Source organism: Nicotiana tomentosiformis, chromosome 12 (assembly GCF_000390325.3).
Source record: "Nicotiana tomentosiformis chromosome 12, ASM39032v3, whole genome shotgun sequence".
NCBI lineage: Eukaryota > Viridiplantae > Streptophyta > Magnoliopsida > Solanales > Solanaceae > Nicotiana > Nicotiana tomentosiformis.
In genome coordinates, this window is record NC_090823.1 from 64,032,936 (window position 1) to 64,151,703 (window position 118,768).

At 39.9% G+C, this 118,768-nt stretch overlaps 2 protein-coding genes across 2 annotated transcripts; one reads left to right on the forward strand and one right to left on the reverse strand.

Annotated features, from left to right (window-relative positions):
* Window positions 1-36,556: 36,556 nt before the first annotated feature.
* Window positions 36,557-37,063, forward strand: LOC138902763 (uncharacterized). The gene has a single exon (XM_070190660.1). It carries the CDS (start codon window positions 36,557-36,559, stop codon window positions 37,061-37,063), a length of 507 nt encoding a protein of 168 aa, XP_070046761.1.
* Window positions 37,064-55,358: 18,295 nt separating this feature from the next.
* On the reverse strand, window positions 55,359-87,090 carry LOC138902764 (uncharacterized). Its single transcript, XM_070190662.1, has 6 exons — window positions 86,889-87,090; window positions 86,189-86,586; window positions 85,009-85,464; window positions 84,844-84,958; window positions 56,395-56,526; window positions 55,359-55,825 (listed from the first exon to the last, which is right to left on the reverse strand). The coding sequence occupies exons 1-6, from the start codon at window positions 87,088-87,090 to the stop codon at window positions 55,359-55,361; spliced, it is 1,770 nt and encodes a 589-aa protein (XP_070046763.1).
* Window positions 87,091-118,768: the final 31,678 nt, after the last annotated feature.

Below are 118,768 nucleotides of genomic sequence, written 5' to 3' on the forward strand. Positions count from 1 at the left end.
TGAAATGAAAAAAATACTTTTTTATATCATGAAAATAAAATACTCATTTGTTGAAATGAAAAAAAAATCTATCTATAACATGAAAAGAAAGTACTATTATAACATTTTTATTTAGGGTAGGGTGGGGAGCGAAGGTGGGGGTAGGGTGGGGTAGGGGTGGGGTGAGTTAGGTTGGGTGTGGGGTGCGTTGGTGGGATGAGGAATAGAGTGGGGAAGGTTGAAAAAGAGTTTTGGAAAATGTTTTCCCTTCTCTTGGTAGGGAAAATATTTTCCTCCAATTAGAGAAAAATGAGTTCATGAGTAAAATATTTTTCAAAATATTTAAGCCAATCAAACATGAAAAAATTAAAAAATATTTTCCTTCATATCAAACATGTCGATCAATTATAGGAAAGGCCCTAATGAAACAAGAGGCCCAGGTTTTGCAACACATAAAATAATGGATCTTCCATGGATGAAGAAATCTCTATACATACACCTAATACATTAATTTGTCAAATTCCTATCATTAGACGTTCTCTACTATATATCATCCCTTCGGCTAAACAATGATTTTTGTAGAACACCTTAACAACCAGATTAAATTGCCTAGTTTCCTACTTGCATGTTCATAATTTCTAGTAAACATTTAACTTCGTCGGTGGTTAATGGGATCTCAGTTTATGTTACTCGCAAAAACTACAATTGACAGCAGCATATCACATGCTTAAAACTCTCGGTCTATATTAATTTTTAATGGAAAAAAGCCAAAGAAGTCACGAAAGAAGAAGACTCAGATCCTGAGTTCTGAGCCATGAAGTAAGAGTCTTCCACACACACAGACACACATCAATTAAAATACAATTTTTAGAGCCTATTGCATGACATAAGCACCGGTCGCATCAACGCGGTAGCTTTTCTATTAACAACAAAAAATCATCAAGGAAGCGTAAAAGAATCAATTTAAAACATGTTTGTGTCAGCTTAGATAGCTAGTTATCGTGCTTACAGTCAGGCGATAAATATTCTAAACAAAAGAAATCCGCTTTTGTAAAATATCTAGGGCTCAAAGTAATAATATTATAATAAAAATCTACCAGAGATAATCATCTCATTCAGATAAATACAACACAAAATAGAGTAATTTCTTTGTTTGAAAAAAGGAAAAGAAGAAGAAGGAACCTGTTAGTACTGGAGAATTCAAAGAGGCATTCACGCTAGAGAAGACGATGACGATGACATCAACGTCACAGAGAATAGAGAGTTGTTTGGCTTTCTTCATCAGTTCGTTTCTCCGTTTTGAGAAAGTCGCTTGCCTACTACTCCTGTCTTCGATTCGCTTTATTTCCACTTTCTTCCTCCCCATAGTTAATTTCTTCAATCTCCCCAACCCTAATTTTCTCAACAGACTGAAAATTACCGATCGGTGTCTAAATATACAAGATTTATACCTCCATCTCCATCACTTTCACGAATTTCATAAAGTAACTCTGAGTGTTTGGACTTGTCACGACCCAAAATCCGACTAGTCGTGATGGCACCTAACCCAATCCGCTAGGTAAGCCAATTAACCACTAACCAATTCCAATAACAATTAATAAAGTAATTAAGTACAGAAATATATGAATCTAATACATTCCCCAAGAACTGGTAGTACAAATCATGGGCTTCTAAGAATAGAGTTTACAAAGCTGAAATGAAATAAATACATCTTCTGTTTGGAAAGTACATAAATAGAGTTTTACAATCTAAAGCTACCACGAACAAGAGGCAGCTACAACCGGGACGTAGGTACATCTTCAATCCAACTCCCATCGAACACATCAACATCAACAACCAACATCTGCATGGAAGGTGCACAAGTGTAGTATGAGTACAACTGACCCCATGTACTCAATAAGTAACAAACCTAACCTTAGGTTGAAAGTAGTGACGAGCTAATACCCAGTGTCAGGGTCCAACTTGCATAACCAACAATAGTTTATAACAATATAAAATAAGTAATACCCGAAATATCTCAGAGATAAAATGCTCAATAAAATTATGATTTCTGAAAATAGTTTTGCCTTTCAAGTACATAAGTGAAAACCGAAATCTTTTACCGAAGTTGCCAAAAATATGAGTAAGTTTGAAACCAGTAATTTTCCCAAAAATCCCTTCAATAATAATAAAGATGTTTCATTTTCTTTCTAGATAACTAGTGTAAAACCAACGCATCACCATGCCCATATGTCAACATGTGTGAGAAGTCATAAATGATGTGATACAGTACAACATGAGAAAAAATATATCTCTACACTTGTATGTCATGTGTGCATGTCAATGTAATGTATCTCGGAGATGAACTCATGTACTCACACTCTTAGAGTACTCAATCTTACTTTCTCATACGTTCCGCTCATCATGCTCAATCACTCGGTACTGTATATGGCCAATCCGGCCCAGGGAAGATAAATCCTGAAATATACACATCAACTGAGCATCAGCCACTCACTACCGAGTAGGGCCAATTCAGCCCATGAAGAACATCCATCTCTAGGTATATAATGCTTCGGACAAGATCCATGTCCAGGGAAGATCCATCCCTCAATAATATCAACCGCGCTCACTGGGGGTGTGTACAGACTTCGTAGGGGCTCCTACAGCCCAAGCGCTATCATAAGCCAGATCTAGGCATAAATCAATATAGCATGCTGCGCCGTGCAGCCCGATCCCATAACTGTCACTCATAATGAGGCTTTCGGCCTCACTCAGTCAACAATCTCTCCAGTCTCCCTCATGAGCTCACAATGTCATGAAACTAGCCCGGCAATAATGATATGATGTATTAATAAATAACAACTGAATCTGAGATATGATATGAATGCATGAATATGACTGAGTACAAAATATCAATAAAATCAGTGAGATGAAAGCAAGAAACGACCACTATGAGTCCCAACAGTATCGGCATAAAGCCTAACCATGATATCTAGCATGATTGACAGCTCAATTATAATATCACTTTGTGAAAACACGGATATCAACAAAATAGGGCTACTATTCAGTGATACGGAAATAACAGAGTCCCAATTCATATGGTGCACGCCCACACGCCCGTCACCTCGAACAAGCCAATACCAATGCCGAGCAAGCCAAGCGGTGCTCGAAAGATGCCATCCTATGCGTTCCGACCTCTGAACGGCTCGAAACTAACCAAAACAACTCAAATACATCAAACAATGCTAAATGAACCAATCCCAATCGAAAAAGGTCAAATCTTGAATTAAAAGCCCATAATCGGCCAAAAACCTAAATCGGGCCCGCACCTCGGAACCCGACAAAATTTATAAAATCCGACAACCCATTCAATTACGAGTCCAACCATAAATGTTTCACTCAATTCCGACTCCAAATCGATGTTCAAAACTCAAATTTTCATATTATGAAAATTTAGGCCAAAACTCTCAATTTCCTCTTTAGAATTCATCAACCAAAAGCTAAAATCGAAGATATATTCATGGAATATAACCAAAACCGAGTAGAGAACACTTACCCCAATTCATATGGTGAAAATTGCTCCAAAATTCGCCTCAATCCGAGCTTGAAAATGTAAAAATGAAGCCAAAATCGCGAACCCTTGTATATAACATTCTGCCCAGCACATCTGCATTTGCGGAAAATTCGTCGCACCTGCAACCACCGCTTTTCCGGAAACACTTCGCACCCGTGCTGCCCGGCTTCCTCACCATTTCTGCTTCTGCGACTCCCTGCCCGCATCTGCGCTATCGCAGGTGAGAAATCCCATCTCACCTGCGACCTCTCCTGACACCCTCCAACTCCGTACCTGCGCTTGAGCTGCTGCACCTGCGTCATCGCATATGCGCCCAAATCTCCGCTTTTGCGGTCTTCCTCACCCAGCACTATTCTCGCCTCTACGACGCCTTTGTCACTACTTCGTCCATCGCACCTACGTAAACCAACCGTAAGTGTGATCATACCAAAACAAGCAGCCTTCAGCTTTGCACATGAAGTGAAAATAAACGAACCTCGTCCAAAACTCATTCGGGCCACTCGGGACCTCGTCCGAATATACCAACAAGTCCAATAACATAACACAGACTACTCGAGGCCTCGAATCATGCATAACAACATCGAAACAAAGAATCACACCTCAAATCGAACTCTATGAACTTTGAACTTTCAAATTCAATAACTCATGCCAAAACATAGAAAATCAATCCGGAATGACTTCAAATACAAGTCCCGAATAACATAACGAAGCTATTCCAATTCTCAGAATCACAATTCGAATCCGATATCAAAAAGTCCACTCCCAGCCAAACTTACCAAAATTTCAACTTTTGCCATTTCAAGCCAATTTCCACTACGGACCTCCTAATCACAATCCGGACGCGCTCCTAAGTCCAAAATCACCCAACGGACCTACCAGAACCATCAAAATTTCAATCCGAGGTCAAATGCTAAAAAGTCAAACTTGGTCAATTCTTTCAAATTTAAAGCACACTAGTTAAGAATCATTCTTCCAAAATAGTCCCGAATAACCTAAAAACCAAATCCGATGATTCACATAAGTCATAATACTTCATACGGAGCTACTAACGCCAGCAAACTACCGAGCGAAGTGCAAATGCTCAAAAAAACCGATCGGGTCATTACATCCTCCCCCACTTAAACATACGTTTATCCTCGAACGTGTCCAGAGTTGTTCTCAAAGCCATCAAACCACCGTATAACCTTACCATGCACATACCCGAGGGTAATCCCACGTCACCCTATCCCATACAGGTCCGATAACACAACATAACCGCAATTTCTCAATTCAACCTAGCCCATAAGCCTTCGAATCCAATTTCCAACATGCACAATTTCTATAAGATCAGAATCTCGCATCTACACACTGTATAAGTCTGAACAAGCTGTATCAAGTTATATCTATAACCCAAGATGTAATCACATGATGTACCATATAACTCAAATACTCATAGTGAAAATTTCAAATCACAGTAGCTGCTCAAAACAACCCAATACCGGTAATAGACCTCATATCAAATAAAGCCCCGCTCTAAAACCTTTGTGCACTGCCGATGATGAAAGAAACATGCAGAATTCATAACCATCCATCAGATCAATAGGTCATGGAGCTCCCTCTCCTTCTACAAGAACTATAGCCAAGTTCTAAGCCGACTTCCGATATTATCCTTCCAAACATGTTGTAATCAATTCTGATAGTATCTATTCTAGGTTCAATGATCTCATCTCATCCAACACGACCACTCTAGTGACATGCCACATCAATACAATTTGACGCCATAACCCGTGTAATCCATGCACCAATAAACAACCTTCCTAATATACTCAAATCATGGAAAACTGATTCAAACGGGAAACCTGTCCCACAAGCTCCACAAGTACCACCACAATGCAATGCTAAGAACCTATCACATACTGTAGAACCAAAACACACGAATCTAACATGAGGAATCATATCTCAATAAAACTTTGCTATAATGTGTGACCCTATCCAAATACTGGTCCATATGAAACACTCAAGCCACCCTACTAAAAATCAATAACCATGCGCAATTCGACATCAAGTACTCAAAGTGCATTACCATAACCACGAAGAAGCAAATGACACAATGTCACACAAAACCTGAAAGAACATAACCAATACTCCATCAACCAAGCAATACCCAATACTCTTCTCGCTCAAATTCTGCAATAAGGCCACAATAGAACCGCACCATATGTGCATATAACCAATGAATCACAACTTCTTGTAGCATAGAAGAGTAACCCACAGATCATCTCAAAACACGAATAAGCTCAACAGCAAACGAATGACACATCCCTCAACAATATCCGTATGGAGCCAACCAATCTGGCTCGGTGTAGAATACACATCCTAATTAGGCCTACCAATGAACACCAATCCAACTCTGCTCACCCCCCAATAGATAAATAACCCTCCGAAAGCCTACAATGACTGAATCATAACCCATACTATCATCTGGCTAGCTTCAGCCATGACTTCACAGTCCATAACCATGAAACAATCCGCTATTGAGAACTCCCAATTTCCAAATCCATAGAACACACGAATCACCATATTTGATCCTAACTCTACCGCTAGAATGTCTAACACATCTCTCATACACGATCATCCCACGAGAAATACATCTAAAATTCTTCCGTTCCACAAAGCAAAATTTGAATATCAGTAGTCGATCAAGTAGGAGAGTGTCGCAATACCAATGAAGTATCCATAAATAAAAACACATTGCCCCTTCTAAAATGTATGCTCTCATCAAGCCACACCAAATAGTAATATCAATTACCTAGTCATCTGAAACCGTCCATGTTGCCTATGAATTTTATGACCTTCCATTCAAAACTAACACGTGACCTCGCTCATGCAAATCTCTATCCCACATAACACACTGCATATATCATGCCATCATATGAAAAAATACGAGAACTTCACAATCCACTTTGAGTCACAAGCAACTACATACACAATTAGCCAAGGACCTTCCATTTTATTCCATCCAGGAGAAAATCACTATGCACCACATGCTCCACACGCCAGTAGGAAATATACTACTCGAACCGTGGTAGAAACAATTGAGAACTCTTCGAAACCCATTTGTACATAACCAAGCTATGTGAACTGAATCTCTCTAACTCAACCCAGCCACACAGGTTGCCAAGACCTAAGAGCATTGTGACGAAACACATGTAGAGACTAGCCACGTCATAAGTACCCAAAGAACTGATCATACCTATTATTGTGCTAACCCAACCTACGACAACGATGTCCTATTTCTCCAAGTCCCTTCCAAATTTCCTTCAAATTGATACTTCTCCTTACTGGAGCACCACGATCCTTAACCAAAATTCACCACACAAGAGGCCCTAGTATAAAACCACCACGCCCTAAGGCCTATAAGCCGCTGACTTCCCTCTTAAGCAACCTAATGCACCGCAACCGAGATACCCACTCTAAAGAGACCTTATATGAACCTAAAAATATTTCTTTCACCTTCTTGATGCTGAAATCTATAATCCACAATGATATAAAAATACCACAAGTCTCGACACCATCCCAAGAAAATATCAAATCCTAGCAATATACCAATCCAAAATACTCAATTTGTACATATAATTCTTGAATCCATTAGAACCATTCTCGAGAGTCATCCACTCTACTCAAATCTCAATTGAACCGACCAAACGGACCGAACGACCTGTGCCCCATTAGTACACCAACACCTAATGGAGTAATCCACACTCCTAAGCAATTGAGCAAATTCTTACTCCATGTACCCTACATCCTTCGCGATTAACCACTCAATTATTTTATGATTCCCATATACCTATAGAGAGTAATACAATCTATATCTAGAAATTCCTTTACCCGAGTCATCCTCGATCTCTACTAGGCATAATTGATTCACCAGTATACCCCAAATCGAAACCAATACGACACATAATCGTGCAAATAACTTGTCGATAGCAGACTTCCCCCACTTGGCTCCAAGCCATAAAATGAAATAGTCGATAACATCACGATACCCATACTATATTACTGCCAGAATCCCGCACAGAAATTCAACTAAATCCTTCGCAAGCCCATGTAACACAAACCATATAATACCTCAAATCGTCTGCAAATCTCGCACTCACTCTTGTAATAGTCAAGCCAACTCCCACAAGCGATCCAAACTCAAATTGTAACATATATCATTCACTGGTAAAAGAGAAGTCTCTACAAAACATCATAAGGACCACACAACCTCAGGATACCTCGCAGGAGATAACCCGCCAACTCTGCCTCAAACTGACATCTCTCTATACCCTTCCACAGTCACGACTACTACGCAATCACATAATCTTCTTGATTCTGAACTCATCGACAACATATGAGAATCTACTTCACTCCACAACTCAACAACACGAGAGATCCATACACCCATAACTCGAGACCATACGCCAAATCAAGACAGAAATAAGATACCCTATAGTCCTTGTTACATCTCAGGTTAACTCTTCTCGTCACATTCGAATAATCTGAACACATCTCGCAGTCACATCATACTCACCACATAGTCATTCTACTACTCATCGAACCACAAAAGCACGTGCTCACATAATCAAAATCTCCGTGCTCAAGCTACAGGGCAAAACCTGGCCCCCAATCCTCCAGACTGGGCCATCATCAGCACACAGAAATCACACCTCACACCATGTTCATAGAATCACAAGACGGTGATACCCGAAGTACCTCAAAGAGTACAACCAACCCCATGTACTCAATAAGTAACAAACCTAACCTTAAGTTGAAAGTAGTGATGAGCTCATACCCAGGGTCAGAGTCCAACTTCCATAACCAACAATAGTTCATAACAATATAAAAAAAGTAATACCCGAAGTACCTCAGAGATAAAATGCTCAATAAAATCATGATTTCTGAAAATAGTTCTGCCTTTCAAGTACATCAGTGTAAACCCAAATCTTTTACCGAAGTTGCCAAAAATATGAGTAAGTTTGAAAATAGTAATTTTTCCAAAAATCCCTTCAATAATAATAAAGATGTTTCGTTTTCTTTATAGATAACTAGTGTAAAACTAACGCATCACTATGCCCATATGTCAACATGTGCGAGATGTCATAAATGACGTGATACCGTACATCATGAGGAAAAATACATCTCTATGCTTGTATGTCATGTGTACATGTCAATGCAATGTATCTCAAAGATGAACTCATGTACTCACACTCTCAGTGTACTCAATCTTACTTTCTCACACGTTCCACTCATCATGCTCAATCACTCGGTTCTGTATATGGCCAATCCGACCCAGAGAAGATCTATCTCGGAATATACACATCAACTGAGCATCAATCACTCAGTACCGAGTAGGAATAATCTCCAGGTATATAATGCTTCGGACAAGATCCATCCCTCAATAATATCAACCGCGCTCACTGGGTATGGACAGACTCCGAAAGGACTCCTACAGCCCAAGCGCTATCATAAGCCAGATCCAGGCATAAATCAATATAGCATGCTGTAGCGTGCAGCCCGATCCCATAACCGTCACTCATAATCAGGCTCACAGTCTCACTCAATCATCAATTTGTCCAGTCTCCCTCACGGGCTCACAATGTCATAAAACTAGCCCGACAACAATGATATAATGTATCAATAAATAACAACTGAGACTGAGATATGATATGAATGCATAAATATGACTGAGTACAAAATATCAATGAAATCAGTGAGATGCAGCAAGAAATGACCATTATGGGTCCCAACAGTATCGCATAAAGCCTAAACATGATATCTATCATGCTTGACAGCTCAATTATTTTATCACATTGTGAAAACACGGATATCAACAAAACAGGGCTACTATTCAATGCCATGGAAACAATAGAGTCCCAATTCACATGGTGAACGTCCACACGCCCGTCACCTAGTATGAGCATCACCTCAACACAAATCACATAACACGTATTTCGGGGTTTCATACCTTCAACTCCAAGATTAGAAGAATTACTTACCTTGAACAAGCCAATACCAATCCTGAGCAAGCCAAGCGGTGCTCCAAAGATGCCATCCCGCGTGTTCCGACCTCCGAACGGCTCGAAACTAACCAAAGACAACTCAAGTACATCAATCAATGTTAAAGGAACCAATCCCGATTGAAAAAGATCAAATCTTTAATCAAAAGCCCAAAATTGGCCAAAAGCCCAATCCGGGCCCGCACCTCAAAATCCAATAAAATTTACAAAATCCGACAACCTATTAAATTACGAGGCCAACTATACTAGTTTCACTCAATTTCGACTCGAAATCGATGTTCAAAACTCACAAATTCATACTATGAAACTTTAGGCCAAAATCCCCAATTTCCTCTTCAAAATTCATTAACCAAAAGCTAAAATCGAAGATAGATTCATGGAATATAACCAAAATCGAGTAGAGAACACTTACCCCAATTCATATGGTGAAAATTACTTCGAAATTCAACTCAATCCGAGTTTGAAAATGTAAAAATTAAGCCAAAAATCGTGAATCCTTGTATATAACATTCTGCCCAGCACATCCGCATTTGCGGAAAATTCATCGCACCTGCGACTACCGCTTTTGCGGAAACAGTTCACACCTGCGCTGCCCGGCTTTCTCACCATTTCCTTTACTGCAACTCCCTGCCCGCATCTGCGCCATCGTAGGTGCGGAAATCCCATCGCACCTGCGACCTTTACTGACACCCTCCAACTTCGCACCTGCGCTCGAGCTGCCGCACCTTCAGCATCGCATAAGTGCCCAAATCTCTGCTTCTGCGGTCTTCCTCACCCAGCACTATTCTCGCATATGTGACACCTTTGTTGCTTTTGCGGCCATCGCACTTACGCAAACCAACCGCAGGAGCGATCATACCTGAAACCAGTAGCCTTTAGCTTTGCACATGAAGTGAATATGATCTGAACCTTGTCCAAAACTCATCCGGGCCACTCGGGGCCCCGTCCGAATATACCAAAAATTCCAATAACATAACACGGACCTACTCGAGGCAACAAATCATACACAACAACATCAAAACGACGAATCACACCTCAAATTGAAATCTATGAACTTTGAACTTTCAAATTCAATAACTCTTGCTGAAACATAGCAAATCAATTCGGAATAACTTCAAATTTTGCGCACAAGTCCCGAATAACATAACGAAGCTATTCCAATTTCCGGAATCACAATCCATATCCGATATCAAAAAGTCTACTCCCGGTCAAACTTTCCAAAATTTTAACTTTCGCCATTTCAAGCCAAATTCCACTACGAACCTCCAAATCACAATCCGAACACGCTCCTAAGTCCAAAATCACCCTACGGACGTGGGTTGTTAACATTTAAATAAGGAATTAAGTGTATAAATTTGGATAAGACTAACCCCCTCCCCAACGTGGCAGCAAACCCACCATTAATAAATGACCCATAATGTCATTTGGTAATGTGGCAAAGTTTGTGAACTCTTTGGTTAAAGTATTAGAAATAATCTATATAATATTCTATAACTTATAACATATGTTTGATCTTAAGAAATGGATAACTATTTTACCAATTATAATCTTGATTCATAGACTTGCTTAAGCTCACGGGTAAAGCTCAAGAATTTCAAGAATCACCTTATTCACTACAAGACTTCTAATTCACAAAAGAACATGAATTAGCAGTTAGAAAAGTAGCAGATTTTGAGCAAAGAATTTCATACAAAGTTACACTGCATAATAGCAACGGGATTTGCAATTCTAAGAGAGAACGGTAGAATCTTTCTCACGAACATCATACGGATTTTTACCTACTTCGCTTCGCCGTTACGTGTTGTCGCAATCAATGGGTGTTAAAGGGATTGTCAAGAGAATCGGTTCAGGTATGTTAAGGTTATTCCTTCTTTCTTTTGGCATGGTCCAAATAATACAAATAAAACGAGCAAAATGCACAACTTTCATAAATGACTCTATTCATAGAAGTACTAGAGATGTCTATATTCTTGATTCCCCATGTGAATTATTATTATATCTTCTGTTCATGGGTATCAGAAAAATATGCATTGGATAAAGTTTATCCGAAAGGCATACTGATTTTTATGGTGTTCCGAGAAAATCTTATTAACGTATTTCTTATGCATTTATACGCGTATATATATATATTTAACGCTTATGCCTAATAGGCCAACATGACTAGATGGCGTTATATACGCGTATATATGTATATTATATTTAAATGGGATATGGGAAATAGGTTACGGCGTTATATATGCACCACCACCTGATCAGCTGGTATACGCTGATGATTTTCCCACAGTGACCGAAATGATATGATGGGATGTCCTCAGAGGCTTGATGATGTTATGAACGCATATACTTATGCATGGTATGGCATTTATACGCATATGCATGACATTATAAAAATGAAATGATTCACAGAGCTATGCAGACATACATGTCGAGTCCTTTACTTCACGTTTCTCTCATGTCTATTATTTACTGATTTTCATTCCTTACATACTCAGTACATTATTTGTACTGACGTCCCTTTTGCATGGGGGCGCTGCGTTTCATGCCCGCATGTCCCGATAGACAGGTCGAGAGTCCCCCAAGTAGGTGATCAGCTGAGCGAAAGATGTTGGTGCACTCCATTTATTCCGGAGTTGCTTGTTTGGTTAGTATGATTTAGATGTGTATTGTTTGGTTTGGCGGGGCTCTGTCCCGACCTTTATGAAATTTCTATACCCTTAGAGGCTTGTAGACATATGTCGTGTACGTGAATGATTTTACGGCCTTGTCGGCCTATGTTTTGAGTTTATAAATAATCATGTTGGCCTATTAGGCCCGTATGTCACGTGTATATGATGATGTAATAAGAAAGATACGTTACGTTGATACTCGGTTGAGTAAGGTACCGGGTGCCCATCGCGGCCCATTGGTTTGGGTCATGAAAAAGAAAATGCCTACTTTCTATATTTAACCTTTTAAATATCAATGATGGTTGATACATTCATTTCCTAATAGTTAGAACTCACAGGATGGTGATCTGAAGACGTTAGTTCGATTTATTCCATATTTAGCGGACTGTTTTGTAGTCCACTTGTGTTGGCCTCTTGTGTTGCTTATTTATGGAGCTTGGAAGGATAAAGGGCATGGAGAAATGCCACATGTGGTAGGGTAGTGGTCTGGTCACTCGTCGTTGCATCTTCAGGCTACTTGATGACTTATTGATTGGGTGTGTTATGGTATATTTGGGGTTTTTGTTGTATTAAAGGTCCCGAATTGTAGTTAGGTTGTCTTTGAGTGGCTGATTGTATTGTGTTGTTGTCTCGCCTATAGTAGGCTTCAGGGAGCAGTAAAATCAGGGGAAATTCTGCCCGTTTTGTTGTTACAGATTAAGTTACTTTCGTTATATAAATGAGAGAGTCATTCGTAACTTAACAATAGCTTCACTGTTGTTATTGTAGATTAAGGTACAGTGAGCTGAGTTTAGCATTGTTATTGGACATATTTTATAAGGTATGTTAAGGCTGCCCTTTCTTTCCTTTTAGCATAATCCATTTGATAAAAATAAAATGAGCAAACACAGAACTTTCACAAATGACTCTATTCTTAGAAGTAGTAGTGGTACCTATGTTCTTGATTCCCCATGTGTGCTATTATTATATCGTTTGTTCATGGGTCTAAGAAAATACGTAAGTTGATAAAGTTTATTTCATGATATTAACCGAAGACATATTGATCTTATGACATTCCGAGAGATCTTATTGACTTACTTCATTATGCACTGCATTCATTTATACATGCACATTGACCTATGACCAGATGACGTTATATACGCATATATTATATATACATGGGGTGTGGGGAAAGGTTACGATATTATATACGTACCACCACCTGATCAGCTGGTATACGTTGATGATTTTAACCACAGAGGTCGAGATGATATGATGGGATGCCCTCAAAGGCTTGATGACGTTATGTATGCATATATCTATGCATGATATGACATTTATACGTATATGCATGACATTATAAATGTTTCATGATTCACAGAGCTATTCAAACTTACAGGTTGAGTTCTTTACTACATGTTTCTTTCACGTCTTTTATATATTGCTTTCATGCCTTATATACTCGGTACTTTATTTGTACTGATGTCCCCTTTTCCCGGAGACGCTGCATTTCATGCTCGCAAGTCCCGATAGATAGGTTGACAATCCTACTACTAGGCTATCAGCTCAGCGAAAGGTGTTGGTGTACTTCACTTGGTCCAGAGCTGCCTATTTGGTCAGTATGATTTGGATATGTATTGGTTGGTATGGCGGGGCCCTGTCCCAACCTTTATGACGTTTATGTACTCTTAGAGGCTTGTAGATAGATGTCATGTATATGGATACTTGTATGGCCTTGTCGGCCTATGTTTGAGTGTACAAATGATTCTATCAGCCTTATAGGCCCGTATGTCACTTGTATAAGTTTCTATATTATGTTGGCTCGTCCTATGTCTAGTATTCCCTTATATTTTATTTTGGTTATCTCATGATGGCCCTTCTGACCTACTTACCCAAGATGGTATGATAAGAAGGATATGTTACGTTGGTACTCGGTTGAGTAAGGCACCGGGCGTCCGTCGCGGCCCTGCGGTTTGGGTTGTGACACAAGAGTAGGAGATTTTGAAGAGGGATTTCAATCCAACTCTAGAGTAAGTAATTTCTAATTGTTTTGATCATATACCTTGATTTACCATGGATTTCTACACATAAAACGTTAAATTTTAATGTGAAATTAGAGTCTTTTGTCTACAATTTAAGATAGTTTATTTTGAGATTTTGAACACCAATTTGGACTCAGATTTGAAAACTAATCACATATATGGACTCATAGGGTTGTGGTTCAAAGGGATCTACCCCTAGATTTGAGTTTTGACCATGTGGGCCTGGGTCAACTTTTACTAACTTTTTGTAAAATTCATTAAATATTGAAGATTTATGATTTGAGATTGCTTCCTAAATTATTATTTGACCTTATTTATTATTATTTGGCTAGATTTGGAGCATTTGAATTCAAATAGAGGAAAAGCGGTTGTGGAAGGTTGAAGCGGTCCCGGGAAGAGGTGAGTCTCTTGTACCATTTTAAAGAGGGAATTCATCTAATATGGACTTTATTGCTATGTGTTTCTTGAGTTGGGGGTTGTGTATATGCAAGGTGATGAGCGCATATACACGGGCAATTATACCATATTCAGGGTAGTATTAGGCTTCTTTATGTCTTGTTTGATTATGTACTCTTCTCGATACATATTGTTTTTATGACTATGTGGGCTTTCTTATTCATTCTAGAGATTATGTCTAGGCTTATGATTTATTATTAGTTCATAATGACTTGCTATTTGATTTTTCCGTAGTCATATATTACTCTCACGAGCACATACACCCGTATATTTATTTCTTATGTCCTTGTGCATCATACATATATTATCTCACATGCATATGCATATATCTTTGCATATGGATATAGTTCTAAAATGAGTATGGCACAATGCTACATTCCATGCTGGTTGATGTGATTATTGTACTATGAGAAACTTTTTCACATTAAGACATATGAGCAGATTGATGATACTGATTTGTTCCTCTGGAATCAGACGATCACTCATGCTACTTTGGGCCCTGAGAGTGTCAAGCACACGAATTATGATCGTGAGAGGCATTTATACTATTCACTCGTAGAGTGTATAGTGTGTGTTATTGTGAGGGACACTCATGCCAGGCATACGAGGTGTGCTGAGTGATAGTGGATTGATACTAACACTAAGGAAATGTTGAGTTTTAATCATGCTATTTCATGCATATCATTTATCTTATGTAGATTCCGTGTAAGAATTATGCATGATCATTATCTATGAGAAGCATGTTTATGATCTTCCTTGGATATGATTCATATTACTGATATTCACTGTTTAAGAGTTGTTCCTTCTCTTTATATTCATTCATTGATTATCTGATTATGGAAGTAAGTTTCTCATTGGTCAGATCCTCTCCACTACTTCTTTGAGGTTAGACTTGATACTTACTTAGTACATTGTATCGGTTGTACTTATCGTACGATTCTACACTTCTTGTGCAGATTCAGGTATTAGCCTTATTGGAGTTGAACGAGGTTTTATCTGTTGATTTTGGAGACTCGAAGTAGTGCTGCATATCTATTCATAGGCTGGTCAAGTTTCCTTTATTGTTGTTCTATCTATTCAGGCAATATTATAAATTTACTCTAAAACTTTGTATTTTGCTACTCTTAGAAACTCATGTACTTAGTGGCACCATATCCGAGGATGTTGTGTTGTTTTGTAGTTGGCTATCTAACTTAGCCTTATCTATGATATTATTGAACCTGTTTAGACTTATTATATCTATGCTAGTGGTTTTATTTAATGTTTGAGATTGTTGGTTCTCCAAGTCGGCATGTTAAGTGCCATCACGAACATTGGTCTATTTTGAGCCGTGACAACTTGGTATCAAAGCCTTGGTTGCATAGGTCTCACAAGTCATGAACGTGTCAAATAAAGTCTTGCGGTTCGATATAGAGACTTCTATACTTATCTCCTAAAGTTTTAATCTTTACATTTCTATTCTCTCACAGATAGTGAGGACACATGCATTAGCTGTAGCTGATTAGGAGCCAGGGCCCCAGGTTGTAGCGGCTACTAGAAGTAGAGGCCAGGGTAGAGGCAAGGCTTGAGCCCAGACCAGGTCATGTGTAGTAGCACCTACAACCACTCATGCTCGTGCTAAAGTAGTCTTTGAGGAGCCGATTGTAGCTCCAGAGGTGGACCAGGTTCCAGATTACGTTGTTCCAATGTGACCAGCTTAGGTTCCCGAGGGTTTCACTGCTACCCCACCACTTCAGGATGCTTTGGTTCATATAATTTGATTCTTTGAGAGTATGTCTCAGGGTCGATGTACTTCCCATGGTATCAACTACTTCTCCGGACGGGGGGGGGGGGAGCTTAGACACCAGCCACACATACTCTAGAGCGGATGGTTCATGGATTTCAATTCCAAGAGTTCTATCACCTAGTGTAGCTCAGTCTATCTCTGTGGCATGACTCGAGGTCAGACCTACTATGTCTGTTCACAAGCATAAGAGGATGGATAGATTCCAAAAGTTGTATCCCCCACACTATAAGGGTGGTTCTTCATTGAATGCCCAGGATTTCTTAGATAAATGTCATAGGATATTGCACAACTTGGGCTTGGTAGAGTCCAACTTCCAAGCCAATAAAGTTGACTTCACTATCTTCTAGTTAAGAGGGCCAACCAAGAGGTGGTGGCTGACTTATGAGTAGGGTGGACTAGTAGGACCACTTGTTCTCCCATAAACTCGATTCTCCCATCTTTTCTTAGAGAAGTATGTTCCACTCACCATGAGCGATAAGTTGCGTGGCCATTTTGAGCACCTACAACAGGATCGCATTTCAGTTACAATGAATTAGTCAAGATTTGCTGAACTATTATGTCACGCAAAGAGTTACCTCAAAATCCACCATGTCGGGTATACCACCTGATAGAGATGTTGATTTTGATATTGACTTGGTGCTGGGTACTCAAGCCATATCTATTCCACCATATCACATGGCTCTAACTCAGTTAAAAGAGTTGGAGTTGTCAAGATTTTCTTGATAAGGGATTCATTGGATCGAGTGTTTCTCCTTGCCATGCATCAATATTATTTTGTGAAGAAGAAAGATGTTACTATGAGGATGTGCATTGATTATAGGCAGTTCAAAAGGGTTACTATCAAGAACAAGTATCCATTGCCTCATATTAATTATTTATTTGATCAACTTCAAGGTGATATGGTGTTATCTAAGATTGATTTGAGATCGGGTTATCATTAGTTGAAGTCTAGGGCTTCGTATATCCCTAAGAAGGCATTTGAGACTCGATATAGTCATTATGAATTCTTGGTGACGTCATTTGCTTTGACTAATGCTCCATCACCATTCATGAATTTGATGAACAAGGTGTTCAAGCTTTATTTGGACTCTTTTGTGATTGTATTCATTAATGACATCTTGGTTCACTCTCGTAGTAGAGAGGACAATTAGCAAAATTTGAGGATTGTGCTTCAGACTTTGAAGGAGACGAAGTTGTATACTAAGTTTTCTAAGTGTGAGTTTTGGTTTCAATTGCATTCTTGGGTCACGTAGTGTTTGGTGATGGTATTAAAGTTGATCCAAAAAGATTGAGGCGGTTCTTAATTTTCCTAGAATTACTAAAACTTCAGAGATCAGGAGTTTCTTTGGTTTGGTAGGCTACTATCATCATTTTTAGAGGGGTTATCATCATTGTAGCTCTTTTGACCATGTTGGCTCAGAAGGGTTTTCCTTTTAGATGGTCTGATGAGTGTAAGAAGAGCTATCAAAAGCTCAAGACTACTTTGAATATAGCCCTAGTATTTGAATCGCCCGCAGGTTTAGGGCAGTACACATCTCACTTTTGGAGAGGTGTTCAACATGAGTTGGGTACACATGTGAAGCTTAGCATATATTTTCACCCATGACCAGATGGTTTGTTCAAGCGGACTATTTAAATTATTGAGGAAATGATGCAAGCTTGTGTAATTGATTTTGGAGGTCGTTGGGATCAGTTCTTTCCTTTGGCATAGTTTGCTTACGAAAGCAGTTATCATTCCTATATTCAGATGGCTCCATATGAGGCTTTGTATGGTAAGCGATGTCGTTCTCCTGTTGGTTTGTTTGAACCTAGTGAGACTAGATTGTTGGGTACAAACTTGGTATGTGATGCCTTGGAGAAGTTGAAGTTGCTCCAAGAATGGCTTTTGACAACTTAGACCAGGCAGTAGAGTTAATGCAAACATGAAGGTTTGTGATGTGGCACTTATGGAGGATGAGAAGGTATATTTTAAGGTTTCATTCAAGAAATGTATAATGAGGTTTGGGAAGAAGGAAAAGTTGTGTCTGAGCATTATTGGCCCATTTGAGGTATTTGAGAGAGTTGGTGAGGTTTCTTACATGCTTCCGTTGTCTCCTAGCCCATCGAAAGTTCATCCTATAGTTCATGTTTCTATGCTCTAGAGGTATAAGAAAGATAAGTCACATGTTTTGAACTTCAACACAATTCATTCTATGCTCTATAGGTTTGTTTATAGACCGCTTCGGCAAAGGTGATTTTGAAAGGATAACCGAGCAAGGAGGTGACTTGGGAGAATGAGTAAAATATGTGAATTGGATATCCACATCTTTTCAACAATTCAGGTACATTTTTAAACCCATTCGAGGACGAACATTTGTTTAAGAGATGGAGAATGTAATCACCCGGTCGGTCGTTTTGAGTTCTATAACCCTATTCCTGTCTTTCTTTCTTATCGTGCAACATTAATTCAGCTCGAAGCATATATCTTTGATTTCCTTCCATCCACTCATACTTTATGTTGAGCACTCGGTATCAGCTGTGCATCAACGACTTGTAATGTCATGGATGCCGTGCGGGATGTGTTCTCTGTGGTCTGGAGAAAAGCTATACTGGAGGACATGAGGCGAGGTTTCAGACTACAGCTTGGGCTTAGTAGTTTCAGTTGTGTGAGTATTTGTATTTGGACTTATATATCTAGTAGTGTCCCTAGGAGTGGGATTGATGGCTCAGTGAGTGGTTGGATAGCTATATGATAAGTAATATGTAATTGAGGACTATGCTTTGATGCTTTGGATGTGACGAGAAGAATTTGCTTGGGGTGCAAAAGGACTATGGATGCTTGATTTCTGTCTTAATGTGTTGTACAGTCTTGAGTTATAAGTGTGTTAGGGATCTTTCAGTTGCTCATTTGTGGAATAAAGTAGATTCGTATGTCTTGTTGATAAGTTCTGACTGGGGAAGATTAAGTGATTGCATTGTGGTTATGACCATGATAGGGTGGTATAGAAATCCTAGTTTGAGGCTAAGTAGGTGGATTATCTCCTGCGTGGTGGTCTACGGTTGTGTGATCCCTCTGATGTTTCTGTGAAGAGTTTCCTTTTTTTTTTCCAGCGGGATGTGTATATGCTGCAATTTGAGTTTGGGTCGCTTGAACGATTTTGCACGATTGTCATGAGGATGGATATGCTCTTAGCAGAAGTTTTGTGGTATTCTATGTCTGGTACTACATGAGCGTATGAAAGATTTATTTAATTACAGTGTGGGATTATGGTAGTTGTGGAGTGAGGGTACTGTCGGACATCAAATAATATGTTCTGTCGCTTTGAGCCAAGTGGGGGAGTCTCCTATCGCCGATCAGATTACATCGTCATGTGTTATATTAGTTTTGGACTGAGGAATACTTGTGGATCAGTTATGACTTGGAGAGGTTTATTTCGATGATGACTTGAGCAAGGGAATAACTTGATGCGTGATGTGTTATATTTTATGGGCATATAGAAATCTTGGACTTATTTGGGTTTATTATTCATGGTGGATGTAGTGTGCATGGAGTAAGGATTCACTCGGGTTCTTAGAGATGGGGGTTACTTCTTGAGGTGTTTATGTGCTAGTGGAGTACAAGTCGTTCGGCTCGTAATGGCAGTGCATTGTGGATTTGAGCAGAGTAGACGACTCTCGAGAAAGTTCTTATTAGTTCAAGATTCGTATGTTGTATTTGAGGATTAGCCGAATTTGTATATGGCTATGATGTGATAAGTGCATTGGATGGTGTCAAAACTTGCGGTATTTCTGTATCCTTATTGATTCTACATTTCAGCATTTGAGAGGATAAAGAAACAGCTTCATATTCACAGAAGGTCTCTTCAGAGTTGGTATTTCGGTTGGGATATTATTGGGTGCTTAAGAGGAAATGCAGTGACTTATGGGCTTTAAGATGACGTGGTTTCATGCTAGGATCTCTTGTGATGAGCTTTGGATAAGGATTGTAGTGTACTCACAAGGAGAAGTGTTAACTTGAAGGCAAGTCAAGAGGAACTCGAAGAAATAGGTTAACTTGGTAGTGGTTCGGGTCAGCATGGTAATAAAGGTGATTGATTCTTTTGGTGTGGTGAGGCTTTACCGGTGTTTTATGGCGATACTCATGGGATTGGCGATCTGCATGGCTTGGTTGTATTAGAGGGATTCAGTTCTGATGGCTTGGTTATATTCAAATGGGTTTTGAATAGTTCTCAATGATTTCGACCACGACTTGAGACGGATTATCTCTACAGGCACGGGGAGTTTGTTGAGTGTTGTGATTTTCTCCTAGATGGGATCAAGTGGAAGGTTCCTGGTTGATGCGATGTCTATCCCACTTGTAATTCAGAGTTGATAATGGGATTCTCGTGTTTTTATATGATGTCTTAATTGATACGATGCATCGTATGGGATTGAGGTTTGCACGTACAAGGTTGAGGTTTCGTTCGAAGGGAAGGTCTTGAGTTCGAGACAACATGGATGATTTTAGACGTTTAGAAGAATGCTGGAACTATCTAGTATCACCTAAGAGGGGTGCACATTTCAGAAGATACATTTTGTTTTGACTTACGAATGCTTGACTAGTATTACAGTAATCACCTAGTTATTGGCTACTGAAGTTAAGATTTTCGCTATATGGAGTGGAGGACTCATGGGAGTGTTTTTTGTAAGGTGATTGGAAAAGAGAGATGTTTTAGTTATTTGAGTGGTAGAGTTGGGATTAGATGTGGAGATTCTTGTGTTCTTGGGATTTGAAGACTAGGAGGGTTTTCAGAGGATTGTTCCTTTGTTGCGGACGGTGGAATATATTAAGAGGTTGAAAGCTGATTGTTGTGTAATGGATAAGTTATTGTGGACTTTTCGGAGGTTATCTACCTATTTCTAGAGGATCGAAATTGATTTGGAGGCCACTGGTAAGCCTAATGAGAATGTGTATTCTACATCGAGACAGATTTATTTACTCAGCACAATTATTGTAGAGGGGTGTGTCATTGGTTAGAGTTGATCTTATTCGTGTTATGATATGTTCCATGCCTTATTCTCCTATGCTATGATGGGTTGTGAGACTATTGACTATTTATACACATGATGCAGGTCTGTTTGGGCCTTGTGGCATAATTCGAGCGAGATAGCTCTTGGGGAGTTGAATGGTTGACTACGCCTTGGTTATGGTCTTCCTATTTGGGGTATATTGTGCTATTTGTTTCTCCATGTTTATGGTCATGCACTTCACATGTTTGAGTTGATATGCATATGGTTGTTGATTGTGAGCATCATGGTCGAGGTATTCCATGTGGACCGGTGTATGGATTGGGTCACGCAACGCAACAGAGTTATGTTGGGATATGATCCTTTTTGTTTATTTCATGTGTTTTGTTTCTCATTTGTGTGATGGTTTCATAGTGTTGCGCATTGTGGTGGTATCTGTTGAGCTTGCGAGACGGCTCTCTCATTTGATTCTCTTTCCATCATTGGGTACATTCGAGTTGTTGCTTGTTTGGTGCACGAGTTGCACGAAATATGGCTCGAGGTAGTGCTGGTGTGGCATGTTGGTCGAGCAACTTGTACTGGATGAGATAAGGTTATTGTACCTGGAATGAGTTCTATTGGGTTTGATTATGGTATGTTTAGAGGAGTAAAGCTATTAGTCAGCTTAGAAGTTGGCTATGATTCTTGGCAGGCGGGAGAGCTCCATTACTTATTGATATGATGAGGGGTAATGAGTTTCCACGTGCTTCTTTCATCCTTGGTAGTGTATAAAGGTTTAGGACAAGGCTTTTATTTGATATGAGGTATGTTGTCAGTACCGGGTTTGTTAATGGGCAACTATTGTGGTATTGCTATGAGTATCTGAGTTATGTGGTATATCATGTAATTATGTCTTGAGTTATGGTTATGGCGTGATATAAATTGTTTAGACTTATACAGTGTATTAATGCGAGAATCAGGTCTCATGATGAATTTGAGGGGTAAGAGATTGAGTTCCAATGTTTATACACTAAGGTTGGAGGGGTAATCTTCAGTTAGGCTATGTTGTCGGGCTTATATGGATTGGTGTGACATGGAATAACCCATGGGTATGTGTATGCTGAGTTGATTCAGTGATTTGATAGATTTGACTCTTGGTAGATTCGAGGACGAACATATGTTTAAGTGGGGGAGAATGTCACGGCCCAACCGACCGTTTTGAGCATTTATATTCCGTTCAGTGGTTTGAAGTCTTAAGTAGCTTCAAATAAGGTATTACAACTTGTGTGTATTGTTGGTTTTGGTTTTCGAGTGGCTTGGGATTCATTTGGAAGAATAACTCTCAATTTGGAAGCTTTAAGTTGAAAGAGTTGACTAAGTTTGATGGCTCCGCTAGGTCCGGATGGTGATTTTAATCTTAGGCATTTGCCTTGATTTGTATTTGGTTGTTTCTAGAAGGTTTTGGCTCTAATTGGCAAAAGTTGACAATTTGAAAGTTTGGAAGGTTCATAAGTTTGATGGGGAGTGACTTTGATAATATCGGTTCCGGTTTATTGTTTCAGAAGTTAGAATATGTTCGTTTAGTCATCTATGACTTGCATGCGAATTGGTTGGTTTCTGGATTGGTAGGCTTGAATAGGATGCTTGGTGCAAAGTTTGAAGTTTATGAGCATAAGAGATTAATCTTGATCGACGATTCGTTGTTTTGATATTGTTTTTCATGATTTGAGGCCTCAAGTAGGTCCGTGTTATGCTTTGGGAGTTGTTGGACTGATCTGTTGGGGTCCTGAGAGGCTGGGGTATGTTTCAAACCACCCGGAAGGTGGTTGAGTTTGGTTAAAGGTTGGCAGGCCTGGTGCAATCTCACCTATGAAGGAAGGTGCGGCGATATGACAGCGCATCTACAGTAATTGGTGCATAGAAGTGAAAGAGGTGGCCTGGGAGTAGAGTCCGCAAATTCAGAGATTAACCGCAGAAGCAGAAGAGCAGATGCGCTTGGGGTCTGCATATGCGATGCTAGCGGAGGCTGGGTGTGTGCACAGATGAGAATGTATTTTTGCATCTGTGAGTCTGCAGATGCGAGGGCGTGTCCGCAGATTCTATTTATCGGGGCTTAAGTGATTCCAGCATCTACGATGGTTATTCCACAGATGTGGTACCGCATAAACGACATTGGGTTCGCATATGCGAAAGTGCTGGGAAGAACATATTATATTCAAGGGTTGAGTTATTTTATCAAATTTGATTTTGGGAGCTCGGATTTGAGCGATTATGGAGGGTATATTCACCACTTGGACTGTGGTAAGTATTCTTGAATCGGTATTGATTATTATTCTTGATTCTATCTTTGATTTTGGCATTTGATTGATGAATCTAAAAGAGAAATTTTATCAAAACTTTTCTAAATTAAATATTTGAGATTTAAACATCGAGTTGGAGTCGGTTTTGGATGAAACTAGTATGGTTGGACTAGTATTGGAATGTGTTGCATGAATTTTTATGTTTTCTCGGGTTTTAGGGTGGGGGCTCGAGTTGACCCTTTTGGTTGACTCGACTATCTGATTAAGTATTCGACCTTTATCGTTTAGGTTTGATTCCTATAGCATTATTTGATGTTTTGAGTTGGTTTTTGCTAGTTTCGAGCCGTTCGGAAGTTGATTCGCATGGGAAGGCATCTTCGGAGTATGTTTTGGCTTGTTTGAGGTAAGTTTCTTGCCTAAACTTGGTTGAGACACTAGTTTTCTAAGTTATTTGTGATAGCTATATGCTATGGGTGGCGCACATGTGTGGGTTGAGCTCATGTGCATGCACCGGGGTATTTTTCTTGCTCGGGGTAATGTTTCGGATATGATATGCCTTGGATTGATTGTTAAGCTTCGAGATGTGATTGTTATTATATCTGTACTCCTATTTAAGGTTACATAGAAATATATCTCCTAATTGAACCTGACAATTTCTACTTTCGTGATGTATTTGCCTGATTGGAGCTATGATTACCACACCAGTCCAGGAGTGTGAAAATTGATGATTACTAATCATGTACATGCATTCATGTATATCTGTTTTCTGTGTCAAATGGATTTGACTGGTAGCACGTAACCACGTCGTGCAAGTTGTTCTTATTAGGATATAAGTTGTCCGTGCTGTATGAAAGTTATCCGTGCAGCGTGTGGATATAAATCCATCCCCCTAGGGTCACCCTCTCATGTTCCTTTTTGATGGTGTACACGCGGTATGAGGAAAGTTGATCAGTTGTTTGGTTCAGTTATGGTATCTCTGAGGAAAGGCTGGCTTGTTTGATTTGGTTATTGTATTTCATCTTTACTTGCGATTTTCTTAGTGGTTTACCTGATTTATTTTCATATCTTCCTTATATGATGGGTTGTTGACTAGGCAAAATACGTTTAGTTATGGTGTGCACAAAGTGGTTTTATCTGAGATTCAAGACTTGATCATATTATTGTTCTATACTTGTTGGAACTATGAACTGTACAGGTGATTAACGAGTATCATTTATAAATTATTGCTTCTATTACCTCGCCGAGGTTAGTTATGATACTAGCTGAGTGTATGGGTTTGGTTGTACTCATACTACACTTCTGCACCTGGCGTGCAGATCTTGGAGTTGAGTTGATCTGGATGGAGGAAACTGACATTGAAGATGTACCTGCCTTCTGGATATAGCTACCACTTGTTCTTTATAGATTTAGATTAGGAATTTGTTTATGTATATTCCAAATAGACGTTGTATTATTTTCATACCCGCTTGTAAATCTAAGTCTTTGTGGTTCATTACTTGTACTACTAATCCTTAGGTTATTTCACTTATTGATTTCATAATATTTTCATTAGAGTTGTGTTGAAAGTTGTTTGGCTTACCTAGCGAGTTGGGTTAGGTGCCATCACGACGAGGAGGATTTTGGGTCATGACACCTTCGGCCCTGAGAGTGTTAGACACACGAATTGTGATTGTCAGGGGAATTTATTCCAGGCATCCTTACAATGCTGAGTGTGTGTTTTTGTGAGGAGCACTTGTTCCAGGCACACGGGGTGTGCTGAGTGATTGTGAATTGATACTAACACTGAGTAAACGTTGTGCTTTGAGCATGCATATACATCACGCCCTCATGTAGAAACATTCCTTTAAATGCTAATTGATGTATATCATCTATACATACTTATTTAGGGGCTCATATCATGCTATTTCAGGCAACTCAATGTAAGAATTATGCTTGATCATTATCTTTGAGAAGCATGTTTATTATCTTCCTTTATTGTGATTCATGTTATTGATATTCTCTATTCTAGAGTTGTTACTTCTCTTTATTTTCTCTTGTTGATTGTCTGATTATGGAAGTAAGTATCATGTTGGTCAGAGTGTCGCAATTACTTCTTCAAGGTTAGACTTAATACTTACTATGTACATTGGATGGATTCTACTCATACTACAATTCTGCATTCGTTGTGCAAATTCAGGTATTGGCCCAGTGGAGTTCAGGGAGGTGTTTAGCTATTGACTTTGGAGATTTGAGGTAGTGTTGCATATACATTCGCATGCCCTGGAGTTGCATTCCCCTCTTTGTTATTACTGTTCGGTCCATTCAGACAGTATAGTAAATTTATTCTAGAACTTTTGTATTTCGTTACTCTTAGAAGCTCATGTTCTCAATGATCCCAGATCCAGGGATGTTCTGTTGTTTTGTATTTGGTTAACATGCTTAGACTTATGTATGCTATTACTCATCATGTTTAGACTTATTATATCTATGCTAGTGGTTTTATTTAATGTTTGAGATTATTGGTTCACCTAGCCGGCATGTTAGGTGACATCACAACCATTGGTGGATTTTGGATCGTGACAGCTTGGTATCAGAGCCTAGGTTGCATAGGTCTCATGAGTCACGAGCATATCTAGTAGAGTCTTTCGGATTGGTATGGGAACGTCTATACTTATCTTCGAGAGGCTATGTGATAATTTTAAAACTTTACTTTCGTTATTTTTCTATCATGCAACTTTAATTCATCCTAAAGTTTGGATATTTGCTCTTATATTCTCTCGCACATCGTAACGACACGTGCGTTAGCTGCAGCTGAGTAGGAGCCAGCGCCCCAGGTTGTAGCCACTACTAGAGGTAGAGATTGGGGTAGAGGCAGGGCTAGATCCTAGACTAGGGCACGTGCAACAACACCTAAAACCACTCATGCTCGTGCTAGAGCAGTATCTGAGGAGCCATGTGCAGCTCCAAAGGTGGATTAGGTTCCAGATTATGTTGTTACATCAAGACGAGCTCAAGTTCCCGAGGTATTTATTGCTACCTAGTGCTTTAGGACACTTTAGTTTGTATAATTGGTTTCTTTCAAAGCATGGCTTGGGCGGGAGTACTTCCCATGGCACCAGCTACTTGTCAGGCTGGGGGAGCAACTCAAACACCATCTAAACCCATTATAGAGCGAATGATTCATGGATTTTAGACTCTAAGTGTTCTACCGAGTGGTGTAGCTCAGCCTATCATTGTGACACAGCTCGAGGTCAGGCCTGCTATGTCCGCTGAGGAGTAGAAGAGGATGGATAGATTTCAGAAGTTGCATCCCCCCCACTTTGAAGGTGGTTCTTCAGAGAATTCCCGGGATTTCTGGGATATATGTCATGAGATATTGCACGAGTTGGGTTTAGTGGAGTCCAATGGAGTTGAATTCACTATCTTCTTGTTGAGAGGGCCAGCCAAGAGGTGGTGGCTGACTTATGAGCAGGGTAGACTATCATGATTACTTGGAGAAGTACATTCCACTCACCATGAGTGATGAGTTGTGATGCCAGTTTGAGAACCTACAGTGGGATCACATATCAGTCGCAAAGTATAAGTTAAGGTTAATTGAGCTATCACATCATGTACCAATTTTGGTTCATATTGAGGTTGAGAATGGGAGGAGGTTCATTGAGGGGCTTAACTATGGTATTAAAATTTCTATTGACAGAGACGCAAAGATAGAGCCCATATTCTATCATGCCTTTGAGATAACACATGGGACTGAATGCATCTGAGGTCAGGGTAGAAAGGAGCGTGAGGACAAGAGACCTCATAGTGTTGGTAGATTCAGTAATACCTCGTCTCGGTAAAAGGTCTATTGTGGTAGAAGCCCTCCCAGCGGGCTAGCTTATTCAGCACCTCAACCCATTCATGGCATTCTAGTTCAGTTATTATTCGGTGCACTTCCAGCACAAAGTGCATCCCGCACTCCTTCTATTCAGGGTTCTTTCGGTAATTATTCAGGATTTTAGAGGCATACTTAGGACCAACAGTCTATTCCAACTAGAGGTTGTTTTGGGAGTGGAGCTTTGGGGCACATCAAGATGTTTTTCCCAAATTTCCATAGAGGTGTAGTGCAATGGGGCACTCAGGCTATGATTTCTTCACTAGCTGATACACCACCTTTCCAGCTAGCTAGAGGGGAAGGTCATGTAGGTAAAGGTCGTTTCATAGGCCTAGTCCAGGCAGGTGGTGATACGAATCGTTTCTATGATTCTCCTAGTACACTTGAGGAGGTTGCCTCCGATGTAGTCATCACAGGTATTGTTTATGTATGTCATGAAGATGCTTCAGTATTGTTTGATCTGGGCTCTACTTATTCGTATATGTCATCTTACTTTGCATCATATTTGCGTAAGACTTGTGATTCTTTGGATAATCCTATTTATATGTGTATACCTATTTGAGATGCTATTATGGTAGATCATGTTTATCAGTCGTGTGTGGTTACTATCAACAGGTTCGATACTATTATTGATCTCTTATTGATGGACATGGTGGATTTTGAGGTAATTCTTGGCATGAATTCCTTGTCCACGTATTATGCTATCTTGGATTTTCACTCCAAGTTTTTGGCTTTAGCTATGCTAGGGTTACCTAGATTAGAATGGAGAGGGTCACTTGGTCATGCTATAGGTAGAGTGATTTCATTTTTGAAGGCCCAAACTATGGTTGCGAAGGGATGTTTAGCATATTTGGCATTTATTTTGTATGTAATTGTAGAGGTTCCTTTCATTGATTCTGTATGATTATGAGAGAGTTCACGAGCTATTTCCTACGCATTTGCCAGGTATGCCACAAGATAGGGATATCAATTTTGGTATTGACTTAGTGCCGAGTATTCAACCCATATCTATCCAACCATATCGCATGGCTCTAACTTAGTTGAAAGAATTGAAGAAGCAGTTGCAAGATTTTCTTGATAAGGGATTCATTTGATCGAGTGTTTCTCCTTGGTGTGTGCCGGTATTGTTTGTGAAGAATAAAGATGGTGCTATAAGGATGTGGATTGATTATAGGTAGTTGAACAGTGTTACTATCAAGATCAAGTATCTATTGCCTCATATTGATGATTTGTTTAATCAGCTTCAAGGTGCTAGGGTGTTCTCTAAGATTGATTGGAGATCGAGTTATCTTTAGTTGAAGATTAGGGCTTCACATATCTATAAGGAGGCTTTTGGGACTCAATATGGTCATTATGTGTTCTTGGTGTTGTCATTTTGTTTGACTAATGATCCATCAGCATTCGTGGATCTGTTGAACATGGTGTTTAAGCTTTATTTGGACTTTTGTTATTATATTAGTTAAAGACATATTGGTTTACTCTCGTAGTAGAATGGAGCATGAGCAGCATTTGAGGATCGTGCTTTGAACTTCAAAGAAGAAGAATTTGTACGTTAAGTTTTCTAAGTGTGAATTTTGGTTGTACTTAGTTGCATTCTTAGGTCACGTAGTGTCTCGTGATGGTATTATGGTTGATCCCAAGAAGATTTAGGCAGTTTATAGTTGGCTTGACCTACTACAACTATCTAGATTAGGAGTTTTTGGGGTTTGGCAGGCTACTATCATTGGTTTTTAGAAGGGTTTTCATAATTGTAGCTCAATTGACCAATTTGAATCAAAAGGGTTTTCCATTTAGATGGTCTGATGAGTGTAAGGAGAGCTATCAAAAGCTGAAGACCGCTTTGACTATATCCCCAGTATTGTATTTCCCACAGGTTTAGGGCAGTATAGGGTATTTTGTGATTCATCGCATGTTGGTCCTGGTCCGGTATTAGTACAGGAGGGTAGAGTGATTGCTTATGCATCACGACAAGAGTCTTTAGCACTTGTTCAAGCAAAATGATCTGAATTTGATGCAACAAATGTGGATTCAGTTGCTTAAAGATTATTATATCACTATCTTATATAATCTAGATAAGGAAAATGTGATAGCAGATGCTTTGAGTAGGAATGCAAAAAGTATGAGTAGTTTGGCATTTATCGTAGTTGGGGAGAGGCTTAGTCGATGGATTTTCACGCTTTGGGCAATAGGTTTGTGAAACTGGATATTCTTTAGCTTAGTAGGGTTCCTGCTTGTGTTTTCGCATATTCGTCCTTGATTGAGATGCCCGTCAGTATTGTCACACCCCAACCTTGGGAGGGGCGACCTGTTACACCCTATATTTTCGTATGTAAAAGTGCGTCATAAGCAAACTAATGTAGGACCAAAAATGAGATCATCTTTGAAAGTATATAAAGTAAGTTAATCATGTTACCTCGGAGGTTACAAATATGAATATCATGAACAACAAGTACAAAGAGGGTTGGAAGGTTCAGAAGCTAAAGGAATTGAAGAAAATAATATTTCGTCGAAAGTCGACAAGTTGGGAATGTTATAATATGTAGTTTTGGGGTGAGACTAGGGTGCTTAACATGATAAGGAGGTTATCTTATGAGTTGTGTTAGTCGTATTTTAGTCGTGTGTTATGTTTTGAAGTCAAGCTAGTTGTGAAACAAATGTTGATGAAAGTCATCACAAGTTACGTTCATAAATTTTACTGAAATTTGGGTCAAATGTAACTGCGATTTTCTCCCAATATACTTAGAGTTACGGGGTGTTCCACCCATCAATTTGAAGATTTATGTGCATTTTTGCGAGACAGCGCAAGCTTCTAGGTGACAAGTAGGTGTGTCACCTACTTGCTTAAATGAGAGTCCGAAAATGGGCCAGTTCGGGTCGTCCAAAGAGACATTTTAAAGGCCTATTTCGTTCATATAATACACTGATAAGAGAGCACAATAACCAGACTTAAATCCCTGCAAACATCCTCCCAAAAATTACACACAAACCCTAATTGAATTTCTCTCCTTTTCAAGTTCTAGTTGGAGGTAAAACCTAGAGTTTGAAGAACCAAGATAGGAGCTGAGTTATTCAAGAAATAAGGTAAATTTACTGCTCTATCTTTATCCATTTTATCTGCTGGAGATGTATGGAAAGTCGTTCTATAAGTGTAAGAACTCACGAGACGGTGATAGTAAGCCGTGAGTTCGAGTTATTCACCTGTAGCGGACTATTTTGTGTTGCTGTTGGATTGCGTGTTTTACTACTGTTTTATGGAGTTTTGGAGGAGGAAGGGTGTGGAGTAACACCACATAAATGCAGGGTGGTGGTCTAGTCGTTCGTCGTACCATTTTTGGGCTGCTTGACACTACTACGATGGTCGTTTTGTGTATGAAGAGATTGGGATGTGTTGGGCTGTTTTGTAGTATTTTGTGGTGTATATAAGGTTGGAAAATAATGTATATATGTTGATATTGTTATGTTCTTGTGTTTTTGGTTTTATCTTGAATTTGGCGAAAGTAAGGATTACAGGGGAACTTGTTGTTCGTTGTGCGATAGTTGTACCTTTTGTAACTTAATGATAGTATTATTATCGTTGTTGTAGATTAAGGTGCGAAGAGGCGAGTTCAACTTGGTGATTGGAAAGATTGTGATACGGTATGTTAAGGCTAAACCTTTCTTCATTTTGGCATGATCCCGTAACTACATGAGTTTGATAACGAGGCATAAAGAGAAGTTCGTATTCCTGAACTTATGTACATTATCACAGTCTCATAAGTTACAGTATTCTCCCTTATCAGTACTTTATATTCGGTTAAGTATTGTCTTCTTCCAGTCAAGAGAGCAGAGGGTCTCTATCTATATATACAGTATTACAGTATTTTTACCACCATCGAGCTATAATCGATGGGCAGGACCCTATTAGGCAACCTCTGATCAGATGGTAATTTATTTACCGAGCCTAGTGTGGCCAAGTGCCTATGAGCGAGTCCAGAATGGCCGAGATACCTAGCCTAGTATGGCCGAGCGCCTATGAGCGAGCCTACTATGGCCGAACAGTTACACGTACTGAGCCTTATAGGGCCGAAAATTTATTTTACTTACTATATTGAGAGAGTTGAGTCAGTATCAGTAGGTAAGTATATCTCCAGATCATCTTTGACTCCCAGTTACTTTCAATTATTATAATATCAGTTCAGTTTCAGCTTTAAGTTATTTTATTATCTTACATACTCGGTACATTATTTGGTATTGACGTCCCTTTTCTGGGGACGCTGCATTTCATGCGTGCAGGTTCAGATAAACAGACGGGTAGACCTCCTCAGTAGGTGTTTCGTGGGTTCAGCTTGATAGGTAAGCTCCACGCCGTGGGTTCAGCTTGATAGGTAAGCTCCATGCCCTTCGGAGTTGCAGGATCTAGGGTTTTGTGTACATATTCTGTATATATATGTATATATGTTATGGGTAGGTCGGGGCCCTGTTCCGATCACAGTACATCCATCAGTAGAGGCTTGTAGACACATCCTGTCAGTTAGTGTAGCATGTTGGGCTTGTAGGCGTTGTATGTATATTTTGTTGGTTTGGTAGCTGTAGTAGTTATGACGGCCTTGTCGGCCCAGCTTTATATTTATGTTTAGTCAAAGCTAGTTTCCATTCAGTTTTATAATTTCCTTCACAAATTGTCTTGCAATGTGGCCCCATGGCCAAAGTATGGCATTATATGTTCAGAGTACCTCAGTCGCAAGTTGGTACGCTAGGTTAAGTGAGGCACCGGGTGCCAGTCTAGTAGCGTCTTGTTTATAGATGTGTTGTGCACCACATTTATAAGCAGGGAACTACATGGCATTTAGGAGTTGGTTACCCTTCTTTCAAATCTAAATCGGGTTGTAGAACTGAGTTATAGGAAATTTGATGTAAACTTACGTGTTGGTGTTTGCATACACAGATGACGATGACTAAGAAGACTACGGCTAGTCAGAGGAGAGACACAGCAGTGGGTGAGGGGACCAGTAGGGTACCACCAGTAGATGGGGCCTAGTCTGAGGCCTAGGGCGAGACCCCTACTCATCCATTACCAAATCCTCCACAACGTGAGGAGAATTCTAGGGATACCACACATCCAGTTCCCCCTCCACTTCCATAAGATCAAGACTTGAGGAGTGCAGTGCATTTGTTGACACAGTTGGTAGCTACCCAGCAACAGGCTAGGGCATCAGCTAGTGCAGGATCTTCTAAGGGGTTTGGGAGTTCAAGGGTCCGAGAGTTTATTGCTTTGAGTCCCCCAGAGTTCACGGGACAGATCAGAGGGAGGACCCGCAGTATTTCATAGATTAGCTTCACAGGATCTTTCGAGTTATGCATGACACAGGGAAAGAGGCAGTTGAGCTAGCAGCTTTTTGACTCCGAGATATAGCCATCCTTTGGTACGAGGGACGGGAGAGGTCCAAGGGGCATGATGCACCTCCAGCTATTTGGGAGAATTTTCCGGATGCCTTCCTTGACCAGTACTTACCGCGGCAGATCCGATAGGCTCGAGTCGATCAGTTTCTAGCCCTCAAGCTGGCCATTATGAGTGTCCGAGAGTATAGTCTCCATTTTGACTCATTGGTGAGATATGCACCATCCATAGTTGCTACTATGCGGGACATGATCCACAGGTTTATAGCAGGGTTGGCCGCAGAGTTTACCGAGGCATGTGCCACCGCTGTATTGCAGGATAGTATGGATATCTCTCGGATTCATGCATTCATCCATAATATAAAAAGGTGTAGGCATTGGCAGAAGGGTACCGAGAGGACTGAGCAAGGGCAGCGTAAGAGGATGAGATTTTCCACGTCTCAAGAGAAGTCTCAGGGTAGTTATATGCAAGGCCCCGTAAAAGTTTTCCTAAAACCCCGGATTTCGTGATGCCAAAGTAGGCGTAGAGATTAATAATAGTAGAAATACTTTGCGGCAAGTTGCGAGCCACGTTTCAGACTTTTTGGATTGAACAGTGAGCTGGGGAGTTGAAGGGAAATGTTCGGTAGAAGTAGGCATTTCTGCGGCCCGTGTTGCCACTGCAGAACCACTCTCTGGACCTCAGAATGGCCGCAGAGTGGAGCAGTCTTTGGGCCATTTTTAATGTCATGTTTGTGGCCCATTATGTGACCTCATAACCATTTCGTGGGACGCACTATTGTCACATATCCCGCTTTGGGATTTTTAGGAGGGAGGTTCTGCGGTGCACTATGCGATCGCAGAACCATTCTACGGTGCATTATGCGACCACAGAACAGGTCTGTGGGCCGCATAGTGATCGCAGACCTAGTCAGTTCCTTTTTAGTTTTGGCACCCAAATTTCGTGGTCATTTTGCGGACCACATAATCATTATGCGGTCGCATATGCGATCGCAGAACCTGTTCCGGAGCTTCTTTTTTGGGGTTTTTAAACCTGACCCTACTCCGTTAAAACTCATCACATAGACCATTTTGAGCTTATTTTTGATATCTTTAGAGTGAGAGAGAGTCCTAGAGGGAGAAAGTGATCTTCATCAAAATATTCTCTTCAATTCTTTCCTAAACCTTTGAAGATTAGCAAGAGAAGCACCCTAGGTATTCATCCCAAGAGGTAAGATTCTTTCATCAAGCTCGTAAATTCGAAATAAAACTAGATTGGCAATTACTAAGGTAATTCATGGGGATGGGAGTGCTCACCTTGCATGCATGTGTTCTTAGGGTACGTGGGGAGGTTGTGAGTTAATGATAGAAAAGAATGGGGTGTGGGATGGTGAAGTCTCTCATAAAAGGGCCATATAACATTAATATACACATGGTGTTTGATAAAATGCTCAAGTGAGCTAGAATCATGATCATTTTTCTAGTTTTTGGTTCAATTTTTGCTATATTGCTAAAATAGATTGAAGTTGCTAATATTCCGAAACATCTTAGAGTTTTAAGAAGCTCAATTGAGGTATGTTGGCTAAACACCATCTTCTTAGAATTGAACCCCATGGTATTCACGAAATCGATGCAAGTCCCAAATTGAACATCCTAGAAATTGCTATCCCGAATGTGCTTGTATTGGAAATATACGTGTAATATGTATTCCCATGATTTCATCATGTTATCTCATCAATCTGAGGAAGTGTTCAAAACTTAGAATATATGCAAAATATACCTAGACTTCAAGTCAAATTCGATTAAAGTCTGCTATGCCAAATTGTGTGAAAAGCCTGTATGTACCTTAGATTCTAAATTGCTCACATGTGAAATCAAAAGTCTTGAATGAAAAACTGTGATGTTGTTGATGATAATAATAATGTTGGAATGTGGAAAAGAGCCTGAATCATGAAATACGGCCAAGTGCCAAGAATAATTTTATAATTGGGGCCACTCGTGCCATTGTATTGGAAAGATGGAAAAGAAATATGAAGTGAGATGACTGATTGAAAAGGGGTGATGTCTCAAATGAGATAGCTTAGCCGATCGGGACGAGATCGGACTTCGTGTAAGAACATGGTGGTATTATGGATGAAATTGTGAATATGGTTGATGTCTCAAATGGGATAGCCTAGCCGATCGGTTCGAGATCGGACTCCGTGTAAGAACACGGTGGTATTGTGGATTGTGGCATATTGGCACTAAAAACCATCCAACCTAAAAATGTGGGAATTGACTTAAAAAGCTATGTGATCCTTAACTTGATGTTTTAATATTATTTGAAGCTCTTATTGAATTCTTGATTGTTCCTCTTGTATTATTATTCATTCTATTGAGATGGTATTTAGCTATACATACTAGTGCTATTCGACGGTACTAACGTCCCTTTTTCCGGGGGCGCTGCATCTTTAAATGATGTAGGTGGTTACATAGTAGACAGTGTTGATCACAGATAGTGCTGCATCCTCTTCTCAGCGGACTCGGTGAGCCCCATTTCATTCCGAGGTTATATGTTGTACCTTTTGTTTATATTATGGTCATTATTTGATGTATAACCGAGGCCTTGTTGTAGGCACCATCTTTATTCTCTTTTGTATCCGTAGAGGCTTCGTATATACTATCTGGGTTGTATATGGGTGTTAGAAAGGTCAAGATATCATGTTGTGTTCTGGGCTCTTGTTCCACTCAGTCACAAGGAAGTAAGTATTTCGAAACTTAACAATGATGTAACAAAATGAAACGACTTAGTAATGTATATATGTATGAACTTTCTACTCCATAAGTAATGAGAGCATGCTTTCTCTGGATCACAGGTGAGTTGGGTAGATAGTGTCTAACAGGCTTGCTCGACCGGGTCCTCTCGGTTGAGCGCCGGTCAAGCTTCCCGAGACAAACTTGGTATCAGAGCCTAAGGTTTTAAAGTGTCCTAGGATGTCTCAGAGCCGTGTCTGGTAGAGTCCTTCTTAACGGTGTGTTGTCAACCACATCTATAAGTTGGAGGCTACTTGGACATTTAGGAACAATACCCTTCTTTGATATTCTGGATTGTGCAACTGTTCCTCCTCTAACTCGTGCATCCCTTTAACTTTTAGTATATGGCACCTAAGAAGAGAGCAAGAACTGGCCAAGGGGCCAATGCTACTTCAGGAGTGGCAGTTGACCCTCTATTTGATGATGCGGGTAAATACCAGAGGGGTGAGTTTAATCCACCGACTGCTTCACTACCTGATTCCACTACACCTGGCCCGGCCACATCAGTCCCTACACCTACTGAGGGTGCGACGATTCCTCTACCTGATATTCTTGTTCCACCTCCAACCCTAGCTTTCGGTTCTAGTATTTTTGATGGGGATCTTAGGGTAGCTATTCAGATGCTGACTCAGATAGCGGCTTCTCAGGCCCAAAGGTCGAATGTTACACCCATACCTTCTAGCCCACAATGGGATTCTACTAGTTATAGGGTGAATAGGTTTATGCAGTTGGATTCTCCGGTGTTCACGGGTTATAATCCCAAGGAGGACCCATAAGACTTCATTGATTAGATGCATAAGACTCTCCGAGTTATGCGCGCTACTGAGACAGAGGGAGTGGAGTTGGCCGGCTACCGCCTGAAAGGGGTGGCCTATTCTTGGTTCGAGATGTGGCAGGACTCTCGGGAGAAGGGGAGCCCTCCAGCGAGTTGGAGTGAGTTTGCTGACGCTTTCAAGGACCATTTCTTGCCGGTCGAGACTAGGGAAGCTCGTGCCGTAGAGTTTGAAAACCTTAATCAAGGAAGTAGGAGTGTGTGGGAGTATCACATGGAGTTTGCACATCTGTCAAAATATGCTATTCACATGATAGAAGCCAGAGTGCGTCGATTTGTGGAGGGCGTTAGCCCTTTGTTTATTAATGAGGCTGCTACAACTGCCTTGAATTTAGATATGAACTATGGGAAAATGATAGCATGTGCTCAAGCTACAAAGGACCGTAAGTTGAAGAATAGAAGGGAGCGAGAGGGTACCAGCAAGGCCCGGTCCACGGGCAACCCTGGAGATTCATTTGGTGGTTGAAGATCAATTTTTACGGGAGGGTCATCAGGGCCATCCTAGTTTTGTGCTCAGTCTTCAGCCATTGCACCGCCAGCGGGGCACAGTCAGCAGCAGGGGATTCGCTTCAGGACCAATCAGGGCAGCAGGGGGCCCCACCATCAGGGCTGATCAGGAGGGAGATTCCAGCAGCAGCGGAGGCCCCCATGCCCCTACCAGGACCTGCCGGTATGTTACGGGTGCGGATTAAGGGGTCATATTCTGAGAGAGTGCCGTTCATCCCACTAGGGTGCGGGCAGGGGCACAACACATCCATCCAGTTCTGCAGCTGCTACATCTTCAGCACCTCCTACAGATCGAGGCACTCAAGCACCAGCAGGGCGTGGTGCAACAAGGGGTGGAGCGCAGAGTTGAGGAGGACCCAGCCGTTTCTATGCTATGAGTGGTCGCTAGATTGTAGAGGCTTCTCCAGATGTTGTCATAGGTATATTGACTTGTTACACCCCATATTTTCGTACGTGAAAGTACGCCATAAGTAAATTGATAGAAGCTCGTAAATGAGATGTTACATCCCGCATTTTCGTATGTTAAAGTTTCGTCTTAAATCAATGTAAGTTCGGGAATGGTATTATTGTAAGATTATAAGCATTATGCAATTTCAAACAAGTGATGAGTAAGCGGCTCAAAAAAATTGAGTTTCGTCGAAGTTTGTCATTTTGAGATAAAATACGGTCCAAGCTATAATATCCGGTATTTATGGACTAGTGCGATACAAGGTACCACATGACCATAATAGTAAGGTGTACAAATTGTATTAAAAGTGAGTAGTATTTTAAGTAATTTGAGATATTTCTTAATTGTGTGGATTATTGGTTAATGGGAGAATTAACAAGTTAATTAAAATTAGTGGGTAATTAATTAATAGCCTTGGGATAAGACCTAACCCCTCCCCAACGTGGCAGCACCCCCCCTCTCCCATGTTATGACTCTTGAAAGAGAATTAAAGGTGGCACACTTGAAAAGGGTAGGTGACACCAAGATTGAAAAGTGGGGCCCACTCTCTTTAATAAAGAAAATACCTCCCCTAATTCATTAAGAGGAAATACATAACGGATGGAATTCTCTTTCTTAAGATTACATAACATAACATCAAGATTACATAACGGATGCAATTCTCTTTCTCAAGATTACATAACATAATAGCAACATGATTTGCAATTCTAAGGGAGCCCGGTATAATCTTTCTCAAGAATATCATACGGATTTTTTCCCTTCTTCGATCCGCCGTTATATGTTGTCGCAATCAACGTGTGTTAGAGGGATTGCCAAGAGAATCGACTCAGGTATGTTAAGGCTAAACTTTCCTTCATTTTGGCATGATCTCGTAATTACATGTGTTTGATAATGAGGCATAAAGAGAAGTTCATACTCCCAAATTTATATACATTATCCTAGTCTCATAAATTACAGCATTCTCCTTATCGGAACTTCATATTTAATTGAGTATTGTCTTCTTCCAGTCAAGAGAGCAGAGAGCCTATATTTACAGTATTACAGTATTTTCATTACCATCGAGCTATAATCCATGGGCAGAGTGGGCAACCTCTAATCAGATGGTAAGTTATATACCGAGCCTACTCTGGCCGAGCGCAAATGAGTAAGCCCAGTTGGCCGAGATACAGAGCCTAGTATGGCCGAGCGCCTATGAGCGAGCCTACTGCGGTAGAGCAGTTGTATATATGCCGAGCCTTATAGGGCCGGACAACTATTTTACTCACTATATTGAGAGAGTTGAGTCAGTATCAGCAGATAAGCATATCTTCAGATTATCTTTGACTCCCAGTTACTTTCAGTTATTATATTATCAGTTCAGTTTCAGCTTTCAGTATATTGTCTTACATACTCGGTGCATTATTTTGTACTGACATCCCTTTTCCTGGGGACACTGCGTTTCATGCTCGCAGGTCCCGATAGACAGGTTAAGAGTCCTCCAAGTAGCTTATCAGCTCAGCGAAAGATGTTGGTGCGCTCCATTTGCTCCGGATTTTCTTATTTGGTCATTATGACTAGGACGTGTGTTGATTAGTATGGCAGGTCCTGTCCCGAAACTTATGGTACTTATGTACTCTTAGAGGCTTGTAGACATATGTCATTTACGTAAAAGATTGTATGGCCTTGTCAGCCTTTATTCAGTGTACGAGTTATCATTTTGGTCTTATAGGCCCGTATGTCTTATGTATAAGTTGGTACTACATGTTTTATTCTAGTTATCCTACGACAGCCTTTCTGTCTCATTTACCTATGTTAGAATGATATGAGAAGATACGATATATTGGTACTCGGTTGAGTAAGGTACCGGGTGTCCATCACGGCCCGTCGGTTTGGGTCATTACAAAAGTAGTATCTGAGCCGTTTTGTCCTAGGGAGTTTACAAGCCGTGTCTAGTAGAATCTTGTTTATGGGTGTGTCGTGCACCACACTTATATGGAGGAGGCTACAGGGAATTTAGGACTATCACTCTTTCTTCTTACTCTAGATCGTGTGGTAGAGCTCAGTTGTAAGAACTCAATTTCCTAAACTTTAACTTATTCATAATACGACGATGCTCACATACAGAAAGACGGTTGGTAAAAGATATAATTGTGGAAGAGTTGAGTCAGAGGAACTCGATTTTTCATGATGCTTATGATGAGTAAATGTAAGGTCTTCAGTAGATCATGTGTATACTAAGACGTGTAAACCTCTTGATAAGAAACCTAAAGGCAAGAATATCTATCCACCTTTATGGTGAAAGACAATGAGAAATTCAGAAGATAAATACAAGTTTCAACAAGCAAAAGAAGCAAGATGAAGAAGGGTACGAGACACCCAGTTAATGAAGGTTAATAGTATTTACAATTTAGGGAGAGGAATAAAATCCTTTTAAGTTACCTTCAACCGTAACAGAGGTATGTACAATTAGCCACACCAATCTCAAGTTATGCCCTATGGGAGCTAATATATATGGTTTAAGAGAAGGATGGGATATCAGGATCTGGCTAGGGTTAGAGTGACCCAAAATAATGGGTGGATTGTTTGCGTTAGTTGACATTTCCGAAGGATATTGCAAATGTGCTAATAAATCTCCTTGTGAGACACCCAGATGGTGCACTCTAAAATAGTACAGCTAGATATGAGTACTATAAAGATAGGCACTAGAAGCCTTGAAGGGATAAATATTACTTTAGTGTGGCTCCCGTCCCTAGTAGAACGGGAATGTTAGTCAACCCGAAGAGACAGGGGATGGAGCAAGGGGAGATAAAAGCAAAAGGATGTCTTGTTGGAATTTTTAGAATAAAGTGATAGACATAGATGTTAACGGGAAATAAGAAGAGAGTTAATGAAGCATTATGAGTAAGATATGACAGTATTAAAGAGTCTATAGTTAAGTGAAGGAAAAGACGAGAGGTGACAGGCATTGAGACAATAAAAGAATATAGGCCATAAAGTCATATCCTTATTTCGAGAAATAAGCTCGTGACTCCAACGCGACTACCAGACGGAAAAGTTAGACCCCACAGTAATAGAAATAAGTATGGACTAAACATTAATTAAGGACTGAGTGATTTGATAATGGTCGGCATCATGAGAATTTCAGATTGCGTTCCAGTGATAATAGAATGGACAACAGAAGAAGATTCATAGGAAACCCAGAGAAAGGTCATTCAAGAAGACGCTTCCCTAAAACAAGCAATGTGAGCAAAGTTAAGCTTAAGGGACTGTAAGGAATATTTTTATTCTTGGTACATAAGGATTACCGCAAGGCGAGTAAGGGTCATTGATGATGTGAAAGGACGCCAAAGATGAAGAGGTAAAACATCTATAGGTAGGTCATACCTCCAACTCTTAGTACTCCCCAAAAGGGGGGAATATGGAGTGGTGTGGCATTAAGTCTGAATTAAGTGATTATGAAATGGTAAAGAAAGAATGCGATAAAAAATTAACAAGGGATGAGATTGCACTTATTCAAAGCCCACAGAGATGCTACGATTCAAGAACCTTATGCAAATACGATGTCAAGGAAAGGAAGTAAGGGTCCCTACCCGAGATGTTATTGATAGATAAGGAGCCAGTGCGAGACGTAAGTTAAGACAAAGGAAATAACCCAAGAAAGATTACGTGGATTATTGATATGAGAAAAGAGAGTGCCACTGGAAAGACAATCGTGCAAGATAAACATAGTAAAACCCAATATAGTGAATTCAACTCCGCAGTTATGACATTGTAATATTTGAGAGAGATTAAAATAGGAGTTGGGGTAGTTAAAGGTACCATATGTGTGTTACAGAGATAAAAGAGAGTGCCACTGGAAAGACAATCAAAATATCAACTTAGAAGCAACCCTACAAGTACAAGGGCGTGGAGGTAAGTAACTATGGATAATTATAGGCGAGGAAGGACATCAAAAATTCCGTCGAATATACTATGTAATAAGCTCGCAGCTTTAAAAGAGTCAAAGGGTCCTCCCTAAGTACTGCAATGAAAGACTAGCTGAGAAAATAAGGAAGAAGGCTTCAACCTAAACATAGTAACTTCAAGAAGAAATGGTCTTGTAATAGCAGTCTCACTACATCATTGTATGCACTCCATAATAAAGTGGCACCTACCATGGTTAATGAACGGGGAGTAAACAAAAAAGGTGGGGCAGAGCTAGGGACTAAGACAAGATAAGTATGCATGCAACAAGGGGGCAGAAAGACCACGAAAAGTAATTGCTTACGTTTGAAGAAAGCTGAGAAGGAGCGAAAGGAATTATTCGACCAATGAACCAGAGTTAGTTATGTTATGAACGCACTTAAGATTTCTAAGTATTATCCATGCAGTATATATGTTGACAATCATACAGTCGTATAAGGCTCTGGTATAAGTTAAAATAAATAATTGAGCCCAGGTCATAGACAAAAGATTAAATTGTTAGAAGATTGTATCATGGATATTCCATAGCGCCCATGAAAGGCTAAAGTAATAACTAATACCAGGAGCCACAGATCGGAAGGCAGCTTAAGCCTATATAAAGGTTGATCAGAAGGAAGAGGAAACTAAACAGTTACCTCAATGAAGTAAATCAGAAGTCTGATTATTGGACCCAAAAAATTATAGAAATCGTGTTTGAGAACATTGCAGAATCAATCTTAATATCAAAGGTACAAGAGATATAGTGCAACAACAATATTATATAACGGCTCTACGAGAAAGCCAGTTAGAAGAGTACCATCCTCATAAGAAGTCAGTATGAAGCTCCCATCGGATTGTGTATACACCAGAGGTGCAAGTATTATAAGAGAGCTTCAAGTTGTGCATGTGAATTATACCTACGTGGAAGGGAGGTCATGAAAGAGATAGAAGATGTGATGCAAGATTTTAAGGTAAGTAAGGTAAAGGTGAACAACGTACGAGATACTCAAAATGCAGAAGGTTGTGAATAGTCCATACTTCATATAGGAGGCTAGAAGCACTGGGATTCAGTATCCACGAACGATAACGGTGTCTCAGTGGCATATCTTCCAGCCTATGGTTTCTAGGTATTGAGAGGTCTAGTTAAGAGAGAAAGAAGAGTTAGAGACTATATGATGTCTCGCTTGATGTTCCAGAATAACATAAGGAAATCTATGGTGCAAGCAAGCTGAAGGAAGGTTGCAAGTAGTATAAAAGGATATGTGTAGGTTGCAAGCTAAAGTGTGGTAGAGCGAAAAGGTTTTAGGAAGACAAGAGTAAAGATAAGAAAAGGAAAGTGAGAAGGTAACGAAAGTGGATAAGTCCACAGGATTAATCCCATGAAAACAAGAGAGCTAATGGTTTCTCTAAGTTATAGAAAGTTAGTATAGCCTGAATGAACTCAAAGGAGTCTAAGACTAATAACATTTAGAAGAGATGGAATGATGCCTTGATAGTAGAATAAGGGTGTATTAGTGATAGATAAAGGATGACATTTAGACCTTCAATTGAGTAATGATTTTAAGAAAAAAAAGGGATTTCATGGACGGCACGGGATTAGAATACCCTCACCCATAAGATGAATTGCGTAAGGATGCCATGAAATATGGTTATTGAAGTATAGTATTTTCCCTAAGTGGGTCAGGAAAATCACTTCAAATGTTCCACGATGCAACGTGAGCCCTAGCGGCAGTGTTACATAAGAGATCAAGTTAGCAATGGTAGATGGTAGATCAACATTAAGGTGAATCAACAATGGATGGACAAAAGTCACAAAGTATGAGGTGAGATTAGGATGTCATTCTTAATATGAACAGTCATGAGGAAGCATTAAAGGACATAGATTTATACATATGGGACGAACAACAAACGTAGGCTGGAGTTTGGTAGCAGACCTCGGTAACGATAAATCGAGGTAAGAGTTATGGTATATTATGACCTACATAGATGCAGTAAAGTCATGCGGATAGATAACCGGGCCTATGAAATAAGATATAGCAATATTCGGAAGTTCGACAAAGTACTGAGCGAAGAACTTCAGTATACCTATAGATGCTCAGAGGGACATCTTGTCAAACTCTGTATATGTTTACAAAATGAGGCCTAGAGATTGGCTAAAAGCTGGAGGGGAGAGACACATAAGTGCACACATAAGGAAAATGTCGTATAGGCTGCATGACCAAAGTAGCAAAAGGTACGAAATTGGAAGAATTCCGACCACAGGCCGTGGTGTGAATAAGAGGCCTACAAATGTGAATTCCCTAGACTTTGGAATTATTCACATAACAATTGCCTAGATGGCAAGGAGAGTATTAAAATATTCATAAGAGCTATAGGTTATGATAATGATAAGTGCATTAGTCAACATTCGAGACGAATGTTCCAAAGGGGGGAATGATGTTACACCCCATATTTTTGTAAGTGAAAGTACGCCATAAGTAAATTGATGGAAGCTCGGAAATGAGATATTACATCCCGCATTTTCGTATGTTAAAGTTTCATCTTATATCAACGTAAGGTCGGGAATGGGATTACTGTGAGATTATAAGCATTATACTATTTCAAACAAGTGATGAGTAAATTCGTGAAGGTGATAGGGTAAGCGGATCGAAGAAAATGAGTTTCGTCGAAGTTTGTCATTTTGAGATCAAATACGGTCCAAGCTATAATACTCGGTATTTATGGACTAGTGCGATAGAAGGTACCACATGATCATAATAGTAAGGTATACAAAGTGTATTAAAAGTGAGTAGTATTTTAAGTAATTTGAGATAATTTTTAATTATGTGGATTATTAGTTAATGGTGGAATTAACAAGTTAATTAAAATAAGTGGGTAATTAATTAATAACCTTGGTATAAGACCTAACCCCTCCCCAACGTGCCAACCCCCCCCCCCCCCATGTTATGACTCTTGAAAGAGAATTAAAGGTGGCACATTTGAAAAGGTTAGGTGACACCAAGCTTGAAACGTGGGGCCCACTCTCTTCAATAAAAGAAAACACCTCCCCTAATACATTAAGAGGAAATACATAACGGATGGAATTCTCTTTCTTAAGATTATATAACATAACATCAAGATTACATAACGGATGGAATTCTCTTTCTCAAGATTACATAACGTAATAGCAACGGGATTTGCAATTCTAAGGGAGCTTGGTATAATCTTTCTCAAGAATATCATACGGATTTTTACCCTACTTTGATCTGCAATTATGTGTTGTCACAATCAACGTGCGCTAGAGGGGTTGTCAAGAGAATCGACTCAGGTATTTGAAGGCTAAACTTTCCTTCATTTTGGCATGATCTCGTAATTACATGTGTTTGATAACGAGGCATAAAGAGAGGTTCATAGTCCCGAATTTATATACATTATCCTAGTCTCATAAATTACAGTATTTTCCTTATCGGGACTTCATATTTAATTGAGTATTGTCTTCTTCCAGTCAAGAGAGTAGAGAGCCTATATTTACAGTATTACAGTATTTTCATTACCATCGAGCTATAATCCATGGGCAGAGTGGGCAACCTCTAATCAGATGGTAAGTTATATACCAAGCCTACTCTGGCCGAGAGCCTATGAGTAAGCCCAGTTGGCCGAGATACAGAGCCTAGTATGGCCGAGCGCCTATGAGCGAGCCTACTACGGTAGAGCAGTTGTATATATGCCGAGCCTTATAGGGCCGGACAACTATTTTACTTACTATATTGAGAGAGTTGAGTAAGTATCAACAGATAAGCATATCTTTAGATTATCTTTGACTCCCAGTTACTTTTAGTTATTATATTATCAATTCTGTTTCAGCTTTCAGTATATTACCTTACATACCCGGTATATAATTTTGTACTGACGTCCCTTTTACCTTGGGATGCTGCGTTTCATGCCCGCAGGTCCCGATAGACAGGTTGAGAGTCCTCTAAGTAGGCTATCAGCTCAGCGGAAGATGTTGGTGCGCTCCATTTGCTTCGTAGTTGCTTATTTGGTCAGTATGACTAGGACGTGTGTTCATTAGTATGGCGAGGCCCTATCTCGACCTTTATGATCCTTATGTACTCTTAGAGGCTTGTAGACATATGTCACGTATGTAAAAGATTGTATGTCTTTGTCAGCCTATATTTAGTATGCGAGAGGTCATTTTGGTCTTATAGGCCCGTATCTCCTATGTATAAGTTGGTACTACATGTTTCATTCTAGTTATCCTACGGCAAACTTTCCATATCATTTACCTATGTTAGCATGATTCGAGAAGATATGATATGTTGGTACTCAGTTGAGTAAGGTACCGGGTGCCTGTCGCATCCCATCTGTTTAGGTCATTACATGACTGTCCAAACTCATGATGTATATGCTCTTATTGATCCTGGTTCCAGCTTGTCCTATGTTACCCCTTATGTTGCTATGGAATTTGGGATAGAACCGGAACAACTTAAGGAGTCGTTCTCTGTATCTACTCCAGTTGGTGAGTCTATTGTGGCCGCACAAGTTTATAGGGGTTGTATTGTCACGGTACATAGTTGGGACATCGTGGCCGATCTCATTGAATTAGGGATGGTCGCTTTTGATGTAATTATGGGCATGGATTGGCTTTACTCATGTTTTGCCAAGCTTGATTGTTGAACTAGAACTGTGAGGTTTGAATTTCCACGTGAGCCAGTTGTTGAGTGGAATGAGGATAATGTGGTGCCGAAGGGTAGGTTTATTTGTTACCTTAAGGCCACGAAGATGATTAACATGGGGTGTATCTATCACTTGGTCCCAGTTCTGGACACTGATGCTGAGGCACCTACACTCGAGTCTGTGCCAGTTGTGAATGAATTTCCATAGGTCTTTCCTGATAAACTCCCTGGGATTCCGCCAGATAGGGATATTGATTTTAGGATTGATGTGATGTCAGGCACGCAACCTATAACTATTCCGCCCTACAGGATCGTACCAGCAGAATTGAAGGAACTAAAAGATCAATTGAAGGATTTGTTAGGAAAGGGTTTCATCTGACCAAGTATGTCACCATGGGGCACACCGGTCCTCTTTGTGAGGAAGAAAGATGGATCACTGAGGATGTGTATTGACTACCGACAGCTCAACAAAGTCATGAAAAAAAATAAGTACCCGTTACCAAGAATAGATGATTTGTTTGATCAGTTACAGGGTGATAGATACTTCTCCAAAATTGATATACGGTCCGGGTATCACCAATTGAAGATCAGGGAGCAAGATATTCCGAAAACAGCTTTCAGAACCCGGTATGGGCACTTTGAATTTCTGGTAATGACTTTTGGGCTAACAAATGCCCCAACGGCTTTCATGAATCTTATGAATCGGGATTTCAAGTCTTTTCTCGATTCCATTGTGATAGTATTCGTTGACGATATTCTTGTGTATTCATGAGGTCGAGAGGACCATGCTGATCATCTCAGGGCAGTGTTACAGACTCTTCATCAGCACCAATTGTAGGCAAAATTTTCAAAGTGTGAAGTTTTGCTCGAATCTGTCATATTCTTGGGTCATGTTGTCTCCACATAAGGAATTAAGGTTGATCCTCAAAAGATTTCAACAGTAAAGAATTGGCCTAGACCTACAACGCCAACCGAGATTCACAGCTTCTTGGGCTTAGCAGGGTATTACATGAAGTTTATGGAGGGGTTCTCTACTCTTTCCTCTCCGTTGACTAAATTGACTCAGAAAGCGGTTAAGTTCCAATGGTCCGATGCTTGTGAAAGGAGCTTCCAGGAGTTAAAATCGAGATTGATTATGGCGCCGTGTTGACCTTGCCAGAGGGTACATAAGAGATTGTGGTATATTGCGATGCTTCAAGGATCGGGCTTGGGTGTGTATTAATGCAACACGGCAAGGTTATACCTTATGCTTCTAGGCAACTCAAGAATCATGAAAAGAAATATTCAACGCATGACTTAGAACTTGCGGTGGTGGTTTTTGCATTAAACATTTGGCGTCATTATTTGTATGGGGTCCAGGTGGATGTATTCACGGACCACAAGAGTCGCCAATATATTTTCAAGCAAAATAAGCTGAATCTGAGGTAGAGAAGATGGCATGAGTTACTCAAGGATTACGACATCAATATTCGGTATCACCCAGGGAAAGCTAATGTTGTGGCGGATGCTCTTAGCCGGAATTCTATGGGTAGTTTGGATTACTTGGAGGTATGTCAAAGGCCGTTGGCCAGGGAGGTTCATCAGCTAGCCAGTTTGGGAGTTTGTCTTGCGGACTCTAGTGAAGGAAGGGTAATTGTGCAAAATAGAGTTGAATCATCGCTTGTTGTGGAGGTCAAAGAGAAACAATACAACGATCCATTATTGGTACAGCTGAAGGAGGGGATTCATAAACATAAGACTATGGCTTTTGCGCTTGGCATGGATGTTGGTACACTGAGGTACTAAGGGAAACTATGTGTTCCAAATGTAGATGGTATCCGAAAAAGAATCAAGACCGAGGCTCATGCTCCTAGGTATTCCGTTCATCCAGGTTCTACAAAGATGTACTTTGGTGGAATGACATGAAAAGGAATGCGGCAGACTTTGTGGCAAGGTGTCTAAATTGTCAGCAAGTGAAGGCCGAACATCAACGGCCTGGTGGGTTGGCAAAAAACATAGAAATTCCAATGTGGAAGTGGGAAATGATTAATATGGATTTTGTTGTAGGATTACCACGCACTCCGCACAAGTTTGACTCAATTTGGGTGATTGTGGATCGGCTAAAGAAATCAGCTCACTTCTTGCCAGTTATATCTACCGACACAGCGGATGAGTATGCTCAGTTATATATAAAGAAAATAGTCAGACTACATGGTACTCCAGTTTCTATCATCTCCGATCGAGGGGCTCAGTTCACGACAAATTTTTGGACGACATTTCAACAAGGTTTGGGTACTCAGGTGAGTCTTAATACAGTCTTCCATCCACAGACTGACAGGCAAGTAGAGTGGACTATTTAGACGCTTGAAGACATGTTGCGTACTTGTGTTCTTGATTTCAAGGGTAGCTGGGATGATCATTTGCCACTCGTAGAGTTTGCTTATAACAATAGCTTTCATGCTAGTATTCAGATAGCACCCTTTGAGGCATTGTATGGTAGAAGATGTAGATCTCTCATTGGGCGGTTCAAAATTTGGGAAGCAGAGTTGATAGGGCCATACCCCATATATCAGGCTATGGAAAAAGTTAAGACCATTAAGGAGCGGTTGAAGATTGCTCAGATTCATCAGAAGTCCTATTCGGATGTTCGTCGTAGGGATTTGGAGTTCAAAGAAGATGATTGGGTATTCTTGAAAATTTCCCCAATGAAAGGCGTAATGCGATTTGGTAAGAAAGGGAAATTGAGTCCGAGGTATGTCGGACAGTACAAAATCATTCAGAGGATCAGTGAGGTGGTGCATAAGGTTGAGCTACCACCCGAGATATCATTAGTGCACCCCGTATTCAATGTGTCCATGTTGAAGAAGGTAGTTGGAGATCCGTCCGCTATTGTGCCGATTGAGACCATTAAGTGAATGAAGAATTGTCATATGAAGAGATTCCAATTGACATTCTTGATAGACAAGTCCAAATGTTGAGAAATAAAGAAACTGCCTCCGTGAAAGTGTTATGGTGAAACCAGCAGCTTGAAGAGGCCACTTGGGAGGCCGAGGAAGAGATGAAGAAGAAGTATCCTTACTTGTTTGAATAGCTGTGTAATCCTTTTTATGAACTTGTCGCCTATTAATTTTGTATCACTTGTTCAGTTAATGTAAAAGTGTTCCTTTTTAATATATGTTGTTTACATGAGGCCACAATTGGAATTGTCATGAGTTATGTTACATCGTTGGTTTGTGTACATGTTTTTAGGATGTGATTCCGGGGCTCTCTAACAGTTGGATAGGCCCAGTTACAAAGGAAACTATGGCGAAAGTTTCGGAAATTTGGGGAGTTAGTTAAAGAAGGTGTGGGGTATGAAAAAAAAACTGAGTTGCATAATTTGCTAATAGTGGACCGTGATCCTCATTCAAGGACGAATGATCTTAAGTGGGGGAGGATGTATGGCCTGTAAAATGTTCCCTAAAAACTCGGATTCCGTGATGCCGAAGTAGGCATAGAGGTTAATAATAGTAGAAATTCATTGGGGCAAGCTTACGAGCCACGTTTCAGACTTTTTGGATTGAACAATGCGCTGGGGAGTTAAAGGGAAATGTTGGGCAGAAGTAGGCATTTTTGTGGCCCGTTCTGCGAATGTAGAACCACTCTGCGGACCGCAGAATTGTCGCAAAGTGGAGCAGTCTTTTGGGAAACTTTTAATGTCATTTTTGCGGCCCATTATGCGACCACATAACCAATTTGCGGGCTGCACTCTTGTCGCATATTTCTCTTTGGGATTTTTTAGAGGGAGGTTCTGCGGTGCACTATGCGATCACAGAATTGTTCTGCGGTGCATTATGCGATCGTAGAACAGGTCTATGGGCTGCATAGTGATCTCATACCTGGTCAATTCCTTTCCAGTTTTGGCACCCAAATTTTGCGGTCATTTCGAGGACCGCATAATCATTATGCGGTCGCATATGCGACCGTAGAACCTATTTCAGAGCTTCATTTTTGGGGTTTTAAACCCGACCCTATTCCATTAAAACACATCCCATAAACCATTTTGAGCTTATTTTTTATATCTTTAGAGTGAGAGAGAGATTCCTAGAGGGAGAAAGCGATCTTCATCAAAAATGTCTCTTCAATTCTTGCTTAAACCTTTGAAGATTAGCAAGAGAAACACCTAGGTCTTCATACCAAGAGGTAAGATTCTATCACAAAGCTCTTAAATTCGAAATATAACTAGATTGGGAAATTAGTAAAGTAGTTCATGGGGATGGGAGTGCTTACCCTGCATGCATGTGTTCTTAAGGTACGTGGAGAGATTGTGAGTTAAAGATAGAAAGGAATGGGGTGTGGGATAGTGAAGTCTTTCATATAAGGGCCATGGAACCTTAATACACATATAGTGTTTGATAAAATGCTCAAGTGAGCTAGAATAATGATCGTTTTCCTAATTTCTGGTTAAATTTAGCTATATTGCTAGAATAGATTGAAGTTTGTAATATTCCGGAACATCTTAGAGTTTTAATAAGCTCAATTGAGGTATGTTGGCTAAACCCCCTCTTCTAAGAATTTAACCCCATGGTATTCACGAAATCGATGCATGTCCCAAATTGAACGTCCTAGAAATTGCTATCCCGAATGTGCTTGTATTGGAAATATATGTGTAATATATATTCCCATGCTTTCATCATGTTATCTCGTCATCTGAGGAAGTGCTCAAAATCTAGAATATGTGCTAAAAATGCCTAGACTTCAAGTCAAATTTGATTAAAGACTGCTATGCCAAATTGTGTGAAAAGCCTCTATGTGCCTTAGATTCTAAAGTGCTCACATGCGAAACAAAAGTCTTGAATGAAAAACCGTGATGTTGTTGATGATGATAATAATGCTGGAATGTGGAAAAGGACTTGAATCATGAAATACGGCCAAGCGCCAAGAATAACTTTATAATTGGGGCCACTCGTGCCATTGTATTGGAAAGATGGGAAAGAAATATGAATTGAGATGACTTATTGAAAAGGGGTGATGTCTCAAATGAGATGGCTTAGCCGATCCGGCAAAGATCGGACTCCGTGTAAGAACATGGTGGTATTGTTGATGAAATTGTGAATATGGTTGATGTCTCAAATGAGATGGCCTAGCCAATTGGGCCGAGATCGAACTCCGTGTAAGAATACAGTGGTATTGTGGATTGTGGCATATTGGCACTAAAAACCATCCAATCTAATAATACGGGAATTGACTTATAAAGCTATGTGATCTTTAACTTGATGTTTTAATATTATTTGAAGCTCTTATTGAATTCTTGACTGTTCCTTTTGTATTATTATTTATTCTATTGAGATGGTGTTTAGCTATACATACTAGTGCTATTCGACGGTACTAACGTCCATTTTGCCGGAGGCGCTGCATCATTAAATGGATGCATGTGGTTAGATAGCAGACAGTGTTTATCACAGATAGTGTTGCATCCTCTTCTCAGCGGACTCGGTGAGCCCCATTTCATTCCGGGGTCATGTGTTGTACCTTTTATTTATATTGTGCTCACTTTTTGAAGTATAACCGGGGCCTTGTTGCCGGTACCATCTTTATTCTCTTTTGTATCTTTAGAGGCTCCGTAGGCACTATGTGGGTTGTATATGGGTGTTAGAAAGGTCAACGGATCATGTTGTGTTTTGGGCTCTTATTCCACTCAGTCATAAGGATGTATGTATTTCAAAACTTAACAAGGATGTAACAAAATGAAATGACTTAGTAATGGTTGAGCGCCGGTCACGCTCCCAGATGTTGCGGCGTGACATTATAGGCCCCAGTACTTTGGACGGCCACTGGGCCTCTGCCACCTCAGTTACAGGGTTACATGTATGACCACTGTACTCAGTCAGGACCAGGTGAGAACTCACGGGCATCGGGTTTGCATCGACCGTGAGGTTCACGGCAGGCATGGTCATTTCCACCGCGGTGTGACATCTGTGGTAGAGGACACTTAGTCCAATACCGAGTAGGTTTTGATGCTTGTTATACATGTGGGTGTCCAGGGCATATGATGTGAGATTGCCCAAATAGAGATTCTAGGGTATGGAACAACCAGCGAGTTCAACAATATGATCATCTATGTACGTGCATCCTTCAGGGCACGTGTTTCAGTCTTCGGTTGGTAGAGGTCAAGGCAGAGGTAGAGGTTCCAGTTCCGGTGGTAATCAGAACCGTATCTATGCTTTAGCTGGTGGACAGGACCAGGAGTCTTCACTAGACATTGTGATAGGTATATTGACCATTTGCTCTCACGATGCTTATGCCTTGATAGATCCAGGATCTAATTTATCCTATATTACCCCATTTGTCGCTGGGAAGTGTGGTAGGGTGGTTGCTAAGGCATAAAAAATCATTACAATTAGGTTGGGTGATTGCTAAGGAGTAAAAAAGTCATTACAATTAGGTGGGGGCGACCAAATCCCTTTGGGGAAGATTTGGACCTTAAAACTACTAGGTTGGGCCATTAATTTGGACTCCAATTGGGCTCCCTTTGAAACACCCCCTTTTGGACCTCTTTTAAGCTCATTTTGAGCCCCTTTGGTGGACTTTAAGGGCTGATTTGGTGGTCCAATCTTCCTCCTCTTGGACTTCAATTTGGATCACCAAATAATTATAAAACTTGGATAATTTATCTACCTCCAAATTCAAGATAAAACCAAAAATACAAGAACATAACAATATCAACATATATACATTATTTTTCAACCTTATATACACCACAAAATACTACAAAACAGCCCAACACACCTCAATCTCTTCATACACAAAATGACCATCGTAGTAGTGTCAAGCAGCCCAAAAATGTTACGACGAACAACCAGACCACCATACTGAATTTATGTGGTGTTTATCCACACCCTTCCTCCTCCAAAACTCCATAAAATAGTAGTAAAACATGCAATCCAACAGCAATACAAAACAGTCCACAAAACTGTCCTCTACAAGTGAATAACTCGGACTCAAGGCTTCCTATCATCGTCCCGTGAGTTCTTACACTTATAGAACAGCTTTCCATACATCTCCAGCAGAAAAAATGGATAAAAGAGAGCAGTAAACATACCTTATTTGTTGAATAACTCATCTCCTATCTTGGTTCTTCAAACTCTAGGTTTTACCTCCAACTAGAACTTGAAAAGGAGAGAAATTCAATTAGGGTTTGTGTGTAATTTTTGGGAGGATGTTTGCAGTGATTTAGGTCTGGTTATTGTGCCCTCTTATCAGTGTATTATATGAACGAAATTGGCCTTTAAAATGTCTCTTTGGACGACCCGAACTGGCCCATTTTCGGACTCTCATTTAAGCAAGTAGGTGACACACCTACTTGTCACCTAGCAGCTTGCGCAGTCTCTCAACAACGCATATATATCTCTACTCTGATGTCGTATTGACAAACAGTTTAATGCATTAGAAAACATACTCATAGATATTCAAATTGATGGGTGGAGCACCCCGTAAATCTAAGTATATTGGGATAAAAACGTAGTTATATTTGACCCAAAATTTAGTAAAACTTATGAACGTAACTTGTGATGACTTTCATCGACTTTTGTTTCACGACTCACTTGACTTCAAAACACAACACACAACTATCATATGTAACATAGCTCATAACAGAACCTCCTTATCATGTTAAGCACCCTAATCTAATCCCAAAAGTACATGTTATAACATTCCCAACTTGTCGACTCTCGGCGAAACATTATTTTCTTCAATTCCTTTAGCTTCTGAACCTTCCAACCCTCTTTGTAGTTGTTGTTCATGATATTCAATATTTGTAACCTCTGACGCAACATAATTAACTTACTTTATATACTTTTGAAAGATGATCTCATTTTTGGTCCTACATTAGTTTGCTTATGACACACTTTTACATACAAAAATATAGGGTGTAACATCATTCCCCCCTTGGGAACATTCGTCCTCAGTTGCTTACTCTTAGAGACTTTGGAAAATATTTGCCAGAGTATCCTCCGTACACTAGACTAAAACCAATCTGCACACAGCCAAAAAACAAACTATACATTCCATACATGGCCAATGTCTATAAATAGCAACACTTGGCCTCACACAGTCGTCAATCAAAAATACTGAAAGTCAAAAATAAGAGCTTACCTGATGACCTACTAGCCTTGATAGAGCTGTGCTGATGTTTCCCATCTTGAGCTATATCTTCAGTTTGAAATAGATGGGGTGTGTTTAGACTTCATTTCTTCCTCTACTTCCCACATCATCTCTTCCACATTCTTGCTTTTCCATAAAACCTTCACGCAGGCTACCTCCTTATTTCGGAGCTTGCCAATTTTCGGTCTAGGATGGCAACTGGAACTTCCTCGTATGACAAGTCATCCGTAATTTATACATCATCAGTGGGCACCACTCAGGTAGGATCGCCAATGCACTTTCGTAGCATAGATACATGAAAAATCGGATGGACATACTACAAGCTTGCCTTTCTTGACAAACCTCATCATGCCCTTTATAGGCGACACCTTTAAGAACACCAAGTCATCAACCCGAAACACTAAGTCTCATCGCCGCTCGTCAGAATATGAGTTCTAACGACTCTGGGCTATCAAAAGTCGCTCTTGGATAAGCTTTACCTTCTCTACGGCCTGCTGAATCAAGTCTGGCCCATGTAACCCAGATTCTCCAACATATAACCACCCTATAGGAGATATGCACTTACGCCCAGACAAAGACTCATACGGTGCCATCTGGATATTGAAATGGTAACTGTTATTATATGCAAACTCGATAAGAGGTAGATGCTCATCCCAACTTCTTTTAAAATCCAACACACATGCTCGTAACATATCCTCGAGCGTCTGAATTGTGCGATCCGCTTGTCCATTAGTCTGTGGATGAAAAGTCGTGCTGAGTTTCACCTGAGTCCCTAGACTTCTCTGAAATAACCTCCAAAAATGTGCTGTAAACTGGCCCCCACAGTTACATATAATAGATATTGGTACTCCGTGCAGCCGCACTACCTCCTTAATATATAACTTTGCATAATCTTCGGCTGTATATCTAGATATGACTGGCAGAAAATGGGCTGATTTCGTGAGCCTATCGACTATCACCCATATAGAATCAAACTTACATTGAGAACGAGGCAAACTTGTGATGAAGTCCATGTTTATCGCCTCCCATTTCCACGTTGGGATCACTGTTGTCTGCATTAGCCATCCGGGCTTCTGGTGCTCTACCTTCACCTGCTGGAAACTCGAACACTAGGCGACAAACTCAGCAATGTTCTTCTTCATATCGTTCCACCAGTAGACATCCTTAATGTAATGATGCATCTTCGTCGACCCAGGATGAATGGAGTACCACAAATAATGTGCCTCTGACATAATGATGTCTCGTAGCCCTCCTACATCCAGAACACACAGACAACACCTATATCTGAGAACCCCGTCTCCCTTGAGCTCTAACAACGGCTTCTTCTGCTGCGAAACTCGCTCTCTCAACTCAACCAAGTTTGGGTCCTCGTACTGCCTTTCCTTGACTTTAGCTATGAGAGATGATTTTGCAGTATTTTTGAGTACAACTCCACTATCATCAGAATCTACTAACCGAACCCCCAAACAAGCCAATTGATGAATCTCTCTAGCTAATTGTCTTTTCTCAACCTCTACATGTGCTAAGCTACCCAGAGATCGGCGTCTTAAGGCATCTGCTACAACATTAGCTTTCCCTAGATGGTAGAGAATGTTAAAATCATAATCTTTCAATAACTCTAGCCATCGCCTCTATCGCAAATTCAACTCTTTTTGCTTGAAGATATATTGCAGGCTTTTATGATCTGTAAATACATCAACATGAACACCATATAAATAATGCCGCCATATCTTAAGTGCATGGACAACCGCAGCTAACTCGAGGTTGGATAATTCCTCTCGTTCTTCCTCAACTGCCTTAAAGCATATGCAATTACCTTCCCATATTGCATCAGGACACATCCTAAACCGACACCTGAGGCATCACAATACACGACATAACCCTCTAGACCCTCTGGAAGTGTTAGAACTGATGCTGAGGTCAACATGTTCTTAAGCTCTTGGAAACTCCGCTCGATAGCCTCTGTCCATTGAAACTTAGCTGCTTTCTAAGTCAGCTTCATCAATGGTGCCGAATGGGAAGAAAAACCCGCTACGAACCTTCGGTTGTATCTTGCTAAGCCTAGAAAGCTATGAACCTCTATCAGAGTAGTAGGTCTGGGCCAGGATTTCACGGCCTCAATCTTCTGAGTGTCTACCTTTATACCTTTATCGGATACCATATGCCCCAAGAATGCTACAGCTTTCAACCAGAACTCACATTTAGAAAACTTAGCATACAACTTATGATCACGGAGGGTTTGGAGTACCACTCGTAAGTGGTCCTCGTGCTCCTCCTCTGAATATGAATAAACCAGAATATCATCAATAAATACTATCACGAACATATCTAAAAATGGCCGGAATACGCTATTCATCAAGTCCATAATTATGGCAGGTGCATTCATCAACCCAAAGGACATGACAAGGAACTCGAAGTGGCCATATCGGGTCCAAAAGGCTGTCTTCGGAATATCATTCTCCCGAACTCTGACCTGGTGGTACCCCGACCTCAAATCTATCTTTGAAAAGCATCTATCCCCCCGCAACTTAACAAACAAGTCATCGATCCTTGGAAGTGGATACTTATTCTTAATGGTTACCTTGTTCAGCTACCTATAATCGATACATATCCTCAGCGAGCCATCTTTCTTATGCACAAACAGTACCGGTGCACCCCAAGGTGAGGTACTAGGTCTAATGAAACCTTTCTCCAGCCAATCTTTTAGCTGCCACTCTATATGGAGGGATGGATATTAGTTGAGTTCCCAGAAGAAAATGGATGCTAAAATCAATCTCTCGCTTTGGAGGAATACCTAGAAGCTCATCTGGAAACACATCTGCGGACATTTTGACTACTGGAATAGACTGAAGTGTGGGTATCTCATCATCTGCATCTCTAACTCGCACAATATGATAAATACACCTTTTTGCGATCATTTTCCTCGCCTTTAGATAGGAAAACCTACCTTTGGGTGTCACTGTATTACCTACCCATTCAAGGACTGGGTCACCTAGAAAATGAAATTTGGCTTCCTTTGCTCGGCAATCAACTGTGGCATAGCAAGCTACCAACTAGTCCATGCCCGTGATAGCATCAAAATCCATCATCTCTAGCTCAACTAGGTCAGTTGAGGTCTGACGACTATAAACTATCACCGTACGACCTTGGTAAACCCGTCTAGAAATAATTAATTCTCCGACCAGTGTAGATACCGCAAAAGGATCACTTAGTATTTCAAGTAAGGATTACAGGGGAGATGCTGCCCGTTTTAATTCAAAATAAGCTTGTCGTTTGATGTGCGATAGTTGTACCTTTCGTAACTTAATGATAGTATTATTATCATTGTTGTAGATTAAGGTGCAAAGAGGCAAGTTCAACTTGGTGATTGGAAATATTGTGATAAGGTATGTTAAGGCTAAACCTTTCTTCATTTTGGCATGATCCCGTAACTATATGAGTTTGATAACGAGGCATAAAGAGAAGTCTGTATTCCTGAACTTATGTACATTATCCTAGTCTCATAAGTTACAATATTCTCCCTTATCGGTACTTTATATTCGGTTAAGTATTGTCTTCTTCCAGTCAAGAGAGCAGAGGGTTTCTATATATATATATATATATATATATATATATATATATTTACAGTATATTTACCACCATTGAGCTATAATTGATGGGCAGGCCCCTATTGGCCAACCTCTGATCAGATGGTAATTTATTTACCGAGCCTACTGTGGCCGAGGGCCTATGAGCGAGCCCTGAATGGCCGAGATACCTAGCCTAGTATGGTCGAGCACCTATGAGCGAGCCTACTATGGCCGAGCAGTTACACGTACCGAGCCTTATAGGGCCGAAAATTTATTTTACTTACTATATTGAGAGAGTTGAGTCAGTATCAACAGGTAAGTATATCTCCAGATCATCTTTGACTCTCAGTTACTTTCAGTTATTATATTATCACTTCAGTTTCAGCTTTAAGTTATTTTATTGTCTTACATACTCGGTACATTATTTTGTACAATATCCCTTTTCTCGGGACGCTGCAATTCATGCGTGTAGGTTCAGATAGACAGACGGGTAGACCTCCTCAGTAGGTGTTGCCCGAGGTCAGCTTGATCAGTAAGTTCCACGTCCTTCGGAGTTGCTAGATCTTGGGTTTTGTGTACATATTCTGTATATATGTATATATATTATGGGTAGGTCGGGGCCCTGTTCCAATCATAGTACATCCATCAGTAGAGGCCTGTAGACATATCCTGCCAGTTAGTGCAGCATGTTGGGCTTGTAGGCTTTGTATGTATATTTTGTTGGTTTGTCAGCTGTAGTAGTTATGACGGCCTTCTCGGCCCAGCTTTATATTGGTATTTAGTCAAATCTAGTTCTCGTTCTATTTTATTTTTTCCTTAACAAGTTGTCTTACAATGTAGCCACATGGCCAAAGTATGACATTGCATGTTCAGAGTCCCTCAGTCGCAAGTTAGTACGATAGGTTAAGTGAGGCACCGGGTGCCGGTCACGCCCACAGGCCCGTGTGAATTGACGTACACTCTTATATCTCTTCCTCTCATAAAGATCTGGGCCATTGAGGCCTCGAAGTAATAAACACAAGAATAAACATGTGTGCAGCTGATTAAAAAAGAAACATTGGTATTTTATACATGATCAACACTGTCACCAACATCGTCATACTCGACCATTACATGCAACCAAACACTAACACTAGTCAGCAAGACTCTAATAAAAGTTTTGACAAAAATCATTAATTTCTCTTTAAGATTCATAATTTAAATGCCAAAATCGAAGATGGAATCATGTAAAATAATTAAATCCAAGTCAAAAAAACTTACCCGATGCAAATGGTCAAAATTCCCTCCGAGATCGCCCAAATCCGAGCTATATAACTCAAAATGTGATAAAATAACCAAAATCTTCGAAATAGAGTACTTTATAACACTGCTTAAGGGATACCCATCGCGATCGCGAAGCAGAAAAGTCACTGCCAAAGAAGACCCTCCATGTTCATGTCTCTAGTATCGCGAACGCGATGCATAAATCTGTCAAACCTCTATGAATGCGGAATCTCGGTCGCGAACGCGAAGCGTAAAGTACCGAACCATTAAATGACTTTCGCTAACGAGGTCCCTTACCCGCGAACGCGAAGAAAAAAACTCCCCCAGCTCTCTTTGCGAACAATATTGCTTGCTCGCAATCACGATGTCTTACCTTACACCAGAAAACCAGCAACATAAAATCCATCTGAAATTATCTGAAACCACCCCGAAACACACTAGAGCCCCTCGGGACCTCGTCCGAACATGCTAACAAGTCCCAAAATATATATAGGACCTACTCGAGGCATCAAATCACCCATAATAACATCAAAATCACGAATCGCACCTCAATTCAAGCTTAATAATTTATGTAATCTTCAACTTCCAAAACTCGTGCTGAACCATATCAAATAAACTAGGATTGACCTCAGGTTTTGCAGACTTATTCCAAATGACATAACAAACCTATTCCAACTCCCAGAACAACAATCTGAACCTGATAACATCGGAGTCAGCCAACTTTCGCCAATTAGAGCCAAAACCTTCTAGAAATATCCAAATGCAAATCCGGGCATATGTTCAATTCAAAAATCAATATCCTGACCTAATGGTAACATAAAAACTCCTATCCGAGGTCAAATACACATAAACCAAACTTGGTCAACTCTTTAAACTTAAAGATAAATTGAGAATCATTCTTTCAAATAAATCCTTGTCAAGGCCCCAAGCTCCACCTAGTCGTGATGGCACGCAATCCAACCCGCTAGGTAAGCCAAATAACTGTCAACACAATTCTAATAAAATAAAAGTGGACAACAAATGAAAATAACTAAATTTCTGTACAGTAACCCAAGGATTGGTAGAACAAGTTATGACCCACTACGACTTAGATTTACCAGCTAGTAAGAAATAAATAAAAAATCTATTTGGAACGTACATAAAAGATTACATATCTAAAGCCACCTAAGACAAGTGGTAGCTATATTCGAAAAACAAGTACATCTTCAATTCCAGCTCCCATCATACACATAATCTCAGCTCTAAGATCTGCACACAAGGTTCAGAAGTATAGCATGAGTAGAACCGACCCCATGTGCTCAGCAAGTATCATAACTAACCTCAGCGAGATAATAAAAGCAACAACCCGATAAAATATAATAACCAAATATCTATTTGGTGCGGCGCGCAACCTGATCCAAATAGAAATCTCATCACGACTCTAAGGCCAATATCAAAATCTTAGTAACCGAACCAAACCAGTGATCAACTCTCCCAGAGCCTACATCAACTAGAAACCCATCAGATTTTCATAATCTGCGTGTACGCCATCAAGAAAGAAGCATGAGAGGGTGACCTTAGGGGGATGGATCCATATCCACACGCTACATGGATAACTCACGTGCTAATAATATCAACCGCACGGACAACTCACATACCAATAAGATCAATATCTGGATCTGCACGGATAATTCACGTGCCAATAACATCAACCACACGGACAATTCACGTGCTACACAAAAAACTCACGTGCCAATAATCATAATCTGTCGGCGTGGTCACATGATGAATATTACAATTCGCCCGGGCATGGTCACAGGCATAACAACACAATCTGTCTGTCATGGTCATAGGTTATATATCACAATCTGCCCGACATGGTCACATGCATCCAGCCCAAATCAAATCACACATAAGCAAATATACAAGAACACATGTATATGATCAATGAATATTGGATTTTGTACTTTTGAAATGGTATATGTGACATGATAAAGTGTATGCGTATGCAAAGTGTGCTATCATAGCTCAAATCAGCAATTTCATCACAAAAATAGCAGATATCAAGTTCAATAAGGAGATTAGCCTCTATGTAACCTCAAAACATTGATCAAATAGCTCACAACAGTGTTACAACTATGAGAACATTACAACTTAAAGCGTAATAATAAATTCAAGGGATGTCATAGCCTAAATACTACCCCGAGCATGGATAAATACCCCAGTGCTCGCACATGGGCTCAAACCCCACACATATTTGCACCCATAGCATCTAACTATCACAAATAACTTGGTTAACTAGCACCTCAATCAATTTTAGGTAAGATACTTACCTCAGGCAAGCAAAATCAATACTCTAAGAAGCCCTTCTCGCATGAAAAAGCTTCGAATGGCTCGAATCTAGCCAAAATAACTTAATATCATAAATAAAAGCCATCAGAAATGATTTCGAATAATAAAGCTTCGATTTTTAACTAAAATTAAAAAGTCAACTTGAAAGGTCAACCCTGGGCTCGTACTCTGAAACTCGACAAAACTCAGAAATTCTGGACACCCATTCCGATATGAGTCCAACCACACCAATTTCATCCAATTCCGACCTCATATCGGCCTTCAAATCATCAATTTATGATTTAGAAAAGTTTTTACTAAAATCCCATTTTTTTTCAATTCAATTCAATAATCAATCACTAAATTCATGGTTGGAATCATGAATTTAAATAAATCCGAGTAAAAAATTCTTACCTCAATCCAAGTAGTAAAAATTGTCTCCAAAATCGCCCAAAACCGAGCTCCAAATCCTTGTGAGAAAAAGTAACTAAATTTCGAAATAAGTAAAAATGCAGCAGCTATCCCAGCCTGGATCAGATCCTAGATGATCCTGAAACTCACGTTTGATAAGCCTAATATGATCCTTGCGATATTGCACCCAAGATAGTCTTTTGTATCATCCAATTTGGCCTTAAAATGAGGAAGCTGTGATGTTTTGATGTTTTAAAGGACGTTTGAAAATTTCAGGGACATAAATGGTATTTTCGTAATTATTTTGCAATAGGAAAAAAAACCAGCAATCAGAAAATCTTCATTTTAGCACCCAAAACTCATTCGGAACCTCCCGGACCCAAATAATATTTGAATTTCATTCATAAAATACGCTACGAACCTGCTCGCACATTGAAAATACCATAAAGAGGTCATCTTGACCCGATATTAACCATGGTCAAACTCCAAATCCTCAACTTAACTAGTTTCCCAAACAATGATCCAAAACACACCCAAGCCTCTCGGGACCGCATCAAATCATACCAACAAGTATAAATACATTATCCAAACTTATCCAAAGCTTCAAAACAGCCACGGGAACATCACAACAAAGAATCAAGGTTTAAACCGAATAGAATTTCTCTTAAGTTATTAAATCTTCTTTCTTTCAAAAGTGTCCGAATAACACATAAACAATTTGGATTGCTTCCAAACTTTGCACACACGTTTAATTCAACTATATAGACCTACCCAAAGTCTTGGAACAACAATTGGAGTCCAACAACATCAAAGTCAACTTCTGGTCAAACTTATGAACTCTTAAGTTCTTCAAATTGCCAACTTTCGACAAATAGTGTTGAATATTTATAGGAACCTCTGAAATCAAATCCGAACATACATACAAGTCCAAAATTATCATACGAACATATCAGAACAATAAAAACCCGATTCCGAGTCCGTTTACCCAAAAGTCAAATCTTGATCAATTCTTCGAACTTAAAGCTTCCAAATCAATCCTGAACCTCTCAAAACCAAAACCAACCATACACTAGAGTCATAATAAATCATATGAAGCTACTCGAAGTCTCAAACCACCGCATGGAATGCTAAATCTCAAAACGACCGGCCGGGTCGTTACATTCTCCCCCACTTAAACATACGTTCATCCTCGAACGTGCCAAGAGTCATTCCAAAGTCATCAAATCACTGTATAAACTTGCCATACACATACCCACAAGTGATCCCACATCACCTCAACCTATATAAACCCGTCAACATAACCTAATTGAAGATTGTTTCTTCAACCTTAATATATCAACCATAGACCCAAATTCCAACATTCGAAATTCCTGATACGATCCGATTCTCATATATATATATATATATATATATATATATATATATATATATATATATATATATATATATATATATATTATATCAATCTCAACAAGCTGTAGCAAATCATATATATATTCCCGAGATATAAACAAATGACGTAACCCATCGCTCATATGTTCGCTGCAATAGCTCTTACCACAATAGCTGCCTATTAAAAAATCCGATACCAGTAACATACCTCAATCAAATATAACCTTGTTTCAAACTTTCACAACACTGCTAATAATGTAAGATACATATAGAAACTCATTACCACTTACTCAATGGACGCTATTCGACCGACGAGCCACAACAAATGCCCCCTAGTCACATACGATACAATCCGTGCCCAATAAGTAACAACTCGAATATAGCTGATAATGGAAAGAGAACCAAATAAGAGAACCACCTAACAAGTCTAATGAATACCACCACGAAGTGCAATGCTACGAACACATCACGCCAAGGAGAAACAAGCAAACGAAATAAGCACAAGGGATCGTATCCCAACATAACTTTATTGCAATGTGTGACCAAATCCAAATAACGGTCCACATGGATTACCTCGAGCAATGATGATCACAATAAATAACAATATGCGTACCAATCAACAAACGCGCGAAGAGCATTACCATAACCATGGAGAAACGAATATCACTATATACCACCAACAAGAAGACCATAACCAAGGCGCCACCAACCACCCAGCACCCCAAGAATCATCTCGCTCGAATTTTTAACAAAAGGCCCAGACGGGACGGCATCATGTGTGTAAATAATCAACAGTCTCACAATCCATTGTTGCACAAGAGAATAACACATGGAACACATCATATATGAATAAGATCAACTTTAACTGAATGACACACCCTTCAACAATAGCTGTGTTGAGTAAATAAATCTGACCCGGTGTAAGAATAGACATCCTCAATAGGCCTAATAGTGGCTTCTGAATTAGTTTTGATCCTCCGAAAATGGGTAGGTAATCTCCAAAAATTCCACGATAACCTATCCATAACACATACAATCAGCGGTCAACCTCTTGACATACCTTCACCGTCCGCACCCAAGGAACTATCTGCCTCTGAGAATCCTCCTAGTCTTCAAGTCCCTATAATACAAGAATCTTCATATCTGATCCCAACTCCACTATTCAAGTAACTTACACATCTCTCATACACAATCATCTCACAAGAAACACTTCCATGAGTCTTTCACGCCACGTAACAAAATCTGAACATCAACAGTCAACAACCAGGCAATTACCGTAGTTCCACTCAAGCATCTACAAGTCAAAACATAGTGCGCCTACTAAAATGCGCACCCTTCTCATGTGATAGCAAATAGTCTCGGCATTCTTCTAACCATCTGAAATTGTCCATGCTGTCTAGAACTCATGACCTTCCTTTTGAAACGGAACCACAAACTTGTACATGTAAACCTGAATCTCACACATCGCACCACATCTATCATACCATCATATGAAAATACGAGAATCCCATTATCAACCTTGAATCACAAATAAGATACACTCAATCAGCCAGAAACCTTCCACTTTACCCCATCCAAGAGAAAAATCATAACATGCAAACTACTCCTCATACCTGTAGAAAACATTTGTCTCAAGCCGTGGTTGACACAATCGAGAACTCTTCAAAACCCATTTTCACATAACCATGCCACAAGAACTAAATCCCTCTAACTCAACCAAGTCACGCAAATCACCCAACCAAAGAGTATTTCCATAACATATATAAAACCTTATTACACCGAAAGAACCGATCACTTCTATTACTATGTTAATCCAAACCACAACCAAGCTGACCCATTTCCTTGGGTTCCTATCGACTTACCTTCAAGATAAAACTCCTCCTGACATATACACTACGATCTTTAACCAAATCTCATCCCACAATATTCTAGCATGAAACCACATCATTCTGAGGCCCATTAGCCCTTGTATTCACTCTTAAACACCCAATAGTATCACAATCAAGATGCTCACTCTGCAGAGACCTTCTGTGAATTTGAAGCTATTTAACTAACCTCTCTGATACTAAAGTGTAGAATCACAAATGATACAAAAATACACTATCCAATGCAAATATCATATCTCAGCCATATGCAAATCCGGGAAACCCTCAAATACAACATATGAATCTTGAACTCATTAGAACCTTCTCGAGAATCATCCACTACGCTCTAATCCCCAATGCACAACCATTACGCACTGAACGTCTTGTGCTTCACCAGCACATAGATACCCAAAAAGAAGCAACCAAATAATTCCTTTTCCTCGCTCTCTATGTCTACCACGAATAACAATCCCGAATATGCCTCAGACCGAAACTAATATAATACATAACGATGCAATCAGATCGTTAATAGTATACTCCCCCACTTGGCTCAAAGCCATAGAACATAACATCTGATAACCCACAATACCCTTACTTTATTACTCCCATAATTAATCAATGTAATTCAACTAAATCCTTCATAAACCCATGTATCACTAATAAAAAATGTTCCTCAAATCAGCTTCTAAGCGCATATCCATCCTCGCGACAGTGGTGCGAACTTCGTCAAGCGCTACAAACCCAAATTCAACACATATTATACTGATAGGAAGGAAACTCTTCACATAAACATCATAAGGATCACACAACCTAAGAACATCGCGCAGGAGATAACCCACCTGCTTAGCCTCTAACTGGCATATCTCTATGCCCTTTCATGGCCACAACTACTATGCTGTCACTTAATCCTCTTGAGTCTAAGCTCGTCAAAAATACATAAGAATCCACTTCATTCCGCAAATGTACAATATGAAAGACCTCTGACCACGCACATAACTTGAGATCGTACAATACATCAAGACAGAAATCAAGCACTCAAGGTCCTTCATACATCCCAAGAAAACTCTTCTTGTCACAACCAGATCATCTAAGCCTAATTCTAAGCCACACATAATACTCATCATATAGACATCCAACCACTCACTGAGCCAACAATCCCACTCCTAGGGACACTACCGGACATATGAGTCCATAAGCACATACTCACACAACTGAAATCACCGAGCCTAAGTTGCGGTCTGAACCTGGCCTTAAGTCCTTTAGACAGGCCTATCTCCACAACACAGAAAACATGTTACACCCTATATTTTCGTACGTAAAAGTGCATCGTAAGCAAATTAATGTAGGACCAAAAAATGAGATAATATTTGAAAGTATATAAAGTAAGTTGATCATGTTACATCAAAGGTTACAAATATTAGAGATCATTAACAACAAGTACAAAGAGGGTTGGAATGTTCAGAAGCTAAAGGAATTGAAGAAAATAATGTTTCGTCGAAAGTCGACAAGTTGGAAATGTTATAACATGTACTTTTGGGGTGAGACTAGGGTGCTTAACATGATAAGGAGAATATATTATGATTTATATTAGTTGCATGACAGCCGTGTGTTATGTTTTTAAGTCAAGAGAGTAGTGGAACAAAAGTCGATAAAAGTCATCACAAGTTACGTTCATAAGTTTTACTGAAAATTGTGGTCAAATGTAACTGCAATTTTCTCCCAATATACATAGAGTTATGGGGTGTTCCACCCATAAAATTAAATATCTATGAGTCTACTTTCTCATGCATTAAATGGTGTATCAATACAATATTGGAGTAGAGAGATATGGGCATTTTTGCGAGACTGCGTAGGCTGCTAGGTGACAAGTAGGTGTGTCACCTACTTCCTTAAATGAGAGCCCAAAAATGGGCCATTTCTGGTCGTCCAAAGAGGAATTTTAAAGGCCTATTTTATTCATATATTAGATGGAAAATAGGGCATAATAACCAGACATAAGCTCTGCAAAAAGCATCCCAAATACTTCCTACAAACCCTAATTGATTTTCTCTCCCTTTCAAGTTCTAATTGGAGGTAAAACCTAGAGTTTGAAGAACCAAGATAGGAGCTGAGTTATCCAACAAATAAGGTGAGTTTACTGATCTATTTCATCCATTATTTCTGCTGTAAATTCATGGTAAGTCGTTCTATACTTGTAAGAACTCACGGGATGGTTATTGGAAGCCGTGAGTTCGAGTTATTCACTTTTAGCGGACTGTTTTGTGGACTGTTTTGTGTTGCTGTTGGGCTGCATGTTTTACTACTGTTTCATGGGGTTTCGGAGGAGGAAAGGGTGGAGAAACACCATATAAATGTAGGGTGGTGGTCTGGTCGTTCATCGTAACATTTCCGGGTCGTTTGACACTACTACGGTGGTCATTTTGTGTATGAAGAGATTGGGGTGTATTGGACTATTTTGTAATATTTGATGGTGTATATAAGGATGGAAAATAATGTATATATGTTGTTATAGTTGTGTTCTTTTGTTGGTGGTGTTATCTTGAATTTGGAGGAATTAAGGATTATAGGGGAGATGCTGCCCGTTTTAATACAAAATAAGCTTGTCGTTCGTTGTGCGATAGTTGTACCTTTCATAACTTAATGATAGTATTATAATCGTTGTTGTAGATTAAGGTGCGAAGAGGTGAGTTCAAATTGGTGATTGGAAAGATTGTGATAAGGTATGTTAAGGCTAAGCCCTTCCTTCATTGTGGCATGATCTCGTAATTACATGTGTTTGATACCGAGGCATAAAGAGAAGTTCATACTCCCGAATTTATATACACTATCCTAGTCTCATAAGTTACAGTATTTTCCCTTATCGGGACATCATATTCAGTTTAGTTTTGTCTTCATTCAGTCAAGAAAGCAGAGGGTCTATATATATACAGTATTATAGTATTTTTACCACCATCGAGCTATAATCGGTGGGAAGGCCCCTATTGGGCAACCTCTGATTAGATGGTAAGTTATATACCGAGCCTACTATGGCCGAGTGCCTATGATCTAGCCCAGAATGGCCGAGATACAGAGCCTAGTATGGCTGAGTGCCTATGAGATAGCCTACTACGGCAGAGCAGTTACACGTTCTGAGCCTTATAAGGCCGAACATTTATTTTACTTACTATATTGAGAGAGCTGAGTCAGTATCAGCAGGTAAGTATATCTCCAGATCATCTTTGACTCCCAGCTATTTTCAGTTATCATATTATCAGTTCAGTTTCAGCTTTAAGTTATTTTATTGCCTTACATACTCGGTACATTATTTCGTACTGACGTCCCTTTTCTGGGGGCGCTGCATTTCATGCGTGTAGGTTCAGACAGACAGACGGGTAGAGTTCCTCACTAGGTGTTGCCCGAGTTCAGCCTGATCGGTAAGCTCCACGTCCTTCGGAGTTGCCGGGTCTAGAGTTTTGTGTACATCTTATGTATATCTGTATATATGTTATGGGTAGGTCGGGGCCCTGTTCCTATAACATTACATCCATCAGTAGAGGCTTGTAGACATATCATGTCAGTTGTTGGTTTGTCAGCTGTAGTAGTTATGATCGCCTTGTCGTCCCAGCGCTATATTGATTTTTAGTCAGCGTTAGTTTCCGGTCAGTTAAATATTTTGCTTCTCAAATTGTCTTGTAATGTGGCCCCATGGCCAAAGTATGACATTATATGTTCAGAGTTCCTTAGTCGCAAGTTGGTATGCAAGGTTAGGTGAGGCACCGGGTGTCGGTTTTGCCCCCCAGGATCGGGGATAGACAAAACACATCTCACACCTCATCCACGACATCACATGCCATCAAGGCACGACGGATACCGAGTGCTCAACATCACATACGAGTGAGTGGAAGGAAATCAAAGAGATACGCTTTACTACACGCTTTGTAGCTTCTCGAAGATAGGTATGGATGTCATCATACCAATCCTACAGACTCTACTAGACACATGCTCATGACCCATAGAGCCTATGAACCTAGAGCTTTGATACCAACCTGTCACAGCCCCAATATACACCTAGTCGTGATGGCACCTAACCCAACCCCCTAGGTAAGGCAAATAACAGTCAACACAATTTTAATGAAATAAAAGTGGACAACAAACGAAAATAATTAATTTCAATACAATAACCCAAGGACTGGTAGTACAAGTCATAAGCCACTAAGACTTAGATTTACAAGCTGGTATGAAATAAATAGAACATACGTTGGAATGTACATAATAGATTACAAATGTAAAACTACCTAGGACAACTGGTAGTTATATACGGAAAGCAAGTACATCTTCAATGCCTGATGCCGTCATCCACAACATCTCAGGTCCAAGATCTGCACACAAGGTGCAGAAGTATAGTATGAGTACAACCGACCCCATGTACTTAGCCAGTATCATAACTTAACTTCGGTGAGGTAATAGAAGCAAGAATTATTAATGTTACTCGCCAATCACCAGTACAATCCATAATTCTAACAAGTACAGAACAGTAATATGATAAAATCATGAAATATAAAACAATTTAGCTACTCACAATTTTCTTAACATACTCTGCTCAGACAACAATCCAGCATATAACAAAGATATGCAGATAAATCAAGTAAATAGCCAAGGAAATTGCAAGTGAAGATAAAATACAATAATCAAATATCAATTTGCTGCGGCACACAACCTGATCCAAATAGAAATCATATCATGGCTCTAAGGCCCACATCAAAATCTTAGTAACCGAACCAAACCAATGATCAGCTCTCCCAGAGCCCACATCAACCAGAAACCCGTCGGTTTCTCACAATTTGTGTATACACCATCAAGAAAGAAAAATGTGAGAGTGACCCTAGGGTAATGGATTCATATCCACACGCTGCACGGAGAACTCACGTGCCAATAATATCAATATCTAGATCTGCATGAACAACTAACATGTTGCACGGACCACTCACGTGCCAATAACATCGACCGCACGTAGAACTCACCTGCATAAAATCACAATCCGACCGGCGTGGTCACAGGATCATTATCACAATCCGCCCGGCGTGGTCACATGCATAACAACACAATCTGCCTAGCGTGGTCACATGCTACGAACCTGCTGTTGGGACCAAACACACTCACGCAAGTGTACGTGGTCGTCAAGTAATAGAGTAGTGAATAGAGTATCGTTCCCACGAGGACTTATGATTAACTTTTGACTAATTCAACTCAAATAGCTTATCGATTCAAGCAATTTCTTATAAAATAGATAATTGTCTAATTTACTACCTAAAGACTATCAAGTAATGGAATACCAAAAATCAACGCAACACTTAAATAGTTTTAAATAACAATCAATGGGAGATAATATTCCAGGGTCACGGGTTATTTAACAATCATGTTGCATTCTTAGCTTAAAATAACTAATTGATTTATCTGGATTATTGGTTCACAGGGTTGATATTACTCATAAGAGTCTGTCGAGCCCTTACTAGCCTATTCAAGCTAACTTAATACCTATATGTCTATGGAATTAAACTTAACAAGAACGCATTTACAATTCCTGTATTGCAACCGAGCAAGGCAATTAGGTATATGTCTATCCCAATTGCAAATCCTTTCCCCGATGCCCGGGTTTAAGAACTTGCTCTATTTAATTCTATATGCAATCTAGAGTTCCCACTTTCGAGTTCAACTCTAGATTCGTAGATAGTATTTCACTGTTAGCTACTCAGCAAAATAATTAAAAACAGAATTAAATAAACAACCCAATATGATAAAATCAACTTCGTCAAATTAAACTTCAAACATCAACATTCATGTATACCCATGACCCTAGAACAATAGGGTTCTTAGCCACTCATATTCAGGCAATCATCAACGATTTACAAGAGTGCATAAGAATCAATAAAAGAAAGAGAGAATAGGAACTCAAGACGAATTCTGTGGTTTTTGAACTTTGTTGTGTCTTTTTCCTCTTCTCCAATATGTTCTCTGACCTAAAGGAGGCGTTTTTGGCTTATATATTGCGTACAAAAGTCGTGGGCCAAAGCTCTCCTATTCCTAGTCCAAATCGGCTTCAGGGATTGATGCTAAGGTGGATGCGACGCATCCACCTCATCCTCCATTTCAATTTTTCCTGCGAAGTTGGATGCGACGCATCCACCTTGTCCTCTATTTCTCAGCTTTGCATGCGAGGGTGGATGCGACGCATCCACCTCTAGTTCCTCCATCTCAGCTTTTCCCAGGTGCGGATGCTATGGCGGATGCTATGGGCTGCCTTCACTGCTAAGGGTGTGCGAAATCTGATCTTTTTTTCTAGATTGGATGCGACGCATCCAATCTCCCTTCCTCTACCTAGAGCACATTTTCTTCATATTTTTGCACTCCACACATCCTAATTCACCACACACAACTCAATTAGTCATAAAACCAATAATTAAACCATGTTGGGCATTTTAAAGATCAAATAACATCAAGAAGCGGTTATAACATGGGTAAAGTCACATCAACACATATCAAAATATGCCAAACATCACCTGCTCACACACTCAAAACACCATAAAGAGGTCATCTTGACCCGATATTGACCATGGTCAAACTTGAAATCCTTAACTTAACTAGTTTCTCAAACAATGATCCAAAATCCACCTAAGCCCCTCGGGACCCAATCTAATCAAACCAACAAGTACAAGTATATTATCAAACACCCACAGGAACATTATAACAAAGATTCGAGACTCAAATCGAATATAATTCACTTAAATTGTTAAATCTTCATTCTTTCAAAAGAGTGTTTGAATCACACTTAAACACTTCGGATAGCTTCCAAACTTTGCAGACAAGTTCAATTCAACTATATAGACCTATCCAAATCTCGCAACACCAATTGGAGTCCAATAACATCAAAGTTAACTCTTGGTCAAACTTATGAACTCTTAAGGTCATCAAATTGCTGACTTTCAAAAAACAGTGCCGAATTATTCTAGGAACCTACGAAACCAAATTCAAACATATGTACAAATTCAAACTAGTCATACGACCCTATCAAAATAATCAAAATCCAATTCCGAGTCCGTTTATACAAAAGTCAACCCCTGGTCAACTCTTCCAACTTAAAGCTTCCAAATCAATAGTCCTTCTTCCAAATAAATCCCAAACCACTCGAAAACCAAAGCCAACCCTACACTCAAGTCATAATACATCATATAAAGCTACTCAAAGTCTCAAACCACCAAATGGAACACTAAAGCTCAAAACGACCAGTCGGGTCGTTACAATCCTGAACTACTCGATTACCAAAACCAACGATACACATGTCTTAATACACCATATGAAGCTACATGACCTCAAGCCACCAAACTGAATGCAAATGCTCAAAACGACCAGTCGAATCGTTACAAATACTTACCTCAATTAGGCCAATTTAATACTCTAAAAATGCTTTTCCTTTAAAATTTACCCGTGCTCGGTTCAAATCTAGCCAAAAACGACTTAATAATATCCAAAAAAAATGCAAGAGAATCCAATTGCAATTAATTAATTCTATATCTTTACACAATTCCCCAAAAGTCAACAAAAGTAATCTTGACCCCTCAAAACCTGAGTCAAAGATTAGATCTCGACTACCCATAACTCCAAGAGTCCATATATGTGTTCGGTTTTCAAATCCGAGTCCAATTTGACTCTCAAATCTCAAATTTTTATTTTTTAAAACATAGTCAAAAATCACCAAAAATTCTCTTCAAATCTCATGATTTAGATGTTAAGATTCATAAATAGTCATATTATATACTCAAAATTGAGTCAAAGTCACTTACCCAATAGATTTGTATAAGAATTTCTTCCTAAAATCACCTCCCACCGAGTCTACGGCTAAAAAAATACGAAAAATAAAACTAAGTCCCGAAATCCCACTAATTGTTCAGCTGCAGAAGTCGCAAATGTGACTCACAAATGTGACTAGAGGATCGCAATCGTGCTGCTTGACAAGCTCAGGGAAACTCGCAAATGCGACTCAGACATCCCATTTGCAAAGTTTTCCCAAGTCGCAAAAGCGACAAACCCAGAAAATGACCCACCTTTGCAATAGCAATCAAAGAATCATATTTGCGACACCTAACACCCCCTGCCCTCTTCACAATTATGAACTAGTGATTACAATTGCAATAACCGCAGCACCAGCACACCAACCATTCTAAACCAAGTCCAAACCAATATAAAACACATCTAAAACTCACCCGAGCCCCTTAGGATCCACACCAAATATCAACACAAGTATAAAAATATCATACGAACTTGCTCGTGAACTCAAAACATCGAAATAACATCTAAAACCATGAATCAGACAACAAAACACATGGAAACTACAATGAAAACGTAAGAACTGCTAAAATCACGGCCAAGCATCTGATTCATATGAAACCAACTCGGAACGACACCAAACTTTGTAGACAAGTTCCAAATGACAAAACGGAACTATATTGTAAGGCCCCATAAAAGTTCTCCAATGATTTAAGTTTTTATGGTGCCAAGGTAAGCTAATGTACCACAATACGAATTTTTTGATTGTGCAATGCATCATGGAGTTGGTAGAAGAATTTGTAAGAAACAACAATTCTGTGGTCCATTATGTTGGAGCGGATCTGTTTTGCTGACCACGAAATCACTACGGAATGAATGAAAGGCAACTCAAAATTGAAAACAATGTTGTGGCCATTCTGCTGGCCGTATATCCACTCTGCTACCGTGAAATTGCATCTCGAAATTGACCAGACCCAACCTAGAATTTGAAAACTATTGTGTGGCCATTCTACTGGCCGCATATCCATTCTACTACATAATTGACATCGGGGGGTTATTTTTTGAAATTTTCTTATCCGACTCTATTTTTATATAAGGTCGTAGGGGGTCATATTATAAGATATAACTTGATGTTTTAGAGTGCGGGTATCAAGGGAGAAACTCTATCAAAATTATACTCTCTAATTCTTGCTTGGACCTTGGCAATTCAAGAGGGAATCTCACAACACATTCTACTTACAAGGTAAGACTTTATCCCTAGATTAATGCAATGTTTAATAATTGGTTTAAGTAGTATGTTATCATGGTGGGGATTGTGGGATGGTTGCCGGAAGCCATAAGCCCTCAATCTCGAACTTGGGAGTATGTGAAGACTAGGAAATGTGATATTGGTGGGTTTGAAGAAAATGGTTGGGCATGCATGTGACTAATGACGGTTGATGGGTATTTTGGGGATATTGTATATTGGTTGGCTGCTTGAAAATTCATGGTGAGGGTAGAGAAATTTCTATTATGGGACCTCGTAATCGATTTCACATATTAGGTGTTTGATGAAATGTCGGAATAGGCTAAATCTTAGAACACCTTTCTAACTATGGTTAAATTTGGTTATGTTTCTATAGATTTAGGTTACTAGGAGTGTGGAACATTCTAGTAATCTAAGGAAAACTCAAGAAAGGTATGTTGGCTAAACTCCTTCCGTAGAATCAGATTCCATGAACCCCCAATCATGGGTTGTTGAAGTTCCTATTCTCAGTATGTTAAATTGCCTCAAAAGGATGACTTACATAATGTCTACATACTCAAGTCATGATTCGATTGTCATCTCTTTATTCATCACTGGAACGTAATTTAAGTACGATTGACATCTCAAATGCTTATGAGTCCAACTCATGCTTCAAGTACAATCCATATGCCGGTAGATTCCTGATGTTGGGCATATTTCGATATGTGTTGATGTTACTTTACCCATGTTTTAACCGCTTTTTGATGCTATTTGATCTTTAAAATGCCCAACATGGTTTAATTATTGGTTTTATGACTAATTGAGTGTGTGTGTGGTGAATTAGGGTATTTGGAGTGCAAAAATATGAAGAAAAGGTGCTCTAGGTAGAGGAAGAGAGATTGGATGCGTCGCATCCAATCTAGAAAAAGATCAGTTCGCGCACCCTTAGCAGTGAAGTCAGCCTATAGCATCCGCCATAGCATCCGCACCTAGGCAAAGCTGAGAAGGAGGAACAAAGGGTGGATGCGTCGCATCCACCCTCGCATGCAAAGCTGAGAAATAGAGGACAAGGTGGATGCGTCGCATCCACCTTCGCAGGCAAAATTGAAATGGAGGACGAGGTGGATGTGTCGCATCCACCTTAGCATCAATCCCTGAAGCCGATTTGGACTAGGAATAGGAGAGCTTTGGCCCACGACTTTTGTACGCAATATATAAGCCAAAAACGCCTCCTTTAGGTTAGCGAACATATTGGGAAGAGGGAAAAAGCCATGACAAAGCTGTGGAGGCCGGAATTCATCAAGTTTCATCTTTCTCCTACCAAACTTAGTAATCTTTATGTTTCTTTGTATGATTTGTTGTTTGGCTACCATGTCTATATGGAGCTAAACTTCACGTTCTAGGGTTGTGGTTCTTTCATGACTATTGTTATTCGGATATTGATTTTGACTTCTTGATTTATCATATTAGTTTATTTATTCAATCTTGCGCTTATTTATTTGATTGCTTGATCACCAATTGAATATTATCTACGAATCTAGAATTGAACTCGAAAGTGGAAATTCTATATTGCAAACAGGATTGAGTAGGGCAAGTTCTTGAACTCGGGCATCGGGAAACGGATTCGTGGTTAGGATAGACATATACCTAATTGCCTTGCTTGGTTGATTTACAGGAATTATAAATGCGTTCTTGTTGATCCTAACTCCATAGACATATAGGCGTTAGGTTAGCTTGAATAGGCGAGTAAGAACTCGACAGATTCTTATGAGCAATATTAACCCTGTCAACCAATAAGCTAGATAAATTAGTCTGTCAATTCAATTGAAGAATACAATAGGATTGTTAGATAGCCCATAACCCTAGATCGTTTTCATTACATTGATATCATAAAAATCTGCTCTTTCTCTGTTCAAAGTTCATTATTTATATTTTTTTATTTAATTAGTTTAGAATCAAATATTTTTAGGTTTAATTTTTGTTTAGATAATTAGGATAGTCTAATTTAGTTAATAGTTAATCATAAGTCCTCGTGGGTTTGACATCCGACTTTTAGTCACTTTATTACTTGACGACCGCGTATACTTGCGTGAGTGTGTTTCATCGCAAAAAGTTTTTGGCGCCGTTGCCGGGGACTTAGAAATTAGCTATTTTTCTAGATTAGATATTTTTTTTATCTATTCAATTTTTTTTGTTTAGTTAGTATTTGTTATTTATTTTAACATGGCATCTTGGAATAAAAATTATTCGAGTGATGGTTATTCTTATTTTGATGATCCTTGTCCATATTGTGGAGGACCCCACTGGTGGAAAAATTGTCAGAATATTCCCGGGACCGATTTGTGCGCACAATCTCAATCCTTTGAGTGGAATATTTGTAATATGTGTGGTGGTCAAGATGGCCATTGGGATGGTTGTCCTAATTTTGTTCATCCTTCTCTGAGCCCTTATTATGATCTTTCTAATGATGTTTCTGAGTTTGATAGGGGCAATGAAGTGCAGGATATGGAACCGGATGCATATATTAGGGATATTTTGAGGCAAGTAGCAGAGCAACAGGATGAACTCAAAAAAGATATGAAAAAAATGAAGGCGGTAATCACAAGAATGAAGGCCAATATTGAAGAATTGAATGAAGAGAGCGAGTACCAGCAAGAGAAAATTTTTGAAAAAGAGGAGATTTTGAGCCAAACTTGGCTGGTAGAACAGGCTGAAAAGTTAGAAATATATGAAGCTCAACGTGAGGAACTTACTGATGGGATGAGACACTTTATAGAGGGAAGATCTAAACTAGGACAAGGGATCGATAAATTTGTCACTACTATTCACGACTTGCAAGATAAATTAAATGCAAAGGTTGTTGCGTCTATCGCCCAACAAAATAGTAATGAGTTGTCAGAAGCTGAAAAGGAGCTTATACGCCAAATTGAGGAGCTAAAAGTGGAGAGCCAATCATTCGAGCATATTTCTGTTGATGATGCCCATGTTGAGAAAAGTACACTAGAGCAATACGAGGTAGCATATAATGTTATATTTGAAGACTCTAATGTGTGCACATATGAGGATATGAATAGTAATACAATTCCAAAGTTAGGGCGTGTTGGTTCTCATTCTAAACATTTTTCGACATTGTATTTGGATGATGACATGGAAATCGAGTCATCTAAGCCTTTGGAGGAGTCAATGGAAGAGGAACAAGATGCTTACATTCTTGGATTTGTCGTGCTAGAGAGAAAAAATTACATTCCTCATATAAAGGCCGAGAAGTATAGAGTGAAAAATTTGTTACTTGGCCTATTTATTTTTGTATCCCCACCACTGGAGCATAGCCGCAAACTGGATGCCATGTTAGGGGTACAATTCATAAGTTCGAGGTGGAGGCAAAAAGTGATTCACGTCGTGCCGCGACGTTAAATCAGGCGCTTGTTGGGAGGCAACCCAGCTTTACTGCTTTCTTTTATTTTTGTTTACTTTTTATTTTATTTTATTTTTATTATTTTGTAGTATTTATTTTTATTTTGTATGATTATGAGCATAGGAAGCAAAGACATTAGAAGAGTGCAAAAGCGAGCTAGATGGTGAGGACTAAGTGTGGGGTTCCCACACAAAGGACGATGCCTGGGGGAAGTCTGAGTACCTCGTGAGCCGCTATTGCTTCGGCCTTTGGCCTACCAGGGAGTCTCGTTTACCCTCTTGTTATTTATAGTATGCATTGAGAACATTGCAAAATTTTAAGTGTGGGGTGAGGAGATCGTTTGGATGAGTTTCTATGCTATTTTAGCTTAGTTGTAGTACTCATTCTTAAGTGTAGTAGCTTTTGTGGAAAAAAAATGAAAAATTAGAAAAATTGGACTTTTCCCGACGATTGATCTCCTAGACAGTTTTCTTGAGGGATTAAAGTCTAAACAAAAATCCAAAAATATGTCTTTTAGCTTTCTTTAGGTAGTAATAATCCCCTGTGGTTTTTCTTTGTGCCTCGGTTCTTTTCCATGGGATGTAGTTTGAACCGGGTAGTTTTTCTTTCTGAGTAGATTAGGAATTTAGGGAATAAAAGGAGCAAGAATGATGAACCTAGGCGCCCTTGACTTGTTTGATAGTAACATATTTATACTTTGGCATGTGTAGTATCTTCTGTATGATTTGAATTTATTGATGATGCCTTGTTAAATTGGATAGCATATTTTGTGGTGCCTATGTCTCGTTTACATGACTTATGTTCACCTTGTGTTTAATACTTAATATCTCGTGGATCCGTGAATACTTGCATTGCTTGAGAGTCGGAATGTGATCGTCCTTAGTGAGTCATGTGCCATGTGTGGTGAGGTTTTTGTGTAGTCCATGTATTGTACTTGTGTCTAGAACTTGCCCGGTATGTGAGTTGAAGCGAAATTTTAGGTGATGCTCGGTTTGAAAAATGATTTTAGGCTTTCTTTGATCTTTTTGAGCTTATTGCTTATCACAAATAAATTCTATCCCTAGTTAACCCTTTTGAGCCTGTAGACCTTTTATTTGGTACCCACATTACAAGCCTATACCCTTTTTATTCTTAATTGACATTGTTTTGATCCTTTTACCTCTTAAAGCACTTTAATTGTGAAATGAACGCTGAAAGAAGTAAGAAGGGACTAAGTGTGAGGTGACTTTTGAGTGGAACCAATGAAAGAAAGAAGGGTGCACTTATTTTGTAAAATAATACACCACTAGCGGAAATTGAAAGAAAAAAAAGAAGAGAAAAATCTGGAAAAAAAAAATGGAATAAATATAGATGAATAAATTATTGTCTTGTTCTTGCTAGTGGGTATGAATTAAAGTAGTGCTTAAAGAAAGAGGAAATATTGTTGGGGGGTGATATTATTTGTGAAACTGAAGTGGTATTGAAGAATTTGCGCTTAAGTTATTTGTGATGTATTAAAGTGCTTAGGAGGGTGAGTCACTATTCCTTAAATATATGCTACCCGTCCCTTAGCCCACATTACAACCATGAAAAAGTCCTAATTGATTTTAGATCGAGCGAGCTTATATTAGTAGAGATTTACATTAAGGGCAAGCCTATGGTACCAATTTCATGCATGTGACTTCTTTGTGAGAGTGAGCGATTTTCTTTGATATATGTGAGTCATTAAAATATTTGATCATGAGATTCGAATGTGTGGATTGAACTCGCTCTCTTGTTCTTGTTGTGAGGGCACATGGTTTCACGAGGGATAGGTAACGTTATTAGACTTCTCTATGATGTTGGGTGTTCAAGCCATGAGTGCATTGTGACATTGAGTCGGTTTTTGAGGTTAGGATTGTTGTGAGCATGCTGTCTTTGTTTGAATATTTTTAAAAGAATGACACAAGTAAAGGTAAGTGCATATGATGCATATTCTAGAGCCTAGTTGTAGCAAATGACCATGGTCATAGGTGTAGTATGCTTTGAATGATAAGAGCTTAATTTTGTTTCGTCTACTATAGTTATGGTTTGTTCGAGGACGAACAAAGGTTTAATTGTGGGGTGGTGATGTTGGGCATATTTCGATATGTGTTGATGTTACTTTACCCATGTTTTAACCGCTTTTTGATGCTATTTGATCTTTAAAATGCCCAACATGGTTTAATTATTGGTTTTATGACTAATTGAGTTGTGTGTGGTGAATTAGGGTATTTGGAGTGCAAAAATATGAAGAAAAGGTGCTCTAGGTAGAGGAAGAGAGATTGGATGCGTCGCATCCAATCTAGAAAAAGATCAGTTCGCGCACCCTTAGCAGTGAAGTCAGCCCATAGCATCCGCCATAGCATCCGCACCTAGGCAAAGCTGAGAAGGAGGAACAAAGGGTGGATGCATCGCATCCACCCTCGCATGCAAAGCTGAGAAATAGAGGACAAGGTGGATGCGTCGCATCCACCTTCGCAGGCAAAATTGAAATGGAGGACGAGGTGGATGCATCGCATCCACCTTAGCATCAATCCCTGAAGCCGATTTGGACTAGAAATAGGAGAGCTTTGGCCCACGACTTTTATACGCAATATATAAGCCAAAAACGCCTCCTTTAGGTTAGCGAACATATTGGGAAGAGGGAAAAAGCCACGACAAAGCTGTGGAGGCCGGAATTCATCAAGTTTCATCTTTCTCCTACCAAACTTAGTAATCTTTATGTTTCTTTGTATGATTTGTTGTTTGGCTACCATGTCTATATGGAGCTAAACTTCACGTTCTAGGGTTGTGGTTCTTTCATGACTATTGTTATTCGGATATTGATTTTGACTTCTTGATTTATCATATTAGTTTATTTATTCAATCTTGCACTTATTTATTTGATTGCTTGATCACCAATTGAATATTATCTACGAATCTAGAATTGAACTCGAAAGTGGGAATTCTATATTGCATACAGGATTGAGTAGGGCAAGTTCTTGAACTCGGGCATCGGGAAACGGATTCGTGGTTAGGATAGACATATACCTAATTGCCTTGCTTGGTTGATTTACAGGAATTATAAATGCGTTCTTGTTGATCCTAACTCCATAGACATATAGGCGTTAGGTTAGCTTGAATAGGCGAGTAAGAACTCGACAGATTCTTATGAGCAATATTAACCCTGTCAACCAATAAGCTAGATAAATTAGTCTGTCAATTCAATTGAAGAATACAATAGGATTGTTAGATAGCCCATAACCTTAGATCGTTTTCATTACATTGATATCATAAAAATCTGCTCTTTCTCTGTTCAAAGTTCATTATTTATATTTTTTTATTTAATTAGTTTAGAATCAAATATTTTTAGGTTTAATTTTTGTTTAGATAATTAGGATAGTCTAATTTAGTTAATAGTTAATCATAAGTCCTCGTGGGTTCGACATCCGACTTTTAGTCACTTTATTACTTGACGACCGCGTATACTTGCGTGAGTGTGTTTCGTCGCAACACCCCCCCAGATAAATTCTGACTATCTTAAGCTCTTATTACTCGTGTGGTTGTAGCAATGATTCCTAATTTTTAAATACCTTTAAGGTTTGGTGACCCATGGCAATGTAGTAGAGATTGAAGTTTACAAATAAGCATGACGTTGAAATTAAGGCATTCCAATGATTGCAATCATAGTATGTATGCTTCTAAAATAATAAATACAAACGACCTTGATGTTAAGTCCCCAAGAATCATGAACTTGGCTAATGACCTTAAGATAACAAATTAGCACATCACGAGATGAAAGACAGATGTACTAATCTATGATGATAAACCTTAAAGAAAAGGAATTGGCTCCATGAGTCATTAAAATCTACTCAATGATTCACCACATATCTGCTAATGAAATAAGCTATGTTTCTCCATGATGAGCATGAGCATGAAGTATTCCAATAATTTGGGAACTTAAGGTATTAAATGTACTGTAACTCATGTCGCTTTGAGCTTACATATAGTCATGTGCATGATAATATGTTATGAGCCCTATGGACGGTCTTTGAAACGCATAGGTGCATAGTATAGATGGGCCCTATGGACAACCTGTGAAATGCATAGGTGCATAGTATAGATGGGCCCTATGGACGGCCAGTGAAACGCATAGGTGCATAGTATAGATGAACCCTATGGAAAGTCTGTGAAACGCATAAGTGCCTAGTAAACTTTGGCTATGGACAGACTAGTGGCGCACATAGTCAGCATAAGGATTAGGTGTACCCTATGGACGGTCTGTGAAACGCATAGGTGCATAGTAAGAGATGGCTATGGACGGATTGGTGAGGCGCATAGCCAGCATGAATAATAGGTGCCATTTTCATTCTCCTTGGTTGGTACATAGTATACATTTATATTATACTGGTTGTATCCTATACCATAGCTCATGTGGCTCACTTGCATACGATCATATATTTTGTTTTATAGTTTCTTGATGTGTCTCATTTACCTCTCTTTGAGCTACTTACTTTTTACACATTGTTTTGTCTGCCCTACATACTAGTACTATTCCATATGTACTAACGCCCCTTTTGCCAGGGGCACTACATCTTTAATGGATACAGGTGGTTCCTCAGCAGGTGACTTTATTCTTCGTTAGTATTTACCCTCTACTCAGCAGATTTGGTGAGACCTATTCTGTTCCGGGCTGTATGTTATTTAGTATTGTACATTGTGTTTTGAGGTATAGCACTTCCATGCTCTTCTATCACACTTAGAGGCTCTGCAAATATGTTGTGGGTGGTGTTTGATTTGGGGTAATGAACTAGAAATGTTTGTATTTGTCAAAAATGTTTTTCCATCACAACTATGAACTTGTAATATTTTTTAAATTGTATATGAAGCTCCTATACGTTATGGAAAAAGGATGTGGTACACTTTACTCCTCTCATGTCTATTTCTTATTACTAAGTCTTAAATTGATCATTGGTAAAGTTGGGTAGAACGCATCAAGTAGGCTTGCTTTACTGGGATGTCTTGGTCGAGCACGGGTTGAGCTCCACAAGGTCAGGGCATGACAAGCTTGGTATCAGAAACTAAGGTTTTAAAGTATCCTCGGATGTCTCAGAGCCGTGTCTAGTAGAGTCCTTCTTATTGTTGTGTTGTCGACCACATCTATAACTAGGAGGCTACTTGGACATTTAGGAATGCCACCCTTCTTTGATATTCTAGATTGTATGATAGAGCTCAATATGGGAAGATAATTTCCCCATCATGTCTCATTTTTCGGATGAGTAGACCTTGAATTTGAAGCTGTGAGGAGGGAGTGACCCCGTTATTGAATCTGGGGGAGATTGCACAAGAGTTCGTTGGGAGAATGGGTTGAGCCCTAGAGGCATTGGATGCATTAGGTTCTAGGGGAAATGCCCTTGTTCCCCCTTAATGTCACCTCGCCACCGAATCATGTAGAGCGAGCACATTGGAAACAAAAGAGGGTTATTTGTACCAAAAAGCCGGAATGTTCGATTTGAAAGAAGCGCCACTTGGGGACATGTTGGATGACTCTTGAAATATGTTATGGTTGTGGAGATAGGGGACACAAGAATAATAAATGTTATAGATTGTTACACCCGCCATGAGGGCTTGGAGGAAGGATAGGGGGGACGCTTATGATGTATGCAAAAGGGTAAATATTAGGTTAGTGGGGCGAGCCAACTTTGAGGACCTCATCCTCTTTGCGGGAAGTGTAGGAGAGTCATTCAGGGGTATGCCACTATTGTACCAATGCATGTTATGGGTGTAGAGTTGAGGGGCATTAGTTAAGGCACTGCCCCGGCAACCCGATGTCACCAAGGAAGTCACTCCTTACTACACCACGTAATTTTCCTTTTCGTATATGTACATCTATATTGAAGAGCCAACGTAAATATGGTCTTAACAAGACACTGAATCACAAAACATTGTATGTACCTACTTTTTGAACGAGACACATTATTCGTGAAGCCTCTTTACCATAATTCTCTTACATACAACCTATTTAGGAATTGAGTTCTATAATGATTTCCTTGAATCGAGTTATAACCCCAGGTTAATACTTCCCACTTGCTTCCCCAAATTCGCAACCAAGGACTATACCTGATGAATATCTTATAGGACCTTTTGATTCAAATGGATAACATCTGCTCACTTGTGCACGCACCATCATTCTTGGTCTCTCAAGTTTCCTCTTAGACCGGTTGACCTCTCCACTGAACCTTCACCGATGCTCTGTTCTTGGACCTCAACTTATGGACTCCTCTACATAAGTTAAATCCTTCTCCAATTATACTGAGCTAAAATCTAACGCATATGACGGATCGCCATAATTATTACGGACATGGATACATGGAACACGGGGTGAACTTCTGTTAAGCTGGGTGGCAATGCATGTTTGTTGGCCACCTCATCCACTCTCTCAGGAACCTCAAAAAGACGAATTACCAAGAGCGCAACTTGCCCTTCTTCCTAAACCTCATCACACCCTTCATGGGGGAAACTCTGAGTAGAACCCTCTCACCCACCATGAACGCCACATCACGAACCCTCCGATCAGCATAACTCTTCTGCCTGGACTATGTTGTACGAAGCCGATCCCGAATCAACATCACTTTCTCCAAAGCATTACGAACAAAATCAGTGTCCAACAACCTAGCCTCCCTAGGGTCAAACCAACTAGTCGGAGAATGACATCGCCTCCCATATAAGGCCTCGTACGGAGCCGTCTGGATGCTTGACTAATGGCTATTGTTGTAAGCTAACTCTGCTAGCGATAGAAACGGATCCCATGAACCCCAAAATCAATAACACATGCACGTAATATGTCCTCCAAAATCTGAATAGTGTGCTCGGATTGCCCATCCGTTTGTGGATGAAATTCCCTACTCAGCTCAACCTGTATGCCCAACTCACACTGCACGACTTTGCAAAAATGAAATGTGAATTACGTGCCCCGATCAGGGATTATAGATATCAGCAGACCATGAAGGCGAACAATCTCATGAAGATAAATCCGAGCTAGCTGCTCTGAATGGAAAGTAGTCATAACTGGAATGAAATGTATAGACTTGGTCAGTCTGTCCACAATGACCCACACAACTTCGAATCCCCTCGGTTTCGTGGAAGTCCAAATATAAAATTCATGGTGATACGCTACCACTTCCCTACGGAATATCAAGCCTCTGGAGTAAATCATCTGGTCTCTGATGCTCGTACTTCACCTGCTGATAGTTCAAACATCAAGCCACATACTCCACAATATCTTCTTCATTCTTCTCCACCAGCAGTGCTGCTTTAAATCACGGTACATCATCTCTGCGCCCGAATGTATAGAATACCGCAAACTATGAGCCTCCTCAAGAATCAGCTCATGTAACCCATCAATAATGGGCACACAAATCCGGCCCTGAAGCCCCAATACCCCATCATCACCAATAGTCACCATTTTGGCGTCACCATGCTGCATCGTGTCCTTAAGGACAAACAAGTGGGATTATCATACTGACGTACCTTGATGCGCTCATATAAAAAAGACCGTGAAGTCATGCAACGAAGAACCCGACTAGGCTCCAAAACAACCAACCTCATGAACCTGTTTGCCAAAGCCTGAACATCCAAAGCTAACAGTCCCTCCCTAACTGGAATAAAAGCAAGACTCCCCATGCTCTCAGCCTTCCTACTCAAAGCATCGACCACTACATTGTCCTTGCCGGGATGATAAAGAATAGTGATATCACAGTCCTTTAGTTGTTCTAACCACCTCTGTCGCCCCAAGTTCAGATCCTTCTGCTTGAATAAGTCTTGTTGCCTTTTGTGATACATGAACAACTCACATGACATGTCGTAAAGATAGTGACTCCAAATCTTGAGCGCGTGAACAAGGGCTACCAACTCTAAATCGTGCACTATGAAATTCTTCCTATGGGGCTTAAACTGAAACAAAGCATAAGCAATCACTATACCCTCCTACATCAACACGCACCCAATGTCAATCAGTGAAGCATCACATAGATTGTATAAGAATCCGATGTTAAAGGCAAAACCAGAAGTAGAGTTCTAGTTAAGGCAGTGTTGAGCTTCTGAAAGCTCTCCTCACACTCGTTAGACCACCTGAATAGGGCACCCTTCTTAGTCAATCTAATGAAAAAAATTGGGATGGATAAAAAAGCCCTCCACAAGACGGCGATAATACCCAGCTAAAGTAGAAAACTACGGATCTCAGCAGCGGTAGGAGGCCTGCGCCAACTCCAAACTACTTCAATCTTTTTCGGATCTACCTTAATCCCCTCACTGGACAACTCATGGCCCAAGAATGCCACTGAATCAAGCCAAAACTCGCACTTGGAGAATTTAGCATACAACTTCTTCTCCCTCAAAGTTTAAGCATGATCCTCAAATGTTGCTCATGATCCTCCCGGATGCGATAATACACCAATATACCGTCAGTGAACACGATGTCGAAAGAATCAAGATATGGCTGAAACACGCTTTTCATCAAGTCCATAAAGGCTGCTGGGGCATTGGTTAGTCCAAAAGACATCACCAAAAAACTCGTAGTGGCCATAACATATCCTGAAAGCTGTCTTCAGAATATCTGAAGACCAGATCTTCAACTGATGGTAACCATATCTAAAATCAATCTTTGAGAATACCATAGAATGAGGTAGTAGGTACGTGTTCTCATGATAACCTTTTCCAACTGCCTGTTGTCAATGCATATCTTCATCGAGCCGCCTTTCTTCTTCACAAAGAGAATTGCAGCACACCAAGGTGAGACACTTGGTATGATGAAACCCTTATCAAGTAATTCTTGAAGTTGTTCCTTTAATTCCTTCAACTCCACTGGTGCCATGCAATATGGTGGAATAGAGATGGGTTGAGTGCCCGATAATAAGTTAATACTAAAATCAATATCCCTATCAGGTGGCATGCCCATTAGGTCTACTGGAAACACATCTGGAAATTCTTTCACTACCGGAACTGACTTAACGGTAGGAGTATTATCCATAACATCCCTCACAAAGGCTAAGTATGCTAAGTACCCCTTCACTCCAACCTTGGCAACCCAGGCATGGCCAATGTCATGGACTTATCGTGACAAGCAAGAATAGTGTGACATGGTGACAACCAATCCATGCCAAAAATTATATCAAAATCCAACATATCCGAAGGTCAACCCTAGTCGCATAATCCCCAATAGTGAACAAATAAGAATGATAAACACGATCTACCATAATAGAATTCCCAACAGGCATAGACACTTAAACAGAGGTAACTCAAAGAATCACAAGACATATTCAATTACGAAGAAAAATAGGATGACGCATACGAATAAATGGATCATGTATCAAATAAAACTGATGCATTTGTATGACAAACTGGAACAATACCTGTGATGATAACATCTGATGCAACGGCCTCAGACCTATCAGAGAAAGCATAACAACGGGCCTGGCCTCCCCCTATTGCACGTCCTCTACCCACTTGTCCTCCACCCCTAGCTGGTTGTGAAGATGTAGTAGCAACTGGAAAAGAAACCATAGCCCGAATACCCTGTGGAGGTCCACCCCTCCGAAGTTTGCGACAATCCATCACTATATTCCTAGTATCACCACACTCAAAACAACATCTCTACTTGTATGGTTACTGGTAATGTGTATGCCCGGGCGGCTAGAATAATCATTGTAGGAACCCCGTGAAAGAGTTGCACTGGAAGATGGATGTCCAAAATGAGTATTTTGTGGTCTCTAAATAGCTGGAGCACTGTGAGTAACCTGAAGCGCACATTGAATCAGTCGACTGATATAACTTGTGCCATGACAAGCTAAAACTGCAGAGCGAGAACAAGTAAACCGTCCAAAAGCTAGAGGTCTCTTGGCCTCCCTATCCCATCTCTCCTAGCCGCGGATACGCTACAACCTCCTAGCGATCTCTACAACCTGCTGGAATAGAGTATTAGTCTCCAACTCCTATGCCATCCCAAATCTGAGACCATAACCGAGTCCCTCAATAAATGTGCGGACTCTCTCCCTGACAGTGAAAACCAACGCAGGTGCATGATAAGATAATTCACTAAACCTTATATCATGCTTGGACACATTCATAGTCCCCTAGCGCATCTGCTCGAACTCGGTGCCCAACACATCCCTAAGTGTTTGATGAAAAAGCTCTTTTAAAAATAGATCATTGAATTGAGCCCAAGTAAGTGGAGCTGCGCCAGCCGGCCAACTATCATTATAAGTCTGCCAACATCTATAAGTCAGACTCGTCAGGTGGAAAGTAGTAAGTTCGACCCCACTCATCTCCACTCTGCACATAGTGCACAGAATTTATTGACACTGGTCCAGAAAACACTATGCATCCTCAGAAGCTGCGCCACTAAAAGTAGGAGGAAAACACTTCTAGAACTTTGATAACCTCTTATACTCTTCCTCTAACGCCACTAGCCTGACCTCAGGTTGAATCGTAATCACGGGTTATACTAGTACAACACTCGGAGCATGATCAACATGATCGCGCTACTCTAGAGTATGGGTGACGGGAGTCTGAGCTCCTCCCCCATCCTGAGAAGTAGCTAGGGAAACTAGGATAAATCCCGCCTGAGCCAAGGTACCAAACAAGCTTAGAAAATGTGCCAAAGTATCCTGAAGTCCAGGGGTAGCATCAGACGCCTCCGGTGCCTTCTCCCATAATGGAGCTACTGGTGGCTCTTCATTTGCGGCCCTAGCACGGTCCCTCGCTGCAGCACGTACTCCGCCTCAGCCTCAGCCTCTAGCAACACTAGCATCAGGGGAAGCATCATCAGTAATTGAAGCTCGTGTCCTCACCATCCATGAGAGGAAAGAACGACAAAGGCTCTAATTCCGAAATCAATAAATCCGCACGATAAGGAAAGAAAGAAGTGAAATTTCCTATTGGCTCTATAGCCTCTGGAAGATAAGTACAGATGTCTTCGTACCAGTCTGCAAGACTCTACTAAACTTGTTTATGACTCGTAGAGCCTATGAACCAAATGCCATTATACCAACTTGTCACGACCCAAACTCCTACCTTATGGATCGGGATGGCACCTAGACCCTAGGACTAGGTAAGCCTATGACATAATGAGATCAATAATACAAGACATAAATTTAAACATTAATGAATGCTGAAGTGTGCCATAACATAAATAAAAGTGGAATACAATAGTCATATAAATTCCAAAACCCAGTAATACTGAGTCATGAGTTCTATAGAAAGTATCTAAGAACCTGAAAAGACAATAGTCTTTTGTAATACAATAAACAGTAGCAAAGAAACACCAGAAGTGGACTCCAAGGCCTGCAAGCGGATAACTGGTATACCTTGAAGTCTCCATAACAACTCATAAAAATTGCTTACTAATGACCAGCACGCGCTGAGGTACCTGGATCTGCACAAAAATGTGTAGAAGCACTGTATGAGTATACCACAAACGGTATTCAGTAAGTATCAAGACTGACCTAGGTGGAGTAGTGACGATATTCAATTCAAGACACTCACTATGATAGCATATAGGAATAGTCATAAGATAACACGGCAAAGTTAACCAAAACATATAAAACACAAAAGTGAAATCCTTTAAGAAAAACCATGACATGTTCAACTCATCAAACCGTTCCAACAAGGGAATAACATCAAGAATCACCCCGAAGCACCACATGACCTAAATCAAAAATCACCCTTATGATGCTGTGTGAGCTTTACATTTAAAATTTCTTTCCCTTACATAGCTTCACGCGCATAAGACCCCTTATCTTACCGTGCGTGCAATCGCAATGAAGTATTTCCCCTTACTTGCAACACGCGCATAAGCCCCCTTATATCGCCGCATGTGCATCAGTATACACACCACCCTTACGTTGCTGCATGCGCATGTCGTTCACAACATAACAATCAACCGCACCACACGTGCACATCTGCCACCACATCACCCAAACAACAATACCAAAGCCACAACAATACTTAGCCCATGGCTCAACAACAATATAAAAAAGAATCACAACAATAACACAAGGGTACAGGGAGTGAACAACGATAAAAGTGCTTTAAATAACAAACAATTCCTGTCCAAGGCATATTAATACCTTATGGTCTAATCCAGTCAATTACCACACATACACCCGTATACACACTCGTCACTATATGTACACGTCATTTCACATAGTACAAGTATATAAAATTGACCAAATCCTACGGGTAATTTCCCTCGCACAAAGTTAGGCTAGACTAACCTAGGTGGAGTAGTGATGATATTCAATTCAAGACACTCACTATGACAGCATCAAGGAATAGGCATATGATAACAAGGCAAAGTTAACCAAAACATGTAAAACACAAAAGTGAAATCATTTAAGAAAAACCATGACATGTTCAACTCATTAAACTGTTCCAACAAGGGAATAACATCAAGAATCATCCTGAAGCACCACATGACCTAAATCAGAAATCACCCTCATGACGCCGTGTGAGCTTCACATTTAAAATATCTTTCCCTTACATAGCTTCACGCGCATAAGACTTATTATCTCACCGCGTGTGCAATCGAAATGATATTTCTCCTCACTTGCAACACGCACATAAGCTCCCTTATATTGCCGCATGTGCATCAGTATACACACCACCCTTACGTCGCTGCATGCGCATTTCGTTCACAACACAACAATCAACTGCACCACACGTGCACATCTGCCACCACATCACCCAAACAACAATACCAAAGCCACAACAATACTTAGCCCACGGCTCAATAACAATATAAACAAGAATCACCATAATAACACAAGGGTACGGGGAGTGAACAACGATAAGAGTTCTTCAAATAACAAACAATTCATGTCCAAGGCATATTAATACCCTAAGGTCTAATCCAGTCAATTACCACACATACACTCGTATGCACACTCGTTACCTTATGTACACGTCATTTCACTTAGTACAAGTATTGCAAATAGACCAAATCCTGGGGCAATGTCTCTCGCACAAAGTTAGGCAGGATACTTACCTCAACTAGGACAATTCATTAATCTAAAAATGTTTTTCCTTTAAAATTCACCTCCGTTTGGCTCAAATCTAGGCAAAAACGAGTTAATAATACCAAACAATGCAACAAAAACCAATTTCAATTAATAAAGTCAAGATCTTTGTACAATTTCCCTAAAGTCAACAAAATTAGACCCCGGGACCACCCAGTCAAAATCGATTCGAAGGGTAGATCTCAACTACCTGTAACCCCACGAGTCCATATATGTGTTTGGTTTTCAAATCCGAGTCCAATTCGACTCTCAAATCTTAAATTTTTAATATTCAAAACATATTCAAAGTCATTTACCCAATACTTCCATTCAAATATCATGATTTAGATGTTGAAATTCATAAATAATCATGTTATATAATCAAGATTGAGTCAAAGCCATTTACCCAATACTTTGTATCAAAATCTCATCCTACAATCGCCTCCCACCGAGTCTAGGGCTAACCAATGTGACAAAATGAGACTAAGTACTGAAATCCCAATATTTGTTCAACTGCAGAAGTCACAAATACGACCAAAGGATCTTAATTGCATTGCCTGACAAACTCCGGGAAAGTCGCAAACGCGAGATGTAATGACCAGGCCGGTCATTTTGAGATTAATAGCCTTGATTCCCTATTTATTGTTTCCCCAGTATCTTTTTCTGCTTATATGACTTGTCGGGAGGTTTTGTTTTAGGTTTCGGAGTGTTTTGGGACACTTAGTCCCTAAAAGGAAAGCTTAAGTCTTATGATTTTAACTGTAGTCAAAACAATGTGAAGATGACTCCGGAATAAAGTTCTGTCGGTTCCATTAGCTCCGTTGGATAATTTTGGACTTAGGAGCATGTCCGGACTGTGAATTTGAGGTTAGTAGCTGATTTAGGCTTGAATTGGCGAAAGTCGGATTTTTGGAGATTTTGACCGATAGTGAAATTTTTGATATCGGGGTCAGATTCCAATTCCGTAAGCTGGAGTAAGTCCATAATATTGAATATTACTTGTGTGCAAAATTTGGTGTCAATCGGACGTGGTTTGATAAGTTTCGGCATCGGTTGTGGAAATTTGAAGTTTTAAGTTCTTTAAGTTTGAATTGGAGGACGATTCATGATTTTAGCATTGTTTAATGTGGTTTGAGGGCTCGACTAAGTTCTCATGGTGTTTTAGGATTGGTTGGTATGTTTTGGTTGATGTCCCGGGGGCCTCGGCTGAGTTTCGGATGCCCAGGAGGTTGTTAAATTTTTCTGGTATCTGAGTTCTGGTTTACTTATATGCGATCGCGTGGGGTGATCCGTGATCGCATAACCTAGCTGGGCGAGAGGATGGAATTATTCTTCGCATTCACAGAAAGTGGAATGCGAACGCGTAGTGAAGTGAGGTGGTGCTTCGCGAACGCAGAGACAAGGTCGCGTTCGCGTAGGGTTAAGTGGGCCAAAGCTGGGCCACGCGTTTTGCTCATCGCGAGCGCTTGAGGACATTCGCGATCACGTGAGTCTGAGAGCCAGAGCATAGCATTCGCGTGGTATTTTACGTGTTCGCGTAGAGTTAATTTATGGGGAAGCAAACTTGTTCTTCATGATCGCGAGGCTATTTCCGCAATCGCGATTAAGGAATCACTGGCAGTATTAAACATTTCAAAAACGAGGGTTTTTCCATTTTTATCAAAACTTGACTTTGGGAGCTCGAATTTGGATGAGAGTTTGGGGAATTTTCAGAGACATCGATTGGGTAATGATTCTACACTCCATTTTGGTGATATTCTACTAATCTATCATTAATTTCCTCTCTAATTTCGGATTTTTGGGGTTTAAATTGGGAAAAATTGGAAGAACTTCTTCAACAAAGATTTTGAGTTTTGAAGGGGATTTGTAGTCGCATTTGAGTAATTTTTATATGGTTGGATTAGTGAGTGAATGGGTGTTCATATTTTGTGACTTTTACCCGATTCCGAGAAGTGGGCTCAGGTCGACATTTTAGGGAGAATTTCAGAAGTTTTGTTAAATTATTGATTTCCTTAATTGGACGAGTCTATTATGGTTGTATTTATGATATGTAATTGCTTTTGGCTAGTTTTGGGCCATTCCTGGGAAAGGCATTGTGACCGTTTGATTGAGCTTGGTTCGAGGTAAGTGGCTAGCCTAACCTTGTATGGTGGAAACTCCCCTTAGGATTTGATACTGTTTTGATATGTGAGCACCGTGTACGTGAGATGACGAGTACGTACATAGGCTATTTGTTGTAACACCACATTCTTCAGTAAGTAATAACCTATTTTCTCCTTATTTGAACTACACTAGCATATGTAACTATCCTGTTTAGTTTAGAATAGCATGCCTACGTGTCTTAACTGCCTATCTGAACTCTGTGCAGCATGTTTAGTGAAATTCCTATTTCTTTTCCTTGACTTGAACTAGTCTAAATTGTAGGTTTTCTTACTGTAACTGTTATTTTTATTGGTTGAGCTGCATATTTACTTTGGGACTACGGAACGGTATTCCGGGAGATCCCCTTGTACTCCATATTTACTTCGGGACTACGGAACGGTATTCCGGGAGATCCCCCTGTACTGCATATTTACCTTGGGACTATGAAACGGTATTCCGGGAGATCCCCTTGTTCTGCGTATTTACTTTGGGACTACGGAACGGTATTTTGGGTGATTCCCCTGCACATTTACATTTGGGACTACGAGATGGTATCTCGGGAGATCCCCTGTTGTTATCTCTATGTACTGAGCTGTTATCTTCTATAAATTTTTTCTTGTTAAATTTCAGTCTTTATTTTATTGCGATATTTTGTTCTTGCCTTGCTTTATTATTATTTATACTAGTAGTGTCCTGACATGACCTCGTCACTACTCGACCGAGGTTAGGCTTGGCAATTACTGGGTACCGATTGTGGTGTACTCATGCTACTCTTCTGCACATGTTGTTCGTGTGTAGATCCAGGTGCTCCTTATTAGCCGCACCATTAGTGAGCCGGGACAGCTTTGGAGACTTCAAGGTATATCTGTCGTGTCTGCAGACCTAGGAGTCCCCTTCTACTCTTTCCCATGTCCATTATCTTCTGTATTTTTCTTTTGTTAGACTCTGATATATAGAGACATTAGACTTTCTTTCTGTAGTTCGTAATTCACGATGTTCCGGGTTTTGGGATTACTATGTATTTTCGAATAGTTGTTATTGTACATGCCAAACGGTTATGCTGTTATTGCTACAGTTAGTTGTTAAATTTATGTTTTCATTTCATTATTCAACTAGGTACCGTCACGATGTCATATAGAGGGGAAATTGGGTCGTGATAAGTTGGTATCAGAACTCTAGGATCATAGGTGTCGTGAGTCACAAGCTAATTTATTAGAGTCTCGCGTATCGGTGCGGAGACGTCTGTACATTTCCTCGGGAGGCTATGGAACTGTTAGGATATTTTCACTACTTTGAATCTTTGTCGTGCGGAAAAAAAAATTATTGACTTCAAAAATTCTAAAAATCCTATATTCTATTCTTTCTCACAAATGGTGAGGATCCGTACCGGAGGATCTAATGACCAGGCACTCGCGCCTCCTACTAGATCTGCCAGAGGCCAGGGCCGGGGTAGAGTACGGCCATGAAGTACAGCCAGAGCACCCGCTCGAGCTGCGACAGAGGAGCCCTCTGCAATTCCTGCTGGAGAGCAGGCACTGGAGATTCCTATTGCTGCACCAGCCCTCCAGTAGACTCTAACCCAGTTCATGAGCATGTTCAGCACTTTAGCTCAGGCTGGATTGATCCCACTAGCTCCTTCCACATCTCAGGCCGGGGAAGGGGCATAGACTTCCGCAGCCCGCACTCCTGAGCAGAGGGTCCAGGTTGATCAGGCCCCAGAGTTCATTCCTATGCCGCCGGTAGCTCCGATTCAGCATGAGACTAGGACAACTGCTTCTGAGGTGGAGCAGCTCAGACTTGAGAGGTACAAGAAGTACTATCCACCTACCTTCAGCGGATTGGCTATAGATGATGCTAATGGTTTTCTGGAGGAGTGTCATCGTATTCTTCGTACTATGGGCATAGCGGAGACGAGTGGGGTTTTTTTTACCACTTTCCAGCTTAGAGGAGCAGCCTATCAGTGGTGGCGCGCTTATGAGTTGAGTAGTCCAGATGAGGCAGCTTCACTTACATGGACTCAGTTCTCGGACATGTTTTGGAGAGAGTATGTCCCTCAGAGCCTAACGGACTCTTGGCACACGGAGTTTGAGCTGCTGCACCAGGGTGCTATGACTGTGTCAGAGTATGTACTCCACTTTAGTGATTTGGCCCGACATGCACCGGCCTTGGTTGCCAGGATTCGATGATTTATTGTGGGACTCCAACGTAGTATCCGAATTAGTATGGCCAGGGAGTTGGAGATGGATATCCCTTATCAGTAGGTTGTGAGTATTGCCAGGATATTAGAGGGATGCTTGCCCGGGACCAAGAGGAGAGAGAGGCCAAGAGGTCTCGAGAGACTGGTTCTTATTCTGGAGCTCGTGCCCCAGCAACTCGCCATGGTAGGGGTTATGTGAGTCGCCCCGTTCATTCAGCTCTTCCACCCGCCTGCGGTGTTCCAGCCCCTTCTAAGCACCGGGAGCCTTATTATGCACCGCCAGTATCTAGTGTGTCTCCTGCACGGGGTGTTCCTAGTGGCCAGTCCAGCAGATTTGGCCCGAGCCAGCCATACCAGCCACGCCCTCCAAGAACTTGTTTTGATTGTGGCGACGCTCGCCATATGGTGAGGGATTGGCCCAAATTTAGGAGGGGCGCACCTCCACAGACTTCTCAGCCACCACGTGCTTCACCGGGTCCTCAGGCCATGATTCCAGCACTAGCTACCGCCCCACCTGCTCAGCCAGCTCGAGGTGGAGGTCGTGGAGGTCGAGGTCGCCCTAGAGGGGGAGGCCAGGCCAGGTATTATGCTCTTCCGACTGGTGTAGAGACAGTTGTTTCCGACTCTGTCATTACACGTATTGTTACAGTCTATCATAGAGACGCGCCGGTATTATTTGACCCAGGCTCTACGTATTCATATGTGTCCTTTTATTTTGCCCCACATTTGGGCGTATCTCGGGATTCTTTGAGTTCCCCTATTTATGTATCTACTCATGTGGAAGATTTTCTTATTGTGGACAATGTGTATCGATCGTGTTTGATTGCTCTTTGTGGTTTTGAGACTAGAGCCGACTTATTATTGCTCAACATGGTGGACTTTGATATTATTTTGGGCATGGACTGGTTGTCGGCCCATTATTCTATTCTTAATTGTCATGCTAAGACCGTGATACTGGCTATGCCATGTTTACTGCGATTAGAGTGGAGAGGTACCTTAGAGTATACTCCACGCAGAGTTATTTTATTTCTTAAGGCTCAACGAAAGTTTGAGAAGGGGTGTGACGCGTATTTAGCTTATGTGAGTGATTTCCCATACGGATCGTGTGGGGTGTCTGAGTTCGGGTTTCCTTATACGCGATCGCGTGGGGTGATCTGCGATCGCGTAACGAGAGGATGGAATTGTTCATTGCATTTGTGAAAAGTGGCATGCGAACGCGTTGTGAAGTGAGGTGGTGCTTCGCGAATGCAGAGACAATGTCGCGTTTGCGTAGAGTTAAGTGGACCAAAGCTGGGCCACGCATTTTGCTCATCGCGAATGCGTGAGGACGCTCGCGATCACATGAGTCTGAGAGCTGGAGCTTCGCATTCGCGTGGTGTTTTACGCGTTCGCATAGAGTTAATTTCTGGGGCAGCAAAGTTGTTTTTCGCGATCACAAGGCTATTTCTGCGATCGCGATTAAGGAATCACTGGGCAGTATTAAACATTTCAAAAATGAGGGTTTGGCCATTTTTATCAAAACTTGAGTTTGGGAGCTCGGATTTGGATGAGATTTTGGGGGATTTTTAGAGATATCGATTGAGTAATGATTCTACACTCCATTTTGGTTATATTCCACTAATCTATCATTAATTTCCTCTTTAATTTCAGATATTTGGGGTTGAAATTGGGAAAAATTGGAAGAACTTCTTCAACAAAGATTTCGAGTTTTGTAATGGAATTTGTGGTCAGAGTTAAGTAATTTTGATATGCTTGGACTCGTGAGTGAATGGGTGTTCATATTTTGTGATTTTTACCCGATTCTGAGACATAGGCCCATGTCGACTTTTTAGGGCGAATTTCGGAAGTTTTGTTAAAGTATTGATTTCATTAATTAGATGAGTCTATTATGGTTGTATTTTTGATATGTAATTGCTTTTGGCTAGATGTGAGCCATTCGGAGCCGGATATTCATCGAAAAGGCATTGTGACCGATTGATTGAGCTTGGTTCGAGGTAAGTGGCTTGCCTAACCTTGTGGGGGGGAAACTCCCCTTAGGATTTGTACTGTTTTGATATGTGAGCGCCGTGTACGTGAGATGACGAGTACGTACACGGGCTATTTGTGGTAAAACCCCGTTCTTCACTAAGTAATAACACAGACTATTTGAACTATACTAGCACATGTAACTATCCTGTTTAGTTTAGAATAGCATGCCTACGTGTCTTAACTGCCTATCTGAACTCTGTCCAGATTCTTTGAGTCACCGGGCGGAGTGTTTGGGGAGTTTAGCATAGCTTCCAGCAGTAGAGAGACCCTTAGCATTGGATGTTTAGGCCTTAGCTAGCCAGTTTGTGAGATTGGATATTTCTGAGGAGAGACGAGTGTTGGCTTGTGTGGTCTCTCAGTCTTCTCTTTATAATCGCATCAGGGAGAGTCAGTATGATGACCCCCACCTGCTTTTCCTTAAAGATGCGGTTAAGCATGGTGATGCTAAGGAGGACAATGTTGGAGATGATGGCGTATTGAGGATGCAGGGCAGGCTGTGTGTGCCTAATGTAGATGGTTTGCGTGAATTGATTCTTCAGGAGGCTCATAGCTTGTGGTACTCTATTCATCAGAGTGCCACAAAGATGTAGGGTTTGAGGCAGTATTACTGGTGGAGGAGGATGAAGAAGGACGTAGTGGAGTATGTGGCTCAGTGCCTAAATTGCCAACAGGTGAAGTATGAGCATCAGCGGCGGGGTGGGTTGCTTCAGAAGTTAGAGATTCCGGAGTGGAAATGGGAGCGCATCACTATGGATTTCATTGTTGGACTCTAACGGACACAGCGGAGGTTTGATGCAGCTTGGGTGATTGTAGATAGGATGACCAAGTCAGCTCATTTCATTCCTATGATGACTACCTATTCTTCCGAGCAGCTAGCTCGAATCTACATCCCTGAGATCGCCAGGCTTCATGACGTACCGTTATCTATTATCTCTGACCGGGGTATGCAGTTTACATCACGATTCTGGAGAGCTGTATAGTAGGAGTTGGGTTCTAGAGTGGAGCTGAGCACAGTATTTCACCCTCAGACGGACGGACAGTCCGAGTGCACTATTCAGATACTAGAGGATATGCTCCGCGCTTGTGTGATAGATTTTAAGGGTGCTTGGGATCAGTTTTTTCCACTTGCAGAGATTGCTTACAACAACTGCTATCAGTCCAGCATTCAGATGACACCGTATGAGTCTCTGTATAGTAGGCGGTGTCGGTCCCCAGTGGGTTGGTTCGAGCCGGGCGAGACTAGATTATTGGGTACGGACTTGGTTCAGGATGCCTTAGAGAAGGCTAAGGTGATTCAGGATAGACTTCGCACAGCCCAGTCCAAACAAAAGAGTTATGCAGATCGGAAGGTTCACGATGTTACATTCATGGTTGGAGAGCGGGTCTTGCTCCAGGTTTCTCCTTTGAAGGGTGTTATGAGGTTCGGAAAGAAGGGCAAGCTAAGCCCAAGGTTTATTGGTCCATTTGAGGTGTTGCGGCGAGTTGGGGAAGTTGCTTACGAGCTTGCCTTACCTCCCAGCCTAGTAGGAGTTCATCCGGTATTCCATGTTCCTATGCTCCGGAAGTATCACAGAGATCCGTCTTATGTGTTGGACTTCAGCTCAGTCCATTTGGACAAGGATCTATCTTATGTTGAGGAGCCAGTGGCTATTTTAGACACGCAATTCAGAAATCTAAGGTCCAAGAACATTGCTTCCGTGAAGGTTCAATGAAGGGGACAACCGGTCGAGGAGGCGACTTGGGAGACCGAGCAGGATATACGTAGCCATTATCCTCATCTTTTCACCACTTCAGGTATGTCTCTATACTCGTTCGAGGACGAATGATTGTTTTAAGAGGGGGAGGATGTAATGACTCGACCAGTCATTTTGAGAGTAATACCCCTGATTCCTTATTTACTGTTTCCCCCGTATCTTTTTATGCTTATGTAACTTGTTGGGAGGTTTTGTTTTCGATTTCGAAGTGTTTTGGGACACTTAGTCCCTAAAATGGAAGCTTAAATCTTAATACTTTAACAGTAGTTGGAAACGTGTGAAGACGACTCCGGAATGGAGTTCTGTCTGTTCCGTTAGCTCCGTTGGATGACTTTGGACTTAGGAGCATGTCCGGACTGTGAATTTGAGGTCTGTAGCTGATTTAGGCTTGAATTGCCGAAAGTAGAATTTTTGGAGATTTTGACCGATAATGGACTTTTTGATATCGGGGTCGGATTCCGATTCTGGAAGTTGGAGTAGGTCCGTAATGTTGAATACGACTTGTGTGCAAAATTTAGGGTTAATCGGACATGGTTTGATAGGTTTCGGCATCGATTGTGGAAATGTGAAGTTTCAAGTTCTTTAAGTTTGAATTGGAGTGCGATTCGTGATTTTAGCGTTGTTTGATGTGGTTTGAGGGCTCGACTAAGTTCGTATGGTGTTTTAGGATTTGTTGGTATGTTTGGTTAAGGTCCCGGGGGCCTCGGTTGAGTTTCAGATGCCCAACAGATCGAATTTTGGACTTTGGAGGTTGCTGGAGTTTTGTGGTGTCTGAGTTCTAGTTTCCATATACGCGATCGCGTGGGGTGATTCGCGATCGCGTAAGCTAGCTTGGCGAGAGGATGGAATTTTTTTTGCATTTCCGGACAATGGCATGCGAATGCGTAGTGAAATGAGGTGGTGCTTCATGAACGCAGAGACAACGTCGCGTTCGCGTAGGGTTAAGTGGACCAAAGTTGGGCCACACATTTTGCTCATCCCGAACGCATGAGGATGTTCGCGATTGCGTGAGTTTGAGAGCCAAAGCATCGCATTCGCGTGGTGTTTTATGCGTTCGCATAGAGTTAATATTTGGGGCAGCAAAGTTGTTCTTCACGATAGCGAGGCTATTTCCGCGATCGCGATTTAGGGATCACTAGGTAGTATTAAACATTTAAAAAATGAGGGTTTGGCCATTTTTATCAAAACTTGAGTGTGGGAGCTCGGATTTGGACGAGATTTTGGGGAATTTTCAGAGACATCGATTGGGTAATGATTCTGCACTCCATTATGGTTATATTCCACTAATATATCATTAATTTCCTCTTTTTAGGATTTTTGGGTTGAAATTGGGAAGATTTGAAGAACTTCTTCAACAAAGATTTCGAGTTTTGAAAGGGGATTTGTGGTCGGATTTAAGTAATTTTTATATGGTTGGACTCGTGAGTGAATGGGTGTTCATATTTTGTGACTTTTATACAATTCCGAGACATGGGGCCGGGTCAACTTTTTAGGGCGAATTTCAGAATATTTGTTAAAGTGTTGATTTCATTAATTAGATGAGTCTATTATGGTTGTATTTATGATATGTAATTACTTTTGGCTAGATTTGGGCCATTGAAAGCCGGATATTCGTGGGAAAGGCATTGTGACCGATTGATTGAGCTTGGTTCGAGGTAAGTGGCTTGCCTAACCTTGTGTGGGGAAAACTTCCCTTAGGAATTGGTACTGTTTTGATATGTGAGCACCGTGTACGTACGCGGGCTATTTGTTGTAAAACCACGTTCTTCATTAAGTAATAACCTGTTTTCTCCTTATTTGAACTACACTAGCATATGTAACTATCCTATTTAGTTTAGAATAGCATACCTACGTGTCTTAACTGCCTATCTAAACTCTGTGCAGCATGTTTAGTGAAATTCATGTTTCTTTTCCTTGACTTGAACTTAGTCTAAATTGTATGTTTTCTTGCTGTAACTAGTATTTCTGTTGGTTGAGCTGCATATTTACTTTGGGGCTATGGAACGGTATTCCGGGAGATCCCCCTGTACTGCATATTTACTTTGGGATGACGTAACGGTATTCCAGGAGATCCCCCTGTACTGCATATTTACCTTGGGACTACGGAATGGTATTCTAGGAGATTCCCATGTTCTGCATATATACTTTGGGACTACGGAATGGTATTCCGTGAGAACCCCCTGCACATCTACGTTTGGGACTACGAGACGGTATCTCGAGAGATCCCCTGTTGCTATCTCTGTGACTGAGCTGTTATCTTCTATAAATTCTTTCTTGTTAAATTTCTGTCTTTATTTTACTGCAATATATCGTTCTTGCCTTTCTTTATTATTATTTCTACCAGTAGGGTCTTGACCTGACCTCGTCACTACTCGAACGAGGTTAGGCTTGGCACTTACTGGTTACCGATTGTGGTGTACTGATGCTTCTCTTCTGCACATGTTTTTCGTGTGCAGATCCACGTGCTCCTTATTAACCGCACTATCAGTGAGCCGAGACAGCTTTGGAGACTTCAAGGTATATCTGCCGCGCCGCAGACCTCGGAGTCCCCTTCTACTATTTTCCATGTCCATTATCTTTTGTATTTTTCTTTTATTAGACTCTGATGTATAGAGACACTAGACTTTCTTTCTGTAGTTTGTGATTCACGATGTTCCAGGTTTTGGGATTACTGTGTATTTTTGAATAGTTGGTTATTGTACATGCCAAGTGGCATGGTACCCAGTTATGTTGTTATTGCTACAGTTAGTTGTTAAATTTATGTTTTTATTTCATTATTCCGCAAATGTTAGGCTTACCTAGTCGAAGCTACTAGGTATCAGCACAACGTCATACGGAGGAGAAATTGGGTTCAGACATCGCATTTGCGATGTCTGCCCAGGTCGCAAAAGTGACCAGCCCAGTCAATGAACAACCTTCGCAATAGCGATCAAGGAATCGCATTTGCGACACCTGACACCCCTGCCCTCTTCGCAATTGCAAACTGATGCTCGCAATTGCGACAACCGCAACACCAGCACACCAGCAGTTCTAAACCAAGTCCAAACCAATCCAAAAAATGTCTAAAACTCACCCGACCCCTGAGACTCCACACCAAACATACACACTAGTCTAACAACATCATACGAACTCGCTCATGAACTCAAAACACCGAAATAACATCCGGGGCCACGAATCGGACACCAAAACATATGAAAACTATAATGAAACTCAAGAACTACTAAAATCACAACCAAGCGTCCGGTTCTTACCAAACCAACTCGAAATGACACCAAAATTTGCAGACAAGTTCCAAATGAAAAACCAGACATATACCAAGTCCCGAAACAAAAATTCGAACCCGGTAGCCGTAAAGTCAAACCATGATCGAACTTAAGATATTTCTAAACCTTCAAATTGCCAACATTCGACAAAAAGAGCAAATTCAACCTAGGAGGCTCCGAATTCTATTTTGGGCATACACTTAAGTCCTAAATGAGCATACAAACCTACTGGAACCATCAAAACACCATTCTAGGGTTGTTTTCACAAAAGTCAAAACTCGGTCAATATTTCCAACTTAATCTTCCAAACTAAGAACCAATGGTTCCGAATCAATCCAAATCCTCCCCAAAACGAAACCAGCCGTCCCCGCAAGTCATAAAACCTCAAACACACATACGGGAAGCTTCAAAAGGAGAAACAGAGTTCAAATACGCAAAATGGTTGGTCAAGTCATTACATTATGTTGTTATTTCACTCTCCTTTATGCTTTTCTTCAAATTTTTGCATTTTATGTGTGGAGATTATACCGAAATGTCACGACCCCAAAATCCACCTAGTCATGATGGCACCTAACTAAACTTACTAGGTAAGATAAACAATAGTTACACAATTTTAATTAAGATCATAAGTAATCAACAAATGAAAGTAGATGAGTTTCCATACAAATAACCCAAGGATTGGTTCTACAAGTCATGATCCACTATGATTATATTTACAAATCTGGTCCAAAAATAAATACAACATATGTTTGAAATATACTTCAACATAGTTTGAATCCAAAACTACCAAGGACAAGTGGTAGCTATATCTAGAAAGCAGGTACATCTTCAATGCCGGCTTTCGTCATCCACAGTAGCTCAGCTCCAAGATCTGCATGCAAGGTGCAGAAGTGTAGTATGAGTACAACTGACCCCATATAATTTGCAAGTATCATAACTAATCTCGGCGAGGTAATAGTGGCAAGAATTATTAATGATACTCGCTAATAACTTGTTCTCTTCAAAGATCTCACAAGTACACAACAATATTATCATCAAGTCATAAATCATAGATAAGCCCACCTCGGTACACAAAGATAATGCAACATGCTCTGTTTAAGTTAACAATCTAGCGTATAGAGAAGATATGCGTGAAATACTAGATAATCCTTCATCATTTTCATATAGAGAAGATATGCATGATAAAACAAGTCAAGTCATACGGATCCATAAACAGAGAACATATATACTGTGTCTCATCTCATCAAGTAAGGTAGCATAGAGAGAAGATATTCATAAAGGCATGTATACACTCCGGAGCAAGAAAATAAAGAAGAGATGCAGCAAAATCATGTATATATCCAAGGAAATTGCAACTAGAGAAGAAATGCAATAACTAAATCAAATAGTGGCCAATTTTCCTCATACCGAATGTACAACATCAAGAGAGAAACATGAGAGGGTTACCCTAGGGGGATGGATCCTTATCCACACTCTGCACGGACAACTCACGTGCAATATATAACCACCACACATACAACTCACGTGCCAACATAACTCAGATCCGCACGGACAACTCGCGTGCTATCAACCCAGCCCAAATCACACAAAAAGCATATACAAGAATACATGTACATGAACAATGGATATCAAATTACATACTCATGAACTGATATATGTGACTTACTAAGGTGTAGGCATATGCGGAGTGTACTACCATAATTCAAATCAGGCGATTACTCCAATAGAAATTAACATGTTTGAACAGGAGATCAACCAACAAATGATATCTAACCTAATTCAGTTAGATCACAAAGGGAGTTCAACATAGGAAACATGATAAGATGAGGCTTAGCAATCAATTCAAGGCATGTAATAGCCTAATCACGACTTCGAGCGTGGATAATACCCTGGTGCGCGCACATGGGCTCAATACCCTCACATGTATGCCACCCATAGCATGAATCCATCACTAAAAACTAAGGCAACTAGTGCGTCAACCAAGTTAAGATAAGATACTTACCTTAAGCAAGCCAAATCAATACGCTAAGAATCCCTTCTCGCGTGAATCAAACTTCGGACTGCTAGATACTAGCTAAAATAACATAATACCATCAATAAAAGCCATAGGAAACAACCCTAAGCAATAAAACCAAGATCTTGATAAAAAGATGAAAAGTCAACCAGAAAATTCAACCTCGGGCCCGCACCACGACCGCACCTCGGAACACGACAAAACTTACAAATCGCGAACATCCATTCCAATACGAGTCCAAATATGTGTGTTTCACCCGAATCCAACCTCAAATCGACCCCAAATCACAAAATTTCACTCTCCCAAACCATTGTAAAAAACTCCCAAATTCCATCTTTAACTCACATAAAATAGGTGTAATAATCCATAGGTAATCAATATCTTATATCAAAATCAAGTAAAGTGCACTTACCCCTTCAATTGTAGTGAAACACCCTCCAAAAATTGCCTCTAGTCGAGTTCCACAATTCCAAACAAATGAAAAATGACCATACCCTTCGAAATAAATAAACTACCCAGCTATTTCACATTTGCGGACAACATAGCCCATCTGCGGCTCTGCTTTTGCGGAGAAAATCCCGCATCCGCGAGTACACCTAATCTCCCGACCTCCCACTTCTGCGATTCCTGAGCCGCATCTGTGGTCGTGCTTCTGCGCAACTAGTATCGCAGAAGCGGCATCGCTTTTGCACCCCAACTTCTGCATCATATCCTAAGATATTTTCACATGATATACCATATAACTCAGATACTCATTAACGAATTGTACACTGTCAAGGATGAAAGAAACACGTAGAAACTCATAACCAATCATCAGATCAACAAGTCACAAAGCTCACTCGCTTGATACGGACCATTCCCAAATTCTAAGCTGGTGAATGCCATTAGTCTTCCAACTTACCATAACCAAATCCGATAGCACAAATTCCAGTTCCAAGAATCTTATTTCACCTAGTGCAAGATACTCGACTGATCGGACACACCAATGATACCTAGAGCCTTATACAATGCGATCAGTGCACCAAACAAGCAATAACTCAAATGTAAACAATGATAGAAGGAGAACCAAATGAGAGAACCATCCCACAAGCTCAACAGATACTACCACAAAAAGAAATAATATGAACCCGTCTCACAGAGGAGAAATAAAATACACGAAATAAGCACAAAGGATCATATCCCAATATAACTTTGCTGCAACGCATAACCCGATCCTAATATACTGGTCCACATAGATTACCCGCTGCCCAAATTCTCATACTCACCAAACAGGTGTATATCAACAGCAAGCACGGTAAGTGCATGAGCATCACCATAGAGAAACAGATTGCACAATATACCACAGACAAGAAGACCATAACCAAGGCGCAATCCACCATTCAACACTCCAAGACCCCTCTCGCTCAAATTTCGCCACAAGACATAAACAGAATCACATCATGTGTGTAAATATTCATCAATCTCACAACCCACCACGGGATAGAAGAGTAACACATGGAACTTATTAGATCACGAAGACGACCAACTCTAGCCAATGATAGACCCTTCAACAATAGATGTGCGGACTAAATAAACACGATCCAATGTAGAATATACATCTTTATTAGGCCTCCCAATAGGCCCCTAAATCAATTGCAATCCTCTAGAAATAGGTGAATAACCTTCCAAAAATAGTAACCTATCAATAACTCATGCCATCAGCTGTCTAACTCTGGCCATATCTTTTAAGTCCACAACTAAGAAATGGTCTGCCACTTAGAACTCACAGTCTCCAAATCCCAAAAATACAACAATCTCCACATCTGATCCCAACTCCACCAGTCGAAGGACTGACACACCCCTCATACACAATCATCTCACGAGAAACACTCTCATGAATCTTCCGCGCCATCTTGAATATCAACAGTCAAGAACCATGCGATTCCTATAATACTAGTCAAGTACCTGCAAGTCAAAACACAATGCGTCTTTCAAAATGCACACCATTCTATGGTGATACCAGATAGTACCAACATTCTTCTAAGCATTTGAAACCGTCCATGCTGTCTAGAACTCATGGCCTCCTCTTCGAAATGGAATTGCAACATTGTACATGCATACCTATATCCCACATATCGCACCACATCAATCATGACATCATATGCAAACACGAAAATCCCATTATCAACTCTGAATCACAAGTAGGATACACACTCCAAGCCATCTAAGCATAGTCCTCAGTCACATAATACTCATTATATAGCTATCCAACCAATCACTGAGTCACTATTCATACTCATAGGGACACTACCAGACATATAAGTCCAAAACCACATACTCACATAACTGAAACCACTAAGCCCAAGCTCCATTCTGAACCTGCCCTTAAGTCCTCTAGACTGGCCTACCTTCACAACACTGAAACCTGCCCTCAATCCATGACAACACAAGTCGTCGATGCACATCTGATACCGAGTGCTAAACATCACATATAAGTGGGTGGAAGGAAATTAATGAGATACATTTCAAGATGAATCAATGTCGCACGATAAGGAAAGAAAGATGGGAAGTTTACTAGATGCCATGTAGCCTCTCGAAGATACGTATGGGCATCATCATATCGATTAGAAAGACTCGACTAGACACTTGCTCATGACTCGTAGAACCATTGAAACTAGAGCTGAGATACCAACTTGTCACGACCCTAAATTTCACCTAGTCGTGATGGCACCTAACCAAACCTACCAGGTAAGCTAAACAATAGTTACACAATTTTAATTATGTTCATAAGTAATCAACAAACAAAAGTATCTGGGTTTCCATACAATAACCCAAGGATTAGTAATAAAAGTCATGATCCACTAAGATTATATTTACAAAGCTGGTATGAAAATAAATACAATATCTGTTAGAAATATACACAAACATAGTACGAATCCAAAACTACCAAGGACAAATGGTAGCTATATCTGGAAAGCAGGTACATCTTCAATTCCAGCTTTTGTCATGCATAGCAGCTCAGCTCTAAGATCTGCATGCAAGGTGTAGAAGTGCAGTATGAGTACAACCGACCTCATATACTATGCAACTATCATAACTAACCTCGGCGAGATAATAGTGGCAAGAATTATTAATGATACTCGCTATAACATGTTATTTTCAAAAATCTCACAAGTACACAACAATATTATCAGCAACTCATAAATCATAGATCAGGCCACCTCGGTACACAAAGATAATGCAACACGCTCTGTTTCATTTAACAATCAAGTGTATAGAGAAGATTTGCGTGAAATACCAGATAATCCTTCATTAATTGCATATCGACAAGATATGCATGATTAAACAAGTCAAGTCACATAAATCCACATATTGACAAGACATGTAATGTGTCTCATCACATTAAGTAAGTTAGCAAATAGAGAAGATATGCTTAAAGGAATATATACATTTCGGAGCTAGAAAATAGAGAAGAGATAGAGTAATTATGTATACATCCAAGGAAATTGCAAGTAGAGAAGACTAGTTTTCCTCATGCCGCGTGTACATCATCAAGAGAGAAACATGAGAGGGTGATCCTAGGGGGGATGGATCCTTATCCACACGCTCCATGGACAAGTCACGTGCAATATATAACCACCGCAAGGATAACTTAAGTGCCAACATAACTCTGATCAACACAAACAACTCACGTACTATCAACACAGTCCATATCACACAGAAAGCACATACAAAAATACATGTACATGAATAACGAATATCAAATACATACTTATGAACTAATATAGGTGACATGCTAAGTGTACTACCTTAATTCAAATTAGGAAATTACGCCACAAGATCAGCAATTAACATGTTTGATCAGGAGATCAACAAACAAATAATGGAACGCCTAAGTCCAACTTCCGGCAATTCAAGCCAAAACAACTTAGGAACCTTTAAATCCAAATATGGGCATACGCCTAAGTCAAAAATAACCATACAAACCTATCAGAACTATCAAAATACCACTCCAGGGTCGTCTACACAAAAGTCAAACTCTTACAACTTAAAGCTTCCAAATTGAGAATCATTCATCCAAATAAATTCGGAACCATTCGAAAACCAAAACCGACCATATATGCAAGTAATAATGCATCATATGAGGCTACTCAAGACCTCAAACCATCAAACATAATGCAAATGCTCAAAATAACTGGCCGGATCGTTACACCAAAAGACCACTTCCTTGTAGTAACTTGTTATGTATATGAACTTTTCTGTTTTAAGACTTCACCGAATATTTGATATCACTTCAAGTGTCATATGTTTGTCAAATTTAAGTTCACTTAATTAGTCAAATTAAAAATTAATGAAATGATAAGAACTATTACTCTTTCCATCCTAATTTATGTGGCAATGTGTCCTTTTTAATTTTACTGTCACACAAATATTGTGGAATATTTAGAACTTAGAAGCACAAATTTTAAAAGTTTTATAGTTAGAGGAATGTCATAAAATATTTAAGATACAAATTTCAAAGAAAAAATATTTCTTTCTCAAATTTAATGACTAGTCAAATTTTTCCATACAAATTGAAAAGAAGAAAGTACAATACTTCCTTGCGTTATTAACCTAGTATATGATACCACAAGCCAAATTTAAGTCACGAGTCTTTATCCTGTCAGACAACAACACATTAAAACTGAGAAATTATCATGTTATTCCCATTAAGACAAACTATTTACCCATTTTATAACAAAGCCCCAAGGATATACTTTTCTTACCTGTGCGGCCCAAACTATTTACCCGGCCGGCCTAAGCGGATTTCCCCTTTTAATTTGCCTTATTTAATTTGTTTGAAGATCTAATATTCACCTAGATGTTCCCTTCGCTTTTAAAAAACCCACGTAGCCAAACCATGAAAAATTCATTGGCAATTACACACTTAATCATTCCTTTGACGTGGGAGTTTTTTCAGATTTCATTTCTATCTTCTTCTAATAACAGTTTCTAAGGGGAATTTTTAGATTTCAAAGTACATTTTGAGAAATTGGGTTTTAAATATCATAGAATTTTTGTGCGTTTATTTGTATTTGTTAATCGATGTATGTGGGTTGCTGCATTTCAGTATGGGTCGGAAGAATGTTGTATGCAGATGGTGGCGCCGTGTAGAAAAGCATTCTCCAAAACAAGTAGAGGCTGAATTGGTTGCATCAGTTATGTCCACTTCAAGTTTTTCTTTATTTATTATACCATGTACAACCTGTGTACCCACTCATCACCTTGCGTACACGGATTTCACTTAGCACAATTGAATCAATAAATATCAAACCTAAGGGGTTGTTCCCCCACACAATGCTAGGCAAGACACTTACCTCAACTAGGCCAATTCAATACTTAGAAATAGCTTTTCCTTTACAATTTGCCTCCACATGGCTCAAATCTAACCAAAATCGACTTAATATCATCAAATAATGCTAGGAAATTCAATTTCAAAGACAAAGCTAAGATCTTTACACATTTCCCAAAAAGTCAGCAAAAGTTAACTCGGGGCCCTCATAGTCAAAACCCGGGTCCAATGGTAGATTCCGACTACCTATGACCCCACGAGTTCATATCTGTGATTAGTTTCAAAATCCGAGTTCAATCGACTCTCAAAACTCAATTTCTTATTTTTCCAAAACGTGACAAAGTTTCATAAATTTTCACTTTGATTACATGATTTTGATGTTAAAATCTACGATATGTTGATGGAATATAATTAGAAATGGGTTAGAATCACTTAACCAAGGTTTGTAGGTGAAAATCCTGTCACGCCCCGACCTCGGGGAGCGCGACCGGCGCTCAACCGAGATACCCCAGCCGAGCAAGCCTATACAATACCTTCTACCCAAACTTACTCATTAATAAAGATGAGATCCATTTCATTAATTAGACAACGAGGAGGATCATGTGAACAACACCATTTCATTATCATTAGTTACATCATTTATAAAGTTCAAAATACATATACTTTCATAATTTGAAGTGGAACGTGTGATACAAATACAACAGTACTAGTTTGACTTCCCCAACACCAACGTACCACCCACACTATGTCTACGGAACCTCTAATAGATACAAAAGAGTACGGTGATATTGTCGGCAACAAGGCCCCAGCTATACCTCAAAACCCAATATACAAGGAACAAAAGATATACGACCTCGTTATGAAGTGGGGCTCACCAAGTTAGCTGGGAAGAGGGTGTACTGCTATCAATGATCAAAGCCGCCTCGTGTGGAACCACCTGCATCAATTAAAGATGCTGCGCCCCCATAAAAAGGGACGTTAGTACATAAGGAAGGACAATCATAAAATCAATGAGAGCCTCAAACAATACCAAAACATCAAGTGAGGATCAAGACAAGTTTTCAAGTAAATTTCTGTATTTTAGGTTGGGAGATCTTAGCATCGATATACCACTGTGATTTAAGTACGGAGTCCGATCACGGACCGATCGGCTAGGCCGTCTCACCCAAAGACATCAACCACAATCACAATCATTATCTCAATCTTAGTCATTGTTTCAATCATAATCTCAAGCACAATCACCACCAAGTGTGAGGCATGGCATACGATCATGACCTAACCGGCTATACCGTCTCACCACAATGTCATGTGGATCGACATTACACTTTTCTAGCAATCATCTCATCCCAATAAAGGGGTATAATCATAATTCACTCCTACACCGGCACATGTAGTTTCTTGGTTAGGCAATTTCAACCTACCCTTCCATGGTGACTAACGATACTCCCAGGGTATTTATTTATTTAAAGTATTGACAACTCATTTCCTTATCTTTTGTATATCAGTCATTTCATTGGCGCGAATGTCCATAACACAATGTCACCCTTGGCATGTTGGTCGTATTTCATATTTCATGTTCATCTCTTTCACTTTCAAACATCATTACGGATCATCAACAACAAAGCATTTCTATCCAAGACTATAAGTCCAAATATGAGCAAATAAGAATGGTAAGCACATTGAGATTTCTTACACAATTTGGCATAATAGCTTTCATTTGAATCACGACTTGAAGTTATAACATTTAGACATGCAACTCATGCTTCGAGCACATTTTCAAATAGAACATAACATAACAAGAACATTAGAATACATACTGAACATATATCTTTTGACATAAGGCTTATTCGGAATAATCATGTTATGCCTCGCATTATTACGTCGATGTTACTCTCCGTAGTAATTTATTACGATGATGTTACGTTCCACAGTAATTTAGTATGACTATGTTACGCTCTGCAGCAGTTTATTACGACAATGTTACGCTCTGCAGTAATTTATTACGACGATGTTACACCCTGTAGTATTGTACGTTAAATTTGTCGTTAGATAATTGACATCAGTTAAGGACAAGATTATTTGGAGATTATAAGTATTATGCTATTTGAAACAAGTGATAAGTAAATTGGTGAAGGTGAGAGGGTAAGCAAATCGAAGAAAATGAATTTCGTCGAAGTTTTATATTTTGGGATAAAATATGGCCCGACCTAAAATACCCAGTATTTAGGGACTAGTACCATACAAGGTAACATATGACCACGATAGTATGATCTATAAGGTGTATTAAAAATGAGTAGTATTTTAAGTAAGTTGAGATAATTCTTAATTATGTGAGTAATTGGTTAATTATTGGGTAATAGGATATTACCTAATTAATTAGGGATATATGTGATAATGGCTGAATGCGGCAGCCCCTCCATTTAAGATAAGTGACTAATGACCTTAATTGAAAGGTGGTATCATAACGTGTAAGTCATTTAGCATTTTGGCTTCCTTAGACTTAAAGAAACAAAGGAAGAGATCTTGGAACATTTTTCCAAAATCAACCATTTCAAGCAGACTCCCTCAATCTAGCATGTTTCTGAAAGAAACCTTATAACATCTTCCTAAATTTAAACATTCAGATAGACGCTATAATCTATCAAGTTTCAACAAAATTTCTTGCGACGAAACAATTCCAGCGATAATTATTGAAATCATAGCAACGTAAAATTTTGCGGTTCTAGAGTAGTACGCTGCAACCTTTTCCAAGAATATCATATGGATTTTTTCCTACTCCAGGTATGTTAAGGCTAAACCCTTCCTTTATTTTGGCATGATCTCGTAATTACATGTGTTTGATAACGAGGCATAAAGAGAAGTTCATACTCCCGAATTTATATACATTATCCTAGTCTCATAAATTACACTATTCTTCTTATCGGAACTTCATATTTAATTGAGTACTGTCAGCTTCCAGTCAAGAGAGCAGAGAGCTTATATATACAGTATTACAGTAGTTTCATTACCATCGAGCTATAATCGATGGGCAGGCCCCTATTGGGCAACCTCTGATCAGATGGCAAGTTATATACCGAGCCTACTGTGGTCGAGCGCCTATGAGCGAGCCCAGTTGGTCGAGATACAAAGTGTAGTATGGCCGAGCACCTATAAGAGAGCCTACTACGGCAGAGCAGATTATATATATATACCGAGCCTTATAGAGCTGGACAGCTATTTTACTTACTATAATGAGAGAGTTGAGTCAATATCAGCAGGTGAGCATATGTTCAGATTATCAGTTCAGTTTCAGCGTTATGTATATTGACTTACATACTCGGTATATTATTTCGAACTGACGTCCCTTTTGCCTGGGGACGCTGCGTTTCATGCATGCAGGTCTCGATAGACAGGTTGAGAGTCCTCCAAGTAGGCGATCAGCTCAGCAAAAGATATTGGTGCACTCCATTTGCTCCGGAGTTGCTTGTTTGGTCAGTATGATTTAGATGTGTATGGTTTGGTATGGCAGGGATCTGTCCCGACCTTTATGACAATTATGTATTCTCAGAGGCTTGTTGACATATATGGTGTACGTGAAAGACTGTACGGCCTTGTCGGCCAATGTTTTGAGTTTATAAATGATAATGTTGGCCTTTTAGCCTCGTATGTCATGCGTATATGATGAAGTAATAAGAAAGATATGTTACGTTGGTACTCGGTTGAGTAATATACCGGGTGCCAGTCGCGACCCATCAGTTTAGGTCGTGACAAAAGTGGTATCAGAGAAGAGAAGAAAAGAGTCACATTGGCGCACGTACGAGGACAAACTCGTACAGGCTGCATGATAGAAGGTAGAAATAATTACGAGATTGGAAAGATTCCGACCACAAGTCGTGGTATGAGAAAGAGGCCTAGATGGGGAAATGCCTTGGCCTTTAGATTTATTTACAGAACATTTGCCTATATGGAAAGGAAAAATTACTAAAGAATTCAGAAGACATAGTTTATGAAAATGATAAGCGCATCAGTCAATATTTGAGGACAAATGCTCCAAAGGGGGGAATAATGTTACGCCTCGCATTATTACGTCGATGTTACTCTCCGTAGTAATTTATTACGATGATGTTATGTTCCGCATTAATTTACTAGGATGATGTTACGCTCTGCAGTGGTTTATTATGACAATGTTACGCTCTGCAGTAATTTGTTACGACGATGTTACACCTTGTAGTATTATACGTTGAATTTGGCGTAAGATAATTGATATCAGTTCAAGGACAAGATTATTTGGAGATTATAAGCATTATGCTATTTCAATCAAGTGATGAGTAAATTGGTGAAGGTTAGAGGGTAAGAAAGTCGAAGAAAATGAATTTCGTCAAAGTTTGACATTTTAGGATAATATATGGCCCGAGCTAAAATACCCGGTATTTTCGGACTAGTACCATACAAAGTACCATATGACGACGATAGTATGATGTATAAGGTGTATTAAAAATGAGTAGTATTTTAAGTAAGTTGAGATAATTCTTAATTATGTGAGTAATTGGTTAATTATTGGGTAATGGGATATTACTTAATTAATTAGGGATATATGTGATAATGACTAAATGTGAAAGCACCTCCATTTAAGATAAGTGACTAATGACCTTAATTGAAAGGTGGCATCATAACGTGTAAGTCATTTAGCATTTTGGCTTCCTTAGACTTAAAGAAACAAAGGAAGAGATCTTGGAACATTTTTCAAAAATCAACCATTTCAAGCAGACTCCCTCAATCTAGCATGTTTCTGAAAGAAACCTTATAACATCTTCCTAAATTTAAACATTCAGATAGACGCTATAATCTATCAAGTTTCAACAAAATTTCTTGCGACGAAACAATTCTAGCGATAATTATTGAAATCATAGCAACGTAAAATTTTGCGGTTCTAGAGTAGTACGGTGCAACCTTTTCCAAGAATATCATATGGATTTTTTTCTACTCCAGGTATGTTAAGGCTAAACCCTTCCTTCATTTTGGCATGATCTCATAATTACATGTGTTTGATAACGAGGCATAAAGTGAAGTTCATACTCCCGAATTTATATACATTATCCTAGTCTCATAAATTACACTATTCTTCTTATCGGAACTTCATATTTAATTGAGTGCTGTCAGCTTCCAGTCAAGAGAGCAGAGAGCTTATATATACAGTATTACAGTAGTTTCATTACCATCGAGCTATAATCGATGGCCAGGCCCCTATTGGGCAACCTCTGATCAGATGGCAAGTTATATACCGAGCCTACTATGGTCGAGCGCCTATGAGCGAGCCCAGTTGGTCGAGATACAAAGTGTAGTATGGCAGAGCACCTATAAGAGAGCCTACTACGGCAGAGCAGATTATATATATATACCGAGCCTTATAGAGCTGGACAGCTATTTTACTTACTATAATGAGAGAGTTGAGTCAATATCAGCAGGTGAGCATATGTTCAGATTATCAGTTCAGTTTCAGCGTTATGTATATTGACTTACATACTTGGTATATTATTTTGAACTGACGTCCCTTTTGCCTGGGGACGCTGCATTTCATGCATGCAGGTCTCGATAGACAGGTTGAGAGTCCTCCAAGTAGGCGATCATCTCAGCAAAAGATATTGGTGCACTCCATTTGCTCCGGAGTTTCTTGTTTGGTCAGTATGATTTAGATGTGTATGGTTTGGTATGGCAGGGATCTGTCCCGACCTTTATGACAATTATGTATTCTCAGAGGCTTGTAGACATATGTGGTGTACGTGAAAGACTGTACGGCCTTGTCGGCCAATGTTTTAAGTTTATAAATGATAATGTTGGCCTTTTAGCCTCGTATGTCATGTGTATATGATGAAGTAATAAGAAAGATATGTTACGTTGGTACTCGGTTGAGTAATATACCGGGTGCCAGTCGCAACCCATCGGTTTAGGTCGTGACAAAAGTGGTATCAGAGAAGAGAAGAAAAGAGTCACATTGGCGCACGTACGAGGACAAACTCGTACAGGCTGCATGATAGAAGGTAGAAATAGTTACGAGATTGGAAGGATTCCGACCACAAGTCGTGGTATGAGAAAGAGGCCTAGAGGGGGAAATGCCTTGGCCTTTGGATTTATTTACAGAACAGTTGCCTATATGAAAATGAGAGAATACTAAAGAATTCGGAAGACATAGTTTATGAAAATGATAAGCGCATCAGTCAACAATTGAGGACGAATGTTCCAAAGGGGGGAATAATGTTATGCCTCACATTATTACGTCGATGTTACTCTCCGTAGTAATTTATTACGATGATGTTATGTTTCACATTAATTTACTACGATGATGTTACGTTCTGTAGTGGTTTATTATGACAATGTTACGCTCTGCAGTAATTTGTTACGACGATGTTACACCTTGTAGTATTATACGTTGAATTTGGCGTAAGATAATTGATATCAGTTCAAGGACAAGATTATTTGGAGATTATAAGCATTATGCTATTTCAATCAAGTGATGAGTAAATTGGTGAAGGTTAGAGGGTAAGAAAGTCGAAGAAAATGAATTTCGTCAAAGTTTGACATTTTAGGATAATATATGGCCCGAGCTAAAATACCCGGTATTTTCGGACTAGTACCATATGACGACGATAGTATGATCTATAAGGTGTATTAAAAATGAGTAGTATTTTAAGTAAGTTGAGATAATTCTTAATTATGTGAGTAATTGGTTAATTATTGGGTAATGGGATATTACCTAATTAATTAGGGATATATGTGATAATGACTAAATGGGAAAGCACCTCCATTTAAGAAATATGTGACTAATGACCTTAATTGAAAGGTGGCATAATAACGTGTAAGTCATTAATGCGGAACATAACATCATCGTAATAAATTACTACGGAGAGTAACATCGACGTAATAATGCGAGGCGTAACATTATTCCCCCCTTTGGAACATTTGTCCTCAAATGTTGACTGATGCGCTTATCATTTTCATAAACTATGTCTTCCGAATTCAATAGTATTCTTTCCTTTCCATATAGGCAAATGCTCTGTAAATAAATCTAAAGGCCAAGGCATTTCCCCATCTAGGCCTCTTTCTCATACCACGACTTGTGGTCGGAATCCTTCCAATCTCGTAACTATTTCTACCTTCTATCATGCAGCCTGTATGACTTTTTCCTCGTACGTGCGCCTATGTGACTCTTTTCTTCTCTTCTCTTATACCACTTTTGTCACGACCTAAACCGATGGGCCGCGACGGGCACCCGGTATCTTACTCAACCGAGTACCAACGTAATATATCTTTCTTACTACTTCATCATATACACGTGACATACGAGCCTAATAGGTCAACATGATCATTTATAAAGTCAAAACATAGGCCGACAAGGCCGTACAATCTTTCACATACACCACATATATCTACAAGCCTCTGAGAGTACATAATTGTCATAAAGGTCGGGACAGATCCCCTCCATACCAAACCATACACATCTAAATCATACTGACCAGATAAGCAACTCCGGAGCAAATGGAGTGCACCAATATCTTTTGCTGAGCTGATCGCCTACTTGGAGGACTCTCGACCTGTCTATCGAGATCTGCAGGCAAGAAACGCAGCGTCCCCAGGCAAAAGGAACGTCAGTACGAAATAATGTACCGAGTATGTAAGGCAATATACAGAACGATGAAACTGAACTGATAATCTGAACATATGCTCACCTGCTAATACTGACTAAACTCTCTCAATATAGTAAGAAAAATAGATGTCCAGCTCTATAAGGCTCGGTATATATATATATATATAATCTGCTCTGCCGTAGTAGGCTCTTTTATAGGTGCTCGGCCATACTACACTCTGTATCTCGACCAACTGGGCTCGCTCATAGGCGCTCGACCACAGTAGGCTCGGTATATAATTTACCATCTGATCAGAGGTTGCCCAATAGGGGACTGCCCATCGATTATAGCTCGATGGTAATGAAAATACTGTAATACTGTATATATAAGCTCTCTGCTCTCTTGACTGGAAGCTGACAATACTCAATTAAATATGAAGTCCCGATAAGAAGAATAGTGTAATTTATGAGACTAGGATAATGTATATAAATTCGGGAGTATGAACTTCTTTATATGCCTCGTTATCAAACACATGTAATTACGAGATCATGCCAAAATGAAAGAAGGGCTTAGCCTTAACATACCTGGAGTAGGAAAAAATCCATATGATATTCTTGGAAAAGGTTACACCGTACTCCTCTAGAACCGCAAAATTTTACGTTGCTATGATTTCAATAATTATCGCTGGAATTGTTTCTTTGCAAGAAATTTTGTTGAAACTTGTTAGATTGTAGTGTCTGTTTGAATGTTTTAATTTAGGAAGATGTTATAAGGTTTCTCTCAAAAACTTGCTAGATTGAGGGAGTCTGTTTGAAATGGTTGATTTTGGAAAAATGTTCCAAGATCTCTTACTTTGTTTCTATAAGTCTAATGAAGCCAAAATGCTAAATGACTTACACGTTATAATGCCACCTTTCAATTAAGGTCATTAGTCACATATTTCTTAAATGGAGGTGCTTTCACATTTAGTCATTATCACATATATCCCTAATTAATTAGGTAATATCCCATTACCCAATAATTAACCAATTACTCACATAATTAAGAATTATCTCAACTTAATTAAAATACTACTAATTTTTAATACACCTTATACATCATACTATCGTCGTCATATGGTACTTTGTATGGTACTAGTCCGAAAATACCGGGTATTTTAGCTCGGGCCATATATTATCCTAAAATGTCAAACTTTGACGAAATTCATTTTCTTCGACTTTCTTACCCTCTCACCTTCACCAATTTACTCATCACTTGCTTGAAATAGCATAATGCTTATAATCTCCAAATAATCTTGTCCTTGAACTGATATCAATTATCTTACGCCAAATTCAACGTATAATACTACAAGGTGTAACATCGTCGTAACAAATTACTGCAGAGCATAACATTGTCATAATAAACCACTGCAGAGCGTAACATCATCCTAGTAAATTAATGCGGAACATAACATCATCGTAATAAATTACTACGGAGAGTAACATCGACGTAATAATGCGAGGCGTAACATTATTCCCCCCTTTGGAACATTTGTCCTCAAATATTGACTGATGCACTTATCATTTTCATAAACTATGTCTTCCGAATTCTTTAGTAATTTTTCCTTTCCATATAGGCAAATGTTCTGTAAATAAATCTAAAGGCCAAGGCATTTCCCCATCTAGGCCTCTTTCTCATACCACGACTTGTGGTCGGAATCTTTCCAATCTCATAATTATTTCTACCTTCTATCATGCAGCCTGTATTACGTTTTCCTCGTACGTGCGCCTATGTGACTCTTTTCTTCCCTTCTCTGATACCACTTTTGTCACGACCTAAACCGATGGGCCGCGACGAGCACCCGGTATCTTACTCAACCGAGTACCAACGTAACATATCTTTCTTACTACTTCATCATATACACGTGACATACGAATCTAATAGGTCAA

What these genes read in the sequence shown, in the direction of transcription:
- LOC138902763 (XM_070190660.1), top strand. Translation starts at nt 36,557, where the DNA reads ATGCATAAGACTCTCCGAGTTATGCGCGCTACTGAGACAGAGGGAGTG.
- LOC138902764 (XM_070190662.1), bottom strand. Translation starts at nt 87,090, where the DNA reads ATGGATTGTCGCAAACTTCGGAGGGGTGGACCTCCACAGGGTATTCGG. An exon ending in ACAACAGGCAGTTGGAAAAG is followed by an intron (nt 85,465 to 86,188) that starts GTTATCATGAGA and finishes GTGTTGATGTAG; the next exon opens with GAGGGTATAGTGATTGCTTA. An exon ending in TTTTATATGAGCGCATCAAG is followed by an intron (nt 84,959 to 85,008) that starts GTACGTCAGTAT and finishes GACACGATGCAG; the next exon opens with CATGGTGACGCCAAAATGGT.